Source organism: Nerophis ophidion, linkage group LG04 (genome assembly GCF_033978795.1).
Source record: "Nerophis ophidion isolate RoL-2023_Sa linkage group LG04, RoL_Noph_v1.0, whole genome shotgun sequence".
Lineage (NCBI taxonomy): Eukaryota > Metazoa > Chordata > Actinopteri > Syngnathiformes > Syngnathidae > Nerophis > Nerophis ophidion.
In genome coordinates, this window is record NC_084614.1 from 58,862,390 (window position 1) to 58,984,262 (window position 121,873).

The 121,873-nt window shown below is 39.1% G+C and overlaps 2 protein-coding genes across 3 annotated transcripts in view; one reads left to right on the plus strand and one right to left on the minus strand.

Moving 5' to 3' along the window:
• The window catches only part of LOC133551648 (sodium- and chloride-dependent GABA transporter 2-like), a 54,403-nt gene extending 29,719 nt beyond the window's left edge, over positions 1-24,684 (minus strand). The window contains exons 1-8 of the mRNA XM_061898590.1: positions 24,158-24,684; positions 23,946-24,080; positions 18,631-18,771; positions 18,436-18,523; positions 18,185-18,317; positions 6,205-6,339; positions 5,869-5,972; positions 5,503-5,627 (exon numbers count right to left, since the gene is read on the minus strand). Coding sequence (XP_061754574.1) covers positions 5,503-5,627; positions 5,869-5,972; positions 6,205-6,339; positions 18,185-18,317; positions 18,436-18,523; positions 18,631-18,771; positions 23,946-24,080; positions 24,158-24,335 — 1,039 coding nt within the window. The 5' untranslated portion in view covers positions 24,336-24,684. The remainder of the gene's footprint in view (positions 1-5,502; positions 5,628-5,868; positions 5,973-6,204; positions 6,340-18,184; positions 18,318-18,435; positions 18,524-18,630; positions 18,772-23,945; positions 24,081-24,157) is intronic.
• Positions 24,685-34,319: 9,635 nt separating this feature from the next.
• Positions 34,320-121,660, plus strand: jakmip2 (janus kinase and microtubule interacting protein 2). Of its 2 annotated transcripts, XM_061898600.1 has the most exons (24): positions 34,320-34,506; positions 83,208-83,456; positions 84,703-84,957; positions 85,058-85,300; positions 86,939-87,148; positions 92,882-92,980; positions 93,044-93,190; positions 93,279-93,419; positions 93,630-93,686; positions 95,966-96,088; positions 96,174-96,302; positions 99,046-99,129; positions 106,037-106,099; positions 106,277-106,375; positions 106,584-106,685; positions 109,404-109,457; positions 109,545-109,610; positions 109,682-109,750; positions 109,823-109,900; positions 114,519-114,569; positions 114,775-114,927; positions 114,996-115,061; positions 118,704-118,780; positions 119,726-119,862. In XM_061898600.1, exons 2-23 carry the CDS (start codon positions 83,328-83,330, stop codon positions 118,752-118,754), a joined length of 2,469 nt encoding a protein of 822 aa, XP_061754584.1. In that variant the 5' UTR covers positions 34,320-34,506; positions 83,208-83,327; the 3' UTR covers positions 118,755-118,780; positions 119,726-119,862. The 2 variants fall into 2 exon arrangements, with proteins under 2 accessions (XP_061754584.1, XP_061754583.1); XM_061898599.1 differs by lacking the exon at positions 118,704-118,780 and having other exon boundaries at positions 119,726-121,660.
• Positions 121,661-121,873: the final 213 nt, after the last annotated feature.

The window sequence follows — 121,873 nt, forward strand, 5'->3', positions numbered from 1 at the left end:
TTACTTCCCAGACGATTGTCTTGAGAACGATCTTTTACAATAAAGCAAAATCCAATATACATGCAACAAACATGACGAAAAATGAACGCAAAAGACAAAAAACACCCACAGATCCATATAATAATAATCCATATAATATAATTTTGCTGCAGAACAGAACTTGGTTGTAGAAATCTGCTTCTGTGTCCTTGAAACTGACATTCCAGGCTGGCAGCAATAAACAAACCCTGCTCACTCTGCGTCTTGCCCTGTCTGCTTGCAGCCACTCGGTGTAGATTATCACTCAAAAGCACAGTTTAGATGGTGAAGTTTTAAAAAAAAATAAATTGGAGACACCTGGCGGGGCGGGTTGAAAAGTATAAGGCCCGGGGCCCTAACGTCAAACCATGGAAAAGTGGACATCAAGGACACAATGTGGACAGGGTCTACTTTTGGACAATAACTTTTCATAAGAAGCCGTGTAGCCCAAGTAAGACATCACCATATCAGACTGCCTCCACCTCAAGTATATTGCCCGTCTCCAACCAGGGTCGCGTTGCTGCTACAGTGGGACAAAAAAGTATTTAGTCAGCCACCGATTGTGCAAGTTCTCCCACTTAAAATGATGACAGAAGTCTGTAATTTTTGTAATAGGTACACTTCAACTGTGAGAGACAGAATGTGAAAAAGGAATTCACATTGTAGGAATTTTAAAGAATTTATTTGTAAATTATGGTGGAAAATAAGTATTTGGTCAACCATTCAAAGCTCCCACTGATGGAAAGAGGTTTTGGCTCAAAATTTCACGATACATGGCCCCATTCATTCTTTTCTTAACATGGATCAATCGTCCTGTCCCCAAAGCATGATGTTTCCACCCCCATGCTTCACAGTAGGTATGGTGTTCTTGGGATGCAACTCAGTATTCTTCTTCCTCCAAACACGGCGAGTTGAGTTTATACCAAAAAGTTCTATTTTGGTTTTATCTGACCACATGACATTCTCCCAATCCTCTGCTGTATCATCCATGTATCCATTTTGGTATAAACTCAACTTGTCGTGTTTGGAGGAAAAAGAATACCGAGTTGCACCCCAAGAACACCATACCTACTGTGAAGCATGGGGGTGGAAACATCATGCTTTGGGGCTGTTTTTCTGCTAAGGGGACAGGACGATTGATCGGTGTTAAGGAAAGAATGAATGGGGCCATGTATCGTGACATTTTGAGCCAAAACCTCCTTCTATCAGTGAGAGCTTTGAATAATTGACCAAATACTTATTTTCCACCATAATTTACAAATAAATTCTTTAAAATTCCTGCAATTTTAAATCCTGGATTTTTTTTCACATTCTGTCTCTCATAGTTGAAGTGTACCTATGATGAAAATTACAGACCGCTGTCATCATTTTAAGTGGGAGAACTTGCACAATCGGTGGCTGACTAAATACTTTTTTGCCCCACTGTATATGTTCGTATGACCTGCCATTAAGTTTGCAGTAAAAATGCTCACTTAGCTGGTATTCTGTTGACAAGTGACTGAAGGCAATTCTACCCAGAATACACTGGGGGACAATATCGTCCATTCACTTGTAAATTTGCACGTCGTAAAATCATAAGCACATTTTATTTCCAAATTTTTTACACCTACTTAGTCACTGAAGTCAGTCCTGTAAAGTTTTTTGCAACCATGACTCATCTTAACTCGGGCAATCTCTAAGACCACATAACGGTGAAGCTGCACGACTGTCTACCATCCTCTCCTTCTCCACCACCTAAAGACTTATTCATGCAATTTTCACCTTCAGACTGGATTACTTCAACAACATCCAATGTTACATCTTCCCAAATCCTCCATGAACTCCAAGTGGTCCAAAACCACGCCTCCTCGCTAATCCTCCAAGAACTTTACTGGCCAACCGTCCCACAGCGTGTCAACTTCAAAATCCTTCTTCTGACCTATAAAGCCCTCCACAAACGTGACCCCTTCTTCCTTTCGGAGCTCCTCACGCCAACAACAACCACCTGCTGTCTCCTCTTCACAGAACTCGACACTGAACCTGGGGTGGCCGTGCCTTCTCCTTTCCTGTGCCTTCCCTTTGAAACTCTCTCCCCCTTTCCATCCGCTCACACCATAACTCCACACTTGTTTTCATTCCTTCATTATTTCACACATTTCAAAAGACTGTTTCAAACCCACCTGTTTAAAAGTACTTTTAATACTGGACTAAACATTTTTTAATACCAAATTCACACTTTTACAGTTTAATCTTTTCTTTAATATACTGTATGTGTTTTTAGGATTAAGTTTACCTTTGCTATATTAAGTGTATTGGAGCATATGAATTAATTTAATTGTGTCCACTGTGAAGTTTACTCACTTGTGTTGCCAGCGATTTTAGAGAATAATGGCGGTGTATTGGTGTGGTTTCAGTGGCTGGTAACTGTATTTTAGAAGCTGTGCACTGACTACTCTAAAATGTATCCATGTTTTAATGTTAGTCTTGTCCCTTGGGAAGCTATGGAAACATTTTTGCCATGTAAAGTATATAACCGTATCTCCCTTCTGTGAGGTATAGTAACAAACTTCACGTAAATTAAAGATTTAGCAGACAGTAGTCATGAATAGGGGCAGCACTGTGGACAAGGGGTTAGTGCGTCTGCCTCACAATACGAAGGTCCTGGGTTCAATCCCGACCCGGGATCTTTCTGTGTGGAGTTTGCATGTCCTCCCCGTGATTGCGTGAGTTCTCTCCGGGTACTACGGCTTCCTCCCACTTCCAAAGACATGCACCCGGGGATAGAATGATTGGCAACACTGAATTGGCCCTAGTGTGTGAATGTCAGTGTGAATGTTGTCTGTCTATCTGTGTTGGCCCTGCGACGAGGTGGCGACTTGTCCAGGGTGTACCCCCGCCTTTCGCCCGGTTGTAACTGAGATAGGCTCCAGCGCCCCCCGTGACCCCGAAGGGAATAAGCGGTAGAAAGTGGATGGATGGATAGTCATGAATATACTTAACAGTAGCCCTTTGCCAAGTAATCGTATGCCTGAGGATCTGTTTTGAGTACGTTCCAAAACTTCGGGTCAAATGCGGCCAGCTGGTAAACTTGACACGTGAGACAGCACAAGGTCAATAAACAATTTGACTGGGGCAGAGTATCCACATCATGTAAAAATATCCCATGGCCTAATTTCAGAATCAGAAATACTTTATTAATCCCCGAGGGGAAATTAAAATATTCAACACAATCTCATCCAAGATTAGTGCCAGTTTGCTGCAAACTGGTGGCCAACAACAACCAGCAATTCAACAAACATGGTCACACATAACACAACCTACTCATTGAACTTTCCGGATTACATAAAGAAAATGTCCAATCATCATAAAAAAAATCAGAATGATTCACATTTATCCATTACAAGGGATGATGGGGAAAATGCACAACACTCCATTTTTGGCGCATTTTAGGTGCTTGATATTTCTGAGTAAACAAGGTAGGAGTTCAACTTTCACATACTCTTAATAAATAATTATGATAATTATTAATTATATATCCATTGTATTATTATAATAATATGTACTAGGAGTTAGTACATGTGCCTCAAAATACAAAGGTTCTGGGTTCGATCCCGGGCTCGGGATGTTTCTGTGTGGAGTTTGCATGTCCTCCCCGTGACTGCGTGGGTTCCCTCCGGGTACTCCGGCTTCCTCCCACTTCCAAAGACATGCAACTGGGGATAGGTTGATTGGCAACAATAAATTGGCCCTAGTGTGTGAATGTGAGTGTGAATGTTGTCTATCGGGGCCAACACAGATAGACGGACAACATTCACACTCACATTCATACACGAGGGCCTATTTAGTGTTGCCAATCAACCTATCCCCAGGTGCATGTCTTTGGAAGTGGGAGGAAGCCGGAGTACCCGGAGGGAACCCACGCAGTCACGGGGAGGACATGCAAACTCCACACAGAAAGATCCCGGGTCGGGATTGAACTCAGGACCTTCGTATTGTGAGCCAGATGCACTAACCCTCTTCCACCATGCTGCCCTATATATTAACAATATCAACCGATACCGATACATACAGTCATGGAATTAACATATTATGTATAATTTTGTTGTGATGCCCCGCTGGATGCATTAAACAATGTAACAGGGTTTTTCAAAATGAATCAACTCAAGTTATGGAAAAAAAATGCCAACATGGCACTGCCATATTTATTAAGGCAGTGTTTGTTTGTGTATTGGTTTCTCACGCCCCCCCATGAAAGTGCATTATTTTTTCAAACATGCCGCAAAACAGCAGCTTGGAATTTGGGACATGCTCTCCCTGAGAGAGCATGAGGAGGTTGAGGTGGGCAGGGTTGGGGGGGCATAGGGGGTAGCGGAGGTGTATATTGTAGCGTCCCAGAAGAGTTAGTGCTGCAAGGGATTCTGTGTATTTGTTCTGTTGTGTTTATGTTTTGCTACAGTGTGGATGTTCTCCCGAAATGTGTTTGTCATTCTTGTTTGGTGTGGGTTCACAGTGTGGCGCATATTTGTAACAGTGTTAAAGTCGTTTATACGGCCACCCTCAGTGTGACCTGTATGGCTGTTGACCAAGTATGCGTTGCATTCACTCGCGTGTGTGAAAAGCCACAGATATTATGTGATTGGGCCGACCCGCAAAGGCGCTCTGTACTTCTCCCAACGTCCATGTACACAGCCACAGGCTTTTTAAAAAGTCATAAATGTTACTTTTTGAAACCGATAATTTTGAAACAGATAAAGTTAATTTCCGATATTACATTTTAAAGTATTTATCATACATATACACACACACACACACACACACATATATATATATATATATATATATATATATAGTCTAATTTGCATGCAGTCCGCTTTTTGCCCCTGGCAAAAATTTTTAAGCCCCATGCAGCCCCCCAGTCAAAAAGTTTAGACACCCCTGTTTTATACCATGATCTTACTTTTAGCCCAGTGCTTTTCAATTATTTTTTGAGATACCCCCCCTCCTTGCGACATGATTTTTTTTTAAAAGCCCCGTCCTAAATTGAAATACGACTGAAAACCTAATAATGTTTATGTATTTATGTATTCATCCATACAAACTACTCTTTGTGTTGCTGCTACCAGCACCTAAAGTACATGCCACTAAGCAAAAGGTTTGTGTATTGTTTTCTCACGCCCCCCTCCCTATGACCTTTTATTGTATACTTACTGTATGTATACTTTGTTTTATTTCCTGGTTGAGCCTGCTGATTAATTGGAGCAGTGCTGCCACCAAGCTGGAAGCTTGTGTATCGTTCATAAATGTAAAAATACCGGAAGTCCCTTTCCTCTTTTTGAGACGCACTACTTTTAGTTAAAAATGATGCACTTAAATAAGGAAATACGGGGATAAATAGATGGGATGACAGCAACGTTTTATCCAGCGGAGCACAACACCCACATTGTAGAATGTGACTCTTTGAACAACAGAAACTTGCCAAACAAGGTGAACGCAGTAAGCACTTGCCTGATTCCGCCACTTCAGAAATATCGACCCCTTGTTCATAGGTCATGAATCCCAAGACGGAGAAAATGGCAAAGCCTGCCACAATACTGGTGGCGCTGTTCAGCAAACACAAGTAGAAACAATCTCTGGAAGGCAAAAACGCATCCAAATGTGTTTAGGCAGTGACGGAACAAAAGTGCAGCTGCTTATTTTAGCTGGCAGTAGAATCAGAATCATTAAAGAACATGTCGTCACTCTATGAGCCACAATTATGTACTTTATAATAACAAAATACAGTAGGTCCTTTGATTATCTAATAATCACACCAAAAAATGCATCAATTACAAAGTCGAAACCTTTAAAATAGTGTACTGTTGTCATCCTTACTTGTAGCAGTTGTTATTGTAAGTATTGTAACTGCCAAGCGAGGTCAGGAAGCCGAGACCAATGGCGTAAGAGAAGAATATCTGAGTGCCGGCGTCCATCCAGACCTGAGGATAGCCAACACATTCTCAAGGCAACTTATACTTTTTAATTAATTAAACATGTCTGTCTGGCTTAAAGGACCTCTATTGCATTAAACTGACTTTTTAATGTCCATACAGGATGGGTTTCTTTTGTGGGTGCAATACTTCTAATTAAAATACGTAACCATAACTTTGTCATTGTCCCAAAAAAAATTAAGACCGCACAAGTCTTAAGTGTCGACACTTGTTTTCTCACCTGTGGATCTGATAGACGGGTGATGTCAGGGTAGATGTAATAAATAATCCCGGTCATTGCCCCAGGCAGGGTGACTCCACGTATGAGCAATATCAGCAGCATGGCGTACGGGAAAGTTGCTGTGAAGTATGCCGCCTAGATTAAATGACAGATAGAAAAAAAACATTTACTTTATTTTACTTAACTTCAACATGTGTTTTTTTTTCATCAGACAACGTGTCCTGATTTCCACCATTGCTTGATGTCTTGTTTTACATCTTGGAAACATGTCAAGCATGTAGACTATTAAACTATTATTAGTCACTTTTAGACTCTCTCTCTGAAACCTAATAATCAGGTTCAAAATCTACTTTAGGAGTAATAAGGGACTCAGACTTGAAGTTTAACAGCCACATCAGCTGCTTTGTACCACCTAAAAACCTTGCCAAAATCAAAGGAATAGTGTCTAAATCCGACTTGGAAAGACTAATCCATGCCTGTGTCTCCAACAAGTTAAACTACTGTAATACCCTTCTCACTGGGCTCTCTAAACGAGCTGTAAAGCAGCTGCACTACATCCAGAATGCTGCTGTTGGAGTCCGGACTAGAACCACAAAATATGACCAAATTAATCGGATTTGCTTGTTTATAAATGTTTCATGGTCTTGTGCCAAAGTATGTCTCTGACAAGTTAGAACCATATGAACCATCTCGGTCTCTGAGAAGTTCAAGGATTTGTCTCCCGCTGGTGCCCACAGTCAAGACTAAAGTTGGTATAGGCTGAAATGAATTACACCAAGCAGCTGTTGAGACGTAAATAGCATGTAGCTAAAAATGTGTGTATATGACTTGTGGAGAAAATGTCAACCTTTTAAGTATCTTCAAAGCAACCACAAAGCATACAATGTGTCGTTTGATGGAATTTGCTCATCCAGAAAAACAACTATGTGACAGTATAGCCCTGCAAAATGTCCTAGCCATCTTTAAAGGTTGACTAATTCCACTTTATTTTAGCTTCATTTAACTGTGGTTAACTTCTCTATTGAAATGTTTTCAATTGCGACAGCCTGCAACACTCTCTTTATACCATTCCCAATAGGACCGATTGTTATCAATCTGACTCGTTGACATCCAAACAGTTCAAAACAGTTTGACTTTGGTTTGGATTTTTTGATATATTTTGACTCTACAATTTTAACCTAATCCAATCCAGCCAAGGTGGTCCTGTTCGTCACATTGTGCACATTACAGAGCATCAACAGTTCGCACCATGTCCCTGGGAGACCCGGAGACACTCCTAAATTTGAAATGCCTTGGCTGATAATGCTTAACTATTTTATTTATTGGAAGACATATCTATAGCCCTCAACATGGGACATGATCAATTACAAGACATCGAATTTGTGCAATCGGTCCTAACAGATGTCAGGGGCGGACACAAATGACATCAGATCAAAGTCTGTATTGTTAATCCCTGTTTTTGGAGGACTCCCTGGAATAGGGGCGCCGCCAAAGCCTTACCGCTGTGTTCATTTGAAAAAAATGTTGTTCATAAAGTATTGGACAGTATTAGGAGATACAGTCAGGACACTTTATTAGGTGCTTCTAATGCAGTGTGTTTCAACCTTTTTTGAGCCAAGGCACATTTTTTGCGTTGAAAAAATCCAGAGGAACACCACCAATAGAAATCATTAAAAAATGAAACTCAGTTGACAGTAAAAAGTCATTGTCGCAATTGATGGATATGAATTCAAACCATAGCCAACCATGCATCACTATAGCTCTTGTCTCAAAGTAGGTGTACTGTCACGACCTGTCACATCACGCCGTGTCTTATTTTGAGTTTTTTGCTGTTTTCCTGTGTGTAGTGTTTTAGTTCTTTTCTTGCGCTCCTATTTTAGTGGCTTTTTCTCTTTTTTTTGTTATTTTCCTGAAGCAGTTTTATGTCTTCCTTTGAGCGATCTTTCCCGCATCTACTTTATTTTAGCAATAAAGAATATTTCAGTTTTTTTAATCCTTCTTTGTGGGGACATTTTTGATTGTAATGTCATGTTCGGATGTACTTTTTACGCCGTCTTTGCTCCAATGTCAGTCTTTGCTTTTGTCCAGCAATCTGTTTTTGTTTACTTTGTTGCCAGTTCAGTTTTAGTTTCGTTCTGCATAGCCTTCCCTAAGCTTCAATGCCTTATCCTAGGGGCACTCAGCTTTTGTTTATTTTCAGTTTAAGCATTAGATACCTTTTTACCTACACACTGCCTCCCGCTGTTTCCGGCATCTACAAATGTATTGGCTACCGGCTGCCACCTACTTATATGGAAGAATATTGGTTACTCTGCCGAGCTCTAGACAGCACCGACACTCAACAACAACATATAACTGGCAGACTATAATTACTGGTTTGCAAAAAATATGTGGAACTAGATAATCTACCACGGCAAACCAGACTGTATCTCATGGCACACTAGTGCATACTTGCCAACCCTCCCGGATTTTCCGAGAGACTCCCGAAATTCAGCGCCTCTCCCGAAAACCTCCCGGGACAAATTTTATCCCAAAAAATCTCCCGAAATTCAGGCAGAGCTGGAGGCCACCCCCCCTCCAGCTCCATGCGGACCTGAGTGACGTGTTGACAGCCTGTTTTCACATGCGCTTTCCCACAATATAAACAACGTGCCTGCCCAATGACGTTATAACTTTAGAATGATTGAGGGCGAGTGCTTGGTTTCTCATGTAGGTTTATTGTTAGGCAGTAACAACACACAACAACAGCAGTCACGTTTTCGTCTACCGTAAAGCAGTTTGTCTGACGTAAACAGCAATGTTGTGACACTCTTAAACAGGACAATACCGCCATCTACTGTACATGCATATGTAACAGTAACATCTATGGCAGGGTTCACCAACCTTTTTGAAACCAAGAGCTACTTCTTGTGTACTAATTAATGCGAAGAGCTACCAGTTTGATACACAAATTGCCAGAAAAAGCCAATTTGCTCAATTTACCTTTAACTCTATGTTATTATTAATTATTAATGATATTTATCTTTGTGGAAACACTGATCATCTTAATGATTTCTCACAATGAATATATTTTTGATGTCATGTTTTAAATAGGTTAAAATCCAATCTGCTGTAAATATACTTCTCCCCTCTTAACCACGCCCCCACCTCCCAAAATCGGAGGTCTCGAGGTTGGCAAGAATGCACTAGTGTTCCGCGGCACAGTGATTGAAAAACACTGGTCTAATGAGATTTGTAATTCTGTCCTAATGTCTGCAGAGATGCAAACCTGAGAGGTTGTTTTTTGGGTTATCTTTTTAATTGCATTAGAATTGTTTATTAAAGAGACACGTAGCAAAAGGACTCTGAGCAATTCTAATGAACAACATTAAGTGGATCAGTCTATAGGGACTTCAGGACCGGAATGGCGCAGGTTTGTTATCAGCTAAAAAATCCCCAAATAAAAGCAGTTTTCTCATAAATAATGTTATTAATTAACGCACCCCCTTTTTTTGGCAAAAGAAACCCTGCTATTGTATGAAAGTAAATGTGTTATGTTTTTGAAACAAGACCTTGTAGAATTAGGTCCTGACATTTAGCAACTCAAACATAGAGTTGAAACAGCGTGCTTTTTGACGACGTATAATCAATATTGGGTTCTGATGTTGATTTGACCATTGAAATTCAGTCCTTTCCCAACCAACAACTTGGATCCAATATTAGACATCAATGTTGTCTCAATTTACAAATACAACTATTTTTCAACGTTGTTTCAAAGTCAGTTTTAAAGGACACGTATGTATAATCGACGTTGTATCAATGTCTTGTGCCTACTGGGAAAGAACATCTCATTCGACTTTACATATTTCAAGTGGGCGAGCACTCGATGGGCAAAAGTCACCTTAGGTTGAAACAAACAGGATGCAGTCAAAGGAGTTTAAAATTTAAGTTAAGTTAAGTTAAAGTACCAACAGAGGTGGGTAGAGTAGCCAGAAATTCTACTCAAGTAAGAGTACTGTTACTTTAGAGATGTATTACTCAAGTAAAAGTAAGGAGTAGTCACCCAAATATTTACTTGAGTAAAAGTAAAAAGTATGTTGTGAAAAAACTACTCAAGTACTGAGTAACTGATGAGTAACCTGTTTGTTTAATAATTACGGCAACAAATAATGCACAAAAACATAAAAATAGCAATGAGCAAATTCATAGCCAGGAATATCTCTTAAGCAACTAAAACAATAATATATATTAAATAATAATACATTAAAATAAAAAAATTAAGGCAAATTGAGCCACAATAACTTAACAGCACCATAGGCTCAGTAGGCATCCATCGATTGATTGATTGATTGATTGATTGAAACTTGTATTACTAGATTGCACAGTACTGTACATATTCTGTACGATTGATCACTAAATGGTAACACCCAAATAAGTTTTTCAACGTTAATCAATTACTTAATAAATGACCAAGTCAAGGTGATCTACCTCATATATACATACACACACTAATACACACACACAGACATATACATATACATATATATATATATATATATATATATATATATATACAGTATATAATTTATAGTTATTTATTTTGCCGTTTTTTGTTGACATGTTAAAGGTGTTTTAATGAATATACATGCATGTTTAACATATAGATTCCTATCTTTCATGAAGACAAGAATTTAAGTTGGTGTCTTACCTGATTCTGATGACTTGTATTGATTGGAATCAGACAGTATAGTGCTGATAATGTCCACATTTTCAAATGGAGGAGAAAAAAAGTTCCTCTTTCCTGTCTAATACCACATGAAAGTCGTTGGTTTTTGGCATCTTATTTGTCCAGCTTTCATATTCGTTTTTATACACTTTACAAGAAATACATTGGCGGCAAACTCCTTAGCTTGCTCGCTTGTTTGCGCTGGCTTTCGGAGACTCTTATTTTCTTAGCGCAGGCGCGATGGAGGGCGCTTTTATTGTGAAGACAGGAACTGTGCGACCAGTCTTTAGGCTTGTGACGCGAAGTACGGTTGAAATAAATGTGTATTTTTTCCTTTACACTTTTGATTGATTGATTGATTGAAACTTTTATTAGTAGATTGCACAGTACAGTACATATTCTGCACAATTGACCACTAAATGGTAACACCCCAATAAGTTTTTCAACTTTTTTAGGTCGGATTCGACGTGTGACGGTCACGTGACCGCCTGGTTTTGTTTGATTGGTCCAACGTCACCAGTGACTGCATTTGATTGGTGAAACGCAGGCATGCGTAGTTCCTACTTTGAATGCGTGTCTGACAAAATCAAAACAAACCAAGCGTGCATTAACAGATCGATTAAAAAAAAAAAGTAGCGAGTAACGAGCTGATTGTAGATAAATGGAGCGCAGTAAAAGTAGCGTTTCTTATCTATAAATATACTCAAGTAAAAGTAAAAGTATGTTGCATAAAAACTACTCTTAGAAGTACAATTTATCCCAAAAGTTACTCAAGTAGATGTAACGGAGTAAATGTAGCGCGTTACTACCCATCTCTGAGTACCAATGATTGTCACAAACACAATAGGTGTGGTGAAATTTGTCCTCTGCATTTGACCCATCACCCTTGATCAGAGGTGTGGACTCGAGTCACATGACTTGGACTCGAGTCAGACTCGAGTCATGAATTTGATGACTTTAGACTCGACTTGACAAAATGTAAAAATACTTGCAACTCGACTTAGACTTTAACACCAATGACTTGTGACTTGACTTGGACTTGAGCCTTTTGACTTGACATGACTTGCTACTTTCCCCAAAACCCAACGATTAAAAAGTTATTCAGGAGCGCTCCGTATCTTCCATTGTGTACGCGTGTTTGTCAACATGTGTGCGATGACAGCCTGTGCGCTACTTGTCAGAACAACAGCCAATCAAATTACATCCACGTTGTTTTCGTCACACAGCATTCAGCCAATCAAATTGGAGGAAAACCAATGAAGAAGAGCTTTCAAACAACAGAAGAATAAGTGAATACAATTATGCCATAAAGTGTTTCGTTTGGGTATTAAAAGTACGACTTGGTCAACAAAGCAGGAATTGCCGTAAGCAAAACATGCGGTTGGAAGATTACAGACGGAGACGCAACAATTTCCAACTTCGTTCGACATTTGAAGTTGCACAGAGAAGGGTACGTTTTGAATGTTAGCTTGCGTTTATTGGCTGAGTAACGTGACTTTATTTTCTGTGGAGTTAAATCAGTGAGGCTGTAAACTCACTGCTAGCGTTATAACCATAGACATCTTATAAGGGTACGCAGCATCGAGCGCTACTGCCTGTTGCCGCAGAAGGGACGCGGGGCCGCCATCTTGGATTGGTGATCCGCTCCACTCAGTGCAATTCATTTGGCAGGAGCAATGAACTGTCAGTGCATTTCATACATCTTACCTCACTGAATACCACTTATATTCACGCGCTTTTTTGTCATATGTGTAACTATGATAAAGGACACATGTATTGGCGTGTTCATAATTTGCTTAACAGAAATAGAATATTCTTATATGCTATAAGTGACCAGACGTCTGAGATCAAAACTGGGAATATAATCCCAGAGAAGGGGAAAAAACAGTCAGCTATTTTGAAGTTGAAGAAACAATATGATTAGGTTATATATACATGCATATATCCTACATGAACAATGTATGAATACATTACATATCTATATATCTTACGGACCTATAGACCAGATGTTCTCAAATGGGGGTACTTGAAGGTATGCAAAGGGGTACATTATATTTTTTTTAATATTATAAAAATAGCAACAATTCAAAATCCTTTATAAATATATTTATTGAAAAATACTTCAACAAAATATGAATATAAATTCATAAACTGTGAAAAGAAATGCAACAATGCAATATTCAGTGTTGACAGCTAGATTTTTTTGTGCACATGTTCCATAAATATTGATGTTAAAGATTTCTTTTTTGTGAAGAAATGTTTAGAATTAAGTTGATGAATCCAGATGGATCTCTATTACAATCCCCAAAGAGGGCACTTTAAGTTGATGATTACTTCTATGTGTAGAAATATTTATTTATAATTGAATCACTTGTTTATTTTTCAACACGTTTTTAGTTATATTTACATCTTTTTTTGTATAAATAGTTCAACAAAGACCACTACAATTGTGCAATATTTTGCACTGTTATACAGTTTAATAAATCAGAAACTGATGACATAGTGCTGTATTTTACTTCTTTATCTCTTTTTTCAACCAAAAATGCTTTGCTCTTATTAGGGGTACTTGAATTAAAAAAATGTTCACAGGAGGTACATAACTGAAAAAAGGTTGAGAACCACTGTTATAGACTTTATCTCTGTTGTTGCAACAACAGAGAGTTTATTCTGTCTTGACACTTTGTATTGATATTTTCTATTACATTCTTCCTTTAAATTACCATGTTTACAGTGATTGTTTTATATGTATTTTTCATGTATGTTGCTTTGGATAAAAGTGTCTGTCAAATACTTAAACATATATAAACACCTGAAAGTCTTTATGTCAGCTAAAACCACCAATCTGCTTCACTGGATTCAGAATAAAACCATTCTGTCTTACTCAAAAAAGTTAGTATTTGAATATTGTTACTTGAAGACTTATCTGTGGTTACAATAAAATGAGAATCCATCATAATCAATGGCGGCTGGTGAATTTTGTTTTAGGTGGGCCTGAAAGTTTTTAAACCAAATACCTGTAGGGGGGTCATCCTCCCCCAGAAGATTTCTTTGTGATTTTCACATACAAATATTGTAGTTCTTTGCTCCTGCTTAACTCTGTGGTAATATTCTTTTCACAAAATACAACCAATAGTATGTTAATGTAAATTCTTACTTGTGAAAAGTAATCCTCCAATTCCTATTTTCAACAGTCCGCTCAATTGAGCAGGAAAACGCTGAATACCAGCCCAGCATCTTTTTTTTCTACCTGTCAAATGTTAGTTTAGGCTGTTTGCCGGCTCCTCATCACCACTTCAAGATGGCGGCCAAATTGCTTGCGTCACAGCAGCCAATTCTGCGTCTACTTATAAGATGTCTATGGTTATAACGTCATTGCAAACACGGCAATCTGTTGCGTCCACTGCAGATGTTACCTTATTCATACTTATTGTCAAGTGATTTTTTTTCAAGCAGGGTTGCATGAGGTACCTACACATAACGTTACGTTAATGAATGTATCACACACAGTAACGTAACATTAGACGGCGGTCAGCAGCACCGCGTATTTTAGCCACCTACAAAAAGACAAACATAGTCAAATAAAGGTCAGTTAAAATGTATACTATATTAAGAATATGTGTACATATTCCATAGAGCCCTGACATCTAACAAGTACAGCACTGTTCATTGTTATGTTCATGTATTTGTTGTTTTTCATGTGTACACACACATAAACACATACAGTATGAGATGAGATCAATGAGATAAGGTGACAACATGACATAAACTGCTGTGGAACTAGTTACAATGCAATATTCCATGGAAATACAATGTTAACATTTTTGTGCAAATAAGTACAGTTGCACTTGTTTTTTCAAATGTGTTTGTACTGTAAAGGAATGAGTTAAATGTTTAGAATAACTGGTTAATAGTGCTATTATGAAGTGCAATGTCAGCACTGTTTTTTTTAATAATAAATACATACAGCGTTTTAAAAGCATACACAATCTGTGTACATATATTAGTCTGTGGTTAAAAAGACTTGAAATGACTCGAAACCCAAAATGCAGGACTTGGGACTTGACTTGAGACTTTCCAGTATTGACTTTGGACTTGACTCGAGACTTGAGGGCAAAGACTTGAGACTTACTTGTGACTTGCAAAACAATGACTTGGTCCCACCTCTGCCCTTGATCACCCCCTGGGAAGTGAGGGGAGCAGTGGGCAGCAGCGGTGCCACGCCCCGGAATCATTTATGGTGATTTAACCCCCAATTCCAACCCTTGATGCTGAGTGCCAAGCAGGGAGGCTATCGTTTCCATTTTTTTATAGTCTTTGGCCCTAGTGTGTGAATGTGAGTGTGAATGTTGTATGTCTATCTGTGTTGGCCCTGCGATGAGGTGGCGACTTGTCCAGGGTGTACCCCGCCTTCCGCCCGGTTGTAGCTGAGATAGGCGCCAGCGCCCCCCGCGACCCCGAAAGGGAATAAGCGGTAGGAAATGGATGGATGGATGGATGGTATGACCCAACCGGGTTTAGAACTCCCAAACTACCGATCTCAGGGCGGACACTCTAACCACTAGGCCACTGAGTAGGTGGCCTAATGGCTAGCCAACATATCCTGGAAAAATATGCTCTGACAGTCAAACTAAAATCCTTGTGAGACTTGAGCTTGGTAAGAATCTAAAAGATTAAGTCCACAAGTGTGCATTCCTTTTTTTTTTTTTTTTAGGGTAGACAAATAATAATGAAAACCAGAAACTTACTTACTGTATTAGGTCTGTGGGCTGTACAATATAAGCATTAGAATCCACCCATCCATTTTCTACCGCATGTCCCTTTTGGGGTCACAGGGGGTGCATGAGCCTATCTTAGCTGCATTCGGGCGGAAGGCGGCGTACACTCTGGACAAGACGCCACCTCATTACAGGGCCAACACAGATAGACAGACAACATTCACACTCACAGTCACACACCTGATTTATTATAAATGCCTGTTGACACACTAAAATATATTAATTCCAGCAATATTTACCTATAAACTCCACTGTGTAAATGCCTTCTTATTGCCTCTGTATCATTAACGAGTGAGTCATTCTGCTTTTTTTTAAATTCCATCTACCAGGGCTTAACTTTCTTTCATACCTGTATGACAGCGGTGTTAAAAGGTTTTATGCTAGTGACAGTTTAAGTCAGGAACAAAGCATTGCAATGTGCCTGTTGGATGTCATGAAAGGGTGAGTAGTTTTACTTTATTTTTGATTTATTACACAGTGTTTAACTTGTCTTTACGCATTCATGCCATAGTATGAATGTTGAATCGTTATCTCAAAACATTGTCTGCACAGATAGAAGAGGTTGTATGATGGTGACAGTTTCTGTCTGAAACAAACTTGTCTAAGAGGGTAAGTAGTTTTACTTTATACTTCTATTATACAGTGTTTAAATGTTCTTTACACATGTATGACAGCTATAAACGTTGGACTTTAAAAAATTGCCTGCCACTTGATAGAACTGTTTAATGATGGAGACTGGTTCCACCTTGAAACAAAGTATTATGTGGTTGTCAGGTGTCTTGAAGAGGTGAGCAGTTTTACTTTATTTTACTTGCATTATATAGTTATCTTTACACTTGCAAAGGCGTCGAAGTGGGGATATTGTACCGAGGCCCCAAGCACAGGAGCGACCTCTGCTTTTGTAAAAGGCAGATTTTTTTCCCATTTAAATATGTAATTTATAAATTTTTAAAAACTCAATGTTCACAAATTCAATATGCCTGTGGAATTTCAATATTAAGGTTGCTTAAATCAAATTAGGAATTTCGAAGACTACCTCGACCCCTTATAAAAATAAAAAATGGTTTGTTCAACGTGGATAGCGGTAAATCTAACTTCAAACACACAAAAATATGATACATCTGTCAGTAGCCGCATGAGAGAAGGTTATGTACATGTTTCACTTTTGCATATAATTGCCCATAACTGGTGCATTCAAGGACCCTCGATTAAATTAAAAACAGAGGGCGTAATTTAACTCCCAGGAAATGCACTAATATTACGATAGTCATAACACTAATGGTGCATTATCATGATTTGTACTATCCACTGATGGTATTCCTATGTGTGTCACCTAATATCTACACTCCAAGGTAAAAAAAAAAAAAAAAAACTTGACAGATATAGGCACTTTCAAATTAATTTGTTGGCACTTTTTGTCAAATTATTTTTTTTGTAACTTACTTTTTTTTAAACAAAATCAAATTATTCAAGGGGGTTTATGGAGATATGTTTTAGTTTTGTTAATCCCATCTTTTAAAAGTAAACGATCTAAATGTTACTTGTTTTAAAAGGCTGATTTCAACCAAATCCATGCAGTAAAACATTTGTATTGCATGTAAACATACGCAGTGTGTGTGTGTGTGTGTGTGTGTGTGTGTGTGTGTGTGTGTGTGTGTGTGTGTGTGTGTGCGTGCGTGCGTGCGTGCGTGCGTGTGTGTGTCTGTGTGTGTGTGTGTTGCATTTAGGGTGGGATGTGGGGACCTTTTAAGAGTCTGATGTATGGGGGCCCAGAATTTGGTGCTACGCCTCTGCTTGTAAAACAGCATAACTATTGAATTGTTCCTTCAAGGGGTCATATTATGATTTTGTCTGCACTTAAAACACTTCCCCGTGGTTCCTTTGGTCAAATTGTTGCATAAATTATTTTTTACAGACCTTTTTCAAGCCGCTTTCTGACCGTCTCTTCAGGATGCGCCGTTTTCTGCGCGGTCTTATTTACGTGCCCCCACTTTGAAAGCGTCTTTCCCTCCATCAGCGAGGTTGTATTTTTTTAGCGCTTTCATATGGAGTCCACTGACCGACTAAGTTTGAACTTCGTATGGCAACGGTGGAGGATGCATGAGCACGTACGAACCAGTCTGCCACACAACAAGAGGCAAGCGAAAAAGAACGAGCTTATTGACTACGACGTCAGAAAACGTCATAGGACAGAGGACATTCCAAATGGCTCGTTTAAAGGGAAGTATGAAGGAAGGCAAGATTGTTTTATAAATATCTTTGCAATGCTTCCATGGTTTGATTACAAATTCGCAGGACTTATGCAGATCTTAAATACACAACAGGTACAAATATGTAAAAAAAATAAAAGTTTGATTTGCATGATAGGTCCCCTCAAAAACATTGCCTGTAAGGTTGATCAAAGTTTATGCAATTTATTTCACTTGGCATTGGGGAAAAATGAACACATATTCAACTTTTTGAGATTCCACTGTGACTCAAAGGAAATTCCGTATCTTACCTTGCCTGTGGACTTGATTCCCTTCCAAACGCAGAAGTAGCAGATAATCCAGGCCAGGATGAGGCACAGGGCTAGTTCCCACCTCAGGCTGCCCACCTCCTCGATACCACCGGAGATCTTCAACACTCTCCGCCTGCATGTGGAGAGCACAGGGGGCAATGGTGGCCATGGCGAGGGCGACAACCAACAAGAGTGATGGGACGATGATTGAGGAATGACAGGGAGTAGAGAGAAAGTGAGAAAGCTCTTACTGCCAGAACTCTACAACCGGCAGAGTGCTGTTGTGTCTGCGTGTCACTCTGAGGCTCTGATTCACAAGGCTGACATCCAGGCATGACTCTACAAGTGCAAGGAAGCAGGGCAAGTGCACCAACAAAAAAAGTGCAAAATGTATGTTTTAATAATAAAGTGATGAAGTCGGGCTCTTTCTTGCAGGGATCACCCACCTGTGTTCCACTCGTGTCCACATGTGGCCCAAGGCAAGTCGGCACCGAAGGAGGAGAAGAGGTAAAAGAATGCCCAGGCAATAATAACAATGTAGGAGGTGGCGCCGAATGCGATGATGAGGTGACTTGCGTAGCCCATGCCTGCATCCAAAGAGTTGTTTAATCAGCTGTATAATCACTCGCCATACAGCAATAGATGATATCTGTCTATTACCTGACCGCCTCTGTTAGCTAACTCTCTTTGTTTATAATGTATATTTTCTGCTGAATCTACTTTCTATTTTATGCTGCCCTTTTTTTTTTGCTGCAGCTGTAATATATACTGTAATATTGTACATGGTAAACCGTATTTGTATTTGTATTGAACCCTTTCGGTACAGGGGTTTCGGTTCGGTACGGGTGTGTACCGAACGAGTTTCTAAGATAAAGTCTTAACAAGCTGCTTTGCTTCTTCTGCCGCTGTGTCAGCACCCAGCATTGTCCCACCCACACAACCATCTGATTGGTTACATACAAAGCAATAACAGCCAATCAGCAGTGCTTATTCAGAGCACATGTAGTCAATGCTTCAGCGTCGAGCAGATATGTGTTTAGCAGGTAAGCATAAGACAGCGTACTCTCCCCAAAATATAATAAACACCTCCCAGTCAATGTTCTAGCTACATCTTTATGAGCCCGTTGACCTTCTAGAAACTTAAGCTGGTTTGAGGTGAAAGCTAATTAGTTTTTAGCGTAACGTTAGCTAATTTAGCTGTGTGTGTGTGTGTGTGTGTGTGTGTGTGTGTGTGTGTGTGTGTGTGTGTGTGTGCATGCGTGCGTGCGTGCGTGCGTGTCTGTGTTAGGGGCAGCAAAGCCCTGTCTGTCTGTTATTTCACTTGAACTCCATGGTGTTCAGGGATGATTAGTCTCTCCTATTGCTATTGTACTATTTTTTTTAGCTACAGTTACATTAATCATTAGTAATGTAGCAGCCTAGTTTTGAATGGCAGGGTCCCTGCTATCACATGTTGACAAAAATATAACATTTACATAACAAAAAAACAACTACAGGCTTCCCAAATGCTGTAATACATTAAGCATGATGAGTTGACCTGAAACTGTTTAATGTTGCACTTTTTATATGTAGAAGAAAAGTTTTGTCATTTTATTTAATCAAAGCAACAACTTGAGGCAGTTTAATGTGGATTAACTTGGGCAGAATTATTATTTTGTTCCCAATGTTAAAAGGATAAAGCCATTGTTAAAAAATTGGGTAAATAAATAACTAAAAAATGTATACTTTGTTGTTTTGCCAAGTATAAAAATTAACCTGAAATTTTTTTTATGAAAGAAACCGTTGTTCTAATGTGTCCACTGGATTTCGCAATAGCAATTTTTTGTATCTTTGCAGATGATGCTACATATATACAAAATAAACCACATGATGTTAGTACAAACCCCGTTTCCATATGAGTTGGGAAATTGTGTTGGATGTAAATAGCGGAATAAAATGATTTGCAAATCCTTTTCAACCCATATTCAGTTGAATATGCTACAAAGACAACATATTTGATGTACAAACTGATAAAACTTTTTTTTTTTGCAAATAATCATTAACTTTAGAATTTGATGCCAGCAACACATGACAAAGAAGTTTGGAAAGGTGGCAGTAAATAATGATAAAGTTGAGAAATTCTCATAAAACACATATTTGGAACATCCCACAGGTGTGCAGGCTAATTGGGAACAGGTGGGTGCCATGATTGGGTATAAAAGCAGCTTCCATGAAATGCTAAGTAACTCACAAGCATGGATGGGGTGAGGGTCACCAATTTGTAAGCAAATTGTCGAACAGTTTTAGAACAACATTTCTCAACGAACTTTTGCAAGGAATTTAGGGATTTTACCATCTACGGTCCGTAAAATCATCTAAAGGTTCAGAGAATCTGGAGAAATCATTGCACGTAAGCGATGATATTACGGACCGTTGAACCCTCAGGCGGTCCTGCATCAATAACAGACATCAGTGTGTAAAGGATATCACTACATGGGCTCAGGAACACTTCATAAAACCACTGTCAGTAACTACAGTTGGTTGCTACATCTGTAAGTGCAAGTTAAAACTCTGCTGTGCAAAGCAAAACCCATTCATCGACAACACCAAGGAACGCCGCTGGCTTCGCTGTGCCCGAGCTCATCTAAGATGGACTTGTGCAAAGTGGAAAGGTGTTCTGTGGTCTGACGAGTCCACATTTCAAATTTAATTTGGAAACTGTTGACGTGGTGTCCTCCGGAACAAAGAGGAAAATAACTATCCGGATTGTTATAGGCGCAGTTCAAAAACCAGCATCTGTGACTGTATGGGGGTGTATTAGTGCCCAAGGCATGGGTAACTTACACATCTGTGAAGGCACCATTAATGCTGAATGGTCCATACAGGTTTTGGAGCAACATATGTTGTCATCCAGGCAACGTTATCATGGACGCCCCTGCTAATTTCAGCAAGACATTGCCAAGCCACGTTTTACAGCAGCATGGTTTCGTAGTAAAAGAGTGCGGGTACTTTACTGGCCCGTCTGCAGTCCAGACCTGTCTCCCATCGAAAATGTGTGGCGCATTATGTAGTGTAAAATACAACAGCGGAGACCCCGGACTGTTGAACGACTAAAGCTCTACATAAAACAAGAATGGGAAATAATTCCACTTTCAAAGCTTCAACAATTAGTTTCCTCAGTTCCCACACGTTTATTGAATGTTGTTAAAAGAAAAGATGATGTAACACAGTGGTGAACATGCCCTTTCCCAACTACTTTGGCAAGTGTTGCAGCCATTAAATTCTAAGTTAATTATTATTTGCGAAAAAAAAGTTTATGAGTTTGAACATCAAATATCTTGTCTTTGTAGTGCATTCAACTGAATATGGGTTGAAAAGGATTTGCAAAACATTGTATTCCGTTTATATTTACATCTAACACAATTTCCCAACTCATATGGAAACGGGGTTTGTACATCAGTCGAGGAAAATTATCAAACTAAATAAATAACATCCTGTAATTTGATTTGGATATGTTTTTATCTTGATAGATTGAAAATGAACACCAATGAGTTGACTGATGAACATTATCACATTATTTATCCAGAAAGTATAAATAACGACAAATTAAGATAGAATACTATTAACATCAACATGTAAGTGTAAAAAAACCACAAAAAAAAATAACATTATGATTTGTATATTTTCAGAATGTGTTGTTCTATTTTTAAACTAAGAAAACAATCAGAAGTTGTCTTTATTTTTTAGTTATCGGCCGTGATTTTATCAGTCCGCGCCCACTTGGGAGTAGATTTCTCTCCATGTGGCCCCTGATCTAAAATGAGTTTGACACCACTGCTATTTATATATTATGTAAATATTACATATGTTACATTTTATATTCCTACTATGGTACATTTTTAGTCTACTTTAAGTGAAGTGAATTATATTTACATAGCGCTTTTCTTTAGTGACTCAAAGCACTTTACATAGTAAAACCCGATATCTAAATCAATTTTAAACCAGTGTGGGTGGCACTGGGGGCAGGTGGGTAAAGTGTCTTGCCCAAGGACACAACGGCAGTGACTAGGATGACGGAAGCGGGAATCGAACCTGGAACACTCAAGTTGCTGGCCACTTTATACCTGCATCATCCTTTTGTAACTGAGCTACTGTGTGGAACAATTTCCCTCATGGATCTCCTGAGTAGTCCTGGGTTCAATCCCGGGCTCGGGATCTTTCTGTGTGGAGTTTGCATGTCCTCCCCGTGAATGCGTGGGTTCCCTCCGGCTACTCCGGCTTCCTCCCACTTCCAAAGACATGCACCTTGGGGATAGGTTGATTGGCAACACTAAATTGGCCCTAGTGCAGTGGTTATTAACCTTGTTGGAGGTACCGAACCACACCAGCTTCATATGCGTATTCACCGAACCCTTCTTTAGTGAAAAATAAAATGGTTTTTTTTATATAAAATTCAAGACAATGTTATGTTTTTTGTTTTTTTTTACCGGAGCACAAAATTAATCGTGCATGAGCATCACCTTGTTCAAAGAACAAAACCAACACTGCTGTAACTCACAATAAATGACACACCTGAAAATCAGATGGAAATTAGAGGGAAAATTGTTTTGGGGCATATCTATAATACGCTGATAGGGAGAAGTTTATATTTTCGAACCCCTGAGGCCGACTCACCGAACCCCTAAGGCATGGGTGTTAAACTCTGGCCCGCGGGCCAAATTTGGCCCGCCATGTAATTTATTTTCGCCCTTGAGACAATATTAAATTAACATTAGAGCTGGCCCGCCGGTATTATACAATGGCGGTGCATTCACCGCTAATTCTAATACTTGCCAACCCTCACGATCCCCCCCCCCCCCCGAAAATCTACCGGGGCAACCATTCTCTTGAATTTCTCCTGATTTCCACTCGGACAACAATATCGGCGGCGTGCCTTAAAGGTACTGCTTTTAGCGTACTCTACAACCTGTCGACATGTCCGCTTTTCCGCCATACAATCAGCGTACCGGCCCAGTCACGTAATATATGCGGATTCTACACACACACAAGTGAATGCATGCATACTTGGTCAACAGCCATACAGGTCACAGTGAGGGTGGCCGTATAAACAACAACACTGTTAACAAATATGCACCACACTGTGAACCCACACCAAACAAGAATGACAAACACATTGCGGGAGAACATCCGCACTGTAACACAACATCAACGCAACAGAACAAATACTAAGAATCCCTTGCAGCACTAACTCTTCCGGGACGCTACAATATACACCCCCGCTACCAACACAACTCGATTTTGCATGTCACTATAAAGTTATATAAGCCTTGCTTGTTCAATATTCATTGCAAAACTTGTTTGGGTCCCTATTAAAAGGTTAAGTTGTTCAACTTTGGCCCGCGGCTTTGTTCAGTTTAGAATTTTGGCCCACTCTGTATTTGAGTTTGACACCCCTGCCCTAAGGGTTCGATCGAACCCAGGTTAAGAACCACTGCCCTAGTGTGTGAATGTGAGTGTGAGTGTTGTCTATCTGTGTTGGCCCTGTGATGAGATGGCGACTTGTCCAGGCTGTACCCCGCCTTCCGCCCGATTGTAGCTGAGATAGGCACCAGCGCCCCCCGCGACCCCAAAAGGGAATAAGCGGCAGAAAATGGATGGATGGATCAAATAAAGTTTGTCCAAGTCTAAAAAGTCGACAAAACGGCGCTAAACCCTTCAAAAACGCCACGCACGTTCGCGACCAGCCTAGTTGCGCTTCATTGACGTGTATAAAAGCACGCACCTTGAAAAAGTGGACAGATCTTCCTCCAGCATGTAATCCCACCCTGATTGGTGTACTGTCCCAAGGCGGTCTCCAGGAAAAACAATGGAATCCCGCAGGTGACCATGAACAAAACGTACGGAATGAAGAACACACCTAAAGTTAATTAAACTGGATTAGAACCAGCAGTATTATGGAATAATACTAATTAAAAAAAAAAAAACACAACCAACCTCCGCCGTTTCTGTAGCACAGATACGGGAACCTCCACACGTTGCCAGGTCCGATGATGGCACCCATCACAGTGAGGATAAACTCTGTTTTGGTGCCCCAGTAGCCTCGTTCGTCTTGCCGCCTGGACTTCGTCTGTCCATCGTCGGACGCCGGAGCCATGCCGCGCTTTGCCGCCATTGCTTTGTTTTCTTCTTCTTCTTCCACTAAATGAGAGTTTGACGACTCTCCTCCGTGTCTGAACGATGCTTGCGGAGAGGCGGTATTGTTATCGAGGTACGTACGTATAAGTACGAGGAGGTGGGTGTGTCGCACCTTGGGGATGTTCCATTGGTGATTCCGCCTCGGTTGAACGCATCATAAAAGCAAGGAAAGAGGGAAAGTGGACTTTGCATGTGTACGCATGTTCTATTTTGTACGTAAGTTACGTATAGGGGAAAGTTAATTGCCATGTGAAAAGCGAGCGGCATCTGCAACACATTAACCTCACACTCCTTCCCGCTCATCTTCCCCATAATGTTCGAAGTGTGAAAAGTCGTGCAAAGACGCAGACTATAAAGAAGTTGACACGTGATGAGTTTGCGCGCGGCGTTTTTGTATTTGCATTTGCTGCTATTCTGAAATCAACCTTTGGGTGTCGCTGTTTTCCTCATGTGATCATTATACAAAAAATACACAATGTGTCAAACTAATTTTAGATGGGGGGCACATGGAGAAAAATCTACTCCCAAATCACGGTACGGTAACTTAAAAATAAAGACGACTTCAGATTGTTTTCTTTGTTTAAAAATAGAATGCACATTCTAAAAATTTACAAATTATGTTGTTGTTTCTTTTAAAGGCCTACTGAAACCCGCTACTACCCACCACGCAGTCTGATAGGTTATATATCAATGATGAAATATTAACATTGCAACACATACCAATACAGGGCTTTTTAGATTACTAAATTGCAATTTTAAATTTCCCGGGAGTTTTTTCTTGAAAACGTCCCGTAATGATGACGTGTACACTTGACGTCACGGGCTGTGAGGAAATATGAGCGCTGCACGCACACACAGCTAAAAGTTGTCTGCTTTAACCGCATAATTACACAGTATTTTGGACATCTGTGTTGCTGAATCTTTTGCAATTTGTTCAGTTAATATTGGAGGAGTCAAAGTAGAAAGATGGAGTTGGGAAGCTTTAGCCTTAAGCCACACAAACACACGGGGATTCCGTGTTTAAAATTCACGGAGGTGAAACTTTACTATGGATCACAGCGAACATGGATCACGAACGAATGTCAACCAGCAGGTTTCGGTGAGAAAATCGTGGTAAAAAGTCGCTTCTTATCGGAAATCAGCTGAGCTTGTGCCGCCCATAAAGCTGCCGTCGACTTCCCTGAGACACTGTGCGTCAACACACCCGTGGATGCACACCTCCGACTATCAGGTACTGTTAAACTCATTCAAACACTAGCAACACAATAGAAAGATAAGGGATTTCCCAGAATTATCCTAGTAAATGTGTCTAAAAACATCTGAATCCGTCCCAATGCAATCACGTTTTTTTTTTTTTTTCTAGTCCGTCGCTATCAATATCCTCAAACACGAATCTTTCATCCTCGCTCAAATTAGTGGGGAAATTGTCGTTTTCTCAGTCCGAATAGCTTTTTTTGTTGGAGGCTCCCATTAAAAACAATGTGAAGATGTGAGGAGCCATCAACATGTGACGTCATCGTCTGCAACTTCCGGTAGAGGCAGGGTTTTTCTGTTAGCAAGCAAAAGTTGCGAACTTTATCGTGGATGTTCTCTACTAAATCCTTTCAGCAAAAATATGGCAATATCGCGAAATGATCAAGTATGACACATAGAATGGACCTGCTAACCCCGTTTAAATAAGAAAATCTCATTTCAGTAGGCCTTTAAAGTTAAAGTAACAATGGTTGTCACACACACACACACACTAGGTGTGGTGAGATTATCCTCTGTATTTGACCCCAGGGGGTGAGGGGGTAAGGGGGGTAGTGAGCAGCAGCGGTGGCCACGCCGGTGAAATCATTTTGGTGATTTAACCCCCAATTCCAACCTTTGATGCTGAGTGGCAAGCAGGGAAGTAATGGGTCCTTTCCTTTAACTTGGGCACACACACATCTATACATTTGACAGTTTTAAGCCAGTAATTTCCAGGAGACACTAAATTAAAGGCCTACTGAAATGAGATTTTCTTATTTAAACGGGGATAGCAGGTCCATTCTATGTGTCATACTTGATCATTTCGCGATATTGCCATATTTTTGCTGAAAGGATTTAGTAGAGAACATTGACGATAAAGTTCGCAACTTTTGGTGCTGATAAAAATGCCTTGCCTGTACCGGAAGTCGCAGACGATGACGTCACAAGGCTGAGGGCTCCTCACATCCTCACATTGTTTTTAATGGGAGCCTCCAACAGCAAGAGCTATTCGGACTGAGAAAACGACAATTTCCCCATTAATTTGAGCGAGGATGAAAGATTTGTGGATGATCATATTGATAGCGAAGGACTAGAGAAAAATAAATAAATAAAAAATAAAGTAAAAATAAAAAAAAGGCAATTGCATTGGGACGGATTCAGATGTTTTTAGACACATTTACTAGGATAATTCTGGGAAATCCCTTATCTTTCTATTGTGTTGCTAGTGTTTTAGTGAGATTAAATAGTACCTGATAGTCGTAGGGATGTGTCCATGGGTGTCTTGACGCCAGTGTCTCAGGGAAGTTGACGACAGCTGCATGGACGGCGCAAGCTCAGCTGATCTCCGGTAAGAGATGACTTTTTACCACAATTTTCTCACCGAAACCTGCCGGTTGACAAGTGGTCGGGAACCATGTTCGCTTGACTTCTCTGATCCATAGTAAAGCTTCACCTCCGGGAATTTTAAACAATGAAACACCCTGTTTGTGTGGCTAAAGGCTAAAGCTTCCCACCTCCATCATTCCACTTTGACTTCTCCATTATTAATCGAACAAATTGCAAAAGATTCAGCAATACAGATGTCCAGAATACTGTTTAATTGTGCGATGAAAAGAGACAACTTTTAGCCGCAAATGGTGCTGCGTTAATATGTCCCCTGCAACCCGGGACGCCACGCGCACGCGTCATCATTCCGCGACGTTTTCAACAAGAAACTCCGCAGGAAATTTAAAATGGTAATTTAGTACACTAAACCGGCCGTATTGGCATGTGTTGCAATGTTAAGTAAACTTTGATTGATAGTTTGATAAATATGTAATTGCAAACAATAATGGATTGCTACCTTATTATGCATCAATTATGAATGAAAAATACATTAAGAATACATTTTTAGCAATTTTTAAACCAGTAAAAATACAAACAGTATTTTTTCAAAAATAAGTAAAAAATACACCATTTATTAAAAACATCCATCCATCCATTTCCACATATATATGATTGTAGCTGAGATAGGCGCCAGCGCCCCCCGCGACCCCGAAAGGGAATAAGCGGTAGAAAATGGATGGATGGATGGATATATATATATATATATATATATATATATATATATATTAAAAACATGAATGAAACAATCAAACTCCTCACAGAAAGATTCTGAGCACAGGATTGACCCTAGGACCTTCGTTTTGTTTTGCACACGCACTAACCCATGCCACCGTGTTGCATATATGTATTAAAAACATGAATGAAACAATCTCCCCTATCCCTATCCCCAGGTGCATGTCTTTGGAAGTGGGAGGAAGCCGTAGTACCCGGAGAAAACCCACGCATTTACGGGGAGGACATGCAAACTCCATACAGAAAGATCCCGAGCCTGGGATCGAACCCAGGACCTTTGTATTGTGAGGCACACACATTCTAACACAGAACTAGGCAAATTAAGGCTCGTGGGCCACATGCGGCCCGTTAATCTTTTCAATCTGGCCCGCCAAACATTCCCAAATATTTTTTCTAGATCTTTAAGATGGAAAGTGTAGCTGCCATTATAATGTGCAGTCATGTTTTCTAATGACCGGAAGTCTTCAACTATACAAAGTATTTCAATGGTTGGAATCCGCACTTTTGCATGACATACTAGTTACTATGGTAATCTAATTAGTCACTATGGTCATCTAATTAGTTACTATGGTCATCTATTTTATTTTATTTTATTATTATTTTTCTCCCATTCCCCCCACTTGTTCACCTGTATCTCACCTTTTTTGTAGGGGGCGCCGGAAGTTGGCAGACCCGTCAGCAATCCTATTCAGTCTCCCAGTAATGTTTGTCTGATCTTGAATGGAATTGTGCTGAAAATTTTAATTTCCCCACGGGGATTAATAAAGTACCGTATTGTCGGATTATATAAATCGCACCGGCCGAAAATGCATAATAAAGAAGGAAAAAAACATATATATGTCGCACTGGAGTATAAATCGCATTTTTGGAGGAAATTTATTTGATAAAATCCAACCCCAAGAAGAGACTTTTGAAAGGCAATTTAAAAAAAATAAAGAATAGTGAACAACAGGCTGAATAAGTGTACGTTATATGACGCATAAATAGCCAACTGAGAATGTGCCTGGTATGTTAACGTAACATATTATGGTAAGAGTCATTCAAATAACTCTAACATATATAACATGCTATACGTTTACCAAACAATCTGTCACTCCTAATCGATAAATCCCATGAAATCTTTTTCCTCCATGTCACTTCTAAGCAACTCTGCCAACTCCAAAGGTATGCACCGCTTCCTCTTGTCCTTTTCTCCTGCATATTTCACTACGTCCAGCTTGTAATCTGCAGTACATGATTTCCTTTTCGGTGCCATTTTTGTTCAGCCCTTCTCAGTTTTTACAAGTTACCGCCAATGATGAAATGATCCATTTCAATAGCTACGGCAGTAGCATATAGCATATAGCAGTTCGCATTCCATGACCCACAATGCACTTCTGCCATGACCCTTCCCTGCCGAATTCTTATTGGTTGACGTGTGTGTGACAATTGCTGATGTGTGTGTGACGATTGCTGATATTTTCTTTGTCTCTTCCGCAAATAAGATAAATAATATTATCTGATATTTTACGGTAATATGTTAATCATTTCACACATAAGTCGCTCCGGAGTATATGTCGCACCCCCGGCCAAACTATGAAAAAAACTGCGACTCATAGTCCGAAAAATGCGGTATATCTGTGTGACAGTCTCATGCCGTCATCGTGCGGGTTGCGCGCACCATTCAGGAAGGACATCTCTTCAGCACAGGTTTGACTCTTTATTTTGCGATAAAGCTGCAGTGTCGGTCGGGTCGCTCTTTAAACTCCTTCTCCTTTGCTCGCTCCGGTCTGCTCTTCAGCTGCCATTTTGTCACCTTCATCTGTGCTCTTCTCTGTCGCTCGGTGGCTCACTCTTTGATCGTTCTTTTGCGGTTGCTTCTGCTGTGCTGCGGACAGTCCACCTCTTCCTCTTCATCTTTCCTCCCTCTCCCCTCTTAAACAATGCGAGGAGATAGGCAGATTGTGAACCGGTGTGTGTGTCACGCACCTGATCTGGATTGCAGCGGCGTTGCTTCAGACACACCCCGCCTCTCCGTTCCGCTGCATTCTCCGCCTCCTGGCCGCCATCTTGAGCAGGCCCAAAGCGTGTCCCGCCCCGCCGTCGGCCCGTCGGCTCAGCCTCTCCACAATCTGATTTTGATATCTGATATCTGATTCTGATTCTGATTCTGATTCTAACTCTATTTGTTTACAAATACTGGACACCGCCGCCGCTCTAAAGCCACGCCTCAGCCCTGGTTGAATGACGTCACTCGTGCAGCTAGGCATAATTGTCGGATAGCAGAGAGAAAGTGGAAAAAAGACAGACTGCATGTGTCCTTTGCCATTTTTAAAGAAAGCCTGCTTTCCTTTCAGATAACTGCAAAAGCAGAGATGAATATATATCTATCTCAGATTGTATCTTCTAACTGTAACAACCCCAGAGTTCTGTTCAAAACTATTAACACTGTCATTTATGTTCCCAAATCTGTTGGTTTTGATGCTTCTTTTGAATTCTGTGAAAATTGTCTCCATTTTTTCACTGACAAAATTAAGTCAACTAGAGCCAGTTTATCCCATCCTTCATATGACCCTTCTGTTCCTCCGTATTTCTCTTATGTTTTCCATCAGTTTGAGCCGGTGTCCTTTTCTTTTTTAAATGACACAGTTAGTCATATGAAGCCCTCTGGTTCTCCTGCAGATGCCCTCCCACCTTGCCTGTTTAAGGAGGTACTTGCTACTATTGGATCAAGTGTCCTTAACATTATCAATAGCCTCTCTTCTGAAATAGTTCCAGTAGAGTTTAAACATGCAGTGGTACGATCTCTAATTAAAAAACAAAGCCTTGACCCCTCTCTCCTCTCTAACCTTAGACCTATCTCTAATCTTCCATACATTTCCAAAATATTAGAGAAGGTTGTCTTCAGTCAGTTGTTGCCCTTCTTAGAGGATAATGGTATCACTGAGCTGTTGCAGTCCAGTTTTAAAGCTATCCACAGCACAGAGTCAGCGCTTGTAAAAGTTTTTAACGATATCCTTGTGTCAACTGATTCTGGTAAATATGTTGTCCTGATGCTTTTAGATCTGTCTGCTGTGTTCGACACCGTCGACCACGCCACCTTAATCACTCGTCTCGAGAACTGTGTGGGTATTAAGTGCGCCGCCCTCAACTGGTTCCGGTCGTACCTAACCGACAGGAGTTTCTGTGTAAAAATTGACAGTTTTATGTCTTCCACAGCTCCTTTACCACATGGGGTCCCCCAGGGCTCTATCTTTGCCTCCTATCTTATTTGCGCCTTACCTTCTTCCCCATGGTTCTATTTTTAGGAAGTACGGTATTGCATTTCATTTTTATGCCGATGATTGCCAGATCAATTTTCCCATGGCACAAAATAACACGGTTCAACGTCTCATTGACTGCCTGCACGACATCAAAGCCTGGCTTTCAGCTAACTTCCTGAGCCTAAATGAAGACAAAACAGAAGTTATGTTGTTCGGTTCAAGTCGCTCTCCCTCCCCCAACGTTGGCCTTGGCATTCTGACCCCGTTTCTCAGCGACTGTGTCACAAATCTGGTGGCAAAGTTTGACTCAGATTTAAAATTTGAAAAACAAATCAGCAGCGTCGTTCAAAAAAGCTTTTATCAATTATGCCAAACAGCGAAAGTAAAAACCGCTTCTATCAGGACATGATTTCGAGAAATTAATTCACGCCTTTATCTCAAATCGTTTAGACTACTGCAATGCCCTGTATGTAGGCATTAGCCAGGCCTCGTGCAGAACTCTGCTGCTCATCTGGTAACACAGACCCGCAGACGTGAGCACATCACCCCTATATTAGCGTCCCTTCACTGGCTCCCTGTGCGTTACCGAATCAATTTTAAACTCCTCCTATTTGTTTTTAAATGTCTAAACAACCTTGCGCCAACATATCTCTCCGACCTCCTTCAGCCTTACTGCCCCACCCGATCCATAGGATCAGCCGATCAGCTGCTACTGACGGTCCCTGACACAAGGCTGAAGCTTAGAGGTGACAAAGCTTTCGCTGCTGCTGCTCCCAAGCTCTGGAACGACCTACCTCTGAGTGTTAGACAAGCCTCCTATCTTTCTGTTTTTAAATCGCTCTTAAAAACATAATTTTATTCCATGGCCTTTAACACTCAGTGATATCCATCATGCAATGGCGCCCCATTATACACCTGCTGTGAACCTGTTTTTATGTTTTATTTATTTTATTTTATTTTATTAATTCATTGTGTATCATGTTTTGTTTGTTTGTGTTGTGTTTGCTCGGTTCTCATTTTTTAACCTGCCCATTGTACAGCACTTTGGCTACCCCTGTGGTAAATTTTAAATGTGCTATATTAATAAAGTTGATTTGATTTGATGTGACTTACATGACCATGGTAACTAATTAGTCAAACAGCTCAGCCGAGGCACCAAGCAGTGTGGGTTGGGACCGTTTCCACAGAGTGTTTCCAGGGCCTGAAACGCGGGTGTCAGGGACTGACGCGGAAGGAGATTTTTACAACAAAGTTCTAAAGCTTATAGTGACACATCACATATATCAGATTGTAGGTGGGATTTTTTTTACCCTTTGCGTTCACATTTTGCTGTTTGTTGAATTTGTGTTGCGTTTTGCTTGATTGTAAAATATGTGGATGGAGAGGGGGGGGGGGGGTTGAAATTCATATGTTGTCAATATTCAGTGTTTTATCCTTCATAGTTAATATTATAAATCCCACATTCTTTATTTACATGTACATTCTGGGTGTCTCATTCAGTAAAAAAATTAAAAATTGCATTCCGTTTTTTAAGGCGGTCTGTCATAACGTTTTTAGCATTCGATCAGACATTATTGTGAGGTTTTGTATTAGTGTACCTAAAAATAGATATATTGGCCCCCAGAGACATTTTTTTCTCTAAATTTGGCCCCCGAGTCAAAATAATTGCCGTGGCCTGTTCTAACTCCTGTTCCACTGCCTATTGAAACCCCCCCCCCCCACACACACACACACACGCACGCACACACACACACACACACACACACACACACACACACACACACACACACACACACACACACACTCATGTATATATGTATATATATATATATATATATATATATATATATATATATACATACATATATATATATATATATATATATATATATATATATATATATATATACACTGTATTTCCTTGAATTGCCGCCGGGGCGCTAATTAATTTAAAACCTCTTCTCACTCCTGCGCTTACCAAAGGCATGCGGTAAAAGTAAGCGTGCGCTAATTATTTTAAAACCTCTTCTCACTCTGGCACTTACCAAAGGTATGCAGTAAACATTTGAGTGTGATGTAAGCTTGGATCTTAAATCCTACTGAATAGCCTCCTCCATTTTGAAAATGATGACAGGTGAAGTGTCACTCGTGACGTCACGAGTTTGACCAGGCGGTAATACTAAGCATGCTCTAATTATTTTGGGTAGCGAGTTTGACCCGGCAGTAATTCAAGGCAGGTGCATACTATATGCCCAGCGGCAATTCAAGGAAATACGGTATATATATATATATATATATATATATATATATATATATATAGTGGGGCAAACAAGTATTTAGGCAGCCACTGATTGTGCAAGTTCTTCCACTTAAAATGATGACAGAGGTCTGTAATTTTCATCATAGGTACACTTCAACTGTGAGAGACAGAATGTGGAAAAAAAAAATCCAGGAATTCACATTGTAGGAATTTTAAATAATTTATTTGTAAATTATGGTGGAAAATAAGTATTTGGTCAACCATTCAAAGCTCTCACTGATTGAAGGAGGTTTTGGCTCAAAATCTCACGATACATGGCCCCATTCATTCTTTCCTTAACACGGATCAGTCGTCCTGTCCCCTTAGCAGAAAAACAGCCCGAAAGCATGATGTTTCCACCCCCATGCTTCACAGTAGGTGTGGTGCTCTTGGGATGCAACTCAGTATTCTTCTTCCTCCAAACACGACGAGTTGAGTTTATACCAAAAAGTTCTATTTTGGTTTCATCTAAACACATGACATTCTCCCAATCCTCTGCTGTATTTTGGTATAAATTCAACTTGTCGTGTTTGGAGGAAGAAGAATACTGAGTTGCATCCCAAGAACACCATACCTACTAGAAAAAAAATTATATGATATAATCTTATTATTTCATTCATGTTTTATATGAATGTATATATATATATATATATATATATATATATATATATATATATATATATATATATATATATATATACATACATATAAAAACATGAATGAAATAATAAAATTATATCATATATTTATAATTTTTGGGGAAAAAAACATAAAAATCATAAGTGAATCAAACATCAATCCAAATATTATTTGCAATTTTTTTGGTTGAAAAACCCCCCGATAAAAAAATGAATCAATACTACAATATAAATATGTATTACTTATTATTGTTCTTATTACTGCAATCAAAAACCCCACAGAAACAGGTACCTTAAATTTAAATATACCATCTAACTTGTCAGGTTTTAATATCCTAGGTTTACATGATAAAAGCATTATCCCACAGCCAAGCCGGATGTTGGTGGACTGCGGCGGAAACCAGTGATCTCATCACGAGCTGCGTGGTGCGGAGGGCGGGGCTCCACTCCGACCAGCATCCTCTTCTCCATCCTCCCCGCCGCCGCCGGCCATCGCTGCCTCATCGAGCTGATTGAGGATGCTGATGATGATGCCAGCGACATTTTCTCCCGGCCTTTAGACGCATACAGCGACGCGCCATGGACCGCCTATCAGGACATCTTGCACTGGACTGTCAGGTAAGACGATGTCCGGTTGTACACATCCGCGTTCGAACGGTGGTGGCTGTGGGGGTGCGTGGGAGGCCTTCTCCGGGGATGAGAGTGCTCCGTGGGCATGCTTCGTTGTTGTGCCATCCAACATGGCTGTGCCTCGATGTGTGCTATTTACGCTGGGGCGGCGCACAAAGGAGGCGATTGTGCATTATTTAGACATCAGCCTGCATGTCGGAAGTGGGAGAATCTCGGCCTGCACCACACGGGTGACGTGGGATGGATGGGGAAAAAGGGGGAGGAGGAAGGGTCAGGAAGGGGGTGGTTCGGTTTTCAATGGCCATTTCCAGCCCTGTAATGGATTGTGTAGTGTAAGTGCATCGTATTCCTCTCTATGCATTTATTAGCCGGCCAAGTGGCGCTGCTGCACAAGAGGGGAAGCCGAGTCCTGCATACCGGTAGTGGGAATCGAACACCGACACACTGCACTGTGTCTGGTGGCCCACATCTGCTCCAGTGTGTCATACTGGCCTAATTTTAAACACTCACTGAGAGGAACAAGGTAATCACACTATTGTCTTTTAGGGGTCAGCACTCATTAAAGGCAAGTGGTTGTTCTCAATTACATTGTTAGGTATAAGTCAATCAATTGGGTTGTGAGTAAAATGTGAAGCCACATTGCATGGACATACTGTAGATCAGTGGTTCTCAACCTTCTTTCAGTGATGTACCCCCTGTGGACATTTTTTTTTAATCCAAGTACCCCTTAATCAGAGAAAAGCATTTTTGTTTGAAAAAAAAGAGATAAAGAAGTAAAATACAGCACTATGTCACACGTTTCTGTTGTATTAAATTGTATGACAGTGCAAAATATTGCTTATTTGTAGTGGTCTTTCTTCAACTATTTGGAAAAAAAGATATAACAATAACTCAAAACTTTTTGAAAAATAAACAAGTGATTCAATGATAAATAAAGATTCTACACATAGAAGTAATCATCAACTTAAAGTGCCCTCTTTGGGGATTGTAATAGAGATCCATCTGGATTCATCAACTTCATTCTAAACATCCATCCATCCATCCATTTTCTACCGCTTATTCCCTTCAGGGTCGCGGGGGGCGCTGGTGCCTATCTCAGCTACAATCGGGCAAAAGGCGGTGTACACCCTGGACAAGTCACCACCTCATCACAGGGCCAACACGGATAGACAGACAACATTCACATTCACATTCACACACTAGGGCCAATTTTTACTGTTGCCAATCAACCTATCCATTCTAACTAAACATCCATCCATCCATCCATTTTTTACCGCTTATTCCCTTCTGGGCTCGCGGGGGGCGCTGGTGCCGATCTCAGCTACAATCGGGCGGAAGGCAGTGTACACCCTGGACAAGTCGGCACCTCATCACAGGGCCAACACAGATAGACAACATTCACACTCACATTCACACACTAGGGCCAATTTTTAGTGTTGCCAATCAACCTATCCATTCTAACTAAACATTTCTTCACAAAATTAAAAATCTTTAACATCAATATTTATGGAACATGTTCACAAAAAATCTACCTGTCAATGCAGAATATTGCATTGTTGCATTTCTTTTCACAGTTTAAGAACTTACATTCATATTATTTTGACGTATTGTTCGATAAATATATTTATAAAGGATTTTTGAATTGTTGTTATTTTAGAATATTAAAAAAAAATCTCACGTACCCCTTGGCATACCTTCAAGAACCCCCAGGGGTACGTGTACCCCCATTTGAGAACCACTGCTGTAGATGACCATCATGCATCCAGCTGGGCATTGTTTGTGTTCGAATGAGTGTATATGTCAGGATGTATACCAAAGACGGACGGCGTGGCGCAGTGGTAGAGTGGGCGTGCGCAACCCAAGGGTCCCTTGTTCAATCCCCACCTAGTACCAACCTCGTCACATCCGTTGTGTCCTGGGCAAGACACTTCACCCTTGCTTCTGATGGGTGCTGGTTAGCGCCTTGCATGGCAGCTCCCTCCATCAGTGTGTGAATGTGTGTGTGAATGGGTAAATGTGGAAGTAGTGTCAAAGCGCTTTGAGTATCTTGAAGGTATAAAAGCGCTATACAAGTACAACCCATTTATCATTTATAACAGTGCAAAATATTGCTCATTTGTAGTGGTCTTTCTTGAACTATTTGGAAAAAAAGCTATAACAATAACTAAAAACTTGTTGAAAAATAAACAACTGATTCAATGATGAATAAAGATTTCTACACATAGAAGTAATCATCAACTTAAAGTGCCCTCTTTGGGGATTGTAATAGAGATCCATCTGGATTCATCAACTTCATTCTAAACATTTCTTCACAAAAAAAGAAATCTTTAACATCAATATTTATGGAACATGTCCACAAAAAATCTAGCTGTCAATGCAGAATATTGCATTGTTGCATTTCTTTTCACAGTTTATGAACTTACATTCATATTTTGTTGACGTATTATTCAATAAATATATTTATAAAGGATTTTTGAATTGTTGCTCTTTTTAGAATATTTAAAAAAAAATCTCACGTACCCCCTGGCATACCTTCAAGTACCCCCAGGGGTACCCGTACCGCCATTTAAGAACCACTGCTGTAGATGACCATCATGCATCCAACTGGGCATCGTTAGTGTTCAAATGAGTGTATATGTCAGGATGTATACCAAAGTTGCTGCTTTTATATACAGTACCGTTCTAAAATTAGGACACACCTTCTCATCAATGGTTTTCTTTAGTTTCATAACTATTTACGTCACGGGTGTCAAAGTAATTTTATATTGGAGTAAAATCTGTGCACATGCGGGCCGTACTATTAAAATCATGGCATTAAAACAAAAAAAATAAAGACAACTTTACAATGTTTTTTTTGTCTTACTTTGGCCAAAAATTGTTACGGTACAGGGGGAAGAAGGGGACGGCACAGAATGCAGGATGTCGTTAAGCTGTATTTATTATAATAAACAATATGCAATGAGGCATGTAACTAAGCCAAAATGTATATGTGTGCGACTACGTGTAGTAATTATATGTTGAGTGTTACCGGGAGTTGTTGGAGGTGCGTGTTGAGTGAGAGGCAGAAGTCCAAGATAAGGCAGGCTCGGAAAGTGCAAGGCCTGGAGCGAGGCGTTGTGGTCAAAGGTCAGAGGTCAGGGGTGAGGTCGAGATCCAGAGAGGCAGCACCGAGTCCAGAGGGGATCCGGGAAGATGAGACACACAGCTTGACAACGGGGAAGGAAGATGTGAAGCTGGATGACGACACAATGAGCACGACGGGGAAAAACACAAAGAGCGAGAGAGTGAACATAGAGCTAGAACCAAATAGGCTTACTGTACATAACATGTAACTACGTTCTGGCCCGGAACGCAGGTTTGCTCTGTCTTAAGAAGCCCATGGAGCTCCTCAGCGACAGGTATGCAGATTGCTGATTGATAGCAGCCGCTTGCTGCAGCCGGAGTGGCGCACGCAGGTCCGCGCTTGGAGGTGCGCTCAGTGCATTGCACAGATGAATGCACACTGGAGTGCACCCGGGCCGTGAGAAAAAAAAAAAAAAAAACTTTCTGAAAATATTACAATAAAAATATAGAAAAAAATACCGGCAAACTTTAGATCCATGAAAGATGTTTATAACTGCATACATTTCCATATGCATAAAAATGTGTTTTCTTTCGTATAATTTTTTTTTACTGAATTAAATAACATTTCAAAAACACAATATAGAATGTGATATATAACAGGACAAAGCATACATTTATCACTTGTTTTCAAAATACTTACAAAAAAGTAGGACCCCAAAAATTTACTGTGGGACCCCATTTTTATGACTTGATGAGGTCACTGGAACCCAATTTTGAAAATTCCGAGCGCCAACACTTATGGAGTAGTGGTGCGTTCAAAACAGCAGCAGGCGGCTATGGCCTGCGGGCTTGTTACAATACTAATCAAATATCATCCTGAGGGCAATAGATAATTAATTCTCGGGCCTCAACTTTGACACCCCTGATTTACGTTGTAGATTGTCACTGAACGCATCAAAACTATGAATGAACACATGTGGAGTTATGTACTTAACAAAATGGTGAAATACCTGAATGCATGTTTTGTATTCTAGTTTCTTCAAAATAGGCACTTTGTGCTCCGATTACTGTTTCGCACACTCTTGGCATTCTCTCGATGAGCTTCAGTAGGTAGTCACCTAAAAAGGGTTTTCACGTCACAGGTGTCATAGTTTTGATGCTTTCAGTGACAATCTACAAGGTAAATAGTCTTGAAAATAAAGAAAACGCATGGAAATAAGGTATGTCCAAACTTTTGGCCTGAACTATAGGTACCGACCAAAGTCTGTCACGTAAAATCAAACAGTGCCATATTTCCATACCTTTGCCGCATGTGACGTCATGTCCAGATACAAATCCTAAAAACTAACTATGTGTTTCCATACACAGTTTGGTGCTGCTCCCCTAAACTGCTAATAATCACCTCCATTGCAGCAAATAAACTGCAATTCTTAATATCTTAAGTATCACTATAAATACTATTATTACTGGGGGACGAGGCTAAACATTTTACACAGTGACAGCAGGCCATGAACAGGTATGCTAATAGCTGAGCTAACCACTAGGCTAGCTTCACCTCGAAATAAGTTCTTAGTAAAGTCAGATGGAACCACGTTACATAAGAAAGTAAACAGATTTCAACAAGAAATTGACAAGTAGATAAATAAGATTTAGATAGAGCATAATATATCAACAACTGTTGGCGTTCTCATGGTCAGTACACGACACCTAAGAGGGGGGGGGGGTCGATTCATAAATTGGTGGTGCTGATACCAAGGGTAGTATCAGTATATGATACTAAACAGATTAGATCAATATTTTTCTTTTCTCAAAATAATTTTTTTGTTGTGTTTTTTCATGTTTACAAACTCAGGGAACAATTATTTGGACACAGAAGGACTTTGAGGACACAACCCAAAGGGTTTAAAAGAGTAGTCGATAGTTTTTGTGACTTTATTTTGATCAAACATTTGTATTTAATAAAAGAGAATAAGGAACTATTTTAATTATGGTTTTGATATTGTTAAACTGTCAACAAAATCCACCATAAATACATTGAAAAAAAATCACAGTTAATACTTGTGATTGGTATCGGCCAATCTCACTCATAAATTAACGGTATCAGAATCGACAAAACACAGGTATTATAACCTGATTGGAGCGTCCATAAAGTAAACATTATTAGATACTTTTGTATTTATGTTACGGCTGGCTTTGGGCCGCAACCGCCAAGGGGGGAGAAGAGACTAAAGTTAAATGTGCACAAACGAATATTTAATACAACAAAAAAGAATGTGATGGTTAACAAAAGCCACAATTAACATAATTGTATAAAGCAAATAAATGTACAAAAAACCTGCGGCTGAGAAACATCTTGTTTTTCATGAGTTGTGTACTACTATTGTAGGTTTGGCTGAGGGTCCTGCTTTAGAAATAATTTTTACCCCTTTCAGAGATCCCTTAAAGGGGAACATCATCACAATTTCAGAAGGGTTAAATCCTATAAAAATCAGTTCCCAGTGGCTTATTTTATCTTTTAAAGTTTTTTTCAAAATTTTACCCATCATGGAATATCCCCAAAAAAGGGTTAGGGTTCTGTAAATCAACCCGTCCATTTTCCTGTGACGTCACATAGTGATGCCAATACAAACAAACATGGCGGATAGAACAACAAGATATATCGACACTAACTCGGATTCAGACTCGTATTTCAGCGGCTTAAGCGTTTCAACAGATTACGCATCTATTGAAACGGATGGTTGGAGTGTGGAGGCAGATAGGGAAAACGAAATTGAAGAAGAAACTGAAGCTATTCGGCGATCGCCTTCTAACCAGCGCTTGCATCTTTTGACCACTGGAGCAACTTAAACCAGTCGATTGGTAAGTGTTTGTTTGGCATTAAATGTGGGTGGCGGAAAAGGCTGGATGCAAATAAAGCTACAAATGTACATACAGCTAGCCTAAATAGCATGTTAGCATCGATTAGCTTGTAGTCATGCCGTGACCAAATATGTCTGATTAGCACATAAGTCAATAACATCAACAAAATTCACCTTTGTGATTTTGTTGACTTTATCGTTGGAAATGCATCTGCTTTGAGTGTCGCAGGATATCCACACATTCTTTCCATTTCTGCCATGTTAGCATCGATTAGCATACCGTGCTAATCGATGCACACTCCACGTAAGCCAACTTGAATCTGCCCCTGAGCGTGTTGTTACACCCTCCGACAACACACCGACGAGGCATGATGTCTCCAAGGTACGGAAAATAGTCGAAAAAATGGAAAATAACAGAGCTGATTTGACTTGTGTGTGTAATGGGTTTGAGAAAATGGCGGATTGCTTCCCATTGTAACGTCACGGGTGAAAGGTCATCGCTCCGACAGCGAACAATTGAAAGGCATTTAACTCGCCAAATTCACCCTTTTAGAGTTCGGAAATTGGTTAACAAAACAAATTGTCTTTTTTCTGCAACTTCAAGGTATATATTGAAGCTTACATAGGTCTGGTGATAATGTTCTCCTTTAAAACATTCTCCTGTTGAACAATGAGATGTACTGTAAGCATGAGATGAAGTGTACTTTCTTGTAACTTTCTGTTTGTAAAATACATCTTTTTATGAGCATTTCATAATGAATATCTATAAATGAACATTCTTGATAAAAGACAGTTGAAGAAGCACACATTTGATTGAGGAATCATAGTGTAACAACCTGAAATTTACACTTTTCGTTGTGTTGAAGTTGACGTGAACGCATCACTGATTAAGTGCTATGAGTGTGTGTGTTGGTGGCGATGCAAGTGAGAGAGAGCGAGCGGCTGCTGTTGATATGAGAGATGGCAGAGAGTTGGTTTTGGCCTGGTTTCTATAACAAACAATGACCAGTTTTGCAACGTAGACGTTTTATAACTAATGTTTTTGGTCTAGTTACGGCAGACAGGGTGCTGGAGCTTATCCCATCTGCATTCTGGCATCATCTTAACACCTTACGCAGTAAAAACTGAAACGGACACATAGCTCACCAAACAATTTTTGAAATAATACAATTTTAAAAATTGAAGCAAAATGTACAGTACATTATGGTAGGCACTATCCTATAAGAGCAATAATAATAATTACTAACAGCTTCTGGGTTAACTCATCACAAATCTGCACAAAGTTTTACTACTATATATTAGCTTATTTACTGATACATATGTCTAAACAAGCCTATCCAATAGTAGATATTTTTGGTAGTTTTAAAATAGTTCAGAAACATATTTTTAAACATGCAATATAAGAGGTGAATATTACCTATAGCTAACACGAACACTGCTATTATTTCACCATTATATCAGTACAGTTGATATTTTGCCAAACTCATTAAAGTTGCTTACCAAAGTCATCCTTCGTTGAGGTATCTTTACCAATTTGTTGCATAACCGGGATTAACAAGGCTATCGACGAGATGTGGACAAAAAAGAGGAGGAAAAGCTCAAATTGGACAGAAATTCTACTGATTGTTGAGCAGTCCATCGTGTGAGTAGATGTTTTTTTAGGGCATTTTGTTATGTCACCTTTGTTGTGATTTTTATTTTTTGACAAGATTTTTGGATAGCCTGTCGGAGTTCTAGTGGATATAGTGATTGTGCTTGTTACATTTTTAGTACCGTAAACAGGCCTATTTAGGATACTATTTTTGCTGGTACAGTAATGCATAGTAGAAAAGATCTCTTATCATTGTATTTTTCTACAGTTTCAAATAAGTCTCAAAGCCAAAATCTAGCCTTGATCCAATAATTTAGACAGTTAAATAGTAATAATTCTTATTACTATTTAACCAGTATAGTACCAAATATTAATCATATTTGGTAGTATACTGCCTTGAAAAAGTACTGGTACTGCACACCCGCCCCCCACCCGCCCGTCATCATGTCATGCCATTGCTGTTTTACGAGCAGACGAGCATGTTCCGCAGCATACAATCACTGAGTACTAACAAGCAGACACAGTGTTTGGACAGAAAAGGGAGAATGGACGGGATTTGGCTTAAAAACTAAGGATAAAGGTGACGGTCTAACACTGAAACACCCTCAGGAAGAGGAGCTTTAGGACAAGGCTCGCTCGGTAGTGGCTAAAGTCCACCCGCAGTGTTGTAGCTACTTCTAAATCAAAAAGGCTTGCTTCCGTGGCGACAAATATAGTAGGTTTCTTACAAGTATACTCCCTGCAGGAGGAGGAATAGCTAAACATGCTTCACTACACACCGTAGTTCACCGGCGTCACCGCTAATGACACCGTTCCTGAATGTAAACAAATGCCATGGGTGAATCTACACCTAACATCCACTGTAATCATACCAAGTACAGAAGCATATCTAGTCGATACCACTATGATTACGTCAATATTTTTCAGCATCACACAATCTACTTTTGTTTTTAAAACATGTATATCCATTATGTTTATAAACTCAGGAAATATGAGGACTTTGAATATGACCAATGTATGATCCTGTAACTACTTGGTATCGCATTGATACCCAAATTTGTGGTAGCACCCAAAACTAATGTAAAGTAACCAAACAACAGAAGAATTAGTGACTATTACTTTTTAACAGACGTGTAGATAGAACATGTTAAAAGAGAAAGAAACCATATGTTAACAGTAAATGAACAAGTAGATTAATAATAAAATTTCTACCACTTGTCCTTAATAATGTTGACCAAATAATAGAATGTAAAATGATACAATATGTTACTGCATACGTCAGCAGCTAAATTAGGAGCAGAGGTGGGTAGAGTAGCCAGAAATTGTACTCAAGTAAGCGTACTGTTACTTTAGAGATTTACTACTCAAGTAAAAGTAAGGAGTAATCACCCAAATATTTACTTGAGTAAAAGTAAAAAGTATGTTGTGAAAAAACTACTCAAGTACTGAGTAACTGATGAGTAACCTGATTACGGCAACAAATAATGCACAAAAACATAAAAATAGCAATGAGCAAATTCAGAGCCAGGAATATCTCTTAAGCAACTAAAACAATAATATATATTAAATAATAGTACATTAAAATAAAATAAATAAATGGCACATTGAGCCACAATAACTTAACAGCACCATAGCCTCAGTAGGCATTGATTGATTTGATTGATTGATTAAAACCTGTATTAGTAGATTGTACAGTACAGTACATATTCCGTACAATTGACCACTAAATGGTAACACCCCAATAAGTTTTTCATCCTCAATCAATTATTTAATAAATGACCAAGTCGAGGTGATCTACCTCATATATATATATATATGTATATATATATATATATATTTATATATATATATATATATATATATATATATATATATATATATATATATATATATATATATATATATATATATATATATATATATATATATATATATACACACACACACACACATATCATTTATACACACACATATCATACATACACACACAAATCATTTATACACACACATATCATATATATATATATATATATATATATACATATATATATACACATACATTTTTATATATATATATATATATAATATATACGTACATACATTTATATATGTACATATATTATATATATATATATATATATATACAGTAAATAATTTGTATTTATTTATTTTGCCGTTTTTTTTCACATGTTGAAGGTGTTTTAATGAATATTCATGCATGTTTACACACAAATATCATTTATACACACACATATCATACATACATACATACACACACAAACCATTTATACACACACATATCATATATATAAATATATATATATATATGTACATACATTTATATAAATATACATGAATATATATATATATATATATATATATATATATATATGTACATACATTTATATATACAGTATATAATTTATATTTATTTATTTTGCCGTTTTTGTTCACATGTTGAAGGTGTTTTAATGAATATACATGCATGTTTAACATATAGATTCCTATCTTTCATGAAGACAAGAATATAAGTCGGTGTATTACCTGATTCTGATGACTTGCAATGATGGTAATCAGACTTCCTCGTTTTCAAATGGAGGAGGAAAAAAAGTTCCTCTTTTGTGTCTAATACCACATGAAAGTCGTTGGTTTTTGGCATCTTATTCGTCCAGCTTCCATATTCGTTTGTATACACTTTACAAGAAATACATTGGTGGCAAACTCCGTAGCTTGCTAGCTTGTTTGCGCTGGCTTTCGGAGACTCTTATTTTGTTAGCGCAGGCGCGATGTAGCGGCGCTTTTATTGTGAAGACAGGAACTGTGCAATTAGTCTTAAGGCTTTTGACGGGAAGTACGGTTGAAATAAAAAGTGTCTTTTTTCCTTTACACTTTTGATTGATTGATTGAAACTTTTATTAGTAGATTGCACAGTACAGTACATTGACCACTAAATGGTAAAACCCCAATACGTTTTTCAACTTGTTTAAGTCGGGTCATGTGACCGCCTGGCTCTGTTTGATTGGTCCAACGTCACCAGTGACTGCATGTGATTGGTGAAACGCAGGCATGCGTAGATTCTACTTTGAAGCTATGTAACCAAAACAAACATTAATAGATCGATAAAAAAAGTAGCGAGTAGCGAGCTGAATGTAGATAAATGGAACGGAGTAAAAGTAGCGTTTCTTCTCTATAAATATACTCAAGTAAAAGTAAAAGTATGTTGCATAAAAACTACTCGTACAAGTACAATTTATCCCAAAAGTTACTCAAGTAAATGTAACGGAGTAAATGTAGCGCGTTACTACCCACCTCTGATTAGGAGCCTTTGTTTGTTTACTTACTACTAAAAGACAAGTTGTCTTATATGTTCACTATTTTATTTAAGGACAAACTTGCAAAAAGAAAAACATGTTTAATGTACCATAAGTTTTTTTGTTAATATAATGCAATTTTTTGTGGTCCCCTTTATTTAGAAAAGTACGGAAAAGTACGGAATAGTACCAAAATATTCGTATCGTGACAACACTACTAGGAACACGCTAATGCTAATGAGCAGTGTGTCTCTAAGAGGCGCTATATTGCACTTTATCCACTTTTTACCTAGACACTGTATATATCCACTTGTCAAACATAATACATTCCATATGTCACAAACAACAATGTAACATTGAGGAGTGGCCTAGTGGTTAGAGTGTCCATCCTGAGATTGGTAGGTCGTCAGTTCAAATCCCGGCCGAGTCATACCAAAGACTATAAAAATGGACCCATTACCTCCCTGCTTGGCACTCAGCATCAAGGGTTGGAATTGGGGGTTAAAGGGGAACATTATCACCAAACCTATGCATGCGTCAATATATACCTTGATGTTTTAGAAAAAAAGACGACATATTTTTTTAACCGATTTCCGAACTCTTAATGGGTGAATTTTGCCAAATTAAACGCCTTTCTGTTTATCGGTCTTTTAGCGATGACGTCAGAACATGACGTCACCGAGGTAACACACCCGCCATTTTCATTTTCACATTAAAAAACACCGGGTCTCAGCTCTGTTATTTTCCGTTTTTTCGACTATTTTTTGGAACCTTGGAGACATCATGCCTCGTCGGTGTGTTGTCGGAGGGTGAAACAACACTAACAGGGAGCGATTCAAGTTGCACCGCTGGCAAGAATTCTGCCGCCAGACCCCCGTTGAATGTACCAGTGTCTTCACATTTGACCGGCGATGCTAAGACAGACATGGCACAGAGATGTATGGATAACTTGCAGATGCATTTGCAACGATTTAGTCAACGAAATCACAAAGGTGAGTTTTGTTGATGTTGTTGACTTATGTGCTAATCAGACATATTTGGTCACGGCATGACTGCCAGCTAATCGATGCTAACATGCTACGCTAATCGATGCTAACATGCTATTTACGCTATCTGTATGTACATTTGAAACTAGATACCCACATTTAATGCGAAACAAACACTTACCAATCGACGGATTTAAGTTGCTCCAGTGTCACAAGATGCGAAAGTCCTGATCGTTTGGTCTGAACATTTTACCGGCGATGCTAATAAGGCAGCCATGCTATGGGCCACTTCATTAGGTACACCCACGCTATGGCCGAATAGCGTCAATAGCTATTCGCTCAATAGCTTCAGTTTCTTCTTCAATTTCGTTTTCGCTATCTGCCTCCATACTCCGACCATCTGTTTCAATACATGCGTAATCTGTTGAATCGCTTAAGCCGCTGAAATCTGAGTCTGAATCTGAGCTAATGTCGCTATATCTTGCTGTGGTAACCGCCATGTTGTTTGTATTGGCAGCCCTGTATGACGTCACAGGGAAATGGATAGTGGTTTCGAAGATAGCGAAAATAAGGCACTTTAAAGCTTTATTTAGGGATATTCCGGGACCGGTAAAATTTTGAAAAAAACTTCAAAAAATACAACAAGCCACTGGGAACTGATTTTTATTGTTTTTAACCCTTTTGAAATTGTGATAATGTTCCCCTTTAACCATTAGTTTCCCTGTTGACTGCAGCTGTCATTAATCATCAAATGCTGTTCTCTGTCATACTTTCCTAGTCTGAGTGTGTAGTGGGCAGAGGTGGGTAGTAACGCGCTACATTTACTCCGTTACATCTACTTGAGTAACTTTTGGGATAAATTGTACTTCTAAGAGTTGTTTTTATGCAACATACTTTTACTTTTACTTGAGTATATTTATAAAGAAGAAACGCTACTCTTACTCCGCTCCATTTATCTACAATCAGCTCGTTACTCGCTACTTTTTTTTAATCGATCTGTTAATGCACGTTTTGTTTGTTTTGATTTTGTCAGACACGCATTCAAAGTAGGAACTACGCATGCCTTCGTTTCACCAATCAAATGCAGTCACTGGTGACGTTGGACCAATCAAACAAAACCAGGCGGTCATGTGACCGTCACACGTCGAATCCGACCTAAAAAAGTTGAAAAACTTATTGGGGTGTTACCATTTAGTGGTCAGTTGTGCAGAATATGTACTGTACTGTGCAATCTACTAATAAAAGTTTCAATCAATCAATCAAAAGTGTAAAGGAAAAAAGACACATTTTATTTCAACCGTACTTCCCGTCAAAATCCTAAAGACTGATCGCACAGTTCCTGTCTTCACAATAAAAGCGCCGCTCCATCTCCCCTGCGCTAACAAAATAGGAGTCTCTGAAAGCCAGCGCAAACAAGCCAGCAAGCTACGGAGTTTGCCGCCAATGTATTTCTTGTAAAGTGTATAAAAACGAATATGGAAGCTGGACAAATAAGATTCCAAAAACCAACGATTTTCATGTGGTATTAGACAGAAAAGAGGAACTTTTTTTCTCCTCCATTTGAAAATGTGGACATTATCAGCACTATACTGTCTGATTCCAATCAATACAAGTCATCAGAATCAGGTAAGACACCAACTTATGTTCTTGTCTTCATGAAAGATAGGAATCTATATGTTAAACATGCATGTATATTCAGTAAAACACCTTTAACATTTCAACAAAAACGGCAAAATAAAAAACTATAAATTATATACTGTATATATATGATATGTGTGTGTATGTATATATGAGGTAGATCACCTCCACTTGGTCATTTATTAAGTAATTGATTAACGTTGAAAAACTTATTGGGGTGTTACCATTTAGTGGTCAATTGATTCCAAGATGGCGGCGCCCGGACCTGCTGCGACATTGCGGAGCTCTTGCTAAGGATGGAACATTTGGCAGAAATGCCGGACAGTTCTGCAGACTCCATGGCTGGCTCGCATCGTGGTCACTCCGTGATCACGTACGACCGCCAGACACTTCTGGATATGGACATATCGGGCCGTTTTGGACTGATAGACGCGTGCTTGCTGGACCTGCTGACTAGCACGGGAGTGCTGCGGCGGCTACATCCAGCAGCCTGTGAAGCAGGGGAGTATAGTAGCAGCGGGGGCCGTCTACGGAGCAGACGCCAGCGGTGTGATCGGAAACGCGGATGCCGAGCGGGGCTAAAAACAAAGCAGAAGGCTAATCCCCACAGAACACCACTTCCCTCCATCCTGCAGCCGGATTTAAATGAAAGATGCGAGACTACTGGCCTGGGTAAGGAGTCAGTTAAATTAGAACAAGTTTTTTCTGCTTTGAGTGTTTCAGAGTTGGACATGTGTTTTACCGAGGTGGCTAACTATGATGCGTGCAGTTTATCAAAGCAACAATCAAACAATCGGAAAATTCCCGTCGTATCAATTCCTAGATATGGTCGTAATTATACTAAATGCACTGGGCATAATAAACACAACATTATTAATATTGCTACTACGGATAATTTGATCAAAAATTCCCTAAAACAGCCGACTACCTATAATATAGGTTTTTTAAACATAAGATCATTGTCTCCCAAAACGTTGTTAGTTAATGATATTATCAGAGACAACAATCTTAACGTCATCGGTCTCAGTGAAACCTGGCTTAAACCAAACGACTTTTTTGCGCTAAATGAGGCATGTCCTCCTAACTTTACACATGCGCATAATGCCCGTCCGCTTAAAAGGAGTGGGGGGGTCGCACTAATATACAACGAAAACTTTAACCTTAGTCCTAACATAAATAATAAATATAAATCGTTTGAGGTGCTTACTGTGAGGTCTGTCACACCGCTGCCTCTACACCTGGCTGTTATCTACCGCCCCCCAGGGCCCTATTCGGACTTTATCAATGAATTCTCAGAGTTCGTTGCTGATCTAGTGACACACGCCGATAATATAATCATAATGGGGGACTTTAATATCCATATGAATACCCATCGGACCCACCGTGCGTAGCGCTCCAGACTATAATTGATAGCTGTGGTCTCACACAAATAATAAATGAACCCACGCATCGCAACGGTAATACGATAGACCTAGTGCTTGTCAGGGGTATCACCGTTTCCAAAGTTACGATACTCCCGTATACTAAAGTATTGTCCGATCATTACCTTATAAAATTCGAGGTTCAGACGCATGTTCGTCAAACTAATAATAATAATAACTGCTATAGCAGCCGCAACATTAATACGGCCACAACGACAACTCTTGCTGACCTACTGCCCTCGGTAATGGCACCATTCCCAAAATATGTGGGCTCTATTGATAACCTCACTAACAATTTTAACGACGCCCTGCGCGAAACCATTGATAACATAGCACCGCTAAAGTTAAAAAAGGCTCCAAAAAAGCGCACCCCGTGGTTTACAGAAGAAACTAGAGCTCAGAAATTATTATGCAGAAAGCTGGAACGCAAATGGCGCACGACTAAACTTGAGGTGCACCATCAAGCATGGAGTGATGGTTTAATAACTTATAAACGCATGCTTACCTTAGCTAAAGCTAAATATTACTCAAATCTCATCCACCGTAATAAAAACGATCCTAAATTTTTGTTTAGTACGGTAGCATCGCTAACCCAACAAGGGACTCCTTCCAGTAGCTCCACCCACTCAGCTGATGACTTTATGCAATTCTTTAGTAAGAAAATTAAAGTCATTAGAAAGGAGATTAAAGACAATGCGTCCCAGCTACAATGGGGTTCTATTAACACTGACACGACTGTATATACGGCGGATACTGGCCTCCAAAATAGTTTCTCTCGTTTTGAGGAAATAACATTAGAGGAATTGTTACAACGTGTAAATGGAATAAAACAAACAACATGTTTACTTGACCCTCTTCCTGGGAAACTGATCAAGGAGCTCTTTGTATTATTAGGTCCATCAGTGCTAAATATTATAAACTTATCACTTTCCTCGGGCACTGTTCCCCTAGCATTCAAAAAAGCGGTTATTCATCCTCCTCTTAAAAGACCTAACCTCGATCCTGACCTCATGGTAAACTACCGACCGGTGTCTCACCTTCCCTTTATTTCAAAAATCCTCGAAAAAATTGTTGCGGAGCAGTTAAATGAACACTTAGCGTCTAACAATCTATGTGAAACCTTTCAATCCGGTTTCAGGGCAAATCACTCCACGGAGACAGCCCTCGCAAAAATGACTAATGATCTATTGCTAACGATGGATTCTGATGCATCATCTATGTTGCTGCTCCTCGATCTTAGCGCTGCTTTCGATACTGTCGATCATAATATTTTATTAGAACGTATCAAAACACGAATTGGTATGTCAGACTTAGCCCTGTCTTGGTTTAACTCTTATCTTACTGATAGGATGCAGTGTGTCTCCCATTACAATGTGACCTCGGACTACGTTAAGGTAACGTGTGGAGTTCCCCAGGACTCGGTCCTTGGCCCTGCACTCTTCAGCATCTACATGCTGCCGCTAGGTGACATCATACGCAAATACGGTGTTAGTTTTCACTGTTATGCTGATGACACCCAACTCTACATGCCCCTAAAGCTGACCAACACGCCGGACTGTAGTCAGCTAGAGGCATGTCTTAATGAAATTAAACAATGGATGTCCGCTAACTTTTTGCAACTCAACGCCAAAAAAACGGAAATGCTGATTATCGGTCCTGCTAGACACCGAACTCTATTTAATAATACAACTCTAACATTTGACAACCAAACAATTAAACAAGGCGACAGGGTAAAGAATCTGGGTATTATCTTCGACCCAACTCTCTCCTTTGAGGCACACATTAAAAGCGTTACTAAAACGGCCTTCTTTCATCTCCGTAATATCGCTAAAATTCGCTCCATTCTGTCCACTAAAGACGCTGAGATCATTATCCATGCGTTTGTTACGTCTCGCCTCGATTACTGTAACGTATTATTTTCGGGTCTCCCCATGTCTAGCATTAAAAGATTACAGTTGGTACAAAATGCGGCTGCTAGACTTTTGACAAGAACAAGAAAGTTTGATCACATTACGCCTGTACTGGCTCACCTGCACTGGCTTCCTGTGCACTTAAGATGTGACTTTAAGGTTTTACTACTTACGTATAAAATACTACACGCTCTAGCTCCATCCTATCTTGCCGATTGTATTTTACCATATGTCCCGGCAAGAAATCTGCGTTCAAAGGACTCAGGCTTATTAGTGATTCCCAAAGCCCAAAAAAAGTCTGCGGGCTATAGAGCTTTTTCATTTCGGGCTCCAGTACTCTGGAATGCCCTCCCGGTAACAGTTCGAGATGCCACCTCAGTAGAGGCATTTAAGTCTCACCTTAAAACTCATTTGTATACTCTAGCGTTTAAATAGACTCCCTTTTTAGACCAGTTGATCTGCCGTTTCTTTTCTTTTTCTTCTATGTCCCACTCTCCTTTGTGGAGGGGGTCCGGTCCAATCCGGTGGCCATGTACTGCTTGCCTGTTTATCGGCTGGGGACATCTCTGCGCTGCTGATCCGCCTCCGCTTGGGACGGTTTCCTGCTGGCTCCGCTGTGAACAGGACTCTCGCTGCTGTGTTGGATCCGCTTTGGACTGGACTCTCGCGACTGTGTTGGATCCATTATGGATTGAACTTTCACAGTATCATGTTAGACCCGCTCGACATCCATTGCTTTCCTCCTCTCCAAGGTTCTCATAGTCATCATTGTCACCGACGTCCCACTGGGTCATTATTGTCACCGATGTCCCACTGGGTGTGAGTTTTCCTTGCCCTTATGTGGGCCTACCGAGGATGTCGTAGTGGTTTGTGCAGCCCTTTGAGACACTAGTGATTTAGGGCTATATAAGTAAACATTGATTGATTGATTGATTGATTGAATTGTAGGGAATATGTACTGTACTGTGCAATCTACTAATAAAAGTTTCAATCAATCAATCAATCAATCAATCAATAAATGCCTACTGAGCCTATGGTGCTGTTAAGTTATTGTGGCTCAATTTGCCTTAATTTTTTTTATTTTAATGTATTATTATTTAATATATATTATTGTTTTAGTTGCTTAAGAGATATTCCTGGCTATGAATTTGCTCAGTGCTATTTTTATGTTTTTGTGCATTATCTCTTGCCGTAATTATTAAACGAACAGGTTACTCATCAGTTACTCAATACTTGAGTAGTTTTTTCACAACATACTTTTTACTTTTACTCAAGTAAATATTACTTTTACTTGAGTAATACATCTCTAAAGTAACAGTACTCTTACTTGAGTACAATTTCTGGCTACTCTACCCACCTCTGGGAGTGGGTGAACTGTGTCTACTAGAGAGAGTCATGGTCAGAGTCATGGTAGGGTGAAGATCTGACACCATGGCGATTATACAGCTGCCGTCTGCCTGGACTGTATGGTCTAGAACAGACCTGAGCAAATTAAGGCCTGGGGGCCACATGCGGCCCGTTGAGCTTTTCAATCTGGCCCGCCGGACATTCCCAAATAATTGTTTTAGATGTTTAAGATGGAAAGTGTAGCTGCCATTATGATGTGCAGTAGGGGTGTAACGGGACGTGTATTTGTATTGAACCGTTTCGGTACGGGGGTTTCGGTTCGGAGGTGTACCGAACGACACAGACATATTAAGTAGCGCACCGCACATTGTGTAAACGATGCACACCGAGGCACCATGAAATGATTTACTTGGACCCCGACTTAAACAAATTGAAAAACTTATTCGGGTGTTACCATTTAGTGGTCAATTGTACGGAAAATGTACTGTACTGTGCAATCTACTAATAAAAGTTTCAATCAATCAAAAAAAAAAAAACACACGGCATGCTAGCAAAGACTGGTAGATAGACTGACCATACGTCCTCTTTTCACGGGATATGTCCTCTTTGCGGAGCTGTCCAGGTGGAGTATAAATGCCTCGAATGTCTGGCATTTTAAGTTAGGGTTGCATGTATTTTCAATGTACATTCAGGGTTAAGAAGGGGTTAAAAACAAAAACAAAAGTGGTGCGCGCAGCAGCATTCGTGAGGGAGGGGTGGAGACAGAGGGAGCGAGAGAGTTATGATAAATGCGCATGCGTCGCCAGGCTCTGCTTTTTACCCATAGATATATCAGATTTTATTTTTTATTATCTATAGCAGGGGTGTCAAAAGTGTGCCCCGGCGGCTATTTGCGGCCCACGGCACATTTTAAAAATACTATTAAAATAAACAAAAACATAAACAAAAGTGAAATAAAAAAGCTTAAAGGCTAAATGTAATTTAGAAAAAGTTTCAACGTTGACGTTGCTCAAAACATAATATTGAATCAAAATCAATGTTATTATGAATTATTGACCTATCCAAGTTTCCGATTACTTCACATCAAATATTCCACTAAGAAAATATTTTCTGTGGAATATTTAGCAAATTTGTTAAATAAATAATCAAAAAATGTATATTTTGTTGTTTTCTTACTGTACCGAAAATGAACCTAACCGTGACCTCTGAACCGAGGTACGTACCGAACCGAAATGTGTGTATACCGTTACACCCCTAATGTGCAGTGATGTTTTCTAATGACCGTAAGTCTTCAACTATAAGTCTTTCAATAATTGGAATCTGCATCATATGCTAATTAACTATGGTCATCTAATTACTTACTATGGTCACTATGAGGTATCTCAGATTGTAGGTGGGTTTTTTTCACTGTTTGTTGCATTTTGGTTGCGTTTCGATTGATTGTAAAATATGTTGTCAATATTGAGGGTTTTATCATTCATAGTTAATATTGTAAATCCCACATTCTTTATTTTCATGTACATTCTGGGTGTCTCATTCAGTAAAATAATTTCAATTTCCATTATTTTTTTTAGGCGGTCTGTCATAAAGTTTTTAGCTTCCAATCATTATTATGAGGTTTTCTATTAGTGTTTTTTAAAATAGATATACTGGCCCCCAGACACACTTTTTTATCTAAATCTGGCCTCCTGAGTAAAATAATTGCCCAGCCCTGGTCTACAACTTCTCTTGTAGCTGGAGTTGTTCTATTGACGACAACGTGGCAATGTTGGAAGTGTCGGTGAGTGTTGGCGATCACGGTGGTCCAGTGAACGTCTGGCGTAGCGGTTGTCGCTCAGCGATCTGCTGGGTGGATGATAGGTGGGTGTAGAAGAGCAAGCATCTCAAACAGGAGACACTTATGGAGGCCGGCGGTATCTGTCTCTGCTTTGGTCACCTCTGGAGAAATCAGAATGTTCATATTCACATCTGGAAAAATCAAGCGAGCTGCATGGCGTGGACCAGCATAACCCTTATCATATTCTTGATAGACAACGTCCAGTTTAAAAATTTGCACATCTTTTATGAGTTGTTTAATTGCATCAATAATTTCATCAGATCTGTCTGTGTAGCTCGTTGCATTTTGGTGGGCACCATGGCAGACAGTGGCTCATCTTGAGAAGGAGTTGCATAGAGATCAGTGCTTGGTGAGAAAGGTGGAGGCAGAAGTCTCAAAGCCTCCTACGCGCGTTCCCACTTACATGCAACTGCAAAGGCATCTTCCAGTGTATCCACACCTGTTTGTGACATTTTGACTGAAGAACGGGGTCTAATCCAGCTACAAACCCTCTAAAGCATTCCATTGCAATAGCTGGCGTGACATAGTTGTGGAACGCTTCCAGGATCAGCCTTGTGATTTCACCAGCATACCCTTTGAGTGGTTCTTTGGACAGGCATTGTCTGGCATTAACAAAAGTTTGAAAAAGAAGCAAAAATGATTTTCTGCCAAATATATCATTTAGCTTGGCTCCACATTGTGCATAATCTGTTTTGCACTTCTTTTGGTAAACACAGCCAGTATGCTAATGCATCTCCACTAATGCATCTCCACTAAGGCGAGTGGGGAGTATTGTAGTAATATCTACTTGATTACCATCTGTGCAAGCTTCCACTGCCAGCTCCAATCTTATTTTTCATAAAACAAAACTTTCTCAGCTTTTACCGTCACAGTGAAAACATGCGGCGCCATCAACTAAGGCGTCGTTGTCCTTAACGTCTGAGTTCGACAGTTGTGGGTGCTCCTCAAACATAATGGAAAATGTCCAACTAAACGTCCAAAAGGCGTAGCTAGTGTGGCTAAATAGCATTGGATGAAGACAAACAAAAACACAGCTGCCGCCATTCTGGACCCCGATTATTTGGTCTCCCACCAACTTTGGTGGCTGTGGGTTAAAGGTGGGTTACAGTTGAGTTGTAGATGATGGTTTTATCAAAGTTAAAGTAAAGTACCACTGATAGTCACACACACACTTGGTGTGGTGAAATTAACCTCTGAATTTGACCCATCCCCTTGTTCCACCCCTGAGAGGTGAGGGGAGCAGCAAGCAGCAGTGGTGGCTGCACTCGGGAATCATTTCGGTGATTTAAGCCCCATTCCAATCCTTGATGGGAGATAATGGATCCCAGTTTTTTAGTCTTTGGTATGACTCGGCCAGGGTTTGAACTCACTACCTAACGATCTCAGTGCGGGCACTCTAACCACAAGGCCACTGAGCAGGCTATTGTCTTCCTGGACACGCTTGACTCCACTTTGTGTCGTTCTCTTTTCTTTTGTTTTTCTCCATTTCCTCCTGTGTCCGTTCCCTATTCGGGCACACGGAAACAACTGGTAGGAGCCAAAAATGCTGGACCGTATCAATAGAATAAATTACAAAATACAACAAATGTGCAGTGATGGGATGGCAAGTTACTTGAAAAATATAATAGGCTATGCTGCAAGTTACTCTTAAATAAATGTAGTTAAGCTACAGGGGAAGCTATCCCCAGAGAATTGTAGCGAGCTACTCTACAAGCTACATGACAAAAGTAGCTTGGTACATTAAAGCTAAGTTATATAAATATATAACTTAATGTAAAACTTTCCACCAAAAAAGAGAAAAAAGGCTCAGTTTAAATTGCTTATTAAAAAAACCCACTAGCTGGAAACATGCCCTTTGTCTGGCTTTTTAACATGTCTTTTAAATTGCATGCCATGTACAAAATGAAGGAAAATACACAGGAAACAAATTAGATAAAAGACAGTGGAACAATGATAATAATGAAAAATAAACACCATAATATATAGTCTAATGGAGACTTTTCAGCACAGGTTAAATTACTGTTTTAACAGAAACCACAGTGGCAAAATGACAATAACTTGGTCAAAGGAACAAAATATTTTTCTCACAAAAGAGACATTAAAAGGGGAACTTCATTTATTTGGAATTTTGCATATCGTTCACAATCATTATGAAAGACATGAGAATTTTTTTTTTTTTATGCATTCAAACTTGTAAATAAAAGTCAGCTACAGCTGAGCCACTGGGAGGTCCTCTATTCTGCCCATAAAACCAAATAAATAACCATCCGAAAAGCACCAACAATACTGTATTTACATTTCCTTGACTTGAATAGTAACCAAGTAGTAGTGATATTGTTATTATAAACGCAAACACGGACAAGCTATTGATAGTGGCAACATGAGCACCAGTTCATGCTGCTTTATTTACATCATCTAGTGGTCAGATGTTTCCTCGCTTCCCTGCTCCTTGGAAGTTTATTGTCGTTCATAAATCATGCATTTCACCTGGATAAAAGAAGGGTGAGGAACAATTCAAACAAGTTGGTACAACAAAAGACGGTTGTCTTCACCTCCCTTTTCTTTGTGAGGATTATGAGTAATTCTTTATCCAAACAAGAATATAACAAGATTCTATCAGTCGGCATCCTAATGACAGCAGACCTTGTACAGCAAGTGATGTTTTATTATGTTTGTTGGCTCTCATGAAGTCTGCAGTGAGCAGTAATCAGTGATGTTGTTGGGGAAAAAAAGCATACGTCATGATGCATTTTTGAAATTAAAGCATAGCATACGCTTAAAATGTTTTAAATATGGGATCATTACATCATATTATACATGTACCTGTTACTACATTACATATATATATATATATATATATATATATATATATATATATATATATATATATATATACATATACATATATATATACAGAGGTGGGTAGAGTAGCCAGAAATTCTACTCAAGTAAGAGTACTGTTACTTTAGAGATTTATTACTCAAGTAAAAGTAAGGAGTAGTCACCCAAATATTTACTTGAGTAAAAGTAAAAAGTATGTTGTGAAAAAACTACTCAAGTACTGAGTAACTGATGAGTAACCTGTTTGTTTAATAATTACGGCAACAAATAATGCACAAAAACATAAAAATAGCAATGAGCAAATTCATTGCCAGGAATATCTCTTAAGCAACTAAAACAATAATATATATTAAATAATAATACATTAAAATAAAAAAATTAAGGCAAATTGAGCCACAATAACTTAACAGCACCATAGGCTCAGTGGGCATCCATCGATTGATTGATTGATTGATTGATTGATTGAAACTTGTATTACTAGATTGCACAGTACAGTACATATTCTGTACGATTGATCACTAAATGGTAACACCCAAATAAGTTTTTCAACGTTAATCAATTACTTAATAAATGACCAAGTCGAGGTGATCTACCTCATATATACATACACACACTAATACACACACACACATATACATATATATATATATATATATATATATATATATACAGTATATAATTTATAGTTATTTATTTTGCCGTTTTTTGTTGACATGTTAAAGGTGTTTTAATGAATATACATGCATGTTTAACATATAGATTCCTATCTTTCATGAAGACAAGAATTTAAGTTGGTGTCTTACCTGATTCTGATGACTTGTATTGATTGGAATCAGACAGTATAGTGCTGATAATGTCCACATTTTCAAATGGAGGAGAAAAAAAGTTCCTCTTTCCTGTCTAATACCACATGAAAGTCGTTGGTTTTTGGCATTTTATTTGTCCAGCTTTCATATTCGTTTTTATACACTTTACAAGAAATACATTGGCGGCAAACTCCTTAGCTTGCTCGCTTGTTTGCGCTGGCTTTCGGAGACTCTTTTATTTTCTTAGCGCAGGCGCGATGGAGGGCGCTTTTATTGTGAAGACAGGAACTGTGCGACCAGTCTTTAGGCTTGTGACGCGAAGTACGGTTGAAATAAAATGTGTATTTTTTCCTTTACACTTTTGATTGATTGATTGATTGAAACTTTTATTAGTAGATTGCACAGTACAGTACATATTCTGCACAATTGACCACTAAATGGTAACACCCCAATAAGTTTTTCAACTTTTTTAGGTCGGATTCGACGTGTGACGGTCACGTGACCGCCTGGTTTTGTTTGATTGGTCCAACGTCACAAGTGACTGCATTTGATTGGTGAAACGCAGGTATGCGTAGTTCCTACTTTGAATGCGTGTCTGACAAAATCAAAACAAACAAAGCGTGCATTAACAGATCGATAAAAAAAAAGTAGCGAGTAACGAGCTGATTGTTGATAAATGGAGCGGAGTAAAAGTAGCGTTTCTTATCTATAAATATACTCAAGTAAAAGTAAAAGTATGTTGCATAAAAACTACTCTTGGAAGTACAATTTATCCCAAAAGTTACTCAAGTAGATGTAACGGAGTAAATGTAGCGCGTTACTACCCACTTCTGTATATATATACTTAAATCATGTATATAAAGCCCTAGGCAAAATAGAGCGGCTCCCTTAGACTCCATCGTAAATAGACTTACGATCGCATTTATGTAATATTTAGAATACATTTTAAAAAATACATCCAAAAAATGTGTATTTCACCTTTAACAAACTCCATCTTTACATGAACGGAAATCAAAACTGAACATATTTAAAGTAAATACATTTTCATGACTGTGGAACAGAGTCAAACTAAATGAAATTCCTCCCCAACTTCTACATCTTAAGTTCTTATATAGGTAATAATGTTAATGCAACTGAGAGTGTACGTATGGAACCAAATGGCCCCAATAAGGGTCTATTACTATTCACTGTCATTAAAAGTTAAAGTACCAATGATTGTCACACACACACTAGGTGTGGTGAAATGTGTCCTCTGCATTTGACCCATCCCCTTGATCACCCCCTGGTACGCTAGGGGAGCAGTGGGCAGCAGCGGTGCCGCGCCCGGGAATCATTTATGGTGGTTTAACCCCCAATTCCAACCCTTGACGCTGAGTGCCAAGCAGAGAGGCAATGGGTCCCATTTTTTTATAGTCTTTGGTATGACTCGGCCGGGATTTGAACTCCCAACCTATAGATCTCAGGGTGAACACTCTAACCACTAGGCCACTGAGCAGGGGACACCCTCCAACTCCCTCTGGGGGGCCTACACTCCACTGTATGTATTTATTTTAGTGTGCCTTTTCTTTGGCCCACCCCTATAATGTTATTCATTTTATCTGGCTGAATTAAGTAAAACAGTGTCTATCTATAGCTTGACATAAAAACAATGACTTAATTGTGTGTTGTTTGGGAACAGTTGGTAATAGTTATGTGCAGTAAACCTATGACCTCAATTAACGATTGCTGCGTGTATCAAAAACATACAATACAGTTGGAATACGGAAGAAAAGATTGTCGAAAAAGAAGCACAGAAACTGGAAATCCAGGCAAAAATTAACGTTCTGACAAATTCTTGCAAGCGGAGAAAATTTGTTGTTATGACGTCAAGAAACAACAAATGATGTACAATTATGGACCTTTTAAAGGAGTAATTTTATAATTTTTTTTTTCTACATTTATAACATTTCCTTGTGGTGTACAAAACATGTAATAGTGGTTCTTTGGTCAAAATGTTGCATAGATATTATTTTACAGACCATCTTCAAGCTGCTTTCTAACCGCCTCTTCAGAAGTTTTTACTGACTATGTTAAAGCTGTATTCTGACCGTCTCAGCAGGTACCATCAGGTTAGGAAAGTAGTTTTTGCAAAACAAGTCCCAATTAACAGGTATTTTCAATTGTCGGCCACCCACCTTTGGTACAGACCCAGAAGTTGAGAATCACTGGTCTCTGAATTGTGTTTCTCATTTTGTACTGAGCAGCCAGAATCTTTCCTATGTGGCAATATGTTGAACTGCTAACATCTTAAGTTGTTCACGAGGCGGAAGTCACACAAGATTTACTGGCTTAATGCCTCGTGTTTTGTTTTGTTTTTACTTTACAGGTTCCAGTGTCTATAATATTTTGATACAACGCTTGTATCGGCTCTCATTCTACTCTGTGCTGTACCTAATGTATTGGCCGATAGTGACTGCTGCCATAGTAACGTCACACTATTGCCAACAGGCTGCAGGAAAGATTCATTTATATTTTAGTCGCCTGGTCAATGGTGTGGAACATCCAGCATCCACAAATTGAAAAAGTGGGTCATGGTGCACAAATAGACATTAAGCAAGTAGATGTTTTAGGAGAGTTAATATTTGCCATGCATTGACAAAGTGGCCACAAAATTTCCCCTAACGGTTTGCAAAGATGGTATGTCCCTTAGGACATAACATTGATCCACTAAACCAGTGGTGTCAAACTCATTTAAGCTCCAGGCCACATGAGGAAAAATCTATTCCCGAGCAGGCCAGACTGATTAAATCATGGCATGATATCTTTAAAATAAAGACAACATCAGATAGTTTTCTTTGTTTAAAAATGGACAAAGCACTTTCTGAAAATATACAAATCATAACACTTACATGTTGCGGTTAATCGTATTCTATCTTCACTTGTCGTCATTTATACTTTCTGAATAAATGATGTGGTCATGTTCATCAGTCAAATAGGGGGAATTGAGTCTGGCAGAGTTTTAAAATACTCCCATTGGTGTTCATTTTTAATCTATAAGAAGATGAAATTGATAATAGTATCAAAATCAAATTACTGGATGTTATTAAAGTCATTTACAAATTTTTCTCAACTGACGTGGTTTAGTCTGTAGATATGTAGCATCATCTACAACAAAATTTGTGAATTTTGCGCGTTTCATTCATCACAAATTAAGTTAGAAGGGGATATATATTCCATCCATTTATTTCAACCGCTTATTCCTTTTGGGGTCGCGGGGGGCGCTGGTGCCTATCTCAGCTACAATCGGGCGAAATGTGGGGTACACCCTGGACAAGTCACCACCTCATCGCAGGGCCAACACAGATAGACAGAAAACATTCACACTCACATTCACACACTAGGGCCAATTTAGTGGTGCCAATCAACCTATCCCTAGGTGCATGTCTTTGGAGGTGGGAGGAATTGAATTGAATTGAAATATTTATTTCAAACCTGCACAGTACAAATAAACACAGGGTTTTTTTTGTTTTTTTTTTTACATTTTGGCAGAGATATTAATGCAAGGCTTGAAAAGGGATTGGATGAAGCAGATGCTTACAATATCCCAACCCCTCTCACTCATTCCACATTTAACATAATCAATATAATACAAGTAAAATACTCACTAAACAAAAACAAGAAAAACTCCTGTACACCAACAATACTATGAGACAAGACAAGACGAGACAAAACACACACACGCACACACACTCTCACACGCACACACACGGGCCCAGACACTCTCTGACCATACACCTCTCTCCCAACGCTCTGTGCTGAGGGCATCACTCTCTTTCCTCCTCGTACTTCTTCAGTACTTCTTTTTTAAACAGTGTTTTAAATTGAATAATGCGAGAACACATTTTTAAGTTGTCCCCTAAGTTGTTCCACAGAGTGACTCCACGCACTGAAATGCACATTGATTTTAAAGTTGTTCTAAATTTAGGCAAATATGATTTGTTGTTTTCTCTTAAACTGTAACTATGATGATCATCTCTATCATGGAATAGGTTCTGTATATTGGATGGTAGAGAGTTTTGGGATGCACTAAACATAATATGAGCAGTTTTAAAGTTGATCACATTGTTCAGTTTAAGTTGCTTTAAGTCCATAAATAGTGGATTTGAATGATGTCTGTAGTAAACATTGGAAACAATCCTGATGGCATTTTACTGCAGAGTGACTAAAGGTTGTAGATGTGATTTATAACAATTTCCCCAGACTTCAACACAATAGTTTAAATATGACATAATAAATGAATGATACAATAAAAGCAGAGCATTGGTGTTCAAAAAAAGACATGATCTCCTCATCATTCCAACACATTTAGCAACTTTTGTCCTCAGGTAACTTGTATGAGGCTTCAATGAGATATTTTCATCCATCACCACTACTAAGAATGAATTTTGTTGAACATATTCTATTGATGTATCATCAATGACAATCCTGATCAGTATATTACTTTTGCAATTGCTAAAGAGCATTATTTTGGTCTTCTTTAAGTTCAGAGACAATTTGTTTGTATTAAACCAAGTTTTTAACTTTATCATCTCCTCAGTTACAGAAGTCAAAAGTTGCTTCACGTCGTCACCAGCACATGTAATGGTTGTATCGTCAGCAAAGAGGATGAATTTCAGCAGTGTTGATACTTGACATATTTCATTGATATATATAATAAAGAGTGTGGGTCCCAGTATCGACCCCTGGGGGACTCCACAGGTTATTTTCATGAGTGTAGATTGCTGTCTCTCATTTAAGTAGCTCTCCAACCATTTCCCTGCCAATCCCCTTATTCCATAGTTTTCCAGTTTATTTACCAAAATCTGGTGGTCAATGGTATCGAAAGCCTTTTGCAGGTAAATAAAAATTCCTATAACAAATTTGTTCTTCTCCATACCATTAGTAATGTTCTCTATTAAATCAATTAGAGCTAATGAAGTTGAGCTGTTTTGTCGGAACCCATATTGACAATTGGATAATAATTTGTGCTTTTCAATGAAGCCACAAAGTCTATTATCGAATAATTTTTCCAATATTTTTGATAACTGTGGCAGAAGGGAGACGGGCCGGTAATTGGTGAAGTGGTGTTTGTCTCCAGATTTGAAGATGGGGATGACTTTTGAGAGTTTCCTTTGTGAAGGAAATTGTCCAAGTCGGAAAGATAAATTGCAGATCTGTGAATGGTTTGATGATTTCTTCTGCTACTTTCCGGACCCTCCTCATGTCGAGGTCATAGATGTCATGTGATGTTTCGTTCTTGCTTTTCTGAACAACATCTAAGACTTTCTTTTCGACAGTCGGACTAAGGAACATCGAATAAGGATTTTTTTCAATAAATTCCATGGGCTGTTCATCATTAATTGGGATTTTTTTTGCCAGTTTAGGCCCAATATTGACAAAAAACATATTGAAGCTGTCAGCAATCATCTTCTTGTCACTTATGATTTGGTCGTTCTCAACAAAAAACTCTGGATAACAAGGACTGTTTGAACCATGCCCAATAATTGTATTTAATACCTTCCAAATTCCCTTTATGTCATTTTTCTTTTGGATTAATAGTTTGGTGGTGTATTCTTTCCTGCGTGCTCTTAATATACTGGTTAATTTATTTTTATATGTTTTGTACTTTTGTTCTGTTTCTATGGTTTGATGCCTCAAAAAAGTCCTATATAAATAATTTTTCTTTTTGCAAGCATTCGCAAGCCCTTTGGTTATCCATGGAGTTTTTTTTAGAGTTAGTTATAGTGCATTTTTTGATGGGGCAGTGTGTATCTTAAATTGAGAAAAAAATATCATGAAATAAATTATAAGCTGCATTTATATCTGATGTTTGAAAAATAGAATTCCAGTTTTGTTTCGCTAAATCATTTTTAAGTGCTGTTAATGATCGTTCTGTTCGGACTATTCGATAATATTCACTATTTACAGGGTTTGATGTTTTGCAGTTATTATTGTACACCATGAACACCGGTAAATGATCACTGACGTCACTCACTAACAAGCCTCCATTTACAGTCTGATCTACAATGTTACAGAATATGTTGTCAATAAGTGTGGTGCTGTATGTTGTGATTCTTGTGGGTCGTGTAATCAGTGGGAATAAGCCCATTAAGAACATGGTGTCAATAAATTCTTCTGTGTGTTTGTGTTTATTAGGATTCAAAAGGTTGATATTAAAGTCACCGCATACTATATATTTTTTGTTTCTCTTAAATATTTTTCCATCCATTCATTAAATATTTTCAAGTCGGATCCTGGTGTCCTAAAAACGCAGCTTAAAATAATGTGTTTCCCATTTGAAAATGATAATTCCACAGTGACGCATTCAAATAGTTCCTCAACAGCTAAACACATATCATTTACAATACTACAGTTGAGTACCCGGAGGTAACCCACGCAGTCCCGGGGGACATGCAAACTCCACACAGAAAGATTCCGAGCCTGGGATTAAACCCAGGACTACTCAGGACCTTCGTATTGTGAAGCAGACGCACTAACCCCTCTACCACCATGCTGCCCGGGATATATATTATTTCAGCAAAAAATATTGTGGGCCCAGAACATGTGTCCTCAATCAACTAAAGTACAATATGAAATGTACAGATGATCAAAAGCATGTATTTGGATATAAATGTCACAGGCCACATTACCAACAATATATTTGACAAACAAGGCATGAACATAACAATCTACATTTTGTATAATGTCACTAGTAAGCAGCATACGTATGTAGTGTCAAAACACGGAAGTAATGACTTTATCTTAAAAAGCTCCATACCCTCTGAAGTAATGCTCACTCTGGCAGCCGGGGATGCAAAGAATCTCTATTGCGGCATCCAGTGGACACATTTAGAACACCAGTTTCTTTCATTCAAAAATTTCCGCTCAATATTATACATAGCTAACTCATCTCACGGGCCGGATAAAACCTGTTCCCTGACCTGATCCGGCCCGCGGGCCATACGTTTGACACACCTGCTATGGAGGCTAAGGTGTTTTAAGGTATTTGGTTAATGTCAAGCATTATCTGGCTGACCCAGCCTGTCAGATTTCCTGTCCCATGATGCCCCTTTGTTGGACTTGCCAGCCGCTGGCTCCCCTTTGCTGTGTGATCTTAGAATATGACAGTAATCAGCCTTGCAAATTCATATCTTGTCTAAACCCTGTGAATGGTTTTGGCATGCTTTTCTTTTTTAGGTTAATACCGTATTAGTAGTCTTGGTTACTTGTGGCTGGCTCAAACCAAAATGATGACCAATTATAATCATGAGATGTGTAATGTTTACATTTTTTTAAATTAAATTTACATAAAAATATACACTTACAGTTAGAGCACCAATCCAAAACCCCCTCTCACTCATTCTCACTCATTCACACAAAAGGGTTGTTTCGAGGGCTGCAACTAACAACTTATTTTCTAATCGATCAATCTGATGATTATTACTTCGATTAATCGATTAATAACCGGATAAAAGACAAACTACATTTCTATCATTCCAGTATTTTATTGAGAAAAAAAACAGCATTCTGGCACCATGTTCCATTAACTTGCCAAATAAAACAAGGCAAATGTTACTCAAATGTTTTTTTTTAAATATAAAATGCACCATTGTCATGCACAATAGCAATCATTTTGCTAGGGGGAATTTCAAACCTGGCTACTACCTATTCCAACGATTCTGTAATGTTGGATGCTGAATGTTTTTCCTCTAGTGGCATAGTCGTAAGGCAGATTGACTTCATGTTCCATTCGTCTCCAATGTAATGGCATGTATTGCCAAGGTAGGCTTCCATGGCTACAATTGTCCACACATCAGTAGTGAGAGCAATTTTGCTCTGGGTGGCTTTTATGTCAGTCTGCACTGCTTGGAATGTCTGCTTCTACTTCCTCTCCATCAGTTTGGTATAATGGGTCTTCAAGGGAAGACTGAAACCAGGGTTGAGGATGTGAATCATTGCTCTAAAACCATTATCCACCTCCATTGATATTGGCCTCATGTCAGTTACCAACATATTCAGGATAGCATCAGTCAATGCAGCCGCTTGCTGTAGTGTGCAGACCTTCCTTTGTACCAAGTCGCTAATGCCGGCTTGTTTCTTTCTGAAATGAGATTAAGCATATGATGAACGTACATAGTAGCATCATTTACATGTAACTTAATACATACCTAGTTGATTTAATTAATAATTTCTGACGTAAAAGGCAAATACGCCACCACATTTAAAAAAAGCAAATGTAAATAAATGGACATTGGGGATGCAGCATACACAAATAATACCAAAGAAATGTAACTCATCAGATCATAACTGGATCAGATATTTTACACGTTTCTGTTGTGAATAATAAAGCATTCATTTTGAAAAAATAGCATAAAATATTGTAGCACTTTTATAACATTTAGTTATACTAAAGTGTCACTCAAATCTGAATGTATTTATATAGCCTTATCGTGCCCGGCTACCAGAGGTGGGACCAAGTCATTGTTTTGCAAGTCACAAGTAAGTCTCAAGTCTTTGCCCTCAAGTCCGAGTCAAGTCTCGAGTCAAGACAGGCAAGTCTCGAGTCAAGTCCAAGTCAAAACTGAAAAGTCTCAAGTCAAGTCCCAAGTCCTGCATTTTGAGTTTCGAGTCATTTCAAGTCATTTTAACCACAGACTAATATATTTACACAGATTGTGTATGCTTTTAAAACGCTGTATATATTTATTATAAAAGAAAATAGTGCTGACATTGCACTTCATAATAGCACTATTAACCAGTTATTTTAAACATGTAACTCATTCCTTTACAGAATAAACACATTTGAAAAAACAAGTGCAACTGTAATTATTTGCACAAAAGTGTTATCATTGTATTTCCATGGCATATTGCATTGGAACTAGTTCCACAGCAGTTTCCATCCTGTTTTTACCTTATCTCATTGATCTCATCTGAAACTGTATGTGTTTTAAAGTGTGCGTACACATGAAAACCATAAATACATGAACATAACAATGAACAGAGTTGTACTTTTTAGATGTCAGGGCCCTATGGAATTTGTACACATATTCTTAATATAGTATACATTTTAACTGACCTTTATTTGACTGTTTGTCTTTTTGTAGGTGGCTAAAATACGCGGTGCTCCTGACCGCCGTCTAACGTTACGTTACTGTGTGTGATACATTCACTAACGTAACATTATGTGTAGGTACCTCATGCAGTTCTGCTTAAAAAAAAATCACTTGACAAAAAGTATGAATAAGGTAGCAAACTGCAGTGGACGCAACAGATTGTAGTGTTTGCAATGACGTTATAACCATAGACATATTATACTGTAAGTAAACCCAGCATTGGCTGCTGTGACGCGAGCAATTTGGCCACCATCTTGAATTGGTAATGAGGAGCTGGAGAGCAGCCTAAACTGACAGTTGAGAGGTAGAAAACAAAGATGCCAAGCTGGTGTTCAGCGTTTTCCTGCTTAGATGAGTGGACTGTTGAAAATAGGAACCGGGGGATTACTTTTCACAAGTAAGATTTAACATTAACATACTATTGGTAGTATTTTGTGAAAAGAATATTATCACAGAGTTGTGAAGGAGCAAAGATCTTCAATATTTGTATATGAAAATCACAAAGAAATCTTCTGGAGGAGGATGACCCCCCTACTGGTATTTGGTTTACAAACGTTCAGCCCCACCTAAAACAAAATTCACCAGCCACCACTGATTATGATGCATTCATCATTTTAGGCAAAACACAAGACAATAATCTCTTAACAGTATAACTGTAACCAGGAATAAGTCTTCAAGTAACAATATTCAAATACTAACTTTGTTGGGTAAGAGAGAATTTGGTTTGATTCTGAATCCAATGAAACAGATTGGTGGCTTTAGCTGATACAAAGACTTTCAAGTGTTTATACTGTATATGTTTAAGTATTTGGCAGACACATTTATCCAAAGCAACATACACAAAAGATACATATAAAACAATCACTGTGAACATGATCGTTTACGGGAAGAATGTAATAGAAAATATCAATACAAAGTGTCAAGACAGAATAAACTCTGCTGTTGCAGTAACAGAGATAAAGTCTATTGGTCCGTAAGATATATAGATATCTACTATATTCATACATTGTTAATGTAGGATATACACATGTATATATAACCTAATCATATTGTTTCTTCAATTTAAAAATAACTGACCGTTTTTTTCCCCTTCTCTGAGATTATTATTCCCAGTTTTGATCTTGGACCTCTGGTCATTTATAGCATTTAAGAATATTCTATTATTGTTAAGCAAACTATGAACACGCCAAAACATGTGTCCTTTATCATAGTTACACGTATGACAAAAAGCGTTTGAAAATCAGTGGTATTCAGTGAGATACAATGCGCTGACAGTTCATTGCTCCTGCCAAAAGAATTGCACTGAGTGGAGTGGATCACCACTCCAAGATGGTGGTCGCGCGTCTCGTCTCGTCAGCGCCAGTAGCGCTCGATGCTGCGTACCCTTATAAGATGTCTATGGTTCTAACGTTAGCAGTGAGTTTACAGTCTCACTGATTTAACTACACTGCCAATAAAAGTTACGTTACTCAGCCAATAAACGTTAGCTTAAATTCAAAACTTACCCGTCTTTGTGCATCTTCAAATGTCAAACGAAGTTGGAAGTAGTTGCGTCTCCGTCTGTAATCTTCCAACCGCATGTTTGCATACGGTAATTCGTTATTTGTTGACCATGTCGTTTTAATACCCAAACTAAACTATTTTTGGCATAACTTTTCCTCACTGGCGCTTTGTTTAAGAGCTCTTCTGTGTTGGTTTTCCTGCAATTTGATTGGATGAATGCTGTGTGACGAAAATAACGTGGATGTAATTTGATTGGATGTTGTACTGACAGGTAGCGCACACACTGTCATCGCACACATGTTGACAGACACGCGTACAAAATGAAAGATACGGAGCGCTCCTGAATAACTTTTTAATTGTTGGGTTTTGGGGAAAGTAGCAAGTCATGTCAAGTCAAAAGGCTCAAGTCCAAGTCAAGTCATAAGTCATTGATGTTAAAGTCTAAGTCGAGTTGCAAGTCTTTTTACATTTTGTCAAGTCGAGTCTAAAGTCATCAAATTCATGACTCGAGTCTGACTCGAGTCCAAGTCCTGTGACTTGAGTCCACACCTCTGCCGGCTACATTGATCCATTATGAAACCAACCTGAGATATTTCTGTCCGTTACGTTTATTTCGGAGTTGGTACCCGTGCGTTTTCTCTCTCAAAACGTAGTCAAATGTGCCGGAGACACATTATCAGTCCCGCGTTGCAACTAAGGGATAATGTTAACCTTACTCACAAAAAAGCTGAACTCACGAATGCCTGTTGCTACTCAAAACAACACAGAAAATGAAGTTGTCACACTCTCCAAAACGTTCATAACACTCTGAAAGTTAATACACAGCAGTTGCTGCTGCGCTTCCTTAGAACAAATCTCCACGTTAAAAAAAGATTATTAACACAGAAAGACGGACACAACGGATCAATGTACCTGGACTATGGACTTAAAAAGTTACGTATTGTGAGTTCTTCCCTTCACCCTCTGGCTCCAACATCTTTCCTCTTCAGGTGTTCCTTAAGCGATGTTGTACTTCCGTGCCATTTGAGGTCCATGCTGCACGTTTTGAAGTCTTTAAAGTAAAGTGTTCCCAAATTTTTTGACAACATAGGCCGTACACTTTTCTCCATTGAAGCAATAACCTCAAAGTGTTTCTCCGCTGAACTATCCGTTCTGTTTTCCTCCGCCATTTTTCGATTGTTTCCAGGCAAAGTGTTTTCTTCTGGTCAGTATTATTTCTGTTTCAGCACTCCTTTTCTCCTTTTGTTGTTACCTCTTGCTGTGAGCACCTGTTGAGCACACCTGCTTCTAATTAGTGATCAGGACACTCACCTGCTCCAGGTCACAAATCTAATTTAATCAGGGCTAGATCATTGTGTTTGGTTGTTGTTGCTTTATTTATCATGACTTGTACTGTACCTGTATAGTAGGACTGTGACTCTTTAGGCACCATAAAAATAGTTTTATTCTTGATGTTAATGTTACATTTCAGAATCAATTGTAGATTTTTGTACGTGCCAATTATATGATTAACTACAATCCTCCATAAAATGGACAAATATATTACTTAAAAGAAACTGAAAAGAAAACTGATTTTGTTTAATAAAATGAGGTGGCGACTTGTCCAGGGTGTACCTCGCCTTCCACCCGAATGCAGCTGAGATAGGCTCCAGCACCCCTTGCGAACCCAAAAGGGACAAGCGGTAGGAAATGGATGGAAATTCTACCCAAACATTTAATAAAATCAAATAGGAGAAGCACTTTTTGTGTTCTTCTCGGAAGTTCCAGGTCCTAAATGGCTGTCAAAGGGTCCCAACTTGTCAGATTATCTCTATTACAATAAACTTACAGGGAGCAAGGAAGCAAACAGCATATCACTCAATGGCACCGCTATAAATAGTTTGTCTGCGTTAGTGCTTATAATAACAATGATAGTGATACTTGGTTACTACTTAAGTCATGAAAAGTAAATGGAGTATTGTTGGCACTTTTTGAGTGGTTATCGGATTTTATGGGCGAAATAGTGGTGCCCCCAGTGGCTCTGCTGAAAGCAGACTTGTATTTGTTATTTAATATTTAGAATGCATTTTAAAAAATCTGACCGTCGTCTTTTATAATGATTGTGAACGATAGGTAACATTACAAGAAAAGTGCAGTTCCCCATTAAGAGTTATTTTAATTATGTTTAGTTAAAAACAGGATTTTACAACTTAAACGGAACATAAATATTATTCTGCAAGTGAACTTAGTTCCTGGATACAAACTTCTTTGTGCCTAATGCCCAACAGCACTTTTGTGACTGATTGATTGATTGATTGAAATTTGTATTAGTTGATTGCACATTACAGTACATGTTCCGTACAATTGACCACTAAATGGTAACACTCGGATAAGTTTTTCAACTTATCCACGTTAACCATTGACCATTGAGAAGTTCTTGTCAGGGGTGGAACAGGAGGCAGACGATGTTACTTCTTTTCAATTGGGTAACTCTTAGTCAAGAACCTATTCAGTTTGTAGTTTGAGGTTCCGCTGTCCAATAGTACCTCAACTTACGAACTTAATTGCTTCTGTGACATAGCTTTTAACTCAAGACACTTGTATCCCAAATCAACATCTCCCATTGAAATTAATTGAAATTGGTGGTTTCCCCCCAAAACAGGCACAATCTTAACATGCCTTTTTAAAAAGAAAAACAAACTTTTAGAAAAATTATATTGATGTTGTACTAGTAACAACTACAGTATTAATAAGAAGTAATGTAATGATAATGTAAATTTACTTTGAAGAGTGGACTTCTATAGTATCTCATTCCAGCTGCTTCTCCGTCAAACACACCATTAGCAGCCTTTCCATATTTTCATGGATAAATGTCTGGTATTTAGATATTATTTTAACATCCCTGGCTGACGTGAGACTCATTATCCTTCAGTATGCAATGGTACGCTCAAACTCTTTCACCAAGTTGGCGACACAGTTCGTCACTTTTTGATGATATATATTCTTATTCACACTCACTTTCTTCCTTCCAAATGACTTGAAACCAGAGTCATGTTGATCGCTAGCTATAAAGTAGTGCTAGCGAGTAAAACAGGATGTTTAGGTCAGCTCTTACAGGGTTTAACTGTGACATTTGTTACACCAACTCATGGCGGGATGCTTAAACTCAAATTTTGCTTGCTACTTGAAGCATTACAATTAGCCGAGAGACAGCTCCTTTTTCAAAACACTCTTTAGTTGGGGCACTCCTCAGTTGAGGTACCACTGTATTACTTTTACACGTCTAATTCATGCAATCACAAATTCAGCCTCTGCTTTATTTGGACAACCTCCACTGTAATGACTTATAAAAGACAGCATCAAATCCATGTGACCACGACTTTAACTTTAATCTGCGTGGCGAAATCTTTTCAGCAACATTATGTCATCCATGTCTCGAGCCAACAAAGGCCGGATCATTTGTTTGCTCAAAAAATAAGAGTTTATATACAAATAAAGGCAGCTAATAAACAAGCGTAATTACGGTTACTCTATTGTTGCTGTGCTTCTAATCTTAGCATGAATGTTTATTCACAACCTTTTGATAATGTAGTAAAAAGGTGTTAATTTCCTTAGTGACACATCATTTTCCTTCTTATTGATTACACATATGCAGGAGTTCTATTATGTTGGATTAATGCTGTGGAAGTGATTTACTCTAAAAGAAAGGGCCTATATGCCAATATCTTATACAAGCTGTGACTTATTTATCTGACCATCATCTATTTGCAACACATAATTTTATTGTCCCATATAAGGTCAATATGTTTCATCGAATTCATGGCATTTTTTTTCCTGGAAAAAAATCATTATTAACATGTTTGAAATCAAATCAAATAGTCCTCTACATTGCCATGAAAAAAAGCCTTAGAAAATAGTTGTATTATCCTTTGAGGGGTGTCTTGCCTCAAAACCACATGCTATTAGAGTTGACAACTCGAGATATATCATGTTCTGTACTTAATTAGGGCTTGTCGATATGGCTAAAAACTGTATCCTGATATAGTTTTTTAATATTGGTCGATATAGATAATTGTTGGTGTTTTTTATGAACTATGGAAAATATGGATGAGGGAAAAATATAGTTAAATGTTAACTAGGGCTGGCCACCTTAACGCGATAACACTTGTGATTAATAAAAATAAATGATTGTGTTATCAAATATGAAAATGATTAATCATTTCTGGGTTGAGGCTTAATCCGGAAGACGCTTGCATTTGTGACACAGACTGTGATCACGAGGAGAGGCGGCCAATTTCGCTTTAAAACAGAACTTTGGACTTGTTGGTATTGCGGCGACAAACGTTTTTATCATCAGCGCACATCAAGTTTAGAAAAAAAAATCTTAAAGTGAAACACATGCTCGAGGATGGCGCCGACAGTGTTGTCGATATTCTTGGGGACTCATTTTGTAAACAGCTCCTCACGACAAATCTAATGACTTTTTTGTGTCTAAGAAACTTTTTTGTGTCTTGGAGACTGAGGTGAACGTAAGCAGTAGTGACTGTCCTTAGCTAGTTACATCGACAAGAAGCAGAGGGGGGAACGCTCCCCTGGCAAAGTTTACTGATTCAAAGTTGTCAACAAAAGTAGCACAGTTTAGTTATGCCTTTACTAAATGGGACAGCCACCGCATGTAGGACATCTAACATATTTGAAGACCAAGTCCTGTAAGAAGATGTCATTAACATCACCACAGGTGGTCTGTCCTACAATACCTTGGAGAGGCACAATTACAGCAAGGATAAACCAACTGCACTACACAAACAACAGCGTCAACTTTCAACTACAGACTGAATGTGAATTAATTTAGCTTCCTGGAAAACGTTGGAAATCTGTAAGTAATCACTACGAGCTCGGGTTGCATTGTACCAAAAAAAAAAAGAGATCAGCATTGTCATCTGAAAAAAGTGAACACGCTTGTTTGTTTCTACAACTGTTTAAACTAAAGAAGAGTAAATTGTGCACTATTACGTTTAAGAGTGTATTTACTACAGTGTACATTAGTAACTGTACCTTGTTTGCAAGATTATTGCTAACTGCAAAGACTTTCAAAATGTGCACTTAATTTTCACCAAATTTTGAGCAAATTAATGACTTGCACTTCAGTAAATTATTTTAACAACATTCCTGTACGACATTCTACTGCTAAATTGTATTTGTACCCAAAAACGGGGGCATTTTCTTCAGCAAATGTTATTTATGCCAGCAAAACCTGCGATTAATTGCATGTTTAGAGTGTGATTAAACTTATAAAAAAAATTATAATTTGACAGCCCTAATGTTAACATTTTTATTTCGAATATAACGTTACTCTGATTATAATCCCCTCAGCTGTCAAGGCCGAAAGGAAAGGAAATGTCAACATAACCATGGAAAACTCTTAAACAATCTATGTAAACACAATTCTAAAATCACAATCAACACTCCAGGGGCGGCATAGCGTAGTTGGTAGAGCGGCAGTTCCAGAAACCTGAGGGTTGCAGGTTCGCTTCCCACCTATTGACATCCAAATCGCTGCCGTTGTGTCCTTGGGCCGGACACTTCACCCTTGCCCCCGGTGCCGCTCACACTGGTGAATGAATGATGAATGAATGATTGGTGGTGGTCGGAGGGGCCGTAGGCGCAAACTGGCAGCCACGCTTCCGTCAGTCTACCCCAGGGCAGCTGTGGCTACAGATGTAGCTTACCACCACCAGGTGTGAATGAATGATGGGTTCCCACTTCACTGTGAGCGCTTTGAGTATCTAACAATAGAAAAGCGCGATATAAATCTAATACATTATTATTATTATTACTAATTACCGCTTTAAATTAAGGCCAAAAAATAAGGAATATGAAAGAAATAATGTGTAACAAAATATGGCATAGTGTGAACATGTAAACATAGAGAACCCCGAGAAGAACAATTCTTAACAGTCCCTTCTACTATTGCCGAATAGCGTTATTTTAGTTTTACTAAGATTCAAAGAGTCTGTTTTTGTCAAACCAGTATTTTAATTTGTTAATTTTTCTGTTACTTTTATTAGCTTCTGTGTTCTCCCTTTAACAAAATGCAGCTGTGTCGTCTGCAAACAATACTAACTTCAAGTCCTTTGTAATTTTACAAAGATGGATCAATTTTGGTCCCAATATTGATCCCTGGCCTACTCCGCAAAATATATTCAGCTCTGTAGACATATTGCTTCCTGTTGGTTAAGTAGCTTCTTACTCATTTCGAGACCAGCTTATTGAGTCAAATGCTTTTGGTAAATCCATAAACCCTGTAGCAGTATATTGTTTACTATCTATAGCAGGGGTCGGCAACCTTCACCACTCAAAGAGCTATTTTGACCTGTTTCACAAAATAAAGAAGACAATGGGAGCCACAATCATTCTCACGAATATCTGCTGGTGGTCATCCAGACAACAATAATAAGGGCATGCTATAAAGCCTTTGTCTTAGACACCTTCTACAACATGTATAAACTGCTTGCCAGTCCAGCAAAATGTTGTATGTGGCTTCCACAGATACACGTACACGACTGCAAGGTATACTGGGTGATACAGTTTACACTGACTGTTGTGATATAAACAACTTTAACACTCTTACTAATATGCACCACACTGTGAACCCACATCAAACAAGAATGACAAACACATTTGGGGAGAACATCCTCATAGTAACACAACATAAACGCGACACAATTGGGGCGTGGTTAAGAGGGGAGGAGTATATTTACAGCTGTTGTGTGCGCAGTTGTGCACTGCACTCTCTAAAAGTCATAGCTGTTATTGTCACATACTGTATGCATGATTGATTGATTGAAACTTTTATTTGTAGATTGCACAGTACAGTACATATTCCGTACAATTGACCACTAAATGGTAACACCCGAATAAGTTTTCCAACTTGTTTAAGTCGGGGTCCACGTTAATCAATTCATGATACAAATTTATACTATCAGCATAATACAGTCATCACACAACTTAATCATCATAGTAAATACATTTAATTATTTACATTATTTACAATCCGGGGTGTGGGATGAGGAGCTTTGGTTGATATCAGTACTCCAGTCATCAACACTTGCATCAAAAGAGAAATGGACATTGAAACAGTGTAGGTATTACTTTTCAGGATATGTACAGCGAGCAGAGAACATACTGAGTTCAGATACATTAGAAATACATTCTATTATTTCCATTTGGTAATCCGGGGAGATGGGATGTGAATGGAAGAGGGTATTTGTAAAGGGTTGAAGTTGCCTGGAGGTGTTGTGGTGCATGTACAGTAGATGGCAGTATTGTCCTGTTTAAGAGTGTCACAACATTGCTGTTTACGGCAGACGAACTGGTTTACGGTAGACGAAAACGTGACTGCTGTTGTTGTGTGTTACAGTGCTGGTAGGACGTTAATGAAACTGCCTAACATTAAACCCACATAAGAAACCAAGAACTCGCCCAGTAATAACGTCATTGGGCAGACACACTTTTTATATTGTGTGAAAGCGGACGTGAAAAAAGGCTGTCCTCACTTAGGTCCGCATGGAGCTGGAGGGGGCGTGGCCTCCAGCTCCGCCTGAATATCGGGAGATTTTCTGGAGAAAATTTGTCCTGGGAGGTTTTCGGGAGAGGCGCTGAATTTCGGGAGGGTTGGCAAGTATGACTTATTGAAGCTTTCAACTATTTTGTTCATATTGTCATTTTTTACATTTTCGTCCGAGAAGTATTTAGGATCGATCAATCAATCAATGTTTATTTATATAGCCCCAAATCACAAATGTCTCAAAGGACTGCACAAATCATTACGACTACAACATCCTCGGGAGAACCCACAAAAGGGCAAGGAAAACTCACACCCAGTGGGCAGGGAGAATTCACATCCAGTGGGACGCCAGTGACAATGCTGACTATGAGAAACCTTGGAGAGGACCTCAGATGTGGGTAACCCCCCCCCCCCTGTAGGGGACCGAAAGCAATGGATGTCGAGCGGGTCTAACATGATACTGTGAAAGTTCAATCCATAATGGATCCAACACAGCCGCGAGAGTTCAGTTCAAGCGGATCCAAGACAGCAGCGAGAGTCCCGTCCACAGGAGACCATCTCAAGCGGAGGCGGATCAGCAGCGTAGAGATGTCCCCAACCGATACAGGCGAGCGGTCCATCCTGGGTCTCGACTCTGGACAGCCAGTACTTCATCCATGGTCATCGGACCGGAGCCCCTCCACAAGGGAGGGGGGGACATAGGAGAAAGAAAAGAAGCGGCAGATCAACTGGTCTAAAAAGGAGGTCTATTTAAAGGCTAGAGTATACAGATGGGTTTTAAGGTGAGACTTAAATGCTTCTACTGAGGTAACATCTCGAACTGTTACCGGGAGGGCATTCCAGAGTACTGGGGCCCGAACGGAAAACGCTCTATAGCCCGCAGACTTTTTTTGGGCTCTAGGAATCACTAATAAGCCGGAGTCTTTTGAACGCAGATTTCTTGCCGGGACATATGGTACAATACAATCGGCAAGATAGGCTGGAGCTAGACCGTGTAGTATTTTATACGTAATTAGTAAAACCTTAAAGTCACATCTTAAGTGCACAGGAAGCCAGTGCAGGTGAGCCAGTACAGGCGTAATATGATCAAACTTTCTTGTTCTTGTCAAAAGTCTAGCAGCCGCATTTTGTACCAACTGTAATCTTTTAATGCTAGACATGGGGAGACCCGAAAATAATACGTTACAGTAATCGAGACGAGACGTAACAAACGCATGGATAATGATCTTGGCATCTTTAGTGGACAAAATGGAGCGAATTTTAGCGATATTACGGAGATGAAAGAAGGCCGTTTTAGTAACGCTTTTAATGTGTGACTCAAAGGAGAGAGTTGGGTCGAAGATAATACCCAGATTTTTTACAGAGTCACCTTGTTTTATTATTTGGTTGTCAAATGCTAAAGTTGTATTATTAAATAGAGGTCGGTGTCTAGCAGGACCGATAATCAGCATTTCCGTTTTTTTGGCGTTAAGTTGCAAAAAGTTAGCGGACATCCATTGTTTAATTTCATTAAGACACGCTTCCAACTGACTACAGTCCGGCGTGTTGGTCTGTTTTAGGGGCATGTAGAGTTGGGTGTCATCAGCATAACAGTGAAAGCTAATACCGTATTTGCGTATGACGTCACCCAGCGGCAGCATGTAGATGCTGAAGAGTACAGGGCCAAGGACCGAACTCTGGGGAACTCCACACGTTACCTTAACATAGTCCGAGGTCACACTGTTATGGGAGACGCACTGCATCCTATCAGTAAGATAAGGGTTAAACCAAGACAGGGCTGAGTCCGACATACCAATTCGTGTTTTGATACGCTCTAATAAAATATTATGATCGACGGTATCGAAAGCAGCGCTAAGATTGAGGAGCAGCAACATAGATGACGCATCAGAGTCCATCATTAGCAATAGATCATTAGTCAATTTTGCGAGGGCTGTCTCAGTCGAGTGATTTGCCCTGAAACCGGATTGAAAGGTTTCACATAGATTGTTAAACGCTAAGTGTTCATTTAGCTGCTCTGCAACAATTTTTTCGAGGATTTTCGAAATAAAGGGAAGGTGAGACACCGGTCGGTAGTTTACCATGAGGTCAGGATCGAGGTTAGGTCTTTTAAGGAGAGGATGAATAACCGCTTTTTTGAATGCTAGGGGAACAGTGGACCTAATAATACAAAAAGCTCCTTGATAAGTTTCCCAGGAAGTGGGTCAAGTAAACATGCTGTTTGTTTTATTCCAATTACACGTTGTAACAATCCTTCTAATGTTATTTCATCAAAACGAGAGAAACTATTTTGGATTGTTTGCACTATCCGCCGTATATACAGTCGTGTCAGTGTTACTATAACCCAGTTGTAGCTGGGACGCATTGTCTTTAATCTCCTTTCTAATAAGTTAAATTTTCTTATTAAAGAACTTCATAAAGTCATCTGCCGAATGGTTGGAGCTACTGGAAGGAGTCCCTTGTTGGGTTAGCGATGCTACTGTAGTTAACAAAAATTTTGGATCGTTTTTATTAATGCGGATGAGATTTGAGTAATAATTAGTTTTAGCTAAGGTAAACATGCGTTTATAAGTTATTAAACCATCACTCCATGCTTGATGGTGCACTTCAAGTTTAGTCGTGCGCCATTTGCGTTCCAGCTTTCTACATAATAATTTCTGAGCTCTAGTTTCTTCAGTAAACCATGGCGTACGGCTTTTTGGAGCCTTTTTTAACTTCAGCGGTGCTATACTATCAATGGTTACGCGCAGGGCGTTGTTAAAATTGTTAGTGAGGTTATCAATAGAGCCCACATACTTTGGGAACGGTGCCATTACCGAGGGCAGTAGGTCAGCAAGAGTCGTCGTTGTGGCAGCATTAATGTTGCGGCTGCTATAGCAGTTATTATTATTATTAGCTTGCCGAACATGAGTCTGAACTTTGAATTTTATAAGGTAATGATCGGACATTACTTTAGTATACGGGAGTATCATAACTTTGGAAACGGTGATACCTCTGACAAGCACTAGGTCTATCGTATTACCGCTACGATGCGTCGGTTCATTTATTATTTGTGTAAGACCACAGCTATCAATTATAGTCTGGAGCGCCACACACGGTGGGTCCAATGGGGTATTCATATGGATATTAAAGTCCCCCATTATAATTATATTATCGGCGTGCGTCACTAGATCAGAAACAAACTCTGAGAATTCACTAATAAAGTCCGAATAGGGCCCTGGGGGGCGGTAGATAACGGCCAGGCACAGAGGCAGAGGTGTGGCAGACTTCATAGAAAGCACCTCAAACGATTTATATTTATTATTTAAGTTAGGACTAAAGTTAAAGTTTTCGTTGTATATTAGTGCGACCCCCCCTTCCCCTTTTAAGGTGACAGGCAATATGTGCATTCGTATAGTTAGGAGGGAATGCCTCATTTATCGCAAAAAAGTCGTCTGGTTTAAGCCAGGTTTCGCTAAGACCGATGACGTCAAGGTTGTCGTCTCTAATGACCTCATTAACTAATAACGTTTTGGGAGACAAAGATCTGATGTCTAGAAAGCCCATATTATAGGTAGTGGGCTGTTTTAAGGAGTTGTTGATAAAATTATCCGTAGTAGCAATATTAATAATGTTGCGTTTATTATACGCAGTGTACTTAAAATAATTACGACCATATCTAGGAATTGATATGACGGGAATTTTCAGATTGTCTACTTGGCGCTGCGATAAACTGAACGCATCATAATTTGCCACCTCAGTAGAACGCATGTCTAACTCTGACGTAGTCATAGACATAGCAGAAAAAACATTTTGTGAGTTGTGTATTATTCTACGAAAATTGCTATGTGTACAGGGATCATCCAGCCTGGCGCTGGCTAGTTCTAACTTAACTGACTCCATACTCAGGATAATCGTTCTTTGCACCAATTTTAATAATACTATTTAGAATGACCCATGTTGCTTTCATATTGTTTTTGTTACTGTCTGATAATGGACTGTAATACTTGTCCAGGGTTTGAATGCAGCTGGGATAGGCTCCAGCACCCCCGCGCCCCCGCGCCCCCGAGAGGGACAAGTGGTAGGAAATGGATGGATGGATTATTCCCTACGTGTTCGTCAAACGCTAGTTAGTTTATTCTTATATGTTTTGTACTTGTTTTCTGCCTCAGTAGATCTTAGTGTTATAAATGTTCTATATAATGTATTCTTCTTCTTGTAAGCATTTTTCAGTCCTTTTGTCATCCATGGTTGATTGTTTTTCTTTTGCTTCTTACTAAGTTGTTTCAATGGACAGTGTTAGTCATAAAGCATCGTGAAAGTATTTAAAAAAAAAATTCATATGCATGATCTACATCATTTTCACTGAGTACAAACCCCGTTTCCATGAGTTGGGAAATTGTGTTAGATGTAAATATAAACGGAATACAATGATTTGCAAATCATTTTCAACCCATATTCAGTTGAATATGCTACAAAGACAACATACTTGATGTTCAAACTGATAAACAATTTTTTTTTTTTCAAATAATCATTAACTTTAGAATTTGATGCCAGCAACACGTGACAATGAAGTTAGGAAAGGGGGCAATAAAAACTGATAAAGTTGAGGAATGCTCATCAAACACTTATTTGGAACATCCCACAGGTGTGCAGGCTAATTGGGAACAGCTGGGTGCCATGACTGGGTATAAAAACAGCTTCCCAAAAAATGCTCAGTCTTTCACAAGAAAGGATGGGGTGAGGTACACCCTTTTGTCCACAATTGCGTGAGCAAATAGTCAAACAGTTTAAGACCAACGTTTCTCAAAGTGCAATTGCAAGAAATTTAGGGATTTCAACATCTACGGTCCGTAATGTCATCAAAAGGTTCAGAGAATCTGGAGAAATCACTCCACGTTGGCCGGAAACCAACATTGAATGACCGTGACCTTCAATCCCTCAGACGGCACTGTATCAAAAACTGACATCAATCTCTAAAGGATGTCACCACATGGGCTCAGGAACACTTCAGAAAACCACTGTCACTAATTACAGTTTGTCGCTACATCTGTAAGTGCAAGTTAAAGTTCTACTATGCAAAGCGAAAGCCATTTATCAACAACATCTAGAAACGCTGCCGGCTTCCCTGGGCCCGAGATCATCTAAGATGGACTGATGCAAAGTGAAAAAGTGTTCTGTGGTCTGATGAGTTTACATTTCAAATTGTATTTGGAAATATTCGACATTGTTCCAAAGTAGTTGGGAAAGGGCATGTTCACCACTGTGTTACATCACCTTTTTTTTAACAACACTCAATAAACGTTTGGGAACTGAGGAAACTAATTGTTGAAGCTTTGAAAGTGGAATTCTTTCCCATTCTTGTTTTATGTAGAGCTTCAGTCGTTCAACAGTCCGGGGTCTCCGCTGTCGTATTTTAGGCTTCATAATGCGCCACACATTTTCGATGGGAGACAGGTCTGGACTGCACGCCCATAATATCACAGATGCTGGCTTCTGAACTTTGCGTCGAAAACAGTCTGGAGGGTTCGCTTTCCCTTTGGTCCGGATGACACAATGTCGAATATTTCCAAAAGCAATTTGAAATGTGGACTTGTCAGACCACAGAACGCTTTTCCACTTTGCAGCAGTCCATCTTAGATGATTTCGGGCCCAGAGAAGCCGGCGGCGTTTCCGGATGTTGTTGATAAATGTTTTTTTCTTTGCATGGAAGAGCTTTAACTTGCACTTACAGATGTAGCGACAAACTGTATTTAGTGACAGTGGTTTTCTGAAGTGTTCCTGAACCCATGTGGTGATATCCTTTATGGATTAATGTCGGTTTTTGATACAGTTCCATCTGAGGGATCGAAGGTCACGGTCATTCAATGTTGGTTTCTGGCCAAGCTGCTTACGTGGAGTGATTTCTCCAGATTCTCTGAACCTCTTGATGATATTGTAGACCGTAGATGTTGAAATCCCTAAATTTCTTGCAATTGCACTTTGAGAAACGTTGTTCTTAAACTGTTTGACTATTTGCTCACGCAGTTGTGGACAAAGGGGTGTACCTCGCCCCATACTTTCTTGTGAAATACTGAGCATTTTTTGGGAAGCTGTTTTTATACCCAATCATGGCACCCACCTGTTCCCAATTAGCCTGCACACCTGTGGGATGATCCAAATAAGTTTTTGATGAGCATTCCTCAACTTTATCAGTATTTATTGCCACCTTTCCCAACTTCTTTGTCACGTGTTGCTGGCATCAAATTCTAAAGTTAATGATTATTTGCAAAAAAAAAAAAAGTTTATCAGTTTGAACATCAAATATGTTGTCTTTGTAGCATATTCAACTGAATATGGGTTGAAAATGATTTGCAAGTCATTGTATTTTGTTTATGTTTACATCTAACACAATGCCCCAACTCATATGGAAACAGGGTTTGTATTTGCCAAATGTTTGATACAAGTGTTTTTCAAATTTAAAAATTGTTTTGATACAGATTGGTGATTTTAATTAAAATGTTTTTCATTTCATTTCTCAAAAAATTTGATAAAGATTGATGATTTTAATTAAAATGTTTTTCATTTCATTTCTCAAAAATGGAAAATATATATATTTTTAAATCCTTAGCAAAAAAACTGGCAACATTTATAATTTCATTACCATACTTTTGGTAAGGGAATTTTACTTTTCACCTTAGTACTTATTTTATGTATTTATTTATTCACAGTTCTTATTTATAAAATAATCGTACAGTAAAAATGTAATGTTTTAAAAATAATGTTTTCAAAAGCTGTTTATGATGTTATGGTTGTGGGTGAAAATGCAGCTCTTATGGAGAGGCAAGCTTACAGTACAGTATTTTTGCACCTCTGAGACTGTACACTACTTTCACAGCATTAATCTCAGCATATATTTCTCTTTGTCTCCCTTGACTGCTTCAGCCCTGTTGTCTAAAAGAAGAATGAGGAAGAAGCGAAACAGGAAGCCTCAGGAACACTGTGGACCATTTCTGTGAAGCCTCCATGAAAGCATCAGAAGAACCACTCTAGTATTCCGGAGCAATGGCCAAGAAAGGGCGTGTGAAGGGTGATAAGCCTGAAGCCCTCATCTCTGCCTTGCAGGCAGCCAATGAAGATCTCAGGTCCAAGTTGACTGACATTCAGATCGAACTGCACCAAGAAAAATGCAAGGTATCATACATATGGCATTGCACCGTATCTCTTGTTATCCATGTGGGTTTTCATGCTGAATGCGAATGTTGGGAACAACCTTTGGACTAAACTGTAAATATGTATACATTTGCGATGTGTGTTAACAGTTTTGCAGTTAATGGTTGCCTTAGAGGTAATCGTGTGTGGATCTTTATATAGTAACTCAAACTTCAATCTAAAGGCAGCAGATTTACTGAATTACTTATGGAAATAGGTACTACCCAACAGGGAGAATTATATATTTTATGCATACCTATTGGTGGATCATAGATTTTCTTTTCATATTCAACATATGTTCAGTAAACGCTGTAAGTTAACTTCATTTATCATTCATTTATTTTTTTTAATTGGATAAACTGTGAGTGAGTGTGTTTTCTGACTTCCCTGTGAATTAGCAAGTTAGTGAGTGAATGGCTAATTGGTTAGTTGGTAAAGTAATTATTCCATTAATCTTGGCATGTTAGTTGATCTTTTTGATTGTAGGTTAATTACATAGTAAGTTAGTTAGTCTTTTAATTCATCATGAGTTTTTTTTTTTTACTAATTTAGCTATTTTGTTTATTAGTAAATTAGTTAATTTGCTAGTTCAAGTGTAGGTTAAACGTTTTGCAATTTTTTTGATTTCTTTATTACTTAAATGACTCCTTTAGTGTTTTTGTTGTACTTGTTGGCGAGTGAGTGACTTAGTTTGCTAATTTGTTAATAAATTAGTTAGTGAGTCAATTTACTCATCTATCTGTTGCTGAGTGACTGAGTCCGTTAGCTAGTTTACAATTTTTTTAGCTGGTCTCTTAGTTCATTCATTTGTTAATTGTTGTTGGATAATCTGTTGCAAATTAGTAAATTAGCTAGTTTCGTAGTGTTACTCATCGGTTAATATGTTTGCTTATCTGCTAGCGAGTGTGTCAGTTTCATTGCTAATTTGTTTGTAAATTAGCTCTTCAATTAGTTAAGTGAGTTAGTCAACTTGTTGACACATTTGTTACAGTGCCTGCATTATATAGCTAATTTAAAACATGGGCCAGTAAGTTTCCTTTATAGTTGGTTTGTAAATTAGGGCCTGTCCAATTGTAACATTGTCTGTGATCCACCAATAATCTGGACAATGCTAGTGCTAGTTATTCATATTGGATCGGTAAGAGTAAAAGTTAGCTTTGAAATAAGCTAAAATGTTTACAGTATTGATAACGTTGGTTGGTATCGTGTGTTTCCTTCTATGGAAAAGGTGAGCAAGCTGGAGCGCGACAAGGTGCAGGAAGTGAAGCGGGTGCGAGAGCAGGAGCAGCACCGCCATACCGCCATGCTGACGGAGCAGCGAGCCAAGTGGCACGAGGAAAAGCAAAAGGAACTCCAGGCTCTGCGGGAAAACCTGACACGACAACATGAACAGGAGCTGGCCCGCCACGCCAAAATCAAAGACCAGGAAAATCAGAGGCTCAAAACGGCACTCAGCGCTATTCGGGATGGTAGCGGAGAGAAGGTGAGCTTCAAGCCAAGCTTGGGTCTCGAGAGAGAATTCATGACTTTTTAAAATATGATTCTCTGTAAAACTCGTCCGCCATTACCTCCCCTGTTTAAAGGTGCGCACAGCGCTGACTCTGGAAGCCAAGGAGGACGCCCGTCGCTTCTTTGACCAGGAGAGGGTTAAGCTCCTGCAGGAGATAGCCGAGCTGAAGTCGACCAAGAAACACACGGACGAGGCTCTCAGCAACATGATCCAGGCAGACAAGATGAAAGCTGGCGACTTGAGGGTGGAGCACCAGCAGCACCAGGAGCAGATCTCCAAGATCAAGTGGGACTGTGAACGGGACATACGGAGACTGGTAAATATTAGCAATAACAGCACTTAAAGGTCCATAACAGACTACTCCTGAATTCCCATAACGCAGCTAGCCAGCACTTAGTGCCTGTAATGTCATGGATCACTAGCTAGTGCGCATAGCGCCGCTAATTTCTGGCTAACAGCTAGCACCCATAATGCCATTGATCGCTAGCTAGCGCCCATAGAGCTGTCACGCCAAATTTCTTCTCCCTACAAGAAACCCCCCCACCCCATTTACTTCCGGGGTCATGATTAATACGGACGTTTTGTTAACGCTATATTATAAAAATATAACGCTATATTATAAAAATACAGACGTTTCGTTAACGCTGTATTATAAAAACATTTTTAAAAACAATTTACAAACACAAGCTATGGGATGACATAAGAGGAAACGTGACCCCGGAAGTATATGTGTCATCCCATAGCTTGTGTTTGTAAATTGTTTTTTAATTTTTTTTCATAATATAGCGTTAACAAAACGTCTGTATTTTTATAATATAGCGTTATATTTTTATAATATAGCGTTAACAAAACGTTTGTATTAATCATGACCCCGGAAGTAAATGGGGGGGGAGGTTTTTGTAGGGGGGAAGAAATTTGGCGTGACAGAGCCACTAATTGCTAGCTAGCAGCTAACGCCCATAGAGTCACTAATTGATAGCTAGCAGCTAGCTTGCTTAAATAGTAACATGAATACAAGACACATTAATGTCTTTCCCCACTACAAACGTCATAAAATGTGCACAAACACATGACTCGCTGAGCTACTAGTATATTGAATTGTGCACATTGAATCTACAGGCTGGGCTTAGCACAGTGTGATAAATTAAAAATGTTTTTCATCTTTATTTCAATAACAAACGATACAAAACATACACCATACATAACGTCTTTCAAAAAGTTTGTTCATTAGTTACCAGATTATCATTACTATTCAGACAATACACTAAAATATTAAAACATAACTATCATACATCCATCCATCCATCCATTTTCTACCGCTTATTCCCTTTCGGGGTAGCGGGGGGCGCTGGCATACAGTAAAAGTAAATATGAAGATCCATAAATGTTGCATAAACTGTAAGTGAAGCACGCTGATTAGCCTGTATTATTCAGAAACATTTTACCTACCAAAGAAATGACAACAGGAGAAGATAAACTTATTCGAAAAACCATAACGTGGCTCATAAAAAGCCAGATAAATATTATTTTTTTCTTCTGCCAGGGAAAGCATATTTTCTTTCTGTTTTTGTTGTTTTGTTTTTTTAGGTAGTTTGGTTAAAGATTTCAGTATGTCTACAAATACTTTTTTAAACACATTCATCAGTTCCGTGATAATATTAAAACCATGATCATTTTGATCAAAATAATTGTGATATGAAATCTTCATATTGTTACATCCCTAATTTGAGCAACATTACAGTTCCCACGACTAAGTGTCTCAATACTTGTCCAATATAATGGTGTAGAGGAGAGATCCATTCATCCATCCATTTCCTACCGCTTATTCCCTTTTTTGGGGTCGCGGGGGGCGCTGGCGCCTATCTATCTCAGCTACAATCGGGCGGAAGGCGGTATCGTTGAGAGCAATGAAAGAGTGCCAAACCATGCTCTGTTTTTTTGTCTTTTGTTACAGGTGGATGAAATAAAAGCGAAAGATCGCACCATCTTCTCTTTGGAGAAAGAGTTGGAGTCAGCAACTGGAATCCTACTGAAGCTGCAGCTTCAGAAAGATGCGCTGGATGAGCAACTCTTCCTTGTCAAAGAGGCTGAATGCGGCCTGGGAAGTCCAAAAAGAGAGATTCCGGGTAGAGTAGGAGATGGTGCAGAACACTGTGGCAGCCCAGTAAGTAGATATAGAACCTTACCTGACCTTTCCAACCAGTTACAGACTCTTTTTCATGGATAAAAAATCCTGAAAATTGTAATAACAATAAAGCCCTATGTTGTAGAATATATTGCATCTTCAAAAGTATAAGTATGATTTCTGTTCCTTAATGTGACGGCTATTGTAGTGACAATACAAGCATAGCACCAGTTGCCCAGACTAAGATGTGTGTGAAGTATATATTTACCCATGATGTTCTGTAATGTAATCACTTATGGGGCTTAGATTTAATATACATTTTAAAGTACAATATAGACCTTTACTGTCAATAAGGATGCAGCACAATCTCAGCTAACAGTAAAAGCAAAGAACATAACAATAAAACCAACAAGCAGTAATGTAATCTGCTTGTTATGAAAGCACACACAATATGGCATTCCTGCTTCCTTTATCCTTATTCTAAGGGTAGATTTGTACAAACCCCATTTCCATATGAGTTGGGAAATTGTGTTAGATGTAAATCTAAACGGAATACAATGATTTGCAATAATTTTTAACCCATATTCAGTTGAATATGCTACAAAGACAACATATTTGATGTTCAAACTGATAAACATTTTTTTTTTGCAAATAATCATTAACATTAGAATTTGATACCAGCAACACGTGACAAAGAAGTTGGGAAAGGTGGTAATAAATACTGATAAAGTTGAGGAATGCTCATCAAACACTTATTTGGAACATCCCACAGGTGTGCAGGCTAATTGGGAACAGGTGGGTGCCATGATTGTGTATAAAAACAGCTTCCCAAAAACCGCTCAGTCTTTCACAAGAAAGGATGGGGGGAGGTACACCCCTTTGTCCACAACTGCGTGAGCAAATAGTCAAAGAGTTTAAGAATAACGTTTCTCAAAGTGTGATTGCAAGAATTTTAGGGATTTCAACATCTGCGGTCCATAATATCATCAAAAGTTTCAGAGAATTTTGAGAAATCAATCCATGTAAGCGGCATGGCTGGAAACAAACATTGAATTACCGTGACCTTCGATCCCTCAGACAGCACTGTATCAAAAACCGACATCAATCTCTAAAGGATATCACCACGTGGGTTCGGGAACACTTCAGAAAACCACTGTCACTAAATACAGTTAGTCGCTACATCTGTAAGTGCAAGTTAAAGCTCTACTATGCAAAGCAAAAGCGATTTATCAACAACATCCAGAAACGCCGCCGGCTTCTCTGGGCCTGAGATCATCTAAGATGGACTGATGCAAAGTGGAAAAGTGTTCTGTGGTCTTATGAGTCCACATTGGCTTGGCTCTAGGTAAGGGATGATTCTTTACTTGGTGTTTTTAGTCAATTCAGTGTCTTCATTCTTTTCTACCTGAGTTCAATCAATGTCAATTAATGTTTATTTATATAGCCCTAAATCACCAGTGTCTCAAAGGGCTGCACAAACCACAACGACATCCTCGGTAGAGCCCACTTAAGGGCAAGGAAAACTCACCCCAGTGGGACGTCGGTGACAGTGACAATGATGACTATGAGAAACCATGGAGAGGACCGCATATGTGGGCAACCCCCTTATCCTCTAGGGTACCGAAAGCAATGGATGTCGAGCAGGTCTAACATGATATTGTGAAAGTCCAATCCATAGTGGATCTGACATAATCCTGAGAGTCCAGTCCAAAGTGGATATAATATAGTAGCGAGAGTCCCGTCCAAAGTGGAGCCAGCAGGAAACCATCCCAAGCGGAGGCGGATCAGCACCGCAGAGATGTCCCCAACCGATACACAGGCGAGCGGCCCATCCTGGGTCCAAACTTTGGACAGCCAGTGATTCATCCATGGCCACCGGGCCGGATCCCCTCCACAAGGACAGAGGAGAAAAATAAAAGAAACGGCAGATCAACTGGTCTAAAAAGAGGGTCTATTTAAAGGCCAGAGTATACAAATATTTAAGATGAGACTTAAATGCTTCTACTGAGGTAGCATTTCGAACTGTTACCGGGAGGGCATTCCAGAGAATTGGAGACCGAATGAAAAACGCTCTATAGCCCGCAGACTTTTTTTGGGCTCTGGGAATCACTAATACGCCGGAGTCCTTTGAACACAGATTTCTTGGATGTCAGTAAGATCTTGGAGAGGTTTTAAGGGTAATCTTTATGATCTCAAGAACTTCTGTCCTGCCAAGTGGGAACCAGATTTGGGTTTTTTCAGTTTTTGGATAGTACACTTTGTTTTGCTTCATTCTCTGCCTGGAACTAAATGTGGGGGAAATGATCGATTTTTAGATGCATCGCAATTTTGGAAATGGGCGATTATAAAATCAATGAGTAAATGTCAATAATCCATATATTGATTTATTTATTGTAAATAAAGTAATGTAGACAGTCATGCAATTTGGCTGACTGCCGCGAGCCACCTCACAGAGAGAGCCGACCGGCTCCTTTATTTTAGGGCACATATGTTCCAGTTTAATAACTTGGGTGCGAAAGCGGAAAAAGAACGATCACCCCATTTTTTAGGTCTGGTTCTTGTACTTCCAAAGATGTGTGTAAAGATGAGCGCAGATTCCTTGGTGGGTGGCGAACAGTTAAAATATTAGCCAAGTATGCTGGGTCCAGACCATTGATGGCCTTAAAAACAAAAATAAAGATTTTAAAATGTATTCTGAAACATTCAAGGAGCCAATGGAGAGCAAAGAGAACCGGGGTAATATGGTTATGTTTTGAAGTATGGGTGAGGAGGTGAGCAGCTGCATTTTGTACTAACTGGAGGAGTGACTGATTTAGCCCACTATAGAGGGAATTACAGTAGTCCAGTCTAGAGTTGATGAAGGCATGAATGGGTTTTTCAAGGTCTTCCCTCTGCAGAGAAAGCTTCACCTTTGCCAAAAGTCTCAGCCGGGAAAAACCTGCTCCAACCCCAGAGTTAATTTGTTTTTAAAATTTAAGGTCGTTGTCAAATATCACACCCAGGTGGTATGGGCGGTCATGGGCGTGTCAAAATAAATTGCGCAAATAATCTGCGTTTATTGAGTTAAAAGGTTAACTTTGACACACCTACTTTTAACCTTCCATTTTTTTGTTGTTTGCCAATTTCTCACCACACCTAAAAAAAAGGCAAGGCAATCTGCCCATGCGGAATTTCACTTATTTTCCTCTGAGATTTTTATTTTTGTGATGTATTCATGGTCACACACTCAAGAAGCCAACATCTCTCTCATGCAGGTGTATCTCTATACAGATACACAAACAGTGGCCTCCCCTCCCTTTCCTCGCCTTTATTGGCTTATCCAATCACTCGTCAGGATACAGCCTGTACACATTTACGGCCTTACAGACAGTCTGAAATTGTAGAACTTTTCAAAAATGCACTTTTCCCCACTTCTGTGTAAAAATTCAACGCTGTGCTGAGAGAGTCACAAAAAGCAGGCTGAAAAACGGCATGCAGCTCCGGAACCACCGGTTGCCAACCCCTGTTCTACTTGACTGTAGCCCATCTTGTGTAATTGAAGACATGTTCTTCTTCAATATACAACAAACTATTGAGTCTGAAATAAAGGGGAACTGCACTTTTTGGGTAAATGTGTCTATCAATCACAATCATTATGTAGGACAAGAACACATGTTTTTTCTTTTTTTTATGCATTCTAACTCGTAAATAAACGTTATCAAATGTCAGCTAACAATGGAGCCAATGGGAGTCGCTCTATTCCGCCGATAAAGCACTCTAAAAAACCTTTAAAAACCTACACCAACTTTTTATATACGTTTGTCCATGCTGTAAGTACATTATTTACAGTATGTCATGTAATAACAGGCACATTCATAATAAGTTAATATGTATGTATTTTGCTCATTTTAAGTATATGGCAGCGCATGAGTTTCGAACACAACGTTCGCTTTTCCCTTCAACAACATCCATCCATCCATTTTCTACCACTTATTCCTTTTCGGGGTTGCGGGGGGCGCTGGCGCCTATCTCAGCTACAATCGGGCGGAAGGCGGGGTACACCCTGGACAAGTCGCCACCTCATCGCAGGGCCAACACGAACAGACAACATTCACACTCACATTCACACACTAGGGCCAATTTAGTGTTGCCAGTTTCTGGATGTTTTTTTGGAGGGCTTTATGGGCGGAATAGTGTACTCTAATTAGCTGCATGTTAACCACCTCGTACATGCCGTATTTTACAACTTAGAATTCATGAAAAAAAGATTAACATAGTATTCCTGTCTAACATAAGAATTGTGAATGACAGGCAAAATTCCCAAAAAGTTCAGTTCCCTTTTAACAGCTCTTCTAGTTACTGCTATGAAGTGCACTCTCTTTAAAGGGGAAGATTATCACAATTTCAAAAGGGTTAAAAACAATAAAAAATCAGTTCCCAGTGGCTTGATGTATTTTTTAAAGTTTTTTTCAAAATTTTAACGGTCCCGGAATATCCCTTAAAAAAGCTTTAAAGTGCCTTATTTTCGCTATCTTCAAAACCACTATCCATTTTCCTGTGACGTCACACAGTGCTCTCAATGTAAACAAACAATGGCGAATACCACAGCAAGATATAGCAACATTAGCTCGGATTCAGACTCGGATTTCAGGGGTTTAAGCGATTCAACAGATTACGCATGTATTGAAACGAATGGTTGGAGCGTGAAAGTACTGAAGAAGAAACTGAAGCTATTGAGCAAATAGCTATTGACGCTATTCATAGCCGTAGCATGGCCAAATAGCTGCGTTAACATCGCCGATAAAATGTGCGGACCAAACGATCAGGACTTTCGCATCTTGTGACACTGGAGCAACTTAAGTCCGTCGATTTGTAAGTGTTTTTTTCGCATTAAATGTGGGTGGAAGGAAACGTAATATAGTTTCAAATGTACATACAGTTAGCCTAAATGGTATGTTAGCATCGATTAGCTGGCAGTCATGCCGCGACCAAATAAGTCAATAACATCAACAAAATTCACCTTTGTGATTTCGTTGACTTTATCGTTGCAAATGCATCTGCAGGTTATCCATACATCTCTGTGCCATGTCTGCCTTAGCACCGCCGGTAAATAGCATGTTAGCATCGATTAGCGTAGCATGTTAGCATCGATTAGCTGGCAGTCATGCCGCAACCAAATATGTCTGATTAGCACATAAGTCAACAACATCAACAAAACTCACCTTTGTGATTTCGTTGACTTTATCGTTGCAAATGCATCTTCAGGTTATCCATACATCTCTGTGCCATGTCTGTCATCGCCGGTAAAATGTGCAGACACTGCGGCACATTCAATGGGGGTCTGGCGGTAGATTTCTTGCCACTTTCGCATCTTCGGGCCAATGGTGCAACTTGAATCCCTCCCTGTTAGTGTTGTTACACCCTCCGACAACACACCAACAAGGCATGATGTCTCCAAGGTTCCAAAAAACAGTCGAAAAAACGGAAAATAACAGAGCTGAGACCCGGTGTTTGTAATGTGTTTGAAAAAATGAAAATGCCGGCTTTCTTACCTAGGCAACGTCACGTACTGACGTCATCGCTACAAGAGCCATAAACAGAAAGGCGTTTAATTCGCTAAAATTCACCCATTTAGAGTTCGGAAATCGGTTACAAAAATATATGGTCTTTTTTCTGCAACATCAAGGTATATATTGACGCTTACATAGGTCTGGTGATAATGTTCTCCTTTAATAATGCCTATCCCTAGAAATAAATTAATTCCAATAGTTAACTAAATATTTGGTTTTACAGGACATGAGAAGAAACCAAAGGCGCATTGCTGAACTAAATTCAACTATTCGAAAGTTGGAAGACCGAAATTCGTTACTGGTTGATGAGAGGAATGAACTGGTAAGTTGACTTATGACTTTCCTTCAGCTTTCTTTTCCCTCGCTTACTATTGCCTTTTTGCAGCTAAAGCGTGTGCGTGAGTCAGAGAAGCAGTGCAAGCCCCTGCTGGACAAGAACAAGCTGCTAAGTAAGAGGAATGATGAGCTTACTCTGACTATCCAGAAGCTGGAACAAAAAGCAAAGAGTCTAGCCAGGGAGAACCTTGAAATGGTCAGCATGAAGTCACACATGCATCCAACATTATTGTACTGTGTTTTAGTAGTGCCAGCAGTTAGGACCATTTTGTTTGTGTCTGCAGAAGGAGAAAATTAGCTCGCACCCTCCACTTAAGAAGCCCAAGTCTCTGAACGACCTGGACCAAGCCCATGATGACCAGGAAATAGCCTTTCTCAAGCTTCAAGTCCTGGAGCAGCAGAGCATGATAGACGAGCTGGCGCGAGTATGTTCTTTTGTTCGTGTTGTTTACTACTTCGAGACGCCATGTGACCATGTCCGCATGCTCCTTTTAGCATGACTGCATCCCATGTTAAGCATTAAAACAGATAACAACTGTCAAATATGATTAAATCAGCATGTACTTGGCCATGACCTAGTGATTGTCAATGTCTTCTTGCTGGCCCTAAATGGATTTTTTATTATTTGGTTTCAGGACAGAGAGAAGCTACTTAGAAAGAAAAGACATAAAAGGAGTTCCAGGCCAATAAAGGTAAACACAGTAGATCCAACTAGAGGTGGAAAAATAATCGATTTTTAGATGCATCGCAATTTGGACATTGACGATTATTGATTATTAAAGTCTACATCAATAATGGATAATCGATTTATTGTAAATAAAGTAATTCAGACAATTCTAAAATTTGGCAGACTGCAACAATCTTTTTACAAATGCACTGTTTGTAAAAGTTGCAAGTGATAAACGCTTATTTAGTAAAACGAAAATAAATGTAAAACTCTATCAATATACATAAATTAAACAAGGATCAATAATCGATTTGTAATCACATCATAGCTCCTGAATCGCGAGGTTCCCAAAGATTCCCACCTCTAATTTCAACACACGTCGTTTGTGTTTCCTTCGATTTTTCTAATGTGACTGTATGGCACGAACACATGACAACATGATATCGGCCTTTTGCACACAAAACGTGCAACAGACCTTCCAGTAACTTTGCTTCTTTACCCAGACACAAAACATTGTCATTTTCACACAAACGAACAGCTTAATTAGCGTCCAACGTGAAATAAAAATACTTTTGACAATTGCTTTCAACACAACGGATACACTTTCACACAGGCGTCGTGTCGCCTCTTTGACAGCTCTGATGCTACTACCTCCAAAGGCAGAACTTGCCCCGGGAAAAATGTGGAAAATACAAAAAAGGCTGGACAGATTTGCTTAGATTGACCATCGCGCTTGACCAGTGGCGGGCCATGCGTTTCTCACCTAGGCCTTCAGTGATGTCCTACTTAGTCCGACTTCACCTCTCAAAATACTGTAATTTATGTCATCACACGGACACGGCTGGAGATACTATACAAAAACCCACTTCTGGTCATTGAAACCTCTCAATAGTGTACAAAACGGTCTATTTTTCGGACCATTTAACATTCAAAAAACCCGCTTCAGCAATTAAAACATATCTTACGTGGTACTGTCAAAATTTAAATAATTGTATTAAACAAATGAAACATGAAAAAATTAAGAATTAAAATATTTGAACTCACAATTTGTAGCACCCATTTGACGCCGTATAAGCCTGTGGTACGCGCTCGTAGTCGGTAGTCGGTAGTCGGTAGTCCTGCTCAGTGGCCCAGTGGGTAGAGTGTCCGCCCTGAGATCGGTAGGTCGTGAGTTCAAATCCCGGCTGAGTCATACCAAAGACTATAAAAATGGTACCCATTACCTCCCTGCTTGGCACTCACCATTAAGGGTTGGAATTGGGGGTTAAATCACCAAAAATGATTCCCAGGTGCAGCACCGCTGCTGCCCACTGCTCCCCTCACCTCCCAGGGGGTGATCAAGGGTGATGGGTCAAACGCAGAGAATAATTTCGCCACACCTAGTTGTGTGTGTGACAATCATTGGTACTTTAACTTTAGTTGGTCATGGTCGGTTGATTCGTGTGAAAGTCGTGGGCAAACCATTTCATCACCAGGAGAGCTTCCGGTGTCGGCCGACCTCATCTCACAAGATGTAGTTTCTCTTAAGTATCATTCTTAAAAATGGCCTTGCAAATATATATCTGCCACCTAATCAACATTTTGCTCTCCTTCTTTGTGAGTACCGGTGAGTATTCTGTGGCTTTCCATGGCTCGTATGGCTCCGGTGCCACTTCCTGTTTTCGTAACTTGTTATTGGATACTCACTTGGGACTCCCAAGTGAGTATCCAATCACAGGACGCGTAAATGTCAGGGCCAGCAGATAGCCTTATTGACAACAACTCGTGATCTGATTAGCTATGGCAATTGTCTCCCACCTGTATGTGCCCGTTCACTTACAGTGCACAGACGCCTGCCTTGTTGATACTGAAGGCTCCGGGCAGATTTCGTACAGCATGGCAACATAAGCTAGCTAAATTCTGATTGGATACAAACTCTAACCTGGAAGGCGCATAGTATGACATGAAGAGAATATGAATACTTTTAGATATTTAGGGAAAGTAAATAAAAAAAATACTTTTATCTTTAATTATGATCATGATTTCTGGTTATGATAGGCCAGCAGAGAAGGCCTTGCTGACCCTGATCGCACACCACTGCGCTTGACACCTAAAAAGAGTGTAATGTGACAAAAAGTCCATGCCGGAGAAATACCTTCACTGGCCACATAGGTGCAACTGGACCATCTAATGAGATGTAATACAAATAAAAAGCTCACTTCTGTTGTTTGCAGTGTTGTACAGTTACTTTCTGTTTTTTTATGTATTTTTTTAATTTTAGTCATGATGTGTAAGAAATATGACGTGAAATGTCCCTCCCTGCAGAGACACATTGTAGTAGACACCTTTTTTGGGTACGATGAAGAGTCTATGGACTCAGAAACATCCTCCGTGGCCTCCTTCCGGATGGATAGGACACCCGCTACTCCAGATGAAGACCTGGAGGCGGTAAGAATTCTCTCTTCTCGATCCCTTTTACACTAATTACTCCATCCTCAAATCTGATTTTTTTTATGCTGATGTTTTTTGATAGGGCCTAGCCAGTGAAGAGTCCGAGCTGCGGTTCCGTCAGCTGACCAAGGAGTACCAGGCCTTACAGCGAGCTTACGCTCTGCTGCAAGAACAGAAAGGAGGCATACTGGATGCTGAGATGGAAGCCAAGGTACACAAATTGGGAGACAAATCCTAATTTTTAGCTATACAAAGTAGTTTTACTCAAATGTTGATTACGGGAGGCTGCACATTGAACCCTGCTGCGCTCACATGTTTGAGGGATATAGTAGGACATCATATGATGGTCATGACTGAGATTGCCATCCTGTCTGTACATGCTCTAAATCAATTATTGCAATAGCAACTACTGTACAGTATGTTGGTGTTTTCCAGTGAAAACTGTAAAAAAGGCTTTTTGGTATTTTAATTTGAAGAAACCTATGAGACACTATCATACGTTTGATAGATGTTGCAGCTTCATGGGATTAATTCTCCAGTGAGTTATTTTAACGCAGAAAGCCACACAAAGTCAAATGTTGACTGCACAAGACTAGGTATGCCTCCACGATCAAAACATTCATATACAGTATGTTATTCCACACCAAAACTCTTTATTCAAATGTATTTATCCTTTTAATCGTCTGTAGCGTTTTTCATCCACGTCCTCATTCCACATTTTCCCTGGGATTCACACTGTTCCAACTTGAAAATATTCAGCTCATTCAGGAATCGCGGAATCTCCATCGACAGTTTTTCTAAATTCCCAGTTTTCTGGGAAATGTTTCCTATTCTAAAGGAATGGGCCATTTCTCACACTTCACAATTTCCAAATTTTTCAACATATTCAAACCATTTCAACTTTACCATATTCCACCCATCCTATAAAGTCAAACAAATGAACAATTTTCCAAGTTAAAAAAAATTCCAGTAATTCCTGTAATTCCTGGTTTTCAAAGTCCTATTTCCACACTTTTTTCTTTTGAAAACTCTTTCTACATTTTCCAACGCATTAAACCGTTCCAACATCAAAACATTCCTTTGTCAGAAAAATAAATTATGATATTTTTTAAACGGGAATAATTCCCGTTTTTTCTAGAAATTCCAGGAATTTTTTAAAACAATTTTTCAAATAAAAAACTTTATTACTTCAACATTTCTAGACAGTTTTCCAAAAATTCTAACACCAACCAACTAAGCACATCTAGGGCAATTACGCTATTTTCCATCCATCCATTTTCTACCGCTTATTCCCTTTGGGGTCGCTGGTGCCTATCTCAGCTACAATCGGGCGGAAGGCAGGGGTACACCCTGGACAAGTTGCCATCTCATCGCAGGGCCAACACAGATAGACAGACAACATTCACTCACATTCCCACACTAGGGCCAATTTAGTGTTGCCAATCAACCTATCCCCAGGTGATTGTCTTTGGAAGTGGAAGGAAGCCGGAGTACCCGGAGGGAACCCACGCATTCACGGGGAGAACATGCAAACTCCACACAGAAAGATCCCGAGCCTGGGATTGAACCTTGACTACTCAGGACCTTCGTATTGTGAGGCAGACGCACTAACCCCTCTGCCACCGTGAAGCACGCTATTTTCCATAATCTGAAAATTCCCATTTTTCCCCAGACATTCCCAAATTTTCTGAATATTCCCGTTCAAATGTTTAGACACTCTTTCTATGTTCCACAATTTCCACATTTCCCAACCGATTCCAAACAATCCACCACCAACACATTCTGGACGTTCAAAGTAACACTTTGTCAGGTTCCTTTTATATTAGCATTGTATATTTTAACCCGATGTATTATGGATTCTGTTACTTGGTGCCATATTGGAAGCATGTACTGTAACATTTTATACTGACATTTATTTTATAAATATACATCATTATAAAAAAATATATATTTATATAGCTCTTTTCTCTAGTGACTCAAAGCGCTTTACATAGTGAAACCCAATATCTAAGTTACATTTAAACTAGTGATTATGTTAATATGCCGGTTTTAAAATAATGGACTTTGTTGCTTTGCACCATCTAAGAAGTACTAGCTGTCCGCATGTATGCATGCTAATGTCATCATGCAATGTTTTATGCTAGCATTTCAGGTAATTATGTATGTTTCAACCTAATAATAATGAATTTCAGTACTTGACACCATCTTAGAAGTATGTTAGCACATCAACATTAGCATGCTAACAGGTAAACAGCTAATGTTTTATGCAAGCATTTTAGCTCACTTTGTACCTTTTAAACCTAATAATCATGGATACCGTTACTTGCCGTCATCTTAGAAGTATGCTAGTGTTAGCATACTATGTTAGTATGCTAGCATTTTAGTTATTTTTGTGCGTTATTTTCTTACTTGGCGCCATGTTAGAAATATGCTAGCTGTTTACCTGTTAGCATGCTAACTTTTGATGCAAGCATTTGAGATAATGTTATATATTTAGAGCACTTTGTACCCTTTCGAAGTATGATAACATATACTTATACCAACATTTATCATTTCAGGATTCATACTGCCTTTCGGTAAAGCTTCTGCTCTCTACGTTTCAAACCATTTTTAACCTTTAAACTATTTCAACCTTCAAACCATTTTACATCCCACTAGCACTGCAGTTCAGTGTCAGCTCTTCAATATTCAAAACATTTCTTGACTATTTCTACATTCTATGTAGCATTCACACTAGTTGCTTCATTTAGTTTAACACTATAATTCGAAAAAGCTGTTTCGAATAATGTGGTTATCTTGTTTAGCTAAACAGGGCCAACATATGTATTATAAAAATCTCTCAGTGTGACGCAATGCTATTCAGCACCACTACCGACAACAAGCATACTGAATGTATACTGTTTTGATAGAAAACAGACATGTATCAGAAATTCTGGTCTCTGCTGATGTTTCAGGCTCAGGAGCATCTCCAAGCAGACATACTCAGGTACAAGGCCAAAATAGAGGACTTGGAGAGGGAGCTGACCTTGAAGGGTCAGGTAGGACACACACAATCACACGCTTATAAGTGCACAGATGACATTACACATAATGTTTGCTGTTTTACTTTGTGCACTTTTTCTTGAAAGTTAACTTTTATGGAACTAAATTGTTGTGATTTGATCATCTTAGGTAATAGATTTGTTGATTTCGAAAATCCATGTTCTACCATTTTGCTTAACATTATTTGGATCAAGGGGGAACTGCTGTTTTTTATTGTATTTTTTCTATCATTCACAATTCCTATGTAAGACCAGCACACATATGTTTATCTTTTTTCTATGCAGTCTAACTTGTAAATAAACGCACACAAATTCAGCTAACATTGGAGCTCATGGAATTCGCTCTATTACGCCTATAAAACCTCCAAAAAACCTCCATCCATGTTTAATACACATGCTGTAAAGTATATATGTAATGTCATATTGATAAAAACGTGTAATATTTACATGTGCTGGTCATTTTAAGCATACCGTTCTCTATTACTTTTAACAATAACAACTATTACTACTCATGGTAGACTTCATGAGATCCAACTATTTCGGGACAAATAATATTCCAGGACCTTTTTTATATTCGAGCCTGATTATAAGGAGGACAAGCTTCAAGTTTTAGAAGCCGTGTGATAAAAAGGGTCCAGCACGTTGCACTTTTGTTAAGTGCAAAACAAGAAATACAATCTACGAATATATACAATCATTTACTGTACAATTTTTGCTCTCACTGGGATGCAGACTGATGGGATGTTAATTTATTCCCATTTAAATGAAAAATGTATCATATCAAGAGCCTCCCAGTTGTCAATGTGGATGGAGAAATATTTAAGGTCCCTCTTGATTATGTGTTTAAAACGTAGGTGGGGACGTCCTTGTTTGGGTGGACCATTGGCTAGTTCGTCATAAAATAAGTGTTTAGGGAGGCGAGCGTCATCCGTACGATGAATGTGCGTTGGCGAAGAGTTGTGTACAGATCACTGGAGCCTGTTTTCTGTAGTACGAGTGACTTGGTGACATAGTCCTTCCAAAAACGCCCAGTATGGAAGGAATGCAGCGGAAGTGAAATGCATTAAGGCAGTGGTTCTCAAATGGGGGTACGCGTACCCCTGGGGGTACTTGAAGGTATGCCAAGGGGTACGTGACATTTAAAAAATATATATTCTAAAAAATAGCAACAATTCAAAAATCGTTTGTAAATATATTTATTGAATAATACTTCAACAAAATATGAATGTAAGTTCCTAAACTGTGAAAAGAAATGCAACAATGCAATATCCAGTGTTGACAGCAAGATTTTTTGTGGACATGTTCCATAAATATTGATGTGTTAGAATAATTATGTATATATGTTATCACACTAACATTAGTATGCTTAAAGTCTGTTGCTTTAGGTATTAGCTATTGTGCTCAAGTTAGACTTTTTCTACTCTATGCAAGGACAAAACTTCTTGTCTGAGGGGTGGTCTCAGCCACAGATGTTATCTTTGTTTTATTCAGAGTACTATGGAACTCTGAATAAAAAGAGGGACGCGGGAGCTGAACCTCCGAGCGTAGGGTGAGACTGTGACTAAGTGTGCAGCGCCATGCGTTCTCCTCATGAGCTAAATTGAACTATATCTCTGCATAGTTCCTTGCTTTTTGTCTGATTAATAGATGTCATCAGTGTTTGAACCTGACAGATGTTAAAAATTTATTTTTTTGTGAAGAAATGTTTAGAATTAAGTTCATGAATCGAGATGGATCTCTAATGCAATCCCAAAAGAGGGCACTTTAAGTTGATGATTACTTCTATGCGTAGAAATTTGTATTTATATTTGAATCACTCGTTTATATTTCAACAAGTTTTTAGTTATTTTTATATATTTTTTTTTTCAAATATTTCAAGAAAGACCTCTACAAATGAGCAATATTTTGCGATGTTATACAATTAAATGAGTCAGAAACTGATGACATAGTGCTGTATTTTACGTCTTTATGTATTTTTTTCAAGCAAAAATGCTTTGCTCTGATTAGGGGGTACTTGAATTAAAAAAATGTTCACAGGGGGTACATCACTGAAAAAAGATTGAGAACCACTGCATTAAGGTGATGTTCGTTCCTGCGGTATGTTGTCCACGACTCAGATGCGTATAGTAGGGTACTAAGTACACATGTGTGGTATGCACGTACTTTGAGGAGCAAGGACAGGTTTTTGTTGTGCCAGACACGCTTTGTCAATTAGACGATACCCTTCCAATGCGCATGTCAAGTTCTGCATCAAGGTTTTTAGTGTTGGAAACTGTGAATCCCAGGTCGGTGAATTTGTCCACCACACATGGAGGTGTTTTGGAGATGTAGATAGCAGGGTTTAGGGTTGCAGGTTGGGCAAGGACAACTGTCTTTTTCAGGCTAATCTGCAGGCCGAACTCTTGACATTCAGAGTCAAAAGATGTGCAGAGCAGTTGTAGTTCAGCCTCTGAGTGGGTGGCAAAGGCAGCATCATCAGCATAAAGCAGTTCATGATTACACATGACTTACTTTGGTCTTAGCCTGCAGTCTGGATAAATTAAAAAGTTTTCCTGAGTGGCGGGTATGTAAGAGGATGCAAGAATCTTCGGGGAAAGCGCGACATAGTAAGAGGGTAGGAGCAGGAACACACAACTCTGCATCACCCAACAGCACATCTGGAATTCGTCAAAGTGAGTGCCTTCTAATTGTACCGTTGCCTTCATGCCATCATGAAATTCAGTAATCATCTTCAGCAGTTTAGGGGGGCAGTCAAGTCTTTGCAGGACAATGACGAGTCCAGATTGGCTGACGTAGTCAAAGGCTTTAGTCAAGTCCACAAATACCAAAAACAGAGGTTTTTGTTGTTCAATGCACTTTTCCTGTCAAATTGTCGAACACAGAGCACCATGTCTACTGTGGAGCGACCGGTTCGAAACCCACACTGGCTTTCAGGGAGGATACGGTCTGCAAAGACTTGTAGTCGTGGTAGAACAGTTTGAGCAAATATCTTTCCAGCAACACTGAGCAGATAGATTCCTCTGTAGTTGTTACAGTTTGGATGGTCCCTTTTGTTTTTATAGATGGTGATGACGTTAGCATCTCGGAAGACATCTGGGAGGTATCCATTGTTCCAGCTAGACACAAACAGATGGTGTAAAACAGGCGAGTGGATCCCCACCTGCCTTAAAAATCTCAAAAGGGAGGCTGTCTGCTCCAGGAGACTTGTTGTTTTTAAGGGCGTTTATGGAAGATTTGAGGTCCTCAATTGTGATGTCAGCATCCAGCAGCAATTATTGCCAGTGTGTTTGGCTGTGACAGGCTGTTCATAGAGAATGCTATAAGGCTCAGCCCAACGTGTCAGATGAGATTCCAGATCAGTCAAGAATTCACCAGCTATAGAACGGAGGGAAGAGGACTTTTTGGGGACTGGGCCTAAAGATTCTTTCAGGTCACCTCTGATGTTGCCACTGGATGCACATGACTCGATACGATCACATAGTGTGTTCCAGTAGTCTTGCATGGTAGTACGAGTGGCCTATTGGACATTGCGACATGCTGGCTTCCATGCTGCCTTATTTGAGCGAGTGTCATGCTGCGAACAGTACAGTCTGGCTGAGCTCTTTGGGGCAATTGCTGGTGGTAGCAGCCTGGCATGAGTCTTGAACCAGTCTGGCTGTGAGCTGGATAGCTTTCCAAAGTTGGAGAATGCAGCTTTCGTGGTGATAGAGTGGAAGTGCTGCCAGGCAGAGGTGATGTCCGTATGTGAGAGGGATGGGTCAGTGTTATCTGCATGCAGTTATCTGCATGCTATAAGAGGCGGTATAGCCAGACACAAGTACTTCTTGGTGCAGGCAAAGCGTGGGCTTGGCTTTATCGGGGTCAATCTTAGTTTGCAGCGTAGAAGGGCGTGATCGATGTCACAGTCTGCTTAATGCAGTGATTGGCAATGTGTTACGTCTTTTACGTGCTCACGCTTCACCAGCACATAGTCAAGTTGGTGCCAGCGTTTAAAACGAGGGTGACACCAGCTGACTTTGGAGAAGTTGGAGCCCTGAAAGAAGGAAGTGGGGATACAGAGTTGGTGTGTGCTGTAGAGTTCCAGCAGATGTTGTCCATTGTCATTCATGTTGCCATGACCATAGACTCCCAGGATGTCAGGCTGGTTGCTAGCACAGGCAAAGCTGGTCTAATAAGGGGATTGATTATATTGCATCTTTTAAGTGAGCAAAATACTGAGCCCAATACATTTAGTGTCTTCATGAATATGCAGATTAGAATATATGTTTATCATCAGAATGCCCACTGGGATGCGAAGATGCAACTATAATCATTCATTCTATCAAGGTTAAAACTGCTGTGTGGGCGCTATTTTGTGCCTTAATTTAGCATGTTTGAAATTTACTGGTATATGCAAACTGACACAGCTTACACATGGCTGTGAGAATGAAGGCGGTCGCTCTGCAAAGACAGACAATGGACTGAAAGTCTTTTATCCTAAGTGTGTGTGTCAACATATTTGGACCGTCAGAAATTTTTTGGGTGACATATTGTCTGTTCAGCAATATCATTTAATAATGTTAAAGCTGCTGGATGACTTGAGTGTCTGATTAAAACAAATTAGACTGATAAGTTTTTGTGTTTGCTGCCACTTTTTAAAATGTTGTTAATTTTTTCACTTAGTAAGTGTATTATTATAATATATATCTTCTTTATGAAAAACAACAATATGCATTTGCTTGCATTGGGATCATTACAGATACATGGATGCGGTGGTGTGTTGTGATAGTCCACCAATTACCTGCATAGTGTGTGTCAGTGAGCTAAAAATAGTTTGTTTTTTTGTTTGTGATTCTGTATTGCAGGTAAGGCTGCGAATCTTTGGGTGTCCCACGATTCGATTCAATATCGATTCTTGGGTCGCGATTCGATAATATATCGATTTTTTTCGATTCAATGCGATTCTCGTTTCAAAAACGAACATGTTAGCAGAGTAGTAGATTTTTTTTAAAAAGCTTTTATATTATATAGGACAATGTTTTATCAACTGATTTCAATAATGTAAATTTGTTTCAACAATTAAACAAACCAAAAATATGACTTATTTTATCTTTGTGAAAACACGGTGAGTTGTCAAGCTTATGAGATGCGATGCAAGTGTAAGCCACTGTGACACTATTGTTCTTTTTTTTATTTTTTTATAAATGTCTAATGATAATGTAAATGAGGGATTTTTAATCACTGCTATGCTGAAATTATAACTAATATTGATACTGTTGAGAATATTATGTGTCGTGTTTGTTTCTCCTCTCAATTGCTCTGTTTATTGCAGTTCTGAGTGTTGCTGGGTCAGGTTTGGTTTTGGAATTGGATCGCATTGTTAAAGTATTGCTGTGTAGTGTTTTTTTGGATCGCTAAAAAAAAAAAAACTATTAAAAAAAAAAAGAGAATCGATTCTGAATCGCACAACGTATTTGAATCGATTTTTTCCCACACTCCTAATGGCTGCTGTTACAGATTATAGATGTGTGCTGCTCATTCAAAAACTTCACACACAGGTTGGAGAGAATAAAAAAAATTAACGTAGACAGAAATTAATGTTTCCATGGCCACAGCCAGTATTACACGCACATTTTTTGTTTAATTATGGTGGTCTTTACTAGTTTTCAATTGCACACAAAGTCTTAGTACATCACACGCAACATGCCTATATAAGCAATTTTTACAGTTTGCACATGTTGTTTAGTGCGTGGTATTTTGATAGATCAGTCACAAGGCCATTATGTATTTTCATAATTGATCTTTTTTTCTGTACGGTTAGGGACTGTAGTCATCTTTTGTAAATCATTTTCCCATTCCTCCACACAATCATTTAGATATGGCAACACGAGTGAACAGGAAAGCGTGTGGAATGGAGTTTCTTATGTAGTTGCTTTGTTCTGTATTGAAGTGTTTATCACTATGTTGTATGTTTTAAATTTGAAATCCATCCATCCATTTTCTACCGCTTGTCCCTTTTAAACCATGTTTTTTTGTATTAATTTATACTGCACACTAGGAAAGGGATTCAAATGGCCCTATTCCTGGGTTGCTCGCGCATGAGAGGAAGGGGTGGGGGGTTAATCATTTTGCAATGCAGTCTGTTGTTAATTATGGAAAGCACCAATTTGCATTGCAACTGACGCTGTGGTCAAAGTTGGAAGTGTCACATAACACATTTTAAGAGATTAAATACTCTGCTGCCGTCTGTGCACCCCCCAATTTGTCACGTTTCATGTGTCAGGTAAATTACAATGAATGGGACCATATGAATACCCTTCCTACTGTAATTGTTTGCATTAGCACCTGTGTATTCTCTCCTAAGCAAAATAAAATACTGTCTTCAAGTAAAACTAAATTTTAGTCTTCCGTGGCTTTACAAATGTAATTTATACACTATATAGTGTAAAAAATGTTAGTCGCAATATTGACTTCAGGGGTACGTCTAACTACATGCAAGTATAATTTTACATGCTTTCTTAACAAAAGAATTGTCAAACTATGTATTCAGCAAGAACATGATTTGTTTTTATCATGAATGAAATTTGTCCCAGATGTTATGAAATCAAAGAAAATCTGAAGTCAAATTATTTCTGAGCAAGACTTCTATTTATTTTCAATGATGTCTGGGGATAGGTTGATTGGCAACACTAAATTGGCCCTACTGTGTGAATGTGAGTGTGAATGTTGTCTGTCTATCTGTGTTGGCCCTGCGATGAGGTGGCGACTTGTCCATACAATCGGCCTTCCGCCCGATTGTAGCTGAGATAGGCGCCAGCGACCCCAAAAGGGAATAAGCGGTAGAAAATGGATGGATGGATGTGGGCTTTCTGATCCTTTTAATCTGGAAGAATTTTGCAAGTTAACTGTCTTTATTCTACCATAGGACTCCAAATGGGTGGAGGAGAAGCAGCTGTTTTTACGAAGAAATCAGGAACTTTATGAGAAGGTTGGATTTAATCACGTTATTTATTATTTCAATTATACAGTGTAAATCATACAGTATGTATGAGGTATTTTGGGAATGTGTTCCCTTTACTGTCCAATACAATGTATTGAAATATGTGAACCTTTTTGGGTATCATCATCAGTAATTTAAAGTGACTTTCACCTGTTTTTCATCCAGTGGGAGAAGATGGAGTTAGAATTCAATCGAAGCCAGCAGGAGCTCCAAGACTCGAGAGACCAGAATGAACTGTTAGAGTTCCGAATCCTGGAATTAGAGGTGAGCCACACAAACATTCCAAATTGCATAATTCTATGTCGGAATGTTCTTTCTTAAAAATAAATTGGTTCATTTATTGAGCTGGTGCCTGTACGTTCTTCTTGGCAATGTGACGTTTTGTTTGTATCACTTTATTTTGCACTAAGGCTTATGCTTTTTCTTTGGTCAATAAAAAAACACAAACGAGTGATGACAATTGCTGTTGCAGGAACGAGAGCGGAGGTCACCTCCTTTCAACCACCTTAGGATGCATCCCTTCTCTGAGGGAGTCAGTGCACTGCAGATCTACTGTATGAAGGAAGGGGTCAAGGTATGGAATGCTGTAAAAGAAAATGTGGGAAATCTTCCAGGTTGTTATCTCAGAGCATTGAATCGATTACAACTGGAGGCCGTTTCGACCCTCATCCGAGCAGGCGTCATCAGTTCAATCTCAAAAGATTTGATAAGCCAGCGCTTGTCTGAGGGAATGGTGTTGGATCCAAGTATCAAGTACTGAAACACCCTCCAATGTCGACGACTGGTGTCACTCTTCTGTGGTACCAAAACCACAGTTAACGTACTTTTGCTAGCCAACTTTTGTTAGTATTCCATTCAGTTCTAACAATGGCCATTGGGAACCCCTCAAATCCAAAGTCGCTGTATTATGTTTATTGTATCGTTTAGGAAGTGATGAAAGAACAACATTGGGAGGGAGATAAGTGGTGTCGCAGACCCAGCACTCTGTTCATACATGTTTTTTTTAATTTTTTACTTTGACAAAGATGGCATCCCTCACTCCCTTTTTGGAACCATCTGTCGTCTCTATCCAGAATATGTACATTTTTGTCCACAAAAAAGTGCTGTTTCACCTTGCAGTGCAGGCACACAGCTGAGTTTTGACCTGATGACTTTGTTCATCTGTGTTGTGACATGTGTTTGCTCAGTGGTTTAATCGGTGCATTCCTCACTGCACTGGACAGCATACACCAGACTATTGTTATTTAAAATTACAGACAGACAGCTGTTTCAGTAGTGTTATGTAATTGCTACAACAATGCAGTGTCTAAATCATAGTTATTGTAGTGGTCAAATGTGATTTTATCAAAGCCTGAGGATACAGACTAAGCAATGTTGTGTAATGACCTGTACTCTACATCGGGTGTTATGCACTGGTCTCATGCAGCCGGTGGTGTTGATGGTACTCATCTTGGGAAGTGTCATCCCAATGATTTTGCAGCCCCTTTAACCACTCGCTGGAGTGCTTAAAGAGCCTGCGGATTAAGTTTAGTGCAACTCGAAAAGCACACAGAAAAATCACAAGTTAATAGCTAATGGCACAATTTTAAAAGAGGAATTTTGGTACATTTCAGTGTCCTCAGAAAGAAAAAAATGTCATTGGGCCAGTGTGATTGCCCAAGGAAAGCTTGTTTGTCACAGTCACCATGCCCAGAAATTTTCAACGTAAAACAAATTCAACAATTATTTATTAGATTTTCTTGATCTTAAAGCCCACGTTGGGGTTGATACACCCTGGCTACCAACTGCATCTGAATAAATCTAATGTCGTGACCCCAGGATGCAGAGACAGAAAGCGGCACGTCAGCCAAATAAAATTTTAAAAATTAATAGAGAGCAAAAAACGACAGAAACAAAAGGCGAGTGTAAGACATGTAACAGCAGCAGAGTAACACATAAACATTGACAAAAAGGCAATAATCCAGCGCGGGCAAGGAGAAATAGGTGAACTTAAATAGACTTGATTAGAAATAGAAAAGAGGGGTGCTGGCAGGAAAGTAAACTGAAAATGAAGGTGACAAAGAGTCCAACAAAAAGTAAAAACAAAACAATTCCTAATGAATTGAGTTTTTAATTTTTTGCCTCCAGGTGAGCAATTGCGTTACGGAATGGATATTGGCTCCAAAGATTCATTGATTAAATCAGGTTAACTTCAATAGAGAAAAACTTTGATTTATATTTTGTTGCTTCAATGTTTCGTTTCATGAATTTAATTAATGAAAGTCCGCAAGAATGCTCCAAACATCTACTTTGGTGTAGATCATGTTGCGGTTATTGTGGCATGCAGCGCAATGCCAATGGAGATGGTTTAGACAAGAGGGGGAAAGACAGCCAAGGGCCCAAAGAAGACAAAATAAGCTGTCAAAGGTGTTGCGATCATTGCATACTAAAAAAGAAAGACATTGGGAAGAAATGTTTGCAATTTCAAATTGAGCTGGCATTTCACAATAGCACTACACTGATGATGCAGCACATTACAACATTACATCCTGCATATTTAGGAGCAGCAAACAAGCAGACACAATGTAAAAATCTATTTTGGTAGCTAATTTTATATTTTAGACTTGCATAACCGATGTTTTATTCAATCGCAAGTAGGCAAGTAAGAACATGTTGGCATGCATCTACAGTTTGTATGTCAATGCTCACCAGTTTTTTGTCCAACAATCCAAAAACACCACTACTCCAATTAATAAATTTTCAAATGTGTTTAATACATTGTCACTAATTCGTTCATACTTTATCAGTCTTTTTATTTTATTTTTAGGCTAAAAGTATTTTTAAAAACATTTTAACTTATTATTTTTTATATAAAAGTAATATAAATTAATGCCGCAATGGTTTATTTTGTGTAATTTTAATGTTGTGTGTATTTATAAAATAAAGAATAAAGGTCATTAGAAAAATCCTTGTTTATTTGAACTACTTTTCCTAAAATATGCATTTAGGCTGTTAACTTTGTTTTATTTAATTACTCAATTAACCAAACAAACTAATTGATAAATTACTAAATTTCTAAAATGTTGGTAGCTGTTGCTCTACAAGGTTATTTCTCAGTTTTGCCTCAGTTTTATTGTTTTGAGTAACAAAAGTCAATTTTATCAACATGCATGAGTGAAAAGGTCTCTTCCAGATAATGCTGTTGCTGTACATGGAATTGTGTAATCTCTCTTTTTACATGCTCCATTCTTAAAGGAATCTCAAGACAAGCACAATTTCCTTTTGTAAAAGGTGTCATGTGTTTCTTTCACAGGATGTGTGCATACCAGATCTGATCAAGCTTTTAGATATCCTTGGAGACAATGGGGTAATTCATGTTACACAATAACACACCTTGACCATACTATGTATGCATAGTAGATGAAGTTATGTTTTTTTTTCGTTTTTTTTGAAGAATTTGAGAAACGAGGAGCAGGTGGCGATAATTCAGGCTAGCACAGTTTTGTCATTAGCAGAAAAGGTATGTTTTTTGGTCTTAGTTTGATGCTTGAGTTCTTATTACACTTAAGGTTCTTATTTGTCGCCCTCTAGTGGATTCGACAGATAGAGGGTACAGAAGCAGCGTTGCATCAGAAAATGATGGACCTGGAAATAGAGATGGTGAGCAACAAAAATTAGGATTGAGGGGCATTTTGAAAATAGATTGTAACTTTGGACCCTCACTCTGTACAGGAAATGTTCTGTAAACAGAAAGGATACTTGGAGGAAGAGCTGGACTACAGAAAACAAGCCCTGGACCAGGCCTACATGGTATCCAAACACTCGGATATAACTATGTTATTGTTAAGAAGAGACAAGGCAGGATATGGTTTGGTACTGTTGCAAATTCCAAATTCTCTGAGTGGAAGTGGACATAATTGAAACACGGAAACTTCTTGTTCAAAGATAAATAAAAATATTGCACAAACCACTATTGTATATACGGAAGTAGTAAAAGAAAAAGTCAGCTCACCAGTCTACTTTCTGCTCCAAACATCTCCGTCGTCCTCTACCATTGTCCAGCCATTGTTGCTAGCCTGTTCAATCCCACTTTCTGCATTTTGTCACATGATCCTATGTTTTCTTGCTCTTAGGTAGCGTTATGAGACTCCGCATACAAGGTCTTATTGTCAAATTCTGAAGACCCTCAATGAATGCTGTCTTACCAGGTTGAGCTGAATTTTGGCGACGTATATGTCACCTATACAGTTATTTCTCCATGGTCCCCCAAAATTTAAACATCTGGCCAGCATCAAGCAGAAAAGCCTGACTGTCTCATGATTTGTTGTTATTTACTAATTTGTAACCTAAAGATTACTTGCACGGTGTTATTTTTTTGCTTTTCTGGATTGTCATTAACGTACAGTAGTTGTTTTTAATCAGTTTACAGCAGGGGTGTCAAACTCACTTTAGATCAGGGGCCACATGGAGAAAGATCTACTCCCAAATGTGCCGGACTGGTAAAATCCCTGCACGATAACTTAAAAATAAAGACACCCTCAGATGGTTTTCTGTGTTTAAAAATAGAAGAAGCACATTCTGAAAATGTACAAATCATAATGTTGTTGTTTTTTTACACTTACATGTTGCGGTTAATAGTATTCTATCCTTATTTGTCGTTATTTATATTTTCTGAATGAATGATGTGATAATGTTCATCAGTCAACTCAATGGTGTTAATTTTCAATCTATCAAGATAAAAAATATCAAAATCAAATTACAGTATGCCAGTATGTAGTTTGATCATTTTCCTCGATTGATGTACTAGCATCATCTGGTTTATTTTGTACATATGTACCATCATCTACAGCAGGAGTAGCCAACCTTTACCACTCAAAGAGCCATTTTGACCCGTTTCACGAAATAAAGAAAACTATGGGAGCCACAAGACTCTTTTGGAATTTAAAATGAAACAACACAGGGTACAAAGTTTTTTTTGCTTTGTGCTATGTATTAACCAGAGGTCTCAGACACACAGACCGCACCTTAATATGAAAATGTAATATTAGTGCAGCCCGAGAGTTTTATTTGAATGCCGCTTGACAACATCACATTTGCCAACCATCTCAATTTTTCCGAGAGACTAACGAGTTTCAGAGCAACCTTTCTCTCGACTGTCTGCTGGTTTTCACCCAAACAACAATAATAAGGGCGTGCTATGATGACAATGCGTTTAGCGCCCTCCACAATCGTAACAAGCAGCTTATCAGCCCATTCGCATATTGATTGAGGCTTCTGCAGACACACATGAGCGACTGCAAGGCATACTTACTCAACAGCCATACAGGTTACACTGAGGGTTGTGATACAAACAACTTTAACACTCTTACTAATATGCGCCACACTGTGAAACCACATTAAACAAGAATGAACATCCGCAATGTAACACATTATAAACGCAACATAACAAATACCCAGAATCCCATGCATCCCCTAATCTTCCGGGCTCCATTATACACCCCCGCTAGCACCAAACCCCATAGTGGAGGTCTATATTGGAGCCCGGAAGAGTGAGGGATGCATGGGATTCTAAGTATTTGTTATGTTGCGTTTATAATGTGTTTCAGTGCGGATGTTCACCCGAAATGGGTTTGTCATTGTTGTTTGGTGTGGGTTCACAGTGTGGCGCATATTAGTAAGAGTGCTAAAGTTGTTTATATCACAACCCTCAGTATAACCTGTATGTTTATTGAACAACTATGCCTTGCAGTCGCTTGAGCCTTGAGTCATCAGCCGCACACTAGATGTGGCCGACCAGCACTGTATTAAAGCAGATGCTACGACATGGTTGAGAGGACGCCTAAAGCATTGCCATCAAGGCACCGCCTAAATAAAGTTGGCTGGGTGAAAATTTCAGAATGTTATTCTGGGGAGATTCCTGGGAGAGGCAATGAAAGTTGGAAAATCTCCCGGTAAAATGGGGGGGTCGGCAAGTATGCAGCAGAGCCACATCAGAGTGATCCAAGAGCCGCATGCGGCTTCGGAGCCGCGGGTTGCTGACCCCTGATCTACAAAGATACAAAGAATTGCTATTGCAACATCCGGTAGACATATGTTTCTTTCATTGAAAAAATTTCAGGTTATTTTGTATACTTAGCAAACTCATCCCGCGGGCCGGTTAAAACTTGGGCCGTACGTTTGACACACTTGGTTTACAGTGTTATTAACCCAAAAGTATTGATATGGATTTTGCATTATCAAACGTTTCAGCAAAGGCAAGGTCAAATATCTAACAGTATGTATTAAGATTACAGTTCGCTTCATTTTGTGGTCCAATTTTTTGGAAGAAAAAATATTTACCAATTCTTTTGGTACATTTTTTTAAAGAAAAATAAAACTGCAACCTGTTGGCAGGTCCATCTTAGATAAATACAATAATGTATTAAAAAAGAAATATAATGTTCTATACCATATTTACAGGACACTTTAAAAGTTGCGCAAGCTCTCCAATCTCATTTAGCTGACCCAAGTTTGAAGGGGACCTTTTATTTTGATTTTTTCAATTTATTTTTTTCTTGTTACCAAGACGGGTCGCATCTTGGACATTCCCTTTCTCTTGTCCTGCCGTTTTAATGTTTTTGATAGTTTTTATAAACGCATGACACAAGAAACGCTTTTGGTCCTTTACTAAGTAATGTGTACCACGTAGGAATTTTGTACTCCTCCGTAACGAACTGAACCCTGTGTACAGAAAAATATGAATACAAACACATAAAACCATTACATCTCTAATAATACGTAATAATTGTAAACTACAACATATTACAACTACATTTTGATTGAACACTAACTTGTAAAACTGCCATTGCCATTGCGGGCAGCACGGTGGATAGTGCGTGTGCCTCACAATACAAAGGTTCTAGGTTCAATCATGGGCTCGGGATCTTTCTGATTGGAGTTTGCATGTTCTCCCCTTGACTGCGTGGGTTCTCTCCGGGTACTACGGCTTCCTCCCACCTCCAAAAACATGCACTGGGAATAGGTTGATTGGTAACACTAAATTGGCCCTAGTGTGTGAATGTGAGTGTGAATGTTGTCTATCTTTGTTGGCCCTGCGATGAGGTGGCGACTTGTCCAGGGTGTACTCCGCCTACCACTGGAATGCAGCTGAGATAGTCTCCAGCACCTTCGCGACCCCGAAAGGGACAAGCGGTAGAAAATGGATGGATGGATTGGCATTGAAAACTCATAAAGTTTATTGCAATAGTTAGCTTAGCGGAATGCCTTTCAGTTATTTTATGTAATGCTCCCACTAAGAACAAGAACACTTTTTGCCCCCCCCCCCCCCCCCCCCCCCAACTCTGTAATTAGTATCATTTGTCTATAAAATTGTTACAAGTACACCTGTGCATAACATTGTTTCCTTATTGACATTAAGGAAAACAAAAAATAAAAAAAAATTGATATAGATCGACTTTCAACAAATGGTTTAGTCTGTAACAGAAAGATTGCATCAATTTGCCGGAAAACTAATTTTTTGGACGACTTAAAAAATGTTATACTGAAAAATGTAAATAAACTTTAATAATGATACATTCAAAATCATCAACAACATTAACTAAGCAGCAGAATACTTACATTTTCACCTACAAAAAATAAAATAAAACAATAAGTGCTGATTTTTTCAAACCAAAATAAGGAAGTCAGGATTATTAGCAACAGCAACCACATTATGCAGCCCGCAGCTTTTGAAGCGTGATACTGCATGATACTGATAAAGCATCAGTCACACAAGCCCCCTCAGGTGGGGGGACAAGGGGGCAGCCAATCCATCTCTATTTGAAAAGGACTGGTGTTAGGCTTCACGGTGGCAGAGGGGTTAGTGCGTCTGCCTCACAATACGAAGTTCCTGCAGTCCTGGGTTCAAATCCAGGCTCGGGATCTTTCTGTGTGGAGTTTGCATGTTCTCCCCGTGAATGCGTGGGTTCCCTCCGGGTACTCCGGCTTCCTCCCACTTCCAAAGACATGCACCTGGGGATAGGTTGATTGGCAACACTAAATTGGCCCTAGTGTGTGAATGTGAGTGTGAATGTTGTCTGTCTATCTGTGTTGGCCCTGTGATGAGGTGGCGACTTGTCCAGGGTGTACCCTGCCTTCCGCCCGATTGTAGCTGAGATAGGCGCCAGCGCCCCCCGCGACCCCGAAAGGGAATAAGCGGTAGAAAATGGATGGATGGATGGATGGTTTCGTGTTAGTGTTAGTGGAATACCGATGTACCACTCTGGTCACCACTTGTGTTCTGTTTACACGAAAAAGTCAAACCAACTGCACTTTCACCAGTTAACAAAAGCTTGTTCAATACTTTCTATTGAGAAACTGCTAAAAATTATTCCTGAATGATATTTTAATGATCAAGATACAGAATTACCCTTTTTCTCCATTTCAACAGCAAATCCAGGAATTGGAGGCAACATTGTACAACGCTCTGCAGCAGGACAAGGTCCTCTTTTACCTCATTACTGTCATATCCTTAATGTCTTACATACTATTATACATACAGTCCTAATATTGGAAACACAACCCCATAAACTACACTCAAACTACAACCACAATGTTAAACAAGTTAACTTAATACTCCTCTGAAAGTAATTCCAAATGAATGAAGCAAAGATGTCTCCTATTGAGTCTTATCCTCCTCGCCATAGGTGATCAAATACGGCGAGCCTCTGGACGAACTCCAGCGGGACGAGCTGCGATCGGCAGTGGAGAAACTGAGGAGGCAGATGCTGAGGAAGAGTCGAGAGTACGACTGCCAAATCCTACAGGAGAGGATGGAGCTGCTGCACCAGGCACACCAGGTACTGTACATCCATGTGGGAAAATACAGAACAGATCAGAACCTCACTCATTGAAATTATTTTTGCAGAGGATTCGAGACCTTGAAGACAAGACAGAAATCCAAAGGAGGCAGATTAAAGATCTTGAAGAAAAGGTACAATAGACCACCAGTGTAGTATCGTGTTTTCTGGGTTATGGAGCGCACTGGTGTTTAAGCTGCACCCATCAAATTTTAGAAGACATACAATTATTTACATATATTAGCCGCACCGTATTAAAAGCCGCAGATGTATACCGGCATAAAATATATTTGTGAATGTTTATTTACGTACCTTAATTGTTTTCAAACGGTGCCTGTAACACAGCAGTAAACCAGCTGATCAAACAAAACCGAAGCCATCATCATGGACCCACTAGCTGCGGAAGCTAGCTTTTCGTTCAGCTAAACAGACTCAACAACTCCCTGGTGACGTTTAGGTGAATTTACGAAACTGAAACAAGACAAAAAGAAGGCCATGGTAAGTTATTAACATATACACAGACACTTGTAAACGTGTTAGTATATTAGCTAATGCTAATGAAGTTAGATTAACTACATTGCAAGAGTACTTACAAATATGCATGAAAACACTCCTACAGACATCACACGTGGGACAGTTTAGTAAGTATGAATTGTTTTAGTTACATTGTAAAACTTAAAAGTGTTGTTATGAGTAGGGCAGCACAATTTTGAGAAATAAATCTAATTGCGGTTTTGCTCTCCAAAATTGCGATTCGATTCGCGTTTTTTTATATTGTATAAATAGAAATACATAAAACTGCAAACATAACGAGTGTAGGAAGACATGCTGCTTTTAGACTGTCAATCTTCTTATCCTTGTCTGAAGGTGCCACACATTTGAACAATATGCAATAATTCACTTTCAAAAATTTTTGGCTTTCTGCAGACAGACTCAGATTTTTGTTAGACTGAATAAATATTGGATAAATACTATACATTGTTTATATTGTAACATATTTCATAATAATAATACGAATAACCATTTAAGAGGATATAAATGTTTATCATTACTGTAGATTTTTTTACCATTGTACTGTAAATGGAAGGTAAATAACTTTGTTATCCTAAATAAATAAACAGATAAATAAGATGGGCTCATATCTGTAAGCAAACATTTAACCAAAATATATATTGAATATCTTAAAGGGCATTTTTTTTCCAGTTGGAAATATTAGGTCGGACGTTGTCTTTTTGTTTATTATCACTTGATCACAGCGTTTTTGCTAGTTCGTCCATGTTGATGGGCTCATAATCTGATTTGAAGTTGAAATATACCCCATACGGGACATTTGGCTTTGTAATCTTATTTTTTCCTCTTAATATGTGTTACTTTGCCGCATTTCTCACTGTGGAGTCGCGAGATGTGTGTTGGCGGCAGCGCACTGCTCTCGTTTCCGCCAAAGCAAAGATTGTTAATGATGATAAGAAGGGTCACTCTATTCAGTTAATTCCAATGTTAAATAAACTCACTCAGTTGATAAGATTGGTGCACAAAGTAAGACGTCTTTCTTTCTGTTTGAAGTGAAAGACGAACAAATTCAAGGCTCAATTCTGACTGGCAAACATGGCTGTCACCCTCTTGTGGTTATTTACCGCATTATTAAAACTTCAATGTCGATTCGATTCCGATTAATCATGCAGCCCTAGCTTGGAGTGATGAATAAAGAATCCTTTCAAGCAGAAACGCTATGTAAGAATACTGCAGGTTCAAGGAACAAAACAGAATATACATTTTCAATCCGCAGCACCTGCAGTGAGGGAACTCGTTCAAAAGATGGCGCCATGGCACAAACAATAACATAACATTTTCAGTGTCTCTGTCTGTGTTCAATTAAAAGTATTTGTTGAATACAAATTATGGCTGTTAGAGGAGCAAACATCTATAAATTAACCTCACCGTTTTATAAGCTACAGGGTCAGAAGTGTGTTGAAAAAAATAGAGGCTTATAGTTCGGAAAGTACGGTATTTTTATAAATGAAAACTACAATGTCACTCAGTGATGAGCAAATGTCTGACAAGGTTGACCTTTTAGGTAAAAAAAAAGCATATTTTGGCGACTTGTCCGGCCGGGTGTATCTCGCCTTCCGCCTGAATGCAGCTGAGATAGGCTCTTGCGACCCCCAGGCTACCTCCTGGTTCAGGAATGATGTCGGACAACTATTTTTTTGACATGTTCAATTAATGGCATAACTCCTTTATTCAGATCGTCACTAAAATGTAACATGTTCACCTTGTCGCATACCACTTAGAATCTTGATAACTTACTAAAACCCTGATTTTCAATAAGTTTTGTCCGTATTAAAACATGAGCCGTTACTAAGCTTGTGCGCAGAGGATTGCCTCGCTTAAATGAGCAAAATAGCATGCCCAGTCCGTCTAGCATGGATTCATGGGTACAATATATGAAGATTATCAGAATACACAAAATGCTGGGAGGAAAGAGGCAAATGTAATCGTTTAGCACTTGTAATATGATTTATCAAGGCTGAAAGTTTGTTGTTTTTAGCCCTTCCATATGGAGTCTGCTGACATATTATTACATGTATTAGGAATGGCAACAGCTGAGGATGCATGTGCAAGTTAGAACCAGTTTGCCCCACAACAAGAGGATAGAGAATAAGAAGGAGCTTATTGTCTATGGCGTCGGACTACACTGACGAACTCAGGCAAAGCACGTTGGGTAAATCTCTACCATGTATCGAGATATCTACTGACGTCACACTTGTGAAAATTGTCCCTGATTTGGCAAATTCCAAATGTTTCGATTAGAGGACGTATGAAGGAAAGCAAAATTGTTTTTTAAATACACATGCCATGTGTCCATGGTTTGATTTTGGGACTTATGCAAATTCCAAATACACAAAAACAGATACTAATAGGTAACACAAGTTGGTTTTGCATAAGTAGGTCCCCTTGGAATAGGGCAGTCAGCACCAATTTTGCATTTGCAATCAATTGTCCAGACAGTGTTAGTAGATGACCCGCAACACGCCCACGTGCAATTTCTATTTATACCTTTTCATTTAGCACTTGATATTTGAGTTATTTGTACAGTTGATCAAGCCCAAAGTCACCAATTGACCATCTAAAAAATGTTTTTGCTTGACAGAGATCATAATGGTACATAAACAGAGAAAGGTTTTATATTCACTGATACTAAGTCAGTTGGTTTGTTAGTCCAGCTGTTAAAAGGGTAGGTCATATTCTAGTTAGTTCAATAAGTCAGACTTCATTGTTTATTAGTTTGGTTTGTTTATATTAGTCAATAGTATAATAGTTGTAGTTAGATTAGCTAGTTTGTTCTAAAGATATATTTTTCATGTGGTTAGTTAGTTAGTCCCGCTATTCATAAGATTTAATGCCATCAACCCTATAAATTAGTTACTTACTAAGAGAGTAGTTATTTTTTTCTGTGCTATAATTTCTTGATTTGGTTATGTTATTGGTAGTTTGCTATGAACCAGGAAGTAGTCTGCAAGTTATAAAACATAGAAATTCATCACTCCATGGTTTTTGTTAACAGTCCAGCCAATGCTCTCCTGAGTGTCATTCTATTTTGTCATGTGTTGCCTTCAGGGTTAACTGAGGCAACTATCTTTGAAGTATGTTGTGATGAGTTTTATTTCTGCACTATGTTCCCCTATGTGTGCCCCTGACGTAACTAACATGCTGCATGTCCCTCTAATTCTCTCAACTTCTGTCTTTCTGTCCTCTTCTTGTTTTTCTCTTTGCAGTTTTTGTTTCTGTTCTTGTTCTTTTCTCTTGCCTTTATCCTTTGGCCTTGAGGTCTTTGGCGTGTTCCGTAGCAGAGGTGAGTCTGAGATGGAACGGGGTGGCCTAAATAGAATTAGAAGAATTCGAGTAAAGATTTCAGCCATTTTGCAGCAATGGAAAGTAAAAGTAAACGGTTTAAAGCTCGGTGTGCTTTCTTGGACACTCACTTCATTAGAAATACATCTTTTTGTCCTCTGCATCAACATCTTTTCACTTTTCACCAATATACAGTAAGGCTCATGGCCAGTCAGACACTGACTTAGTTTTTTAAACTTAAACGTTTTGTGTTTTAACCAATGTTGCTCATTAATAGCATAACAACTAAAAAAAGACAAATTCAATTTAAAAAATTAACTTCCTCTCAAACTATGCACATTTGTTTGGAAGTACAACATGGAAAAACAACAAACATTTAATCTCTTTAGTCAGTGAAAGGCATGCATTGAACAAACAAATTATAACCTCTTACGCATGGCTCTGAACGGGTGATTAAAAGAGTCAGAGTGGGGCTGAGGGCAGGTGTATTCACCTATATTAAGCCCTGCATAATAGGTCCCCTTTAAATTGCTCAAATACTACATTTACAACATAGTTTAATGGAAAAATAGGAACATTATGCCACCGTTGTTTATTTTTTTTACATTTTACATGATGACAAATGAGGGTTCCTCACCTGTGTCCCCTGACCTGACCACCATTCACTGCCACTGTGACACTGTAATCATACTCTCTTTCTTTTAGGCATTTGCAATACTACATGTAAAATCAAGCCTACAATTATTTATATCCTGACTAAATTTCCATTAAAAATAATTTTGCTGACCTTTTTATTTGCTTTTATGGCACATAAACTGCTCAATACCCAGTGAGATAAACTGTGGCTCTGTACATCCACAAGTTCCTATTATGAGGATATTTTAATCACTGAGTTAAATTTGACACCAATTTTAACTTATTCCCCGTCTATTTTTTGTTCCTGCAGGTGGTCCATCAGCTCAGAGATCCTATTTGTCACTGCTATTGTGTTATTTATTCGCCGTTGGAGTGTGGAGCAACAGTGGTTCTATGTGTGGTGGTAGTATACAAGTCAATGGATGTTGGCCATGGACGCTCACTCTTATTTTATTTTTAATTTTTTATTTTTTTAAGTGGGTCTCTCAGGATGCAGGGCTGCAAGAACAATATGCACTCACACACACTTATACACACACAACAACATTATACATACATGCAAATGCTGATGCATGTCCATATTGACAAACATGCTTTGACAAATCCAAAACCAAAGCCCGGGAAGTAAATGATGTCTCTGCCATGCAGGGTAATAATTAATAATATTGTGTGTCAGCCATCAGTGTTTGGGGAAAAAAAACCTGACCCGCCCACAGCTGATTGTCTCTTCTGTCAAGACTAACATGCACCATCAGACTGTTTGAACCCTGCTGAGGTGCAGACAATAATTTGAAGGACACTAAAGAGGAACTATGGACTGAATTGTCAACACGTAGTTTTTCTTCCAAAGGCAGCAAATGTTTTTTTTTAAAGCTCACCATCCCTGATATACACACACATGTTCATATGTACATTAATTTATTCCTTGTTGTTCTGTGAATGGTCGCACTTCTACGCTTACAGCAGCTCGAGCAGTCAAACTTCACAATTTCAAATTTAGAAAAATCGTGTGGAATTTTTTGTGATGACGGCTGCAAAGATGAAACTGAAGGGAAAAAAAAACGTTGAATGTGGAATATTTGCCTCCCTCTTTCCTCCAATCACCACCATCCAGTCATCTGCAGGGGAAGTGTAGTTGCTCTCACTGATCAGCAGAGGGCAGCATTCTCCTAAAGTCCAATCACCCTTTAAGAGTTTATCAGGCTTGTAAATATTTAAACATATATTAGGATCATGATTAGTTTACGTTACTATCGATCTTCAAATCCTAAAAAAATATGGAAACGAAACTAACCATTTTGTGTATTTTTGCTAACCTGAATACTTAGAGCCCCTTTACTGACAACAAAGGTCCAACAAGCCCTGCAATATTAATGATATCATTATAAATGAGTATATATTACATTCATGACTTCCCAGTGGAATGACTGAGACAGTTTTTGTGCAAACTTTGCTGACAAGCAGTTGCCTTAAATGCATCTCCCCCATCCTATTGCCTGAACATTACTAACATTAACCGGTTTGTTCCCCTCCCCAGGTGGTTGATATTGTGTAATGTATATTTAAAATCTATATATATATTTTGTTTTTAAACTCACAGAGGATTTTTTTATCGGTCTTCCAACAAGAGCTGAACCCCCTGACCCTGCCACCCAATCCTACTTTCACGTAGATGATTAAATAAACAAAAAGTCGAATGTGTTGTTTGACTTTGATGGATGACATTTTTGTTCTTGTTTATTTTTCTTCGATAAGCCTCGGGACAGCAGGTGTCAAAAAAGCCAGAGAGCGCTGAGTCAGGAGGTAGCAGGTGCTTGCCTGACAAGAACGATACAGATCCATCAACATGTTTCTCCACTTGAGCGCACATCAGGTCAACATAGAGCCAGGTAGACATACTTTGAATATAATGAAATGATTTACCAAACATACATGAGATATTATGCCCTCCACCCATTTGTATTTGTTTATTGTTGTGGGAAAAAAACCTGCATTTGTACAAATGTAAGCTCCCACCGCTAACCATAAACAGCTGATGCTCTCTGGTCTTATGTAATGTAATCATGAAATTGGTGACTAAGACACAGCTGTCCCTTGGTGGACCAAGGCTAATTTAGTCATTGGAGTCCTCCACATAAAAACCACAGGGTCATTTGCCATATTGTTTGAAAACACTTGTTAATTTTTTCATCACTTTACTGTAAGGTAAGAACAACATTTGATAAAGTGTACGCCATTTTTCTGAGATCATTACTGTATTTTGTTTGCACAGTTGGACCAGATGTGACAAATACTGTACCGCTATTATAGTGAGGGCCTGAACTGTGCGACTGGTGGGAAAAAGAGAGCTCTTGGCGGTGGCTGAGATTTTATGTGACGTTTTGGAGCCCCTGGAAATCTCAATGTGTCAGGCAACTGCCTGCGTTTGTTTAATTGTTAAGTCCGCCTCAGGTCTACT

What these genes read in the sequence shown, in the direction of transcription:
- jakmip2 (XM_061898599.1), top strand. Translation starts at nt 83,328, where the DNA reads ATGGCCAAGAAAGGGCGTGTGAAGGGTGATAAGCCTGAAGCCCTCATC. An exon ending in CAGATGAAGACCTGGAGGCG is followed by an intron (nt 96,089 to 96,173) that starts GTAAGAATTCTC and finishes GTTTTTTGATAG; the next exon opens with GGCCTAGCCAGTGAAGAGTC. An exon ending in CCCTGGACCAGGCCTACATG is followed by an intron (nt 109,901 to 114,518) that starts GTATCCAAACAC and finishes CCATTTCAACAG; the next exon opens with CAAATCCAGGAATTGGAGGC.